This window comes from Motacilla alba, chromosome 1 (assembly GCF_015832195.1).
Source record: "Motacilla alba alba isolate MOTALB_02 chromosome 1, Motacilla_alba_V1.0_pri, whole genome shotgun sequence".
NCBI classification, from domain to species: domain Eukaryota; kingdom Metazoa; phylum Chordata; class Aves; order Passeriformes; family Motacillidae; genus Motacilla; species Motacilla alba.
This window is the reverse complement of record NC_052016.1, coordinates 63392220-63522213: the sequence shown is the minus strand read 5'-3', so window position 1 is coordinate 63522213 and position 129994 is coordinate 63392220. Positions and strand designations below refer to the sequence as shown.

Here is a 129994-nt window from a genome sequence, read left to right as displayed (position 1 = left end):
CTCCTGAAGAAGAGTTAAGTCCTTATAGATGGTTTTCCAAGGCTTTGTGACTAATGTAATCGGAGCCCTGATGGCTGTTGAATTTGTGTTAGAATGTCAGTCTCATTTGCAGGTAACCTGGGACAGATCCACTCCACTTCACTTTGCTGGGCTGTAGCACAGTTATTGGCAGAGGTGCCCTCAGGGCACTGCATCAATTTGGAAGTACTTAGTCACTCCTCCCTTTTAACCCTCTGGACCACCAGGATTTTTGCATGTTGAAAGTTAAATAAACTGTATTCAGTGGCTGACTGAGGTAAATAGCAATTTCTTTAGCTAGTGGATCCTAATTAACCCGGTGTGAGTAAGGCAGACGAACATATCCAGGTAATATTGTCATTGCACATTGATATTTCAGCTGAGGATCTCAGGGATCTTTATGTGACAGTGCAGGGGACAGGGCAGGTGGGTGGGTTGACAGTGAATATGAGGGTGTCCCTCTGTGGATGGACACAGGGGTAGAGTGACCCATTGCTGCCTGCAGCAGAAGCTGTGCAGGGCCTGGAAGTTTCCCTCATTTCTGTGCTCCACTCCCCATTTCCAGCTCCAGCCTTCTCTTGCTTCCAGAAGTAAATGGGGAATCTGTTAGTTCGTCTTCCCCTGACACCAGAGGACCACAAAATTCCACTGGTTTCCGGGACATTTAAATGGTGCTGACAGGCTTCTGCAGGGGCTGAGCCAGGGAGCACTGACCCTTTGACCACACACTGACCCTTCGACCACAGCATCACCTCTGTCACTGGCAGAGAGGGAGAGGGGTGCTTGGGCAGAAGGAGGCAAAACAACTGGAAATTAAATAGGGTAAGAAAGGAGCTAAGGCTTATGTGTGACTCGATCTGCCAGACTGGTGAAGAAAATTGTCCCTGATGTTTTCCAGTAAAAAAAAGCTTTTGCACTCAATACATGTTTTCAAGTACATGATTACTTTAATGATTTTTCATGATCTGAAAAGTTTTGATTGTCAAGAAACTCCCAAATGTTTCTGTCTTGTAACCTATGGGTTTCTCATGCAGAAACTTGAAAATCAGCACAGACAACAGAAGTCCCTAATTCCAGGGGGAAAAGACTCCCATCAGCTCTGGCTGCAGCCTGAAGATAGTACCCAAGAACACTCTCCCATCTTATTTGCTCAATTCAGCATCAAGGAAAATTTTCCCTTGCTTAGGGCTGCAGAGCAGGCTTCCTCCTGCATCCTCACAAGAGGGAGTAACTGTTACACCACATAGCAAAGGGAAGAGGCAATGGCACCATGTCCTATGTCAAAGTCAGCCTTCTTCTGGACTCTTACAGAAAATACTGAGAGAGGAGAGAAGTGGACCCCTCTTACAGCAGCTTTCAGCCCATTTTTGTGCTTGAATCACATTTTGATGAAAGCTGGGTCAGAAAAAGCCCAGAGTAGAGGGGCAGTAAAACTGGGATGCATAGCAAATGCTAACAGGAGAGCATATTAGGAGGGTTTAAATGGGCAGCTTACACACAAAGCGTTTTAAATCCAGTGGTAAATGACAACTCTGTTCCTTTGTGCCTTATTATTAAATTGCGTTGGATTAATTCGACATTAAGTGGTATTTCTGTCTCTCCCCTCTGCCATGTGGAGGCATCATTCCCATGAAATACTGTGTTTCACTTGTGCCTCAACCAGCAGAGTAGGACCAGCTTCTGTTTGCAGAGGTAGGAAGTGGTTTCCTCTTCCCTACTGCTTTCATAGATTGTTTTTGTAGATACTACAGGGGAAAAAGGAAGCCTGCAAAATGATGATATTGAATATTTAGATTCAGCTTGGCTGCTTCTGTTCTTCCTAATCAAAATCTGACTATCTTGGAGAAATTTTCCACTCATGAAGATTGCACTGTGCTGCTACCAGACAGAATTGTGATGTTCCACCTTGGAGAACACATCAATTAAGAGACAGCTCTTCAGGACAGGTTTTCTCGGGTGTTCTGGGATGTCTTGGCATATAAGGAATGATGGGCCTCAGTTGTGCACAGAAACAAACATCCTTTAAGAAATTTCACTTTTCTTATGGCTATACTGAAGAGTGAAAGGAACAGCCCTGAGAGCTGCAAGATTTTCCACTGATCTCAGTCATTTGGGAAACTTTCAACTATTAGGCTCTAGACCTCAAAGCTGGACTAAAAATAATAATAAAAAAAAGAAAGTTTAAATAGCAGCAATTCCTGGAAATTCTCCTGAGCTTTCTGGTACGGTCCTAGTAACATCTATCTGGAAGCAGAGAGCGACTGCATAAAGCATCTGACATTGATTGAATATATAGATTGGTGGTGTCTCAACCCCGTTTTGATCTTTCCATTACCTATGATATTTTTTACAGAGAAAGTCTTATTATTTAGAAAACAATTTCTTGCAGCCTTCAAATAGAGGAGAAGCTGCAGCATCTTAATGGAAGGTAAATTACCGGTGCTTTCACAGCCAAAGCCTCTGCCTGGTCTGATGGAAAGGTTAACCATTTAGCACCTCCTCTGTCTGAGCAGCACTCTCCATGAACATGAATTTGGCAGAATTTGTCAGTGTGCTGGGAAAAGCTTCTCCACATTTGCTATGAGGGGTAGTCACTTCATGCCAAAGGGGATGAAAAAACAAATAAATAAATAAATTTTCAGTGGTGGGGAAATCACATATGGGGGAGTATCTGGTAGGGGAACAAGTTGCAGGGAGCCGAAGGCCCCGGTCCCAGTGGCTGCCATCCCTGGTTGCCAGATGACCACACAAATTCATGTGCTCTGTCCCCACCTCCCTACCCCGAAGCAAATGGGCAATTTCACTTGAGCACCAAAATCGGATTCCAGCCGAGGTGTCTAGGTGGGAAAGGCAATTCCGCTAATCCACTAAGCTACTTTAGTTCCCCATCTTTATCTGAAACTCACAGACAGAAAGTGTCACTGGGAACTTGATGGACTGAACTACTTAATGCAATCAGACTTTGGGGTGCAAATTGGGGTTTCTTGGTTACCTTGTTTAAAAGGGAAACAGCCAAAAAAAAAAAAACCCCAAACATTTCATTACAATCCTTTATTGGATGTTTGAAGCAGCATTTTGGAACCAAATCCTCATCAGACAATCTGTGCAGGTCAAAAAAACATCTCAGCATAGGATGAGGAGGACAGTTGTGTGGGGTGTTTAGTCTCAAAATGGCTGCAAGCCTGAAAGTCTGTCTGCTTTTAAAAGCAAAGAAAATTCACCGCAAGTGCTAAAATATGTGGAGCTGGTTAAGCCCATCGGCCTGCTAGCAGACACCGTGTGACATGTTGATTTTCGTCTCTCCCTGTTATTTGGTAAACCACAGAGGCTTCTCACACCTCCCCCGTGAATCCAGCTGTCACAGATCCAATTTGGGGAGTGCACCAGCATTGCAGTGCTTGGATGACTGCAAGCAGTGTGATGAAAGTCACTTTTGACATCAGGCTTTTAAAGCTCCCCCCAGCTCTTATTGAACTTAGATTTTTGTCATGGGGGAACTCCTCTGACAAGAGGAATGCTCAAACTCACCTCTAGCTCTTCCTGCAGGTGGGCAGCAGGTGTGAGGCTCGGGGGATACTCCCTCTGTCCTGCACCCTTGTGCTGTCTCAGCCCAAAATTTCCACATGAAAGTCACAGAGAGACTAAAGAGAATTTGGGAAAGGATGAGGAGCTGGCATTGAATGGGGCAGGGAGCTCTCAGCTGAAACTTCTCAGCAGCACCCTGACCCCAGGGCTGAGCCTTGGGATGTCACATTCCCACCCCAAGCCCCTGCTCAAAGACATCTCAAAGCCTTGACCTAATTTCCCAAAGCCCCCCTTTCCTCCCCCCACCACACCAGTCAGCTTGACACAAAACTTAAAATGCTTCATTACCCTTCATGAGGTTATTAAAGGCAATAAATGGGGAACTCTGGGAGGGGAAGGTTACTTCCAGTGCCACTAAAGCAGGGAGGGGTGTAACAGCTGAACAACGTGCCCTCATAACGCTTTGAAAGTCAAAGGCAGGGGCACCAGGATGATTTGTTGTTATATTTGCCTTTGTAATCCACTCAGGCATTTTATTCCATAAAGAGTCCATTCTACATTTTGCTCTGACACCCTGACCAAGTGCCAGGGCTCCCTATTTGTCCTTTTCACTCACGGGATCAGGAGATGGCTGCTCTTGGGTAACTTAACCCCTGCCTGTATTTTACCGGGGAACAGCATTCTGCCCCTATGCCCATCAAGTCCATTTCCAAACAGTGATCATTACCCAGAGTTTCCCTCCATCCATCTCTCCTTACTTCCTTTTCCATACACGTGCAGTCCTGGGGCTTTCGTCCTACTATGTTTTCCCTATTATTCCTTTTTCCTCTGGAAATTGAGAGTTCTGAAGTTTCTGGCTCTTCTCTCACCTTCAGGTCAGATCTTTGCTCTTCCCTGGGCAACAGCTCCCATTCTAGGACACAGCTGAGGAGACAGGACAGTGGTGCCCTGGAGAAGAGACCACAACCACTTGGAGAACAATCTCTTATTTGTGCAGCCCTGAGTCTGGCTCCAGGCCTGAGGACATCACAGCTCTCCCTGTGTTTCTCTCATCATCCCCACAGGGGTCTCCAGCTGTTTCCTGAACCCCATGGCTGTTATAATCACACCCCCAGAACTGAGATGTACCACAGTTCAGAGGGAGCTCATTCTACAGCCCTTCCCGGGGTGGTTACAACAGCCACGTGGGTGAGAGCCAGGAGTAAAATTGAAGGCCCCCTTGAAAACAGGGGAAACAGATGTTCAGAAGGCTCACACTCCTCATCATTAACTTCAGAATGTAAATGCCTGATAATTCCTCATTTTATTGCCGAGCCTCACAGTTAGTGTGAGGGGATCATGCAGGGATGCTTCATACATAGTTCTGAAGGTCACAGCAGTGGTGGGAACAACCCAAACAGGAGAGGGAAAAGGGAGTAAAGGTCCACTGCTGCAGTAGTTGGGCTGTGGTTGGAAACAAAAGAGTGTCCTGAGCAACTTTAAAAATTAAATACCAGGGTGTGAAAGCAAAGAGGTAAAGGGGGACACCTGTCCTGGACAAACAGGACTACTGGTGTTAAAGATTATCCTCAGCTGGATTCCTGATCATGGTGTTCAGATTTTTATCAGTAAAAAGACAGAGCATTTTTTTGCTTAAAAAGAATCTTGTAAAAGACAAGCCACTGAATCCAACATGACTTTGTTGGGAGCCAGGTCTGTCCTGGAAAGCAAATTATTTTTCTCTTTGTAGATTTTTACTACCTGATGAATAGAAGCTTCACAATATGTGTTCTATAATTTTCCAACTCCTGCACTATTTTTTCCAGACATTTGTTTGCACTCTTGTCACTTGCTTTTCCTTTTCATCTTTCCTCTCTTCCCTAACACTGTTACTATTCAGACCCAGCTGACAGTGGTCAGGATCACAGGTTAGCATGTGGTGGTGAGCTGGAAGGGGATGAGGTTTTGCACCCTCTGACCTTGTCACTTAGACCCCCACACTGAAGCTCACACTCACTTGGGATCTAACTCCTTCTGTACAGAAAGGATCCTGCAAGAATAACATTGATAAGGAGATTTTACTGAAGACAACACATGGGCAATTTTGTGGTGTTATGTCTAGAAGGTTCCTGCACTTGCTGCAGCAGCTCAGCTGGCCTCTGTTGCAGAAAGAGGAACCTGGTATTGCTCATGGAAGAAGGTGCAATGGAAAGCAAGAAACTAGAAGACACAGGACATGGAATGGGTCCCACAGCCCATGACATGAAGGACTGGCTTACTGGATCTTGATGCACAGCAGGAAACACTGGACCTTGATGCACAGCAGGAAGCAGCACTGCTGATTATATTAAAGCTGGATTTACAATGCAAAGGCTTCACGAGTGAGCTGTGTTGCCACGCAAATGGATTTTTATGAATGCATGTATGGAAAAACAGCAGCATGGATGAGTGGAGCGGAGCTGAGGCAGGCAGGCACATCCAGCATGAGCAATTTACTGTGTTAGTTGGGAAGACCAGTGGAAACTCCTCTTGTATTCTCTTAATGTCTAGAGTTTGTCTTAATAAGCATAGAAAACATGCATATTTATTCTAACCTTTTGCAGTGCTTACCCAGGATAGGTCAAATATATCTTTGAAGACAGCATGACCACAGCAGTATTCCTCAGGGATCTGAGTAGTACAAAGGCACCTCTAAGTTTTCCACTTAACAGACCTCTGTATATCATCATGGACACTTCTCCACACTTGAAATATGGCCATTTAATAACCACGAAGCAACTGGAAATAATAAATGAGAAAATGTCTGACTAGGGCGATATTAATTATTTGTAACAAAAGCAATGTTTGCATTGCAGCCACTATGATATTGTACATGTGACATTAGCTTTGGTTACTGCATTAAAAGGTCAGCATGAAATGAGGGGTAGAAAAACATCTCTGGTTTGTGAACATGTGCTGTAGACAGTTAGGAGTGAGTTATTACAGCCCTCATCCTGATGTTTAAAAAAGCACAGGGGTGTGTTATTCTAATCATCACTTACCATTTATGAATTTCAGCTCAAACTAACCAAACAGAAATCACGTGCACATGCACAGACTACTTCTGATTAGCAGCTAAGGCCCATTCCCAAAAAGACCATAGGCACAGAGAGACTCTGCAGCTGTGCCTACAACCAGGATAACATCTTGGCAGAGAACAAACCTCCATTATCCTTGAGGAATAAAATATGCACAGTAATCAGGCAAGGGAGATGTCCAATGTTCAGTTAATTTTGGTGAGACATATTGATCATTTTGCAGTAGTAATGAAGTGAGGCAATATTTAGAGGTCTCCAAGGGTTTGCTAATCAAGAAGGTTTTGCCTTGGTGCCTCAATGTGATGCATTAGAGACCACATAGACAACACTGAGAAGCCATGGACCACTAAGCGATGATCTCTGCTATGACCGCATTCCCAAAGTGCAAGACTCTTATCAGTATTCAAGTGTGCCTAGCAAAAGACCATGAAAGAAACCTGTGAGATGTCAAAGGCTGGTCACAGAGGAGTCAGGCACGCAAGGATTTGATCGCACCTTGATACACCCAGGTTTTACCAAGGGGGTGTGTGCAGTACATTAAACATGAAGCCAGCAAGAATTCAGGCAAGATAAAATCCAAACGTCAAAAATACAGGTATGCATCAATGCATTTTTGTCATATTGCCACTTTCATGTTATAAATTCTCTGCCTAGTCCTTTCTGAGATCATTTAATACAAAACAAATGTAATCACACATTGAATGTGATATTCAGATCATGGGATGCCAGCACAAACAGTCAACACCTCTGAGTGGGGAAGTGACTCTAGTGACTGACCGATATCCTTTCTGAATTACTAACACTAGACGTTCAAGGACAAATTATTCCTTTCCAACCTTTCTTTTTATGGAATCTTTCTCTTCTCCCAAAAGATGTAACGTGTGTGTTAAAAGGGAGCTCAAGGCAGTAGGTAACTTCTCGTGCAGGGAATTATAATGCCTTCCAAAACAAACGTTTAATATTAAGTATGGGCACCTAGCTCCATGGCTAAAACCTGAGCACTCACTGCTAAAAATGCCGTGAAGCACAAGGGCAATCTGGTCACACTGCCTTTTACTGTGGCATCAAATTGTATCAAGCAGAGGGTTTATTCAGCTCATTAATATGAAGGGATTTTTGATCTTGTTTGTCTTTTTAGGATAAGCAGATGACATTAGAGTTGGTGTCAGATTCTGCCTTCCTGATCAGTGGAACCTACTTCCTTCAGATAAGTGCGACAAGTTTAATTTATGCCACAACAGAACAGTGATGAAAAACACTGAATCTAAATAAGATTTTTGACAAAGCTTTCTTACCAGAAGAGGAAAGAGCACAGTAATTCATACACACACGTACACTCAGTCGTACATCCACAGCCACTGAACCTTACCACATTAGTAATGGAGATGTTTGGCTTTGTTATTTTTAATGCCTAAAATATCTTCTTTGTTGGATGGCTAACTTTAATGTCATATTGGCCTTGGATTTCCCCCCGAGGGAACTTGCAATCTGTACTAACAACCCAGTTCAACAGAGAGGCCCATTTAACACTCTTATTAGCTCAGTACAAAGATTAATTAAGCAATGATCTCTTCCAAACAGCTCCTCATCAGTGGTTAATAACATGTTTGTTAGTTAAATTCCTAAGGCTAGATCCATGATGAAAAATGTTCTAGTATGCTGGTTAACTGTTTTAGCAATTGTTAAAGGTTTTATTGTCAGTATAAATTGTACTTTAGGATTTGTAACAGGAGCAGTGTTCATAAATTTTTATCTGGAAAAAAAAGTACATTTAACCATGTAGATAGAAAGTCAGTCATTTAACCAGTGGGGGTCTAAGACTCAATTAGAAGGAAAGCCATATTAAAGATTACTATATCTTTAAAATGGTCCTTGTAATATTCTTTACAATGTATTTTAAGACATGCCTAAGACTTTTTCTGGCTTTTTGAATGTTTTTGTTTAAAATAGCTTTCTATTGCCATCTAGTAACCCTTCCACGACTCCTTTTCCAGCAAGCTTCTGTGCAGTGGCCAGCCTACAAACAGCAGCACATGTCAGCACTGGAGCAGGCCAGTGGTGACAGCTAAGAAATAATTGGGATCAGGGTATATATTGCTCTGTCCACCACTAATCCAGGTCAAAAGCAGCATGAAATTTAATTTTGTAAGTCCGGAAAGAAACTTTCCCAGCTCTTGATCAATGAATCACAAAGCTACCCTAGTCTTGAAAAAGCAAGAGGAAAAAAAAAATCCAACACTTCAAATTAATTTAGGGTTACATTGATTTCTCCTCCATCCCTTTATGGGACCATGTCAGCATTTATCAGATTAATGTCTGCAGATAAAATATTTCTTTTGTAGCTGCGGACCTTGTGCTTTTGTGTCGTGCTTTAAAACAGTGACATCACGTAAATCCTCCTAAAGATGCTGATTGCAAGCACACTTAAGATACCTCTGCCCACAGGCAGCCTGAGGTTTGACAGCCCCCTGGGCCATGGCAAACACGTTGGTTCTTCTCATTGGAGCTGTGCATGGCCAGGAGCAGCACACTGAGCCCACAGCCCCTCCATGGCACCAAGACCACCACGGGGGCACCCCACGGGCTCAGGCATGATGGCAGTAACTCCACTGCCTGTGTCCCATGGCCAAATCAGAGAAATTACCCTCTGGAAGCTATAGTAAAAATATATATATGTATTCCAGTAACAATCAGTAACAAAAGCCAAGAAAACTCCTGCTCTTTAACTAATAATCCTTTTTGATACAGAAATCAATACTGTGGTGATTAGGTGCTTTCAGAGCAACACAAAATACTTCTAAAGAAAAAAATAACCCCACGTGATAAATCCTCCTCTGCTGTTCTCGGGTGAGGAGCTGAAAACCAATTTCTATGGTTCAGAAGCAAGCAGGGAAGGAAAACATCTTTCCAGATATTGGATTTATCACTTCGGCAGTACATCAATTTTATCATGTCATTCTCTTCACACTTCACATTGGTTTATACAGGTGAAAATTAGAGTTGAATCTCCCATACATAAATGTGATATTTCCTTTCTATCCAGATGTGCATGGTTGAGCTGTGCCTAGAACTGATATATGCCTGTTGCCAGAAAAAAAAGTCTGACTCTAAAACTCTATCCAGTTGACTTATTTATTAACTACCCAATACATTTTGTTATAGGCTCCAGCAATTTAAACAAAAGCAGGCTGATTTATTCTTACTGAATTTGAACAGGCTTAAATTGCTTTTCCTAAAATGATGCTGAGGTGGGACCCTAATTTGAGCATTCCCTTATGAACAAATCTTGTGGTTATGTAGCCCTCCCATGATGACATTTCAGTGTAAATGGTGATGCCATTGGCCCTATGTTCCAGCAAATGGCTCGTGTGTCCATTCAAACCTGTACAACAAACAGAGCTGCAGCACAACTCTGTTTTTCACAGGTTTAGAAATGTTTTAAAAGCACTGTTTATCCCTCTTCTTTTTTTTTGTTTTAAGCTTCAGATCTGCTAAGGTTCCATGCTTCCACTTTGGCCAGAGGATGCCATGATTTACACCAAGCTGTCATCAGGCAGCTCTCCCACTTTTTATGTGTAGTTATGAGTGCAGCATTAACTAGACCAAACAACAAGACAGGATTGTGCATCACACACTGCATGCACTTTAGACTCTACTGATGAATAGGCAAGGCCATATTCATAATTTGTGCACTAAGAAAGAAAAAAAAGTGGGTGAGATTATAGCAATAAAAATGGAAATGAAAGGCATGAATACAGTAAATAGATTATGCTATCATTCCAGAGCAGACAGTGGAGAAGTCACAGTTGCCCATTTATGTTTTGACAGTTCATGCATCAGATGAGATTTTCAAAGAGGGGTACCACTGTCTGGGGGAGTGGAGAACAGAATACTTGCTGCTAAGTGTGGATTTAACAGTGCATTTATTATTTGCACAACTTGCTTTTGGATAAGCTTGCAAAAAAAGCCATTTCCCTAAAGAGAAAAAAATAGAAATTCAGATCATGCAGGGAAAATGTCACAGTCAGGCATGTTATCTGTCAATTTATCTCTCTCTTAGGTGGTCCTAACCAGACACCTCAGAGGGAAATTCAAAAACCATCAGACAGTGTCTCCTAATTTCTATCAGAGTTAGACACAGGCTGACAGGGCCTGCTCAGCAGCTTTTACAGTCTCCAAGAGATGAGCTGTTTAAGCCCCACATATGATACCCTGAAAGTTTCAAACATGCCCTGGATGGTTCCCAAGCGCAGGAAGGTGTCTGAGTCTGAACGACTGTGTGATGGAACCTGGCTCACCCCAACATGAATTTTCCCAACCAAATGTTCTATGTGATTTGGCAGCTGGGTCAGGAACTTTCCCATTTCAGGAGTTAGGACAGCTTGCTCACCCAGAAACAAACTGCTGGATACCAGGAGCTCACAATGCCTGACAGCCTTCCCCACTGTGTAGAAGTTCATGTAATAAAAGCTGGTTTAGACATAGTCTTAGTTTACCTCCCAGAAACAGCTGTTTATGCTCACAGCCTGCTTAAACCTTTTGAAAATTTTGGTAAGTATTAGCTTCTGCCACATCCTCCAGCTTGAACCCTAAACCTAATTAGGCATTGTGAGGAAAACAAGAATTTCTATTTAATTTTTCAGTTCTGCCAGTCTTCAATTTTACTGAATATCGACTGAGCTTGTCATAAGGAGCAGAAAAAGTCTCTTCCATGCTTCTTTTTCTGCACCACTACTTCACATAATTTAATAATATCTACTATTACTCCTTTCCTTTCTAAGGGTGCAGTCCCAAGAATTTTAATATCCTTGATATAGGATCTTACATGCCTTCCCCAAGTTCTCACCTGCTTTGCAATAAGCTTCCTTACATTAGAAACCTACTCATTGTGCAGTTTCTGCCTCTGCATACATAATATTTTTCTGTATATTCTTCTAATTTTGGCTTTACACATATCTCTCTACATCAGATTGAAGTTTTCTGTGAACTGTAGGTTTCCTTCTGGCACCAATACCACAAACTTATGGCACTGCAAGGTATAGACATTGATTAAATTTTCTGCTTCAGTGTTATGTCAATATGGTGGGTTGACCCTGGCTGGACACCAGGTGCCCACCAAAGCCACTGGATTCACTTCCCTCAGCTGGGCAGGGGAGAGGAAATATAATGAAAGGCTCGCGGGACAAGATAAGGATAGAGAGAGATCACTCACCAATTAGTGTCATGGGCAAAATAGACTCAAACTGCGGAAATTTTATTTAACTTACTATCAGAGTAGAGCAATGAGAAATAAATCCCAAGTCTTAGAACACCTTCCCTCATTCTTCCCTTCTTCCTGGGCTTAACTTTACTCTTGAATTCTCTATTTTCCTCACCTCAGTGGCACCAATGAATGGAGAATGGGGGCAGTGGTCAGTTCATCAGTTGTTGTCTCTGCTGCTGCTTCCTCCTCCTCAGGACTCACATTCTTCCCCTGCTCCAGTGTGAGGTCCTCCTCTGGAAGACAGTCCTCTATTAATTTCAACCTGAGAACTTCCCATGGGCTGCAGTCCTTCAAGAAATGCTCCAGGGTGGGTCCCCACAGGGTCACAAGTCCTGCAAGTAAGCAAGCCTGTTCCATTGTGGGCTCCTCTCTGCACAGGACCACAGGTGCTGCCAGGAAGCTGCCCCAGCATGGACTTCCCACAGGATCACAGCCTCCACAATCCCTTACTAACTTCACAATGTGTGCAGCGAGACCAAGCATTTGGTGCTATAACTTTGGGCCTCCAATTGGCATTAAAAAAAAGACTTGCACAGTAAAAACAGCTGCTTTGTAAAAGGACCCTTTGAAAAACAGACTTTGACTGCTACTGCAAAACAAGAGGTTCCTGAACTCTTTTAGCTGGTAGCAAATTTTGGAATTGAACACACAGGCTGTATCCAGCTTCACTCAGCCTGTTCCCTGCTGAAGGGCATCCCTACAGCAGGAAAAGGAGAATAGAACTGTGTCAAGGCAATTCAAATAAAAGCCTTAATCTAGCAAAATGGTTTAAACTCTTCCTTTTGAGTATGCTGTGCAGATGGCTCACCATCAAAATCCCTATCTCCCTCCACTAGCTGAAGCAGCAATAGCCCTAAAGTACTGTTTGGGATAATGAACGTGACACTACCCCAAGATACAGGTCATAGCCCCATTTGTGTCTCGAGGCTCTAAAAATCTGCTCTGCCTTTGAATCTGTTCTAGCTGCAGGAGCTGGGCCCAGCATTTCACTGGGACAAAAGCCTGGTTCATGCACCAGCACAGGCACAGCTCGTTGTTCTGCAGCGCCACGTGCCAGCGGCACCTCAGGGATGCTTAAAACTAATTTATCATCCAACTAGGCACAGCATGGGCTGAGCAGCAGAGAGGGCAGACGTCTCTAATCTGGTTCAGGGACTGCTTTAAAGTCACTGCCACAGCTTAAAAGGAGAAACTGAGTAGGGAGAGATGCTTCTCCCTGTTTTCAGACTCGAAGCCAGAGCACAAAGGGGCACCCAAGGCACACATTTAGCCTCACTGCCGGATACATTACAGGCTCTTGTGTATCCTCCTGAAGCCTTGCAAAATGTGAAATGTAAACTGTAAAATTCTTCTACCCACTGTTTTTCCACACAAAATCAAGCTAGGAGAGAAATGGGGAGGAAGGAAGATATGCAAGAAGACCCACCACAGAAATGATCCACACAGGGAAGGTGTGGAGGGTCCAAAGATGGGAGGTCCTAAAGCAAGGTCTGCAATTCAGACAAGTTTCATGCCTTTTTCTGAAACTGGGATGCAGGCAATTCTCCTTTTCTTAAAGCTATTGTAAAACTACCTGATGACAGTTTTTAACTTATATTCCCTGCAAACTAAACATTACTTTTAGTTAAAATGATGGAGACCAAAATACTCATACACAGGAACTTCACGCTTACTGGGCTCTACCTGTACAGTAATTTCTGCCAGGTGAAGGGAAATGCTTGAAAAAAAAAATCTTACTGCTTCCCACAGGAACACATATGTTTTCTGTACTTTTCTACAGTAAAAATTCTGTAACCTACTTTTTCAGTCATAAGTGTTGCAAATTGAATAAAAATGAAGGTGTGTAAGAGGCAGTTTCAGCACTGTTCTTTGTATAATCCTGACAAATGATGGTACAGGTCAGCATTGGATTTGACAGGACCCTATGACTTCAAGAGATACTCATAGTAGCCCATCAGACCTACTTTATTTTGCATTTTCTAGGGTAATGTGAAATATTCTTCTCCAAACTAAGTGCATATATATACACATCTTGACCGTTTTACAGGAAGATGGTTTAAAGCACAGTGTAATTAAATGCCACACCATTGATCTATTTTGTGTACTGTGGTCTTGGATAAGGCTGTTTCTAGCTATCAAATATTTTTATGTCTTTTAGAGACAGAGGTTAAAATAGGCTTTAACATAATTGGTAGCAATGATCTGATACTTTCAGCTTAAAGGCAGCATTACTGTAGCTATAAAACCGGTGAGAACACATTTAAATGCTGAATAGAATTGGTTTGTTAACTCTTGCTCAGGCACTACAGTGTGTAAGACACATTTTTTATAAGCCTATATAAAATCATCAATGACATCACAAATAATAGTTAGCAAACTAAAAATGTCCAGCAAGTGAAAAACATAAAATGAAGTTTTGCCTGAGTCCATAATTTAGTAAGAATTTAAAAAAAGAATGCAGAGATTTCTCACATCATTTATATTCGATACGAATACTGTACACTGCTGTGTGGGCATTTAAAAAAACAGAACTGGAAACTTCATCATGTCTTCAACAATTCTTTAAATGTAGTGGAAGAACATTTAGGTACTAGGTGTTACAGAAAGCACCATAGTAAGAAATCTCTGCATTTGAATTGCATTGCTGTTCATAGTTAGGCCTTTGCCTGAAGCCAATACAACTGTCAGCAATCACAACAGATGCAAGACAGACCTGCTGTTAGCACACTCAACATCCCACCACAGTGTGCTGGTTCCAAGTGGAGAAAAAGCATAAGAAACTGATATAAACTTGTCAAAAAATTTAGTGGTTCATAACTCATTTTCAACCTGCGTGAGAACAACAAAAGCAAGTTGCTCTGCAGCAATCCAGTATCCAAGTATAGCTATGGATTTTTTTTGATCCTCTATGAGCAGAATTCAAAGTAACAGTTCAAGTTTAATGCCAGGAAAAGTATAGAGGCGTATACAGAGACTTAGTCTGAGGTTTTAGAAGTCTTGGTTTCATGTGGAGGACAACACAGACTACCTAAAAATACCTTACTGGCATGATCCAAAGATCCCTCACCCATTTTGTAATAAAACAATTCTTACAAAATTGAGCCCAGTTTTGACAAGTCCCTAACAGGCCCCTGAAATCTTAAGAACCAGCAAAAACATCACTGGCCACTGTCTCTACAGCTAACATACAAAACCTCCTGAAACTCAGCAACTGTGAAACACCCTCAGCCTGCTGCATGGGATTGATCTGCTCTGGTAATTAACAGAATGTAAAATTCATCACAGAATGTCCCGAGTTGGAAGGGTCTTACAGGAATCATCAAAGTTGGACTCCTGGCCCTGCAGAGAACACTCCAGAAATCACACCATGTGCCTGAAAGCCTTGTCAAAATGCTTCTTGAACTCTGTCAGGCTTGGTGCTCTGACCACTTCCCTGGAGAGCCTGTTCCAATGCCCAACCACCCTCTCGGTGAAGAACATTTTCCCGATATCCAACCTAAACCTCCCATCTTAGCTTCATGCTGTTTCCTCTGGTCCTGTCACTGATCACCAGAGAGAAGAGATCAGTGCCTGTCCCTCCTCTTCCCCTTGTGAGGCTGCTGAAGACCACAATGAGGTCTCCGATCTCCTCCAAACTGAATGGACCAGCTGACCTCAGCTGCTCCTCCTATGGCATCCCCTCAGGGCCCTTCACTATCCTCACTGTCCTCGTTTTGGACACTCTTTAATAGTTTAATGTCTTGTTTATATTGTGGCACCCAAAACTGCCCCAGCACTCGAGGTGAGGCCGCCCCAGCTCAGAGCAGAGCAGGACAATCCCCTCCCTTGCCCAGCTGGCAATGCCATGCCTGATATACCCCAGGACAGGGTTGGCTGCCAGGGCACCCCTGACTTGCCATCAACCAGGGTGCCCAGGACCCTTTCCATGGGGTTCTCATTCCCCAGTCTGTCCATACTTCCAGGGCTGTCCCATCCCAGGTGCAGAATCTGGCACTTGCCCTTGTTGAACTTCATATGGGTGGTGATTGCCCATCTCTAATTTACTGAGGCCTCCCTCTGCCTTGCAGGGAATCAAAAGCTCCTCCCAACTTAGTATCACTGGGAAGCTTACTTAGCCCTTAATGAAGATGACCATGAGCACAGGGCTGAGGATGGAGTCCTGTGGAACCCCACTAGTGACAGGTCAGCACTCTGATGTCACCCCATTCACTATAACCCTGTATACCTGATCCATAAGGTAGTTGCTCACCTATCGCATGATGTGCTTATCCAGCTGTGTCCTGGATATCCTTTCTGTGCAGGATATTTATGAAGGATATTTGAGAGACAGTACCAAAAACTTTACTGAAATCCAAGAAGATTATATCAACTGGCTCTCCTTGATCAAGCAGGTAGGTTACCTTTGTAAAAGGAAGTCAGGTTTGAAACACAGGTTTCCACACAAAGCCCTGCTGGCTGTGACCAATGATTGTGCTCCTCTTCAGATGTTTTTCAATATGCACCAGTCAGTCCTTTTTGAAAGCAGGCAGCATTTCCAAAATACAGTTAGTCTCACAAATACAGACACCTAAAACTGGTCATAAATAATTTCTTCAAGTGGTTTTTTGTTGGTTTTTTTTTGTTTGGTTTATTTTATTTAACTTTCTCTTTAATCAACAAAAAAGGGAGCCTTAACCGACTGGACTAGGTTTTTGTGCCCAGGAGGAATTAAAGGAAATTTCCTTTACATTAAAAACCTACGTTAAAGATATCAGAGGCTACTATAAGAAAGGGATTTGGAAAGAAGAAGACAAACAGACTCACAGCTGTTTAACAAATTTCAGAAGTGCACTGAGGGACCAAGGTGGTAGTGGAAATACCCATTCATAATAAGGAAAAAGATACGACAACAGTTTTCCTCAGTTTAATATCATTTGATGTAATAAACTGCTAAACCCAGACATCTTCACATTATTACACTTGATGCACCATAAAACAGGTTTATGTTACAGTGTAAGGTTCAATATTACAAAAATTGCAGAGACCTCCACAGAGAAGTCTTAATTTTTCACTCCTATTCACATCTAAACCCAATACTCTTAACTGTGTACAAGAGGAATATTTCCTTTCATCTTCTAGAGCCGTTTTACAACCACCAGTTCTAAACAGCAACACCAACACTGGTAGTGAGAAATCAACTCAAAATCAAGGAAGTGCCACTGCAGCCATCTCCTCAAGTCACACACACTTCCTGCTGGAGAGCTGGCTGTGGAATTTTGCTGTCCTCTGTCTTTTCCTGCCCAGGAAGCTGGCACACAGTCTTTCGTTTGAATAACCGTAGACTCAACCGTAACAAGTCGCTGTCCATTGCTGCAGAATTTGTGTAAGTTTGTTTTGTTGCACCCTGTTGAAATTGGAAATGGAACTTTAAAAAAGGAAGAACTGAAAACAATGTCTTTTAACATGCAAGCAGGGAAATTAACCTCAAGTACTCTCAGTAATTACACGTTTAATCATACTAATTGTACCACTAGAAAAGACATGGAGGATTAATGATTTTTCTACTAGCATACAAAATCATAAAACCCACTGCAGAAGTTTTGATTTTAACTTGTATCCTTACAATGCTTATAAAAGCACATGGAATCTTAAGCAAGAAAGTCATTCAACAGTTATCTTTGAAATAATATTTTACCTAATTATTTTTATTATGTATTCTCTAAATATAGAAAATGTATCTCCAAAATTTAAACACCAAAATGGTAAGAAACAGGAACTTGCTCTAGTCTCAAACTTAAATTAATCTCTCATTTTCCATAAAAAAATAAATACCCTCTCTAAATAAAAGTCAGTTTATTATTTAAAGGACCAGATCTGCTTCAGAATAACAAACACAAAAATTATCTCCCAGAGAAAAGCTCTGCTTAGGGGCATCTGTGTTCCCACACTTTGACCCAGCACTGTAAGCAGACCACTTGCCTTTTCATTCTTCATGAGCTGCTTACGAATTGCAGAATCCCTGCGGAAGCACAGCGCTTTGCAACAAGGACCCAGGTTGCTGAGAAGACCTGCTCTCTCTTCTTTTCGCCGAAGTGCAGCCATGTTCAGTGCTCCCAGTTCGTGTTCAAAAAGGTTTTCTGCATCTAGAAGGAATTGAGATTTGCAGAGATCAATATACACGTGGAATTTTTGAACAGCACCATACTGTCATATGAATTTTCTTAATGTTTTACTATTCGTATTTCTGCCTTCTAAACAATATCGAGGTTTGGAAAAAAAAAGAGCATTTAAGTTTATAAGATAACATTAATAAATCTTTCACCATTGAAAGGAAAGGATGGATATCCTTGTATTTAGTTTCAGCACTGGAAAGCAATATTGAGATAGGAATCACTGGGAAGCCTAAAAATCAAGTGACAGCTTCGGACAGAAGACGGGTATGATTTATGGTCCGACATGTGACAGGCAAAAGGTGCTTGTTTACCATTTGCATGAATCATAAAGTGGCCCAAGTTTCACTTCTTTGCAAGACATCAGGTAACTGTGCTAGTGTCAACACTGTTTTTGTATGGCTATGCAGAAGTGAAATACAACTATCTCGAAGAATTTTCTCATTTGTGGTGGATGAACCTGGAGAACAAGTCAGCAGCTGCCAATAGACTACCCCTTCCCACTGGCTCACCTAAAGCATTTAACAGAACTCAAGGTGGCAGGACCAGCCCTTCAACACATTTACTGACCAGTCCTTCAACGCATTTACCAGAAGAAACAGTGTGCAGAAAGAACACTGTTAGAAAAGATAGATTCTGAGGTCAATCTTGCCCTGCAACAAGTTTGTTTCTATGAAATGCAAAGACAAAAAGAGCACACAGGGCTGGACCAGAGCTCATTGGTTTATAGCCCTTTTGCAATAAATAGGAAGATTATCAAGTAACAGACAAAAAGCTGGAAAGGTATGTGGCTGAGTCCAATCCAGCTGATCCAGCTGCCTCTATATAGTAAAGCTGGGTGTTCAGCAGAGAATTTAACACCTCACTCAAGATGTGAAGAACCCTGGGGAAAATACAGCAAAGCAAAAAAAAAAAAAAAAAAAAAAAAAAAACCACAGAAGAGGACAAAGATGCATTTTTTAAACCACTCAGAACGTGGATGAAACCCACGTTCTGGTAGTTTTTAAACAAGGTGAAAAGAAACAAGAAAGTTACATGAAATGAAGGACAGGTTAAAGAGAATGGCACTGAAGTCAAAGACAACATCAATGGACAATCAAAAAATGGAAATAAGTGACAAGACACAAAAAGGCCAGTTCAAAGGTAACATGGACAGCTTGCAGAGTCTTCTCAGATGCCAGATGCTTGCTGAGCATATCTGGCAAGTAAGCAAGTCCATATCCTTAGAGGAACAATTGCATACAATAGAGGGAAAGTCAGCTAAAAATCTCAATACCATCACATCACATACTACAGATTTTTGTTTCCAAAGAAAAAATAATTTAAAAAGCACACCCTGAAACAAGGTATCATTTCCGTACTTCCTGCATTTAATAGTATTACCAGAAATATTTAGATTTATTCCTCAACAAGAACAAAGATGGGAACACCAACCTCAGGAATAAGACAGGGAGACAAATTATACAACCATGAAGTCCAGAATGAAAATGCTACATTTTCACTGTTACACACATTGAGCACACCTAGCTCAGATTCATTCAGTTTTCAGGACACCGTATTTGTGCCTTTCTTTAAACTATATGTGCTGTGCCTGTGTAATCTCTATACAGAGAACATTCACCTGGCAGACTGCAGAGGAAGTGCATACACTTGAAATCCTACTGGCAGTGTAGGAACTCTGATGTGTGAGAGACTGCACACACACACCAAAGGGAAATCAAGAGAGGCACTTCAAATCCCCCATCCTCTCCAGAGCAAGGTTCTGCTGAACCCAAGTATACTTAAGACAGTCCAAAGGCAGTGCTGGAGAGCCTTCTATCATCACTAAGGACTTTATTTCTAGGGAAGCATGCAGATCGCTGAGATTAGTTCAGGTATCATTTTAAACAGCCAGGTGGAGTGATCCTGCAGTGCAATTACTGTTGCAAGAAATTCCTGGTAAGAACTGTTGAAGTATACAGTGAAATTAAAGCTTACAGGGAGAGAGACACAGTTCATACCTTGACTATAGCTCAGGAAGACTCAGTATTTTATTTGACGCAAAAAAAAGCAAAAAAAAAAAAAAAAAAGCAGGAGCAGCAGTAACAGCTCACGAGTCATATAGTTAAATGATTTCAATGGCTCACATTGATGCAAACATTGATGGAGATTAGCACAGCTAAAAGTTTTGGATTTCTTTCCCCCCCCTCCACTAATCTGAGGCTGTGAGGTTCTCAGAACAAGCCAACTGCATAAAGAATAATGTAAAGTGAGAGGCATTGTTTCAAATTAAGAACTAGAATTTACAGAGTAAAAAAAAAAAAACATGAGCTCCACAGATACTATTATTTACAAGCCACAATTTTCTAACATTTAGATCCTGCAATAATTTGCATAAAGGTCCTATAGAAAGCAAATGTTTCACAGTCCCTAAAGAACCATTCTATCATGCAAGTTGTTGCAAGCAGCTCTACTGGTCCCTGAGATGTGAAAGAGAGAAATTAGTATTCCTTCTCATGAAAAAGCCCTGCCCACACTCAGAACTGTAGTAAACAGCACTAGTACAATTGATGCCTATCCCATTTGTCATGCATGTCTTATGACATATACTTTGTTCAAATTCCAAACCTGTAAATTATTGTGTTTCCCACTTTTAGTAGAATATACATATTTAACTTAGTGCCTTCATTCTGATCCAAAACCCCTATCTATGAATTCTAGAAAGGATCCTTAGAATGAAAATAAAAAATCTTGTTTCCTTTTTGAAATACTACTACTATGTAATAATACAGTTCACTGGAAAATATATTTAGCTCTCTAAGAAACTGCTAATACACTTTAGGCTAGGAAAGCATGAATGGTCCCACAAAAAGAATATTCCACTAAGATAAAATCAATTTTGTGTTGTTTATTAGTCTAGACCTCCTCACCATTGCTAGAATCAAAACACTAATCTGACAAACATGCTGCTGTATCACATTTCTGTAATTTTCACACAATACTCATAATACACTTTTCTGTGGTCTTTGAAACCTAAAATAATGAAGTAATGCACATTTCATAAGGACTTTTTCACTATACAAAAAAGACAGTTTAATCCCTGCAGAAGTTACCTTTAGGTTTTTCTAACACTCTCTGGCACGTCTCTTTTATTTTGGTGAAGAGTTCTGGTCCTGCCAATCGCTTGGAAATGCCAACTCTCAACATAACAGCACCTGGTGTGAATTTTAAGAGTGCAGCCCCAGGCTCACGTGGTTCTTTTGGCTGCTTTGGCATAAGACTGGACCAGTCTACATCTATAACATCCACTGGATCTGCAAAAACATCGACAGAGAATGAGTTATCACATCACCACCCCTTACTACAGCTGATTAATTTCACATGCTGTGCACACAGCTGTCTCCTGAAAGCAATATATATTAGATGAACATTGTTCTGCAGACCTCTTGGACCTTTCATGTGAGAATGTCAAAACTCACTTGGATGGGTGGAAAATGGCAAAAATACAAAAAAAATAGAAATAAAAAGCTATGTGGATTAAAAAAACTCAACCCATGCCTAATATTCTGCTTTATTTTTACTGCAATCCCTTTGTGAAAGGTTGCTCAGATCCTGCTTAGCCAGTAGGTTTGGGGATATTACCTACGCGTTCAGAAAAGTCACAGTACAACTGAACATGCTAAGATGGATTCAAATTAAAGCTAGTTCAGAAAGCTAGGTCATACAGCCCAGATTACCCAGCTTAGGTACAATTAGGCAATTCCATTCTTCCCAATGCACTTGGAAAGCATTCAAGCACAGACAGAATCTGCTCACAGACTGCACTCCTAATTCAGAAATACTGTCAACATCACAACAGCATTATACGCGCACTGATCTAATCTTTATATTCAAGTAATCACAAAAGGGGGTTGATATACTTTTACCAGGCATCTTCTCATCCTCCTGTTGATCCTCACGCTTTTCAGCATCACCTGCCAGAATTTCGTCCAGTTCATCATCACTGATAGGCTCGTATTCTCCAGCACCAGACCCCAGTGACTGCACATCGTTAGTCTTTGTTTCATCCTCTCCTCCTACAGAGACAGATACATACTGTAGCTTTAAAGCAATCCTATTTGTTTTCTACACATGCTGTACACTGCCTGAAGACAAAAAGGCTTAGCAAACTAAACTGTTGGCTTTTAGGAACAAGTATATTCAACATAAAAACTGGTATTAACCCAGAGAAACAGTGAAGTTTTACCTCCCATACACAATGTGGCAGTTTGAATTTTACATACACTGGTCAATTTTTTTGGTGCAGTATTAGTCTAACTGCTCAGAGAAGGCCATTTTCACAACATACATGTTGATTATCTGATATCTGACATGTAGTTTATAATAATCTAAGTCAGTGCCACTAAGTCTTTCAGATGCTTTAGCACATTAATCTAAGATCAGGATTTGTCCAAAGGTCCTAAAATAAGTAACAAAACTCCAAAACACAAAAGGTAACATGTATCCTGAATGAAACAATTATGTACAGAATTTTAGACTCTTTGTAGCAGTCACAAGAAGTGCTTTTGGAAAGCTATGCCAAACTTCTCTTAGTTGTTACCCTCCTTTCCATCCACATACTATCTGCATACACAAATACGTGAGCTGTATGTGGAAACATTCCTTAGGATCTGTGAACACCAGACACTCAAACACTGAATTCTGCAGTTCAAAAAAGGGACATCCTCTCACCTCCAAGACTGAAAGATCTGACTCAAGTACTTAAAAATTCCATTCCACCAAACTCAGGCTTTATTACAGTTCTCCACCATGGGTACTAACAATGAGTTGTGCCACACAAACTGGACAGAATTTACAGGGATCCTCCTCTGTGGATGACTATTCTGATACCTTCCAGCTCCCTTAGCCAGAGTGAAACTGCTTCCCTTTTTAGTTCCCCACCTGTTCTTTGGGGTTTTTTTTGACTTACCTTAGTGGGGGAAGAAAAAGTAGTCACCTCAACTAATCTAAAAATCAGCAAGGAAAAAGCAAGGAAAAGACAAACCAGTAGAGCATAAACAAACTACTCAGACCATGTGGAAATGCTCTGGAGGAAGCATATAGCATCTTAGGCATTATTTAAGCCCACTCCTAAAGCAAACAAATTAGGTTTAAAACATTAGGATAATTTAGTAATATCCTGACATATTAAGACAATATACCACGGTAATTTGCCCAAGTAAATGCCACATACCTTCCTAACATCAGCCCATCTAACAAGTTTTCTAACAAGTTTTTCCTTTTTAGAAAGGAGAATAAGGTGATCCACACTAGATTTCATTTTGTGTCTTATAACTTCAAATATTCACTGCCTGTAAGATCCATCTGCTCCATCCACACTGATGTACCAGATACACTAGTTCACCAGTACTACATGCCTGGACCCATTAAAAATTTACTGTATTAAGAAATTTAAAAGAATACAATTCATAGTTCTCGATATGTAATTTAAAAAAATTATTTAATATTTTGAATTTCAAGTAAAAGTTTGATAATTTCTAGACTATCTTTCACCACTCTAATGTAGAAGTGCACTTTTATATTAATTCTGCATTAAAAACTCAACACATTCATCATCTGAATGGAGCAATGTAAAGAGGAGTTACAAAGTAATGAAGATAATGAAATACACTAAACCTTAAAAAATCATAACCATGTTATATAGAATATGTTATAATAAAATGGAACGCCATCTAATATTTTACAAAATAGATTTTCCTAAAAAAAATAAGAAATCCTAAATATACCCTAATGCCCTATGATAACCTGCAGAGACTTTAGAACACAACCTTTGAAAAACAGACAAAAGAATACACATCAAAACTGAAAGGCTAGACCTAAGAACACATTTAACATGCACAACCAATATGGTTACAGGTGCCCTTTTGGAAACAGGTCATGTACCCAAGAATGGCCTTTCACTACCTCTTTTCTCAAGTTACATGGTACTCTCAGATTTATCACACCATGCTTTTCCTCTAGTTTAAAAATAGTTAATTCTGTCTATTGTAGCAAAATCAGGCTTTTCCAGGCTCATTTCAAATACTATCTTTGTCAAGTGCTTCCACTCCACAGATAATCTCCTTAAATGAAACTTTCCCAACAGGATCTCTCAACTCTAAAGACCACTTTGTGAGTAATCAGGCACAAGACCTAGGAACTAAATATTCCTCACCATGCTCTTGAGACAGCATTTGATTCAACTGCCCAAATTAACAATGAACACTACAGGTAATGCTTACTAAGAATGGCAAACACAATGAGCATAACCATAATATATGCCAGTTACTCGAAGTTTAGACTCTTTCTTTTATGTTGTTCATGTAAAAGCACTTCCCAACTCTCTATTCTTGCAAAGCTCAAGCTTCTAATCCATGTGACAAACTGTTAGGAATTTGTCAGTGTTTGCCCCTTTCTAAACACACTTACCCTAGTACCATTAGGGCCAACAAAATGAAGCTGCATTTTCAGCTGGTATTACTGAGATCACCTCAGATAAGGTTAGATCTGGAAAGATCTGTAAGATTACCTCAGGAAAGGTATTTTTGAACTACTGTGCCAAGCCATACATATGTTTCACCTACTAATCAGACAAACAGTTTTATGATAACTGGGCTCTGGCAGGAAAAAAAAAACCAAGAAACAGTTCCAAGTCCACATTCTTTTTTTTTTTTTCCACTCATTACCTGTCACTCCCAAAATAAGAAATAGATCTTAGAATGATATAACAAGGCAATTAAATTTTGGTGCTTTCTTTTAGTAAACTGCTTAATCAGAAACACTGCATTTTGGTGAAATTATCTCAGATGGTTTATGCTTCTTTGCCTCAAGACTTCTCTAGAAATTAAAGAACAGCCCTAACATAATTAACAATAAGGAAGATGCTCATCAGATTTCTCTCATTGTCTGCTTACACAGCAGAGAAGCTGAAGCCAATAAGCCTTTCAGTAGAAAATTATTCTATTTAGCACTATGCTAAAAGAGAAAGAATAAAACACTTGTCAGTCCATGTTCTTTCCCAGAATAGCTCACCTTCTAGACTCTCTACCTTTTCAGCCTCATTTCCATCTTCAAAGCCTTGTAAAGGTCCTAAATCTTTGTCTGTTTTCTCCTTCTCTGAAGCCGCGGAGTCCCGGCAAACACCATCAAACTCCTTTTCGTGATCTCTGTCCAGTTTGGTTTCACTGTGCTTTGTTGACTCCTTTTGAGAGGAGATGTCAAGAGTTCTCTCTCTCTCTCTTTCAGCAGGATCTGGCAGCTGTCGGTCTCTCTCTCTCTCCAGCTCCCGTCTTTTCTCCCTATCCCTCTCTCGCTCCCTGAGTCTCTCCCGCTCCCGGCTCCTTGGCCAGTCTTTGTCCACATCTCGGTCCCAGTCCCTCTGTCTCCCCTCTCTCCTGTCTCTCTCTCGTTCTCTATCATGTTCATGTCGATCTCGATCCTGAAGCCTTTCCCTGCTATCAAAGGACCCGGATCTGGAATGAACCTGACGATCTGACTCAGGGGAACTTCTTCTTGAGCTGTGGCTTCTTGAATCTTGACGATCTGCATAAAAAATTATATATATAAGTATGACTATGACACATAAATGTAATACCATTTTACTAGACCAAAGCATTTTAAAGATTCAGGAATGAAAATACACTTCTCAAAAGAAGCATCTTCAAATTAATAATGCTTTCACATTGCCTTAGAAAATTTAACCTTACTTAGAAACACAAGGTAACTTTTCCCACTTCCAAAAAAGAATTTTAGTGGCTACTTTCTACTATGAGAGAAATCAACTGAAGGTATACAATCTTAACTCAGGAATATAGGCATGGGAAAAAAAAAACCAACAAAAAAGAATTAACTCAAAATTTTTATAACATGTCTTCTAAAAGCTAGGAATGCCTTAGTTAACAAATGATGAATTTCAATAATAATAATTTCAGGCATGTAACCATGAGGAGAACAGAAAGCCAAAGTGCTTTTGGAAGAAGATATTTTTGTATTGATACTGTTTCAGTGTTAAAATATTTTACCTATTGTTTTTTTTCCACAGCAACTACACACATTAAAAAAAAAAGTGACTATTTCAATTTACAGTGAAGATGATTTCCATGTGCACTAAAAATATGCCTAACAGGAGCCATAAAAAATTTACCTCATTTTGTATAATTTCAGTGCAAAATTAACACTAATAACGAATTTAAGAACATTATTTAGATGACAAAACTACCTCAATGTTCTGTTAGCACAAGCATTTTCTGTATGAGGTTTTTCTGTCCTACAATTTACTTTATTCCCCAGACAGCATGAACCCAATCCAACGGAATGTTTTGGTGTAAACAAAATGGTAATCCTGCCCACTGAGAATCAGCTTCTCAAATATGTTAACACTTGCAGAAATCTTAATTCATTCTAGCTTTACAATGAAATGCAGACAGGACTTCCTTCTCCTGTCATACTAATTAGAGCCACGAAGAACAATTTGAGACTTGTACACAAAATGATAGGTCAGTCTCATTAAAATATATCTTATTACCTGAAGATGTGCTGCGACTGGGTTCCCCTCGTTTCAGCTGATCAATTCGGGACTTCCTTTCAGTGATTTCTAAGCTTTTCTTCTCCCTCTCCCTGTCCCTCTCCCTGTCCCTAGAGCTACTGTGCAGGATCCTCTTCCGTGCAGTCTGATCGTCTCCACTGCGATGCGCTGACTCATTGGAGGGGGATCTAAGCCTGCTGGAGGCATGGCTCCGATTGCTACCGAGGCTGCTGCTGCGCTTCTGGTCCACAGGCTTACGGTGTGGTCCATCCTCTATGGTAACATGAGGGGCTTCCACCTTTTCTACTCTCGTCGTCCTGTGACTTTTTCTATGGGAATCCTCAGTGGTTCTTTCTGGAACAACAATGTCACCACGTTCAGGAACATCTTCATCTGACCAGTCACTAAATGTTGTATCTTCTCTTTTTGGGGGGACTTCTGCCACTGCTTTTTCAGGTGGTGCTTCAACTAATTCTTCTTTAGTAACAGGAGGGGTTCTTGGGCCTTTTTTCTTTTTATGATGTGGAACAATTTCTTCATCAGAAACTTCAGAATCACCCTTGGATCTCTTCCGCTTCTTCTCCACGTTTTTCCTTTTTTGACCTTTCTTAGGGGAAAAGACCTGGCTTTCCTCAGTTGCTGGTTCATTAGCGTACCTTTCCACCCCACTATCATCATCTTTCTTCTTCTTCGTGGCCTTTTTCTGTATCTTAGATTTCTTCTTGCTGTCATCATGCATTCTATCAGAAGCATCTCTTTCTTCAGAAGGACGGTGTCCAAGATTTTCCTGAACCCTGGAGCGGGAGCCTTCTGAAGCATCTGGCTGCTCTCTTTGCTTATCTGCTGAAGAAACCCTCTCTTTAAACTCCGGTTCTTCATAGCGCCGGGAACTTTCCTTTCTGTCCGATTTACGCTCCTCTTCTTTCCAGCGGCTCTGCCGCTCCTCTGTGACGTGAGAGGGGCTCAGTGACCGGGATTCCTGTGGCCGCACAACCTGGCTCAGGAGTCTGTGCTTTTCATCTGTACAATGAGAAAAAGAACATTCTTTTCTAAATGAGAGGGAAATGAGAAAAAGAACATCCTGTTTTAAGAAGAACATTTTTTCATAGCCTTTATTGCGTAGGAAGAACATGTGAGCATTTGCTGTCTTCTGCATGCCAAAAAAAGTGTCCATTAAAACACATAACCCATTACTTGAGTTAGATTTCTAAGGTTTTTCTACTGCTGCAGCAGCAAAAGACAATTTCCAATTTGGTAAACATGCATCTTACACAGAAAACATGGAAGTCACTATCACCTGGCAGACATAACACATAGTGACAAAATGAAGATAAACGACAACTAAAGATTATGAAAAATTGTAATGCTCATAAAATATGGAGAACAGTTACAAAACTTTCCCCATGTTTTTTCTGTTTAAAATTGCAAGTTATTTTCTATAGACAGAGGATAACCTGTGTCCAGCTGCAGAGAGAGCCCACTCTCACTTACTTTTATCATCTCCACTGTTGTAAGCATCACTATCAGGAGAATGATCACGGCGACGTTTGGGTGACTGTCGAGGACTTGGACTGCTTTCATTTCTGTGGCGCTTCCTGCAAAAAGAACATGCACCATGAAATTTCTTCAGGATGCTTTGACTTTGTCATCAGTACAATCCCTGAAGTCTAAGCACCTCATACAGAAGACATTTAAGGGTGTCAGGAAGTTCTGTAGTTTCCTAAGTTGCCATTCCAAGTAACAGCTATGCACTTAAAAGAAGCACAACACAACACTGGGGATATTTTTCACACCTTCACTGGTAGCCTTTTGGTGTTGGAAATTTGGTAGTGCAAAGGGTAATGCATGTTCCAAAGAAATTTAATTAACAAAGTCACAAACCCTGACCTAGATGGCTGCTATTTGAATTTCAGACTATATAATGTATCACAGCTTTCTACTACGTTTCCATTAGTGACTGTATTATTAAAGTCAAGACAATGCAAGCATACATAAAAAGGAAAATTACATTGTCCAACTCAACTCATAGCTCATGAGCAGTTCCATGATGCAGCACTAACAAAACACTGGAATAACTTCACCAGGATAGTACCAATTTGGGGGCTACCAGCATGTGCCACACAGATGCAGGGGAGACAGCTCCAGACCACGCCTATGCATGAACAGGTTGTCCTCTTCCTTAAGATACTCCCTTGTCTACTAACTTACCAAATTCAGCAGTAAAAGACTGCCTTTTTTTTTTCTTTGACTGAAGTAACATTTAGATCCACTCACTTGGATTTTCTTTCCTCATGGACATCTCTTGAGCCTCTTTCTTCTCGAATATCTTCTCTCTTATCCCTGCGGTCTTCCCTTCCTTTTTCTTTGTCATCCCAGTCTCTCTGGCGGTCTCTTTCTTTGTCTCTGTCTCGACCTCTCTCCCTTTCGCGCTCCCGCTCCCGATCTCTCTCTCGTTCTCGCTCCCTTTCTCGCTCCTCCCGCTCTCGCTCGCGCTCCTTCTCCCGCTCCCTCTCCCGTTCCCTTTCCCTGTCATGGTCTCTGTCTCGGTCCCGCTCACGGTCCCTGTCTTTGTCCCGCTCTCTGTCCCTCTCCCGTTCCCGAGCACGATCTCGTTCCAACTCTCTTTCTTTCTCCCTCTCTCTTTCCCGGTCTCTTTCTCTTTCTCTCTCTCGGTCCCTCTCCCTTTCCCGCTCTCTCTCCCGGGCCCTTTCATCTCTCCTGTCATCAGACCGATCCACCCTTCGCTCCTCTCTCCTCTCATCCCTCTCGAGATCATCACTCCGTCCTTGGTGCCGTACTGGTGAGCTTGCTCTCTGATCTGCAAACAGAAGCAGGTTTGATTACCAAGTGCTAAACGGATATACACAGCTTCCACTGCACTAATAAAAAAAGAGCCTTTGTCTTGACAATCTAGATCTTGGTTTGCATCAAATGAAAAGCAACTCCCTGCAGAAACTTGAATATTCCCTTGGGGGAGGAAGGAAGACACAAGCAGAACTAATTTTGAAAGAATTTTTCAACATTTAGGAAGTGGGCTTTGCTTACTTAACCAAAAGTTGCCAAAAAAATCCTTACTTTTCTACCAGATTTTTCCGAATGGCTTCAAAAGACAAATGTATGCCTCACAATGTAGCTATTACTATAGCATTACCCAATGATTCCTAATCTGGTATAAGATCTTAAAAAGCTGGGAATGGCATGCATAAGAAACGTTAAGACTTCTGTACAAAGATTTTACTTCCTAAACCTATTAGAAACCAAGTACTTTACAAGGACTCAAGCTGTTAACAACACAGAGTAAAAGTTTCTGCAAAATTAGAAATACTGGCTTGTCTCTCACGAGATCCCTGCACAGAAACACACAAGCAAATCTACAAGATAGGGAGAGGTAAAGATGAGATAGGGGAAGCAGAGCTACCAGAAGTTTTAATTTGTGTTCACTGCAGAGTCTTACAGTTCAGAATCTGAGTTTGCTGTTGCTCAGACAGTGGATTGGAGTCAGAGGGAAAACTAAACATGCAGAAAATGACTGATCCAGAAGGACAGTGAAATCTGATTTGTCCAATTGTATTTACTCTCCACAGACTTATCTAAGTATTCTTCATTATATTTTGGATATTTTTGAGCATTTCTCTAAGTTTTGACTACTTCATAGCAATTTCTATGCTCACATTAGTAGTATCTGAGTCACAACAAATCAATAAAACTATTTTCCTGCAACATATATATAAAAACACTACACAAAAGAAGGAAAAAATGGCATGAACAGAGATTGGTATTTCTCGGTCCATTACTCTGAGGCTGAGTGCACTTTGCTGTAAATTGAGACAATGTCCACTAGGCGTGAGCAGGCAGAGTTTGGACAGAAATAAATCAATAAAACATTCATTTCCATCAGTTTAATCAATTTTCATCCCTGAGTGAATTAACAATGATTTAGTGCTCCCCTGTTACCACGTGAAATTAAAAGCAAAGCTGAGTGACATTTCTGCCTTTTTAAAAAGGTAAACCATCAATCCACGCAATCGGTTCTGTGAACAGGTTTCACGTTCTTTTAATGGGGCCTACAGGACTGTAATATGATTAACTCTGCATACCAAGTATTAGATTTTATAAAGTTTTGTAACTCCCATTTGTTATGTCAGTTTTGGTGACAAAACATCCACATTAAAGTCCTATGTGAATCAAACACTGCAAGTGTATTACACAATTAAATGCAGATAGTCAGCATTTCTTATGTGACTTCATTTTTTGAAGTACTGTTCCAGTGGTTGTTTGGAACACTCGCATATTTGCCTTAGTTGAATAAAGACAGCTGAAATTTGCAAGCTTGCATTTTAAAATCATACTCCTTGCATATTACAGAATCAAAATATATCTCAATTTTTCTCAGAATGACAAATACTAAAACTGCAGTCTAATTAGGGAAATTGTCTTGAATTGCAACTCTGAGGACTTACTATTACAAAAACTGATCTAAGTTTTTAAGCAAGAAGACAACAAATTTTGAATTTATGCTCTGTATTTTTCCCCCCAAAGGGAAACATAACCCATTCAAAACGACTTCCCTCCTAGAAGTTAATTTTGTTGTGATTGCATGCTTTTATTTCCAACGCTTTTTTCTGTTGGTTTGGGGTGGATGTTTGTTGTTTTTCTTAATAAACTAAGAACCTGCTAGGATATGAAGGGCACAGAGTTATATTATATATATCTACAGGATTTTTTTGGGCTGGGGAGGTAAAAGTGATGAAAGCCAGACTGCAAAAGCCAACCCCCAGGACACATTCAATCTTCAGGATTTTTCAGCTGACATAAAAAAGGAAGCCTAGAGTTTAGGTCTGTCGAAATCCTGCCTTGAAGATGAGAGAGACTCTGAAGCAGAGCCTTTCACAAGAACAAGCAACAACAGATCTGTTTCAATAGGCTAAAAAGTATCTTTTGAAGTGGCATACAAAATAGCTCTTTGAAAAACTGAAATTACATAGCAGCTAGAATGTATCTGTCACCTGTAAATCAAAACTCAAGACAGAAAATAACCCACTGTAATTTTATGTTTAGTCTTCACAGCTCCTCTTTCAATTTTCATGCTATTTTCATTCCCCTGACTCCTCCTGTTCTCTTAATTGGTGAGCAATACAAATATATTCCAGAGTGTAAGCTGGTACTAAGCTCCTTCAAGCCAACACAGCTCACTTTCTGGTACAGAAGTCTGACATCTTGCATACTATGTCAAAATAAGTCTTGCATGCTGTTTTCCTGATCATTAGTATCTGTATCAATGCTTAGTTAATAAGTATTGACAATAGCAAAGCACTCATCACTATTAAACTCCCCAGACAATAATATTTGAATTAAGCATAAATTTAAACTGTCACTTTAGCAGCACATAGTCCATAACTGTCAGTCTAGTTTAGGCCTTCCCCAAAACATATTAAAGCAACTTACAGAACAAAAGCATAAGGTTTCTATACAGACAAACAGAATCAGTAATGAAACACAATCATGACTCTAAGCTTAACACACTTATGAACCATGAAACGGAGGAGGAGGCAAAAACATTTTGCAATGAAGTTGTACAATGAAATCCCTTGAAGTTTACTTTGTTTAAATAATACTTGGATGAAAAGACACAGAAGATGCCAAAACCTAGCCATAGGGCTGGAGAAAAGGTGACAGCATTAGTGCATACAATACCAACGAATGACCTTTCAACAGAAGTTATCTTATAACAAAGATAGGAGTAGTATCAGTGTGTGGTGTCAAATGAGCTATTTAAGAATTGGTGTGGGGGCAGAAAAAGGAGGAAAACACATTCATACATGTACATTTGACTATAGATGTATGAGTAAAAACAGACATTAAAATACCTCTTTCTCTGTTGTCACGCCTATCCCGTTCACTGTGTCTTCTTTCAAAGGAGGAGTCCCTTGCTTGATCCCGACTGTCATAGCGATCCCGATCAGTGTAGCTGCTCCTCGAGTCCCAGCTGTCGTGGTAGTTGCCACTACTGCTGTGCCCATCAGCCTGGGATCCTCTAGTCCCCCGACTTCCTAATGGAGATGTAGCAACACAAAACATGAGTTTCCACAGGAAAGGAAAACCACTGATATTGTGTACCAACTGATATATTAACACCTAATATATTTGAATTAGCTGGTCATGGACTGAAGATTGTAACATCAAACTCTACTCAACCAACAATTCAAATTTCGTATCTATTAACTGTTTAAAGTTATTATACGCACACTGCAAAATCAAGACTTTCTAAATCCTCAAGCCCTGGTGATAGTACGAGGTCTCCTGACTAGAAGTATCAGTCCAAAAGCCAGTTCACAATTGTTCTGAACAGGCCGTAAGCTAACAGTGCAGCAAGAATAGGCAGAGAAAGCAGAGATCATTCTCCCTGTAAAAACTGTATATAATTTCCCTAATGAAAATGTTACAACAAGCCTGAAAAAGCAAAATAAATTACAGATTATTAAAAGTTGTTGGTTTTTATAATTATTATTATTAATGCGTCAGATTTCAGAAGCCCTTTTAAAGAATAAAGTCACACTTTTTGGAAATCAGATGAGGCAGGGTGGTGAGGCAGGGAGAGGTGGGTGTGTGTGAGAAATGGTTTCCAGGCACCACACACCATGCAGTTGTTTTTGAAAGAGCATAAGAAACCTGCTGCCCAGTGCTTTGAGATGCACTACCCCCTATGAATTTTCCACTGCACATCAGCCTCTTGTGTTTGTAGCCAATGGGAAAACCTAGGGCTGCAGAAACATTAGAGTGATGTAAGGGTTAGGCTTTGTTTTAAAATGGGATGGCAGAATACCAGTGTTATGCCACTTTAATGAATGGAGAAGACAGAAGTGCTATAAATTTCAACAACAGTTTTAATTTATCAACAACAGAATTGAACACAGGTTTAAAAGCATGAACTATTTGGCAGTACTTGCATCTCAAATATCAAACAAGGCAGTGTAAATGCAAATACTCAATCTTCAATGATAGGGACACACAAATTTTTTTAATTATGCAATACCTTTGTCAGATAATTCTGGACCTCGGCCTCGACTTCTGCCAATTCTATCACTTCTGCTCTCATTTCTGGAGTCACTTCGGGAGTCATTCCTTGTTTCAGCACGAGAGCTCTCCTCTCTGCCATGGGATCTTCCATAGCTGCGCAAGTCATCCTGATACTGGTCATCCTTTTTATGAGCATCACGACTCTCTCTGTCTCTGTAGTCATGGGAGTCTCGTGTGGAGCGCGAGTCTCGCTGGTCACGACTGTCTTTGGTGTCCCTGCTATAATCCCGCGTGTCTCTGGAGTCGCGAGTATCTCTGGATTCCCGCGGCTCCCGCCGATCTCTGGTGTCTCTTGTGTCCCTCCGATCTCTTCCATCACGAGACTCTCTGTCATCCCTGTGGTCCCTGGAGGTACTCTGCTCTTGGTCATAGTCACGATCATCTCTTGTTTCTCTTTCTTTTTCTCTTTTCCCTCTCGTTTCTGTAAAACGTTTGAAAGAATGTTATATACCTGACTTAATCTAAGCAAGCAAATATTTAGCACACAAATAACACTAAAACAAGACACTCAAAATACACTTACCAAATCAAAATTAATACATAAATAGGACAAGATCATGCTGGGTTATCCATCTATACATTTAGTAAGTTTTAACGCTCTTATTCTGAATATGAATCTCTACAGATATTTACCCATTCAAAACACAGTAAGAATAATAAAAATAAATGTCAAACATACTCAAGAGCAAGCACACTTCAAAAATTTTAAGGTAGGGTTATTACCCCTCTGATCATAGATTCCTCTTATTCTCTACATACACACACAGACACTTCCAAAACATTTGTGCTATATTTAGACCACTTGTAAGGCCCCAGTGCCCTGCTGAAATCTGTTGGGTTGAGTTTGGGGGTCTGTTTTGTTTTGGATTTTTTCTACAACATATTTCTAATATTACTGCAATAGGAAGGTAAGTTTACAGCCAGTCTAAAATAGAGCTGACATATGTACTGTTTGTAATCTGTCTCTCAAGGCAAACAGTATGTTTGCTCATCACATATTACCCAAACAGAGGAAATGACTGCTGCTTTGCACACACCTCACTTAATGTCAATTACAAAGACAATAGAAAGCAATCAGTGGGGACTGGATCTCGGGCGCCTTACAGAAAAGAGTTAGTTACTTCGGTGTAGCCTGCTGTGAAAATCACTTTCCTACTGACACCACCATTGCATTACACAAGGAACACCTACACAGATACCTACAAGCACCTTTACAATCAGTTGAGCCTACATAAGCAGTTCTGCCAGGGGTACGTTATTACACAGTACCTGCAAACACCACCACCAGCACAGCCAGAGTAAACACAGCCATTATTTTCTTCAACCCCTAGCCACTAGGATGGGTGCACACAATGCCACAATTTGAAAATCAAGTTTCAAAATGCGATTTGCAAACAAATAAAAACACTTCTGAAGCGCTATTTTCATTCATACCGTCCCGCCTTTCGTGGCGCCTGTCGTGAGACTGTGAAGTCCGATCACGATCGTGTCTCCCCTTGTCTCTTCCAGGAGATCGGTGTCTCGAAGGACTTCGTTTCCTCTGAGGTGGAGAGGAAGAGTGTGGGGGATAGGGGGAAGATGACCGCCTTGTAGGCGGGGAAGCTGTCCTTTGATAGGATGGAGAAGGAGTCCTTTTGCGGTGTGGGGAAGGAGAATGTCTTTGAACAGAGGAGCCTGACTGTGAGGACGAGGAGTGATGTCTGGAGGATATGGGAGAATGATGCTGACCTGATGGAGAAGCAGATCTGCAAGGAAGAGTTAAAACACGCACATGTGTAATAATTTTACTTGAAAGGTTCTTGGCATACCATACAAAAAAGCAATCAAAATAATTTTTGTACTCTCTACCCTCTGACTGCTGAAAACACGTGCTGTTTCTATAAAACATCAAACTCGGCTTCCCTCCAGGGTGCCAGGTACATGTTTTCAATTATTTATTATTTTTCAATTATTATTTTAAATTATTATTATTTTAAATTATTATTATTTATTTAATGCCTAGGAACATTTTTTCCAATCAAAATTGTATGACAAAGCTCCCAGAACATAGGGAAGGGAAGGGTGAGTAAGAAAAAAAATCATTATCTTCTTTCCCATTCCCAAATGAGAACCATTATTTTCTTCAATATAAAAGTTTTTGGAGCTCATAATAAAATTACACAGATAATTTTTACAAGGTGTAACTAGACTTTTTGTTTACAACAGCACTGAATTTTTTTTACAAAGTAACAGTGTCTCCCTCCTTATACATGTCTAAACACCTTTTATAGTAAGGACTGATCTTTAAACAGCTCTTAGATCCAGAAAAACCGTACACATACCTACTTAAACTGTTAGCAACGTGCATATTTACACAAACATTGAAACTCACATCTGATAGAATAAGAAAATGTATACGAAATATTTCTGATCTTTGACATTTCTGATCTTTGACATTCTGTCAAAACATCTGACAAACCGTCAACTAAAGGTAATCTACACAACATTAAAAAATTTCCTCATAATATGACTAATGTGGACAAAAACACACTTCAAGTCTTTAGGCTCAGTAGTAGGTTATTTTTCCCCTTATCAGCATCAAAGTAACTTGCAAGTATCTTTTCTCATGAAATATATACTGTCCTTAACTCCAACTCCCTTCTACTTTACAAAACTCCAGAGATGACAAGGAGAAGAGTGGGAGTTAAAAAGTCACACTCGGACAACACATCTTCAAAAATCTCACTGTTCCTGAGGAAACAAGTAGCCTGCATCCCTCTAAGATGACAATTCATATGCAAATGAAACAGATAACCTGGAATTAGTAGTAAAATTTCCAAAGCAGTCAATGTAAAATTCTGTCAGGGCTAGATATGACTGACAGAATTCAAAATACTTTCATGACTTATTGTCTTTAAACTAAGACTACATTTATTTTTCCCTGTAAAATCATTATTTTGAGACACAGAGTTACCAAGATTGGCTTGCATGGAAGGCTTTCAATGGTATCGAGACAAAATATTTCAAATACCCTTCCCTGCTTCTAGCAGAAGGCCCATTTATCTTCTCTGCTTAATATTCCCTTGTACAACATTTGATACAAGCAAGCAGTGAATGACAAAATACTGGAAGTCATGCTTTAACCCCAGACAGCAAGTAAGTATCACACAGCTGCTCGCTCATTCCCCCAGCCACCCCCAGCATGGTGAGAAGAATGGTTAAAAAGTAAAGCCTGTGGGTTGAGGTAAGAACAGTTTAAAAACTGAAATAAAGTAAAATACAATCATGATGGTAACAACAATAGCAATCAAAAGGGAGATAACAAAAAGAGAGAGAAAAAGAAGAAAACCAAGAGAAATGGCAATGCACAACATATTTGCTCACTTCAATTGATGCCCAGCCCATCCCTGAGCAGCAACTGCATGCTCCTGGCCAACTCCCCCAGTTTATACACTGAACATGATGTTCTATGGTATGGAATATCTTTTTGGCCAGTTCAGGTCAGCTGTCCTGGCCATGCTCCCTCCCAGCATTTTGCACACCTGCTCACTGGCAGGGTGTGGGAAATTGTGGTAACCATTACTAAAACATCAGTGTGTTATCAGTATTATTCTCATGCTAAATCCAAAACATAGCACTGCAGTAGCTAGGAAAAAAATTAACTCTACCCTAGCCTAAACCAGGACACTGGAGTAAGTTAAAAAACAGGGAAAAAAGATATTTTGCAGACTCCATACTACTGCTCCAGGAAGAACTCCCTTCCCTATGAAGAATCCAATACAGCAAAAATGTCCAGCAGTCACATCTGCCATAAAACAATCCAATGTTGTTCCAGCTGAACGGAGTTACCGCAAAAGCCAAACAGTTTGCTTACAACTCTTTGGATTGCTGAATGGATGGGTTTTATTTTGCTTGCTTTATCAGCATGCAGAAATATGTATGACATCTGGAGCTTCCCCCACCTTTCAACAGAGGTGCGGAAAATAAGAATGCCTTGCTTTCCATTATACAAATGTGAGACTACAGTAGTATTTAGCACTGCCATTCTAAACCTGAGCTTATACTCTTTCAGGCCAAAATAAGGAGCCTACTCCATTTTTAATGAATGGTAAAACATTTTTTTCAAAGCCTCAAGAACTAACAGATATGATACCTTCCCTAAAACTTCCTGCAAGAAGCTTTGTACAGCATTGTTTAGCCAGTTGTGCCTGCTTCTCAAGAAAGATGTGCAGAACCAGGACCTGTGTGTCACTTTACCCATTCTAGAACAGAGAAACTCTGCCTGTTTCCAATTTTAAATGTAAAATATTGTTCTATGTTCCACTTTTTAAAAAGGGGAAGGTAAGGGAGGAAGAAAGTTCCTGAAGGCTCACAGGCTGACTGTATCTCGTATCAGACTTCTGATGTTCTACCTGAAGGCAAAACATTTGAGAGGAACTGATAAACAGAAACTTTCACTGTGCTTTGTGTTCTTGATGTGACAGATACCCTCCATGTAGTCACATTGCAAAAAAAACCCCAAAAAGTCTCAGAGCTCAAGTGTTGGAGGCACAAACATTCACAACAGACTCATAAAGAAGTAGTCAAGCCAAGAGAGGAAGTTTCCAAACCAGAACTATTAAAAGAAATAAAATCCACAGAATTGACCTCCCACCTGCGTGAGGGTGAGAAGTTATGTTTGTGAGTGGTTGACTTGGCTGGAGCTCGGGAGGTTTGCTTTCGCCTTGCAGCAGGTGGTGAGTACTCCCTGGAAGGAGAAGAATTACTGCCAGAGTGATCTGCAGGACTAGGAGAACGCTTCTGTCTACGGGAGCTTTCAGATGGATCCCTGGGAAACATAAAAGCAGCTTGTTTAACAGGGCTAAGATGGCATTAGACCATTTCTAAGAAACTACAGACACCTTCAAGACAGAACTTGTGATTACCATATCAAGAGCTATGTTATACAATCATTTGTTCCACTTATGAATACACATATGAAAATATCCTGAACTAGCAAAACTCAAGAATGCAAGATATGCATTAAATTTCTTGCTACACTGGACTGTAAAAGCTAGAACATGGTAAAACCAAAAAACCCTTATTGTAATTTTACCTAACATTTAATGTGGTGGTAAAACAGAATTCTTACCAATGGAGAAATATTTTGCTACCTTATTAAAAAATGTCTGTAATATCAGAACTTTATTTAAGCAGCTTCAAGCTCAGACATGTTTCTAAAGGCTGATCTAAGCAGCAAGTGAATGAAAGCAATCCATCAAAACTTTCAACTATTTCACAGAGATTTCATATTACAACTTCATTTTTATTATGTAGGGGGAAAAAAAAAGACAAAAATCCAACACTGAAATATAAGGCTGTAGTCACCACAGCAATACCTGGTTATAGTACACTGATAAGACAAGTACTGTCATGATGCTTTCAGCACTACCAAGAATGTTCCTTTCTACTGCTTGCAACTTCCTTCCAGTAATGGAGTGTGCAATCATGAGGGAAATAAAATACTTCCAAGTAATTATGGTGGAATTTTTTTAATCAATTAAAAATACATGATTCACTGCTCTTCCAATCCTTAAGTCTGCTATGCCAGTTACAAAGTGTGATTTAGCAACATGTACCCTACTTTCATCGAGAAAATTCAGGACATAAAAATGCAGATCATGTATCTTTCAGCCTAATTGGACACGTATGCTCCAGGAAATAATAGAATAGTCACAGTAGTCCATCATTTCTTTTTATATATAAATATGTATATATGCAAAAGTGAAGCAATTCTAAAATGTCACTAGTCTTTGACAATCTCAAAAATACTTTAACCTATTGAAGATTAGGGAGAGTTTAAATGCACACTGCCAGCTTGTAAAGATATTAGTCCTCTAAGATTTCAGAAAAGCATGCAGTCAGACCAGTGAATGACTTCAATAAAGATTTTGGCAAATGACCTCCTCCATTGGTGAAGATCTGAATTCTTGAGAAGTGATGAAGCTTTCAAAGAGGCATCTTACAAACTTACTATGTTATGCAATTAAAACCTACCAATCCGTTAGTTATAGTCTATCAACCCATCTACATAACACACTGAAAATGCTTCACTGAGTATTGAAAAGGTTGTTGGCAAAGTAGGTAATACCACCCTTATTATTCAGTGTTCAACAGAATATAGTTTTAAAAGCAAGGTTTGAGTTAAAAGCTAATAATGCACCATAACTTACCTCTGCTTCTCTTTTTTCTCCTTGTGCCTTTCAAAGTCACGCCCTCTCTCTTTCACGTCCCTTGCCTTTTCTTCTGAACGTTCTTTTGCTTTATGTTTTTCTTTGTGTTTTTTCCCCAGGGGAGTTTCCTCTTGTACTGGAGGAGGAGGGCTAGGGGTACGAGGACCTTTCTTTTTACTCTGGGTACTTTTAGAACTCCTAGAGAGAAATTAACAGGGTGGGGGGAGTGTAAAAATGAAGAGTTGACAACTATTTCAAACAATAATTTCTCAGACGTTGATAGGAAAGTTATAACATAAAAGACCTCAAAGCTTTTAGGAAGGGATTTACCAACTCCTTTAGCAAGTAGCAGAACTTGACAGAAAGGTGAATAGAGATGGTGAAAATTTATGTTGATCTCGATTTATAGCCTTTTTCTGAAGGAAGTGAACAAAAATAGGAATTGCTCTTGTTCAGACAGAACCAGTTTTCAAAGATAAAATGCCCTTACATGAACTGAGTACATCAGAAGACAAAAACCACACAATACCTTGTCTGTTTATACTCCCATTTCTGCAATGCAATACCCCAATGACACACACAAAATTACTTGAACTACTCATATTTTCAATTTAATGTTAACTACCTGACAGGATGAAGTATCTAAACATTCCTGAGTATGCATCTCACAATTTGAAACATTATGTATTTTCTGCATAATTTACCTCTAAGATAGATCCTATCAACTAGGTATCACTCCATATGTCAGTAGTATACCAGCATATGCTATACCATTCCTGAAGCAGAAACAATGTCATTCTGTCCTTATTTTAAAGGGAATTTTAACAAACAGGTTAAATAGGAGATTTTACCAAACACAGATGTGTCTGCTTACACTGTTGCAGTAATTTCCTATCTAAAAGCTGCAAACAACAATTCAAAATGTCTTGTGGCCAGCAAGGACTTTAGAAGCAGGTTTGGAGATTGACTTTGGTGGCACTGCAGCCAGTCAAAATCCTCTGATTTTTACAGATTTTATCCTTAATTCTTCCCTTCCCTCCCACATCCCTCACATCTTATCCTCTCCTGAATTCTCAGAACTTCCCTGCTTGAAAGTCACACATTATATCTTGAACAGTAATATGCAATACCAACAGAATGTGCAGTTGGTCAAATTTTAAACACTTCAGTTTAGAGAGGCTGCTTCACAGGCTGCAGCATTTCAAACAAAAGTGCTTTCCTCTTTTCAATGGTTTGTATTTTCTCATTGCCTCACAAAGATTCTGGAGATTCAGAGAAAAGATCCGCTTGTAAACCATGAAAATAATCAACTGAAAACTACATCCACATGACAATTATCTGCATAGGATGATTCACAATGCACAATTTAGAGATCTTCTCCGAAATTTATATAATCAGGGGCACTGAAAAGAAGGAAAATGGAAAACATTATTTATGAAAACTCCAGTAATAAATGTAAGTGTGGTTCTCTGTTCTGTCTTGCAAGATGCATTTACATACTGACCTCTGCTGCTCCAAAAGTGGGGAAGAGACAGTAGATGCTTTCTTGTCTTTCTTACTAGCTGAAGATGATGATTTGGGACTGGATCTTCGTTTTGGAGATTTGCTGGACTTTCGTGGTGATGGTGATGATTTAGATCTAACCACCTCTGGAGAAATCTTGAGAGAAAGAATATAATTAACCAGGTAAGATACTGATGCTCAACAGTGTAACTGTATGCCAGTATGTGTGTCAAACATGTAAATCCAGCGAGAGGGTATGAGAACCATGTACATCTCTATGTCAACCTCATCACATTGTTTGCAGAGAACAGCATAAAAGGAAGATAACAAATAAAGTGCAGAGGAAGAGAAGGTGATGCACTCTGTAATACATTACAAAAACTGTAACTTAAAGTTTCAAATCTGTATGCTCACAACTAACACTCACATTTGTCTGAAAAAGAAAGACATCCTTAGAGGATTTTTTTTTAGTCTTCCCCAAAATTTTAGAGTTTCTCACACCTACAGCTTTGTCTCTGTTACTACAAGGCAAGCTGGAAAATGCGACTGGGCAATGCCTTGTGTTTTCTTTTAGCTATTTTCTCTGTTACAGATCTTACTAGTCTTGTATCACTAAAATGCATTAAATCCTACTCATTTAATAGCTGACTTCACAAAGGAGAAAACTTGGTTACTGTGCTGGATGACTGATCAGATACTCACTTCAAGTGCTCAAGTCACATACTAATTATATATGTGCCAGCTATTTACTACCACGTAACACAATTGTGTATTTGTAGCCCAAAAACTTTAAGGCTTCTGAGAAACAATTAGAAGCCTATGAAGTGGCTGATGACTTGTCTTTTTTTATTTCACATTTACATAATACTAACCTCTTTTTTAATTACTATTTCCTCTCGTTTCTCCATGTTTTCCTGTTCCAATTTCATGAGTTCTCTCTGAATCTTTTGGCGCTTCATTTCCAAAGACAGCTCATGATCATAATCATAATTAACATCTCCATTATCAGAGTCTTTATTTGAAGAAAAAAAAAGTAAATAGATTAGTAGACAATTTCTTATGAAAAACACAACAATAACATTTCGCATACTAGATGCCAACCATAAATATTTCCATGACTTTTAAGCACTGCATGAATGGACCAAGGAATGAATGCCAAATTTCTTCTCCAATTCTGTGGGCAAACCTGAAGTAATTCCAGTTAGTTCCATACAACCTAAAGTTCAACTCTTAAACTTCATTAAAAAGAACACCTTAACTTCTTTCATGGACATTCATCCCAGGTAGGAAGGGAAACAAAGTAAACCACTTTATATTTAAGTAATGAAAAAATTAAAACTCTGTGTCTTCACAAGGAGTGAAAATATGTAGAGCACTACTTAACTGGGGAACTCACATGAAACAGATTCATATAGTGATGCACAATACTAGAGGGGTTTATTTAATACAGTGTCTTACAAATCAATTTATATATTTAATTAATTACACGTAAACATTGATTTTAAAATAATAGAGGAGTTATGTATTAACCCTTTCATTGGATGAACATACACTTCAAGAGTTTACATCTGGTTTTACAACATTACCACTGTTTAGTTTTCACAGTAGAAAAAATGCTATTTCTCTCACTTTTTCATTAAGTCATGGACAGTTAATATATTAAGCTTCCAACCTGGCAACTGAAATCTTACGGAAAATTGAATTTATTCACTCAGTTTATATTAATTTTGTTTATGGCAATTGAAGCCTAATATTCAAAAAGCATTTTGGAAAAATATCTGTCAGAGAAAAGACAACTTCATTAAAAAGTTATTAGCTTTTGCTCCCTTCCTACATACAGGAACTACATAAAAGGTGAACTTCATTGCAAATATATTCATTATTTGTGAATTTCCTCAGATGGTGCCAGAATTGCCATTTTTTTTCTTGCAATGTTGTAACTAATTCTGAAATACAGATTCTCAGAAAACTACAGAAACACCACAGTTCAGTAGAAGCTCCTGTAACATCACTATCAGGTCAACCTGGACTCTAACAGAAGTGAAACTTAGGAGACAAGAAAACTGCCACAGCAACAACCAAACTTTCAGTAAGTACTAAAAGTCCTTCAAACCCAAAAACTCCCACCTACCAACTCATACAGAAGTGACTACAAAGATAATGCAAGACACTTAGCATTCTTCAAGTATTTTTAGAACATAAATATTTCACCGATGTCCACCTTCAACTGTTGTTACTCTAATAGAGACCTTGTGAATGACAATTTACACTATTACAAATTATGCTGATTTTTGGATTCAAAGCAGTTACACTTTCTTCTCAGACTGACAGGTCCCAAAATTACTTTAGATGCAACCTGGATTCATCTAGTGACCTTAATGTGAAAGATTCATCATGGAGTAGACTATACCAAAAGTCCCTGTTGCCTGAGTAGTCAAGAGGAAAAAAAAAAAAAAGGCTGTGTTTTTAAAGCTAGTTGGTTTAACCACTGTAGCAGTCCAACTCAGGTAACTTGTTAGTTCTCCTCAAAAAAACAAAAACAAAAACAAAAACAAAAAACAAAAACAACAACAAAAAAAAAAACCAAAAACCAAAAAAAAAAAAAACCAAAAAAAAAAACCAAAAAAAAGACCAGCTACTGCATGAAAGTATTCTGCTTAGAAATCAAATCTTGAAGCATTCCACTTGACACACAGCCCAGAAACTTCACAGCTCTTTGAGGCATCAGGGGACTGTCAGTTCAATACTGTCAGTTCAATACGTACCTTCTCTATTTGTTTCCCAATCCCCATTTTCCTCTTCACTTTCTGGTGTTCGCTCCTTTGTAATTTTGATATCCTCCTTTTCTCTATGTCTTCCTCGTGAGGACTCTTTCTATAAAGGGAAAAATGCCGCATTAGAGTAAACAACTTTATTTTAAAAGAAGCCTGAAGAAGCAGGTGTATTTTAATGGTATTTTGGCTGGGGTTTTTTCATAGCACAAAAAAGCATTTTCCCCTTTAGCCTGTTGAACAAATACTTTCCTAAACAAGCAGAGACTTTACAGGCTACATGTTCTAATGCAATTTCATACAATCAGAATGCAAATAGCAGACGAGGAAAAGAGAAGAAAGGATTCATAAAATAAGAAGGCTTAAAGGCAGGGCAAGAGTCAAGCACATATCAGAGAATAAAGTTTAAAATAGGCACCGAAAGAAGTGATTAAGTTCTAAAGACCAGAAGTTTAATGAACACTTAAAGAGTATAATTTTAACAGCTTGAGCAAGAATTCTCAGCTGTAAATAAGAATATTTACATGTAAGGCAGATGAGCCTCAGAAGTGGACCATTTAACTCTTCAGAGGATAAAGCATGTGGAAGGGGAGGAGATACTAAATAAACCCAGAGACCCTTGGCTGGCAGACGGGGAAAATTCTAAAGCAACACAATCAAATCAAGTTCCATTGACAGCTCTGTGTTTGACTTTCACTGTCTCCAAGAAAAGTCTAACTAATGCAGTAGCACCCATTTCCCACGTCCTGTGAACATCTAGGAAAGACAGAGACTATCTGTACAAGAAAAAAGATAATTTTAAGTCAACTGATGCTGTGCTGCTCTTGTGCCCCTGCTAAATCCCATTACAGAGCTACATAGTTGCACCTCTGCATCTGCTGAAGCAACATTCTCTGTTTGATGTACCTGGGCTCAAGTGGAATACAGGATAAAGTTTGTTCACTACTAGCAAAAGAAGAAAATTCAAGCTTATAGTATCTCAGGTTAGTTTATTAAATAGGAAACCAGAACAGCAAAATCTGTCCCATAGCCCTATTGTAGTGCCCTCTTTTGTTTTTCTGGGGATTCTTTCATGCTGGTATGTGGGAAAAACACCAAGAAAAGGAGATGCCTGAGAATTTCACTAGCTATTCCTTATTGGGACTTAGATCTTGACTTAATTTAAAACCTTAACATCACCTTAGAAACACATTAAGGAAACAAAATAAAATTGCAGTCAGTCGCTTAAAAATGAGTAAAATTCAACTATTCCTTTTTATTCAGTAACAATGTCAAAAACTTATCTCTAGTTTAATGATGTAAATCTCTAAAATTATGCGGAAGGTCATAACTTACTCAGTCACGTTGGTTGCTGACATCAACTGCAGACAAGTCTACATCCACTAAGCCATTGTCTCAACATGTACTAAAGACATTCAGTCTAAGGGCCAGAATTCTACTATGCCCCAAAGCAAATGAAAAGAAAATTACTCTGATGAGATCTAAAAATCTGTAAGCATAACAAGCCTTCTCTGCAACCATTTTTTTCTTTCATAAGACTGTTCTTATTTTTCTAGCCCACCCTTCATGAAGGCCACAGCTGTTCTACTGGGCTGTATACTTCTATATACTTCAACTAAGCCCCGTAACATAAACAAAACCATAATTTCTTCAATATGAATACTAGCTTCTATTAATTCAACACTATCTCTTACTAACAAACTGAAATATGAACAGTTGTAGGTTGTAGGACAACCTCTCTATGTCGATTTAAAAAAATCTCCTAAAGACAATTCATCAAATACCTGGTCATCAAAGAATGTGCAGCAAGTCAATGCTTCATGTCCAATTTAATAACCCATGTTAAAAATACTACACAACCTGTACATATCATGCCTACCTCCTCAGATTTACAAGCCAATACAAGCATCTTTCAAGAGCCTGTATTTTCTCCTTTCAGTGGAAACATTCGGTAGTGGTACAATCATATTTCTACAGAAGAACTGAGAACAAAAAAAGCTATCAAACTGAAATACTGAATATAGGGGAAGCATGGTATTTTACACTAATGCTGTCTAGTTGTCAAGAAAAAAGATTTTGACAATATTGCATCTTGAAAAACAAATATCAGTTTAGAAATTGAGTATATTTTTCCTCGGGCATGCTAATCAAGAATTTAAGTTCTGACAGTTTAGAACACATACCTAATATTTCTCACTGAAAAATCCTCAACATATTCCTTTTGTTTAATTGTTACACTTATAACACATTTGATTTCCTCATACTGTGGGAACTAAATATTCCCATCATATCCTTACAGACCTTTTTTGTCTCTCCCTTAACAAGCCAAGAAAAAAGTAAATTAAGTTCCTAAAGGCCAATAGCATGACTGTCATTGGTACCTGAAGATGCTGTATTTTCACTTTTGTTAACAACTTCTCTGCAGACTCTGAAAAGATGCCATTTACTAGATGAGAAGCATTACACTTACCTAATTATATATTTATTTACTAAAAAACATCGTAGCTTGTCTTAAGAAGAAATGATTTAGTAGACTTTGTCTATGCTGTTTTTAGGTATATGCTCACAGATAACATAGCAGGTGTTGGATAGATGTTCACAGTCTCATGTTGATGTTTAGGAGAGATGCCACATAAGAAAGGGGAAAACTCATGACATTATGGCTGACTTCTGTGAGATTTTATTTAATGTCTATTCAAGCTGAAGTTCTATGTCCCATGTGATCAGCACTCTACAGCAAAAGACTTGATGTCTACTTGAATAAATTTCCCACTACTGCCAGAAAAGCCTGGCCAAGCACAAAAGGACTCATCCAATCTGTAAAACATGCTTCTAGCCAAGAAGTGTTACTTTGCCAACACCGATGGAGAGAAAAGAAGACTGATACAACCTACAATTCTTGCATTGCAGAAATCTCAGTTTCAACCTTCTCAGGTTGCACACATACATGCAGCAGCAAAATAAACTCAAACTCATTCCAAAGCACAGATTCCTTTAAACCTACAGTAAACTATGCACATTACAGTGCAATCTTTTACATGAGCACAGTACTACTTTGCTCTAGGTATAATATCTTTATAGTATAAACTACTACCATGCTACAGAAACACGTAAGTAAATGAATCTGAAGTTCCCCTGACATTAAGAGGTATTTGTTCCCATTTCAGAGATGGAAGACAATGCTGAGTCCTATTTCCAGTGGAAATGAAAGCTACAGTGACAAAATCCACAGATATGAAACAAGTGATACACATTCCTTACAAAAACCTTCCAAATTTTCATTAAGCTACTCCCACTGTTTCTCCCAAATCACACACACCTTCCATGTTAAGACTTTAGGTAAGACTTCATACACATCAATGTAACTGTCTTCTCATAACACGGTGAAAAATTTAAAATAAAAATTTTCAACTGAATACAGTAACAGCAGGAATCTCATCTAATTATTTGTAGAAGGATTCATAAACTAATGTACAGTGCTGAAGTAATTCCAAACACAAATCGAAGAAACACAAAAACAACTGGGTTTAATGTAGGTGTCCACAGAACACAGCATATTGTCTCTGCAAATAATAGTACAAAGCATGAAGAAATAAAAAGGGATATAGTCTATAAACCGCCAATATAGGAAGTTTCTTCCTAAATACATACAGGTTGTACTAGTTACATCTCCAAGGAATAAAAAATCTCTTCTGAAAAGATTTTATACTAGTTTTACTGTCTTAGCTCCTTTATTATATATTATAAGCTTCTTTATAAAGCTTATTCAGCTTTGTGTGTCTATCTTCTAGCAACCAGGTAGAATTGTTATATATAACATAAATAGAATTTCCCCTTGTCATTTTCAAATTTGCCACTCTTTCTACTGGGATAAAGTACGAATATGACGCATCTAACTCACATTCTCTCAAACATACATTATATGCATTCATCCCATGTCCTTTCTTCTCTCCAGTTTATTTCTCACTTCTTTGCCCACTTCAAGAAGACCTTTGACTGTATTTTCTTGCATACAGGTGATGACAACCAAACAGCATTTCAAATAAAACTGGACCACGAATTTCTACAGCATATTATCAATCGTTTTCTATTCCATTTTAATATACCTGAATGTTTGCTTCTACAACTGTGACTTCACTTGGAACACATAGTTTCATTGAGCTGTCCACAATAACTTATTTTCTACTGCATGGTTTTAGTTACTTTTTAAAAAATAATTCATTTTTTGTTTAAAATACTTTCTTTATTGTGCATTACCTTGCACTTGCCAACACCATGTTTCATCTGCCATTGTACTGCCAAAAACTATCTTTCCCAACCCCCATGGCATTCCTCAGACTTCAGTAATCCCAAGCACTGTTCTCAAATCTTCTGCAAAGTTTGACATTTGGGATGTCCAACTTTTTTTTACATTCTTTAAAGTTATAGTTCTTCAAATGAATTACAATAGCATTCTGTGTAATTCAATTTCAAATTAATCTAAAATTTTCCCCTTAGCTGGCTTCTAAACCTAAAATACTGTGCCTTCATTCTTTGACTATCTATACATATGCCTCAGAAGTCTTGTTTCAAAACAGGTTTGACCTATGTCAGGCAGTTCTCTCTTAACCACTACTCTCCATCGAAGTTTCAGTCTAGTAGTCTGGTGAAGCACAGATTTTGTACGCAGGAATGTTTCTGATTGGTCTCTTTTTTTTTTATTATTTTTAACCAAAATTATGAAACTTCTTATGGAACAAGCTACCTTTCATTATTTCAAAGTTTTCTTATCGAGCTCTGCTGTTACCCCAAAAGCTTTAATTAAATATGGAAACATAACACATTAGATCTCCACCATAACAGCAGCTCTAACGATGGAGGCAAGATTTTTCTTAGCAGTTCAGTCACTTGAATCTTCTGTCCTTTTAGATATCCTGGTTCTTTGCAAAGCAACTCTTGACGACTGTCTCTCTTCATCTATTTGTTCCAGAATATTTTCTTTGATATCCTGTATTTTGAGAGTTGCCTCCATGGAACTAAAACAAAAGTTCAGCTGTTTCCTCAATCTTCCATTTTATGAGATTGAAGCAGAGCATTTTTTACTCTGCTGTGTGCTTTATCTATAAATAATTCTTTGATACGTTAATGCTAATTCTCCAATTCCTTTAGATTCTTGCTTCCAGTTCGCTTTCACTTGGGTTTTAGTTGTTTAAGAGTATTTTATTATTACATTAAGAGAACACTATAAAAAGCAAGGTTAACTAATCAAAAGTAAGAATTACATCAAAATTAGAGTTGCACCAGGACAGAAGTTACAGCAAATTTTTAATGACGGTTGGAAAAAAAAATTTTCCCACCAACCATGTACTCAATAACTGAACAGTTTATTCAAACTACTAGAAAATAAAAGAAACACATTTCAGTTAAAAGACTGAGAGTTACAAAAATTAACAGCAACTGAAAACATGATTGGAAGGTAAGGCATTATGTTAAATTTAATATAGCAGCTGCTGCTGATTTATTTACAGCTGACATAAAAGATTTATTTTACACAACAAGTAGAACAGACCAAGAGGAAATGATAGAACATTGTCAATACCTGCAGAAGCAAAACTGATTTTTTACAAGTAAAACCTTTTAAAAATATTCATATGAAGATGATCTTAAAAATGGTGCAGGAACACAGTGGTGCTACTGCTACATAGGTCCAGGGTCACACTACAAACTCTATCCCTATTTGTTTGTAACATCAGAAACAGAAAACACAATTTAAAAATAATTAAATTTTGCTATTTGAGGGCCACAGGGTGGCAGAAAGATGTTGACAAAATAAGAACAGTAATGAATTTTTTGCAAAATCCATTAATTAAGCAGTTGGGGTGCCTGATGAGTATGTAAGGAGAAAGGCAAAATGAACCAGCACAATCTTAACTGCATGGTTTCATCAAAAGCAAATTTGGGGTGAACAACTTAAGTCAGGATGCATGTATACAAGGGATATGAATAAGTGTTGGGGGAAAAATAGTGGACGACTGAAACAATGGTTAGTATACTTTCTTGGTAATAATCAAAGAGTCTGCACTGTTATTAAACACCTGTTTATCAATATTTATAATGCATTTTAAGTATGTGGGGTTTATAAAATCTTTGACCAGAAGACCAGAAAGCACTACAAAATTGCAAAACAGCACAATTGTTAAGACACTTCATAACAAAAAATGTGATACGCTATGTACAAAATGGTCAGTTCCTCAAAACATTTTTAATAGTACAAGTCACAACAGTAAGGTTTCTAGGACACACTGCCCAATTGTTACTGAGGGATTCTGGAGTTCTGCAAACTCCACTCTTACCCTAACAGGAGAGGATGATTCCTCTGTACTTCGTTTCTGTGGCTCTGCCTCAACATCTTGACGTTTGTTCTTCATTCTTTCCCGAAGATCTCCAGTGGGTCTTTCTGGTGATCTGTATAATACAGAAACATAATATAACCAGTTCTATGGGACTATTTTTAAAGGAATATTATCTGTCTTTTAATTATTATTTTATTAGTATATCCAGAAAAATCTAAACCTCCCACCCAGAGGCAAGGTGGATGAGTAAGAAAATCTTCCATTCTAAAGGGCTTAAGCATGATAAAAATTTTACTTTCAGAAAGTCAAGGAAGACTTGACTCTAAGAAGAAAAATTATTTCTATGTATATATGGCATTATTCAGTTACTACTCTAGATCAGCTTCCCATCCAGAATAAATAACCTTTTTCTGACCACCATGCAGATGTGTTTCACAATCACTCCTACCAAATATTTGAAGATTTAGCCTTCTCCTTAATCTAAGCTGCAACAACTTTTACATATATTACATAAATATGTGTCTCTCTATATATATTACATATATATATATGTAAAATCACAAATAATGCAGAATCAAACTACTATAGACTATCAATGACAGTCACAGAGAAGCAAAACTCTGGATGTGGATGAAGTCTGCAAGCAGAGATAACCTAAGCACCATCCTCCCATGGTCTAGGTGAGGCTGCTACACAGGAAAACACTGCTGCAAGACCATGAACCAGAAATTAACTCCTGGAGGCCTCTTCCATTTTCCATCTTGCAGTAATAACTATTTCATTATTTAATTACAAAACACTGGATGAACTCTGCTAGTCATGTACCTTTATGACATAGCTGCTGTAAAAGATATTACTGTGATGTGGGAGGAGGAACATCCTACACTACTATAATTTTGTCACCTCTTAGTATGGATTCATGAATTCATTCACCCCTTATGTGTTGTTAGAAAACAACAATCATTGCATTGGTGAGGCACTGGCACAGGTTGCCCAGAAAAGCTGTGGATGCCCCATCCCTGGCAGTGTTCCAGGCCAGGCTGGAGGGGGCTCTGAGCAACCTGGTGGAGTGGAAGGTGTCCCTGCCCATGGCAAGGGGGTCAGAACCAGATGATCTTTAAAGTCCCTTCCAACCCAGACCATTCTGTGATTCTATGATTCACAAGCTAAGAGAATATAGGAACTGTTTCAGATGACCTTTTCCTCTTCATATACATTTGTCTTGATACTGAGTTTAGTACTTCTGTGATGGCTGTTAGATGTAATTACAGAGTCTTCTGAGAAATAGTTGTGTACAAGTACTACATCTGTGCCTATCAGTTGACACTAAAGAATCACAAAGAGATACTAATGCTGTCTTCTGATTAGAAAACTTACATTTAATATATGAATAATGAAATTTGCATTTCTTTTTTTTTTTCAGACTGAATCAGTTTCCATTGAGAAAGTAATTTCTCCTACTCTTCCTGTCACATTATACATAAATGGTAAACTGTCTTTCACAGTCAATGCATACAAACATTTAATTTAATTTAATACCATTTCATTTTCAATCTGCACATATTTGAAAAAGTAATTTTTTTCTATTTCCTCCTCTGCACTGTTTCATACATTTAATTCTTTAAACTGCATCACAGGGTTAAATGTATGAGGACCTACAGAGACAAAGATCAGTGACTGCTCGCATTTCTTATAGCATTTAATTCTCCATGAAATTGTAAGTACAGGTCAATCTAAATCAGAGGAAATGTACAGAAGAGTAGAGCTCTGCTTTTTTCATCACTAAGGATCAAATAATAGCCAGCATACAAATATAAATAAGTTACCTTCTTTGCATGCGTGACTGTATGATCTTTAAAGTGTTTGGATTTAGTAAGGGTTATGATTCAAAGTATTCTTCCCCTCCCTCCATATTAAAAAGGTAATTCTTTGCATTACCAAAACTCTCTGAAGCATTCCAACCATCAGCTATCTCAACAAATAAACTGTCTTTCAGCATTAAAGTGCAATTCAACACCTTAATTTTTAATAATATTTAAGCCACAAATACAAAGGATTTGGATTAGTGAAACTGAAAATTAAGCTAAAAGGCAGAAAGATTATCAAAAATGTATTTGTAATATTGTTCCTTGAGAGCAATACCTTCAGGGAAAAATCCCATTAGTTGAAGGAGAAAGCAAGAGAGCATGAACTGAGTGCAGCTCATGTACCTTATAGAGTGACATCTGACGTTCTATAACTCTTTTTTTCAAGTTACAGGATGGAATAAAAAACAAAGTATCCAAACCAACTGGATACAAACTATCCAATTTTACGCTCAATTAATAATTTTTTTGTTCCCTCCCATGCTGAAAAAAAAGGTATTGTGCTAAAGCATTATTCAAATCTACTTAAATATTATAGAAGCTATGAAAGAACCCACAGAAATGTAAAAGGTACACGTTCAGGGCTGGGGTTTGATGGACAATTTTTTGTTTGGTTTTGCTGTCACTGGGTCAGTTTTTTTCAGCTTTAGGAGAATACCAAAGTAAAGTCATGGTAATCACCCTATCTCTCCTTCCCCAAAGACATCTTAACCCTCAAAAAAATCTTATAAAATAAGACTGACAATTACTCAAATTTTAAGAAATAATTGCTCAGGAAGCTGTGACTGTTTTCAGATGCTTTGGCTGAACGCACAGAAAAACAAGCTGGTCTACTAGCTGATTTTTCTTTCATGTGTACCACAGCTTCATTTCTACGTAACTTTCCCCCAGCCCACTCCGAAAGGGATCTTTGGTTAATCCAGGTCATGCTCAAAGACTGCTGAACTTCAACAGATCACGACAAATTACCTCTGCAGCTTAAGATGATGTGCTAGACTACAACTGCCAGAACCTTTCACACAAAAGGCACTATGCAATTTCTTTTTAATATTTTGAACTGGGCCTATCTTTTAAATAAGACCTAAAATGAAGAATTTCCTCATTTCTAATTCTAAGGCAGTTAAGTGATTTTAAACAGCACTACTTCCTGCAACAGTTCAGTCCTCCATGTTCAACACCATTTAGGAAATGCACATTCATAAGAGTGACTTCATTTGCTCCTGTACTTCTTACAGTGTCAGGAACAAGTATCCAGCAACAGGCACACCTTGCAACACACCTACCTGAGGATACCTCTGTGTGCCTGCATGAGAGCACACGTGTGCATAGAGGCAGATGACCAGTATTTGTGTATTATGTACACATTATAACTGCTCAAGAAACACTGCCCTGTTTTCCAGTTTCCCATATTTGAAACTTTCAAAATCCATACATTCTTTCCAGTATGACTGCTGGCTTGGTTTGGTTTTTAAATGCAGTGTGATAATCCCAAATAAAAAGGATCAGTCAGACTAAGAAAAGGGCCCAGCAATGGCATAGATCCTGACAATCCCATGAAGGAGCCAGCCAGGAAGCTGCCAAGCAACTAACCAACAATCTACAAGTGCAGAAAGAGCAAAATTCCTCATGGGATAACATGTTTACACACAGCTCTTTGTTAGCTTCTCCTTAATTCTGATGTTGGGAAGTCTGGCAGGTCTAATACTGAATTCTCAACACTTTCATCAGGTAAGCTTCATGTAAAAACACGTTGGGTTTTATTTTTATAGCAAGATTAAAATCCATGCTGTGAGAGGCAACATTAGTGCTAAAATGGAACAATTTTTATCATACTTCAGAATCAAGTTTTCCTACTGTCTGCTGATGTTTTGAACTATGGGAGACATTATGGTCAGATAAAACCATTAACAACAGGATTGACTGCAGGCAATGGAACTTGAGGCAGAAGGTATGACAACAGAAAGGCAGCAAGACATGCTTTGTCCTACCCGACTCCTTGCAAAGCAGATGAGACTTCCCTGGCAGGCGTGACTGAACACATGCAGATATGCTGCCATTCTGCTATCCCAGATACTTGAACAAGAATATTGCTTTAACTGAACTGATGCAGAAGCAGCATTACTCTGGCTTGCCTGAAGCCAATAAAATTGCATTTGAAATGCCTGGATAACATTTGTGAAAATCTCTCTAATGTTAAATGGCATGAAAATGCCACCATTTTATTATGTACATATTATGTACCAGCTTTTTCTATGCCTGGCCAAGAGCTACTAGTGGAAACTTTGGAAGACAGGCACAGCTCTTTCATTTGCCTGTTTTAGGGGGTGTGTGGGGGTGGTGGGCTTCCTCCCCCTTTTTACTTTTAAGAACACCTTTATTAAATGCTGAATGTGCCAAGCAAATAAGCGGGAAGGTTTGTCCTTTGACTTTTCATATAGTCCTAGTAAAAAAGTTAGCTATAAGAGAAGGAAATCAACGTTTTTCTTAAATGTCAGTGGTGACAGTGAGGCAGAAACACAGCTTTAATCATTAAAAGAAATGTCACTTTTCTTCAAATGACCAAGCAGAACTACGCACTGAGTATTCCAAATACTGAAAGCAAGGAGAAGGTGACATTTTAACTGTTTTAAAATTTAATCCCTACCAGTAAATGACTTACTTTATTCATTTGGAACATTCAGCACAGAACAGAGTAAAATTTTTTACACACCAAAAGAAACATTAAACCCAGTATTACATATTTTGTATCCCAGCTGCTACCACCTTAGAAGCAATGAAGATCAAACAAGCAAAGTCAAGATCATCCTAAGAGCAAGCCATATGAATAGGAAAAGGAACCAAACACAGAACCCTAACATCAGGCCAACCTTCCTTTTGTTGCTTTACTCTTTGATGCTTCAGCGTGCCCATCCATAATCTATAGGTAATATTGGCATTATGAAGGACAGCTGTTTGTAAATTGTGAAATCTTCACAGAAAGAGATACTGTGCTAAAACCATAACATCTTTCTGTCCTTTATAGAAAGAACACTACAAGCTTACTGCCATACTTGGTTTCAGTTAAGTCAGGTGTTATGCCACACAAAGGACAGTTGAAAAAAAATTAAATTTGAGAAACATATAAAGAGACATACAATAAAAAAATATTCTCTTTTGAAAAATTAGGTAACTTTTTAAATCTCCCCCTACAATACAGGACATTTGTCAATATCTGATAGATAAAGTCACAAAGCCATGTTTGGAAGAGAAGTGTTTTCTCACAACATGAGAGAAATGATAGACATTCATCACGCAGCATAGCAAAGGCAGAAGGGCTGTGAGTGCGAGCACTGCTGTAAGTAACTGCAAACCAGCATTTTAGTACAGGACAGAAAAGTACACCAGAAAGCTGCAGAGACACTATGCCAAAACAAAAAAAGTACTAAGGTACTTGAACTTCCCATTTCAAGTAATATATAGTTAATCTGCATCCAGCTGACTATTCATTTTTTAAAGCTGTTTACACACAAAAATCCTGCACATTGCCAAAATAATTGTTTTAAGCAGCTTCATAAGGCAATTGGTTATTGATATAACACACAATTAGGCACACCACAGCAATTCACTTAAAAAAAAAAGACCAACAAAACAAAAGACAGAGTTGCAAAAGCTATTTTCCTACAGCATGTGAAGAATTCAAAGTGAGTTCTTGATTTACCTTCTATAACTGCTGCTATAGCCTTTACCTCGTGGTGAAGGGCCATGTACGAATCTACATGTGTTCCCATAGAGGCAGTTGCCAGTCTTCAGCCAGTTACGGCACTGTGTCTAAGAGACAGACATTACTGGGTGAATTTCACACTCCTTTCTGGAAATACCATTGGTGTGAGTGTGGCAGAACAAACAAAAGACTCCACATTAAGTCCCATTTATCTGTAATTTTTGTCCACCAGTAATATAATTGATTAAAAAAAAATAATCAACAAAGAGCATCAGGTCTGGCAGAGAAAAATTTAGGTTGGTGGAAATATTATTAATATGCATAGTACTACTGCTCCATCCAGAAGCTGGCACAACACACGGTATTTGAAAATTCTAGTATGAGCATGTTGAACATCCATGCGTTAAGGAGTTCTTTTCACCTTTATTTAACCTCAGTAACATCTGATCATTTGCTGTTTGTGAGCTACTCTTTCCACCATATAAATCCTGGAAAAGAAGATGCTGGGGTGGGGAGGAAAAGAAGAACACTTTTACAACTCACCTCTGCAGTACTTCCAGTGCTGGGTCCAAGCCTTTCAAACACACTGGGTCTTCGGGATGTGCTATCGGATATGGTCTTGGTATTTTCCACTGTGACCTTCCTTCTAATTTTTGACATTTTGTACTACTTCAACCAAAAAAAAAAGCAAAACTGTAAAATCCTTCAGTTTGGGGCTATTGACACTGAACTCACATGAGTAAAATAGTATGAAATACGTTGCAAGAATTGCTGCAGAGGTGATGAAGAAAGAAAAAGAAGTCATAAATGAGTGAAATGTATCTAATAACACGGAATGCTTCTGACTTGAACTAGTCAGCCGAACACCAGTAATGATAATTTTTCATTTCATTTCATGACCTGCTTTGGATTCTTCAGCTTCCCCTTGGGAAAGATCATATGACATGTTATTCATTTAGGCAGCAAACACCACACAGGACAGATGCTTTCTTTCATCATGTATTTTTGGTGCACGAACTCAAGTGACTTAAAGTGAATAGAACCATTAATGTTATTTCACCAACCTCTCAGAAACCAGTTTTAACCACTAAAAACACCTCCCAGTTTTGAAACAAATTTTAAAAAAATTAGAGCTTTATATTTTTTCCCCCCTGTTGTGTATGACAACCTACTGAAAGCCATCTTGCTATCATCCACAGCTTGTGTTTGTTATCAGTCTGATTTCTACAACTATTTGGAATTACACGAGTTTAGGGGAAAAAAAACCACAACTCCATAATGATGATGCACTTCTTAATCTGCTCAAAAAGTAGCTCCTTCTCATTAAGAAGAACAGATTTTAAAGGAAATACAGCATAACTTTGATAAACAAGAAGCCACAATTTATCTTACCTGAGAAAGGAAGGAGTTATAGCGAAAAAAAACCAAACCATAATTCAAGAAAAGAAAAAGGAACATATATATTTAGCACTACAGACAGATTGTACAAAAAGGGTAAAATGGGCCTCAAAAACTAATGTCCATTCTTTACATTCTACTTGATGAAAACAAAAATAAATTTGGGAACATCTGCCAGGTGCTCAGGAATTTATATACAGCTCAAAACCACATCTCTTTGCTGTACTGCAATGTGCCATCACCCTCATTAATCAGTAGATCTTGATTAGCCAAACACTAATCTCCTACCCTTCTGCTCCTAGGCACAGCACGCATCACCACATTTAGAACACACACACACACTTAAATTATCTCATACACAAACAGGTTACGAATGACAAAGTTCATCCATAAAGCCAGAATAATACACATATAAACTAGCATCCACCAGAGAGGATTAATAGACATTTTCACCATCTGATCAGCAATATGTTCCCACAGTATCCATACGGTAAGGTTACATTTCAGAGAAACAAAATATTATCACGTAAAAATGTGGACACTTCATTATCTGAACCCTACAGTTATTTCCATGACAAGATTTCCCTAGGAGTCTGACACCTGTGCACTTTCTACAAACAAAATGCTATGTTGAAGCTCTTGTGAAGCACTTAGTTCTTTTATAAACAACGGAAGAAAGAAAAATTACACTGTGTATTTGAGATTTCTCAGTAGACCTCTGCTCTACTGACTTCTTCTCCAAGCCTCTGATTATCTGAAGAATTTTATCTCACAAAAAAGGTTCAGATAATCAAGACATTAACCAAGATGTTCAGGGAGGGTAGAAGTTAACCATGTGGTGTATACCAAACACTAAAAACAATGGTTAACATCAATTAGTGAAAGCAGACAGTCAAACACTAGAATTTCCAGTAGTATGAAATTATTTGGGTTAGTAAGAACTGTGGAGAACAGAGATTTCCAGAAAGATCTAATTGAGTTAGAGAATTGAGTAATACAACAGCAGATGAAATGCAAATAAATATAATGCAATGCACACAAGGAGAAATGATTTTGTCTAAATATTTGATGAGACCAAATTAGTCCAGTCTTCCGAGAAAAATAATTAGGAGTCATTGTGGACAGCTCAATGTGCAGCAATAGTTAAAAAGTCTGACAGGATAAACCATTAAAGTTAGAAAGCAAAACAATACCACATCTCACCTAGCTGAGCACCCTTCCATTTCAGGATTCTCACAGAATTTCAGAAAAAAAATACTAAATTTCTACAGTTTCACGCAGTCACATTCTTTTAATAGAAGATATAAAAATCAACTGACACATGCAAAAGCATTTTTAAAGGCATCATATAACAAATGCTTAATTTGGATTAAATATTTACAATTCAAAGAATAATATCTGAAATAAAAATAGTTAGATAAATGACAGTGGCAATGGCATAGGGAGAGGGTTCAACACATGAAGGACAGATGAGTCTAATACACAAGTACACACTGACATCATAGCGGCATACAGAAAAATCACATTCATTTTGCCTCAATTCCAATGTAATTTTATTTTCAGAGAAACAGAGGCAAAATTTTCATTTTAAATGTTAATTTTTACCCAGCATTTAATACCTTTTTGGAATTAACTTGTATAGGAAGTTATGATGATGACTAGGCTTAAAAGGATAGTTACAAACATGGAGAGGACGAAGAGGCAACATCATCCTAAGTGAACAGATAATTTAATTCCAACTGCCTTTTTCCCTGTATTTTTGCAGACAGAAATTAAGAAGAATACCATTCAACCCTAAATCTTCTAAGGTTTGTAAAACCCCATCTTTAAAAAACTAAAACAACTTAAAATGAGAAACAAAAACCTGCGCTATTTCAGGTAACAATCTGTCAATTCTCACCTCATACTCTGGCCCATATCTACCAGTTTGCAATTAACAACAGATCATTTATTAACAGAAGAGATATTTCATGATAGATTACTCTAAACAAACAAACCCAGCATACTGTGAGTGCACAGCATATTATTTTTGTATGCACATATTATCACATGAGGGCCTCGCTCATGTAACAAGAACTGCAATTCCACTCCTCAGTGAATACAGATGTTATCAAAGGTTGCAGGATTAGAGTCCAGACACATTATTCTGAGGCAAACTGAGGAATTTCACTTTGTCAAACTATGCATTTCAGAGACTGTGTCTGCAAATGCAGTCAGTCCCATTTTCATTCCTTGAGGACCAGGTGGGTTGGAAAAATAAAGCAACTATTAAAACAGTATTGAAAATCTCAGATGGATAATGAGAGGTTTCTTGTTTCTGAGAACGTTCCTTGCTCATAAACAAGAACTGTAAGGGGAAAAAAATTATGTGTTTCTAAATTTCTCAGACTGCACATTAATGGACAACCAAGAACAATTGAAATGGAACATCCCATAAAGATTTCCCATCTGAAACATTTTCACCTTGTGCTGTTTTACCACTGATGATCACAGCCCTGCTATCAATCCCACGCTGATGGCCAGTGCAGTGACTTTCCATCAGATGTCCGTGCCTCTGAATTACCGCCTCCTTATCAAACACTAATGTGGGATTAGACCGCCGTGAGTATCAGTGTGGACTGAGCCTTAAGCACTCTCAACATTTCATATAATTTCTACCAGGACTAAAAAAAAAAAATTAAAAATTTCCAAGTAGAATATTATGCACTTCCTTATTTCAGGTACATGACATTGCACTGCTGACTCTACTTAGGGGCACTGAACTTTCTGCTGCTTCTGAAACAGAACAAACTTTCTGAAACTAAGCAAAGTCAACCTTATCTTCCGAAAATAAAATCTATATCTAAAATTTTAACTGTAAATTGTCATTTTTCTATGCATAAATAAGATTCATGAAAACCTTTAAAATAAATTAGAAATACCATAACACTAGGATAACTCATTCATGGATGCATCTATGTTATTCTTTAAAGGAAGTAACTTTCCCAGGGTGAGGGACAATCTGTTAATGACATTAATTACACTAGCATTTGAAGGAGAACATATCACAGTGTTATTCACATGAATCATCTAAAATGTGACAGACTTGAGAGAAGTGAGTGCACCTATTGAGCACCAACCAATGAACTGAGATCCATGAGGCATGACATGATTGACAGCATTCACTGAAATTCTGTATTTTTTACCAATATTCTTACATTTTGGTGTCAAGCATGCTTAACAGTTTTCTTCAAAATCAGTGTGACACTACAAAAGTCATAATCAAGAGACACCTGAAACTCCTGGTTTTCTGTTAGAAAAACCTAATCCAGCCCCCTGAAAAAATGAATCCTGAAGGATTCTACAGGAAAACTTGAAACTGAGATGTAACAGAATAAAAGCAAAGTTCAAAAACAAGAAAACATTTAAGGAGATAAAAACCTCTTTAGGAAGTCCAAGACATCACTCATAAGCATGTCAATGTCTGCGCATGCACACCACACCACACACAAGCTACGCACAACATCACTTCAGAAAATCCTACCTGTGAAGAGACAAATAATATGCCATTTCAAATAACAAGTGAAATTACTTCAAAGTCCTACAGATGTTCAGATACAAACTCAGTAGTAACACTGCTTGATAAACTAAATATGTGTTGAAAACTGAATAACAGCTTTGAGAATGGTTCCCTGCACTTTTTAAAGTTAAGAGCTTTTACCTGAAAATGTTAACATTTCCACGTCACATTGCTAATAAAATAGGACTATTTGAAGAAGCTCCATGGGTTTACTACCTAAAAATATTACTAAAAATGGTAAAATGTATTCATAATGAACCTTCCAAAAGAGCAGTCAAATACTCACACAGAGAAGCCTGTTTGACAGAAAGCTAGAAATTAATCCAAGCTGAAAAACTCCTTGCTGGTAACCCATCACCATAGCAACTTGAACCTATCCCTCTAATTTCACACTTGACATTCTCCATTAGTAGCAATAAGCAACTGCTAATTATGTTTGCACAAGTATAAAAGCACGGTTGGCTTTCCACAGGTGAATAAAAACATCAGGCCCCAGTACCACATCAGGAAATACAGAGTATTCCATGCCTTGTCTAACAAAGTCTTCACACTCAAAGAACATGTTTCCTCAGACGAAGGGACAGTCTGTGAAGACTGGAGAGGACACGTCCAAGTTCACTCTGCCTTAGTATCCAGCTTGCTGGACACACATTACCTCCCATCTGTGAGCTGGATCAGCACATTAGCGTGCCGTCACTCTCAGCAAACGTGCCGAGAAGCAGGGTGCATTATCTCGGGCACAGCCACATAAAGCCACCCTTCAGTTTTCAGGTGCATTGGCTGAGTCAGTCCACTCCTGTCTGCACAAAGGAACCGTGAGCGCTTCATCACCAGCCCCAGATCCCTCAAAGCGCTGGTTGCTAACTCACTGAGAGCCAAACACCTGACCTTCAAGCACTCTCGCAGAAGGTTGACAAGAAATTAACGGTGGAGTGAGAATCCATCGAGAAGCCAAAGGCGAGGCCCGGAGTAGACCCCCCCACAACACACTAACCCAACGTGCCCGGCTACAGGTTCTGGAAGGGAGGGGACTGAGCCGCAGGCGCTGCCTGAAGGAATGGTGATGCATGAATTTATACAAGCGAAATTAGTAGTCCCCCTTGAGCACACAGAGCAGAAACTACTTTACTGCCAGAAAGTGCGAGAAGAGCACTACAGAAGTGGAAGAAAAAAAAACAAAAAACCAAACAAAACCAATAATCCGACCAAAAAACCCCACGATCAGGGAATCTATACGGGAAGCAGACTGCAGCACGACCACGGACTGACGGAACGACACCCCGGGCACACGGCGGGATGGCGCCTCCGGGCGTTCCCCCCACCCCTCCTCGGGGAGCCCCCCGAGCGCCCCCGGCTCCGCACCAAGCTAGGCGAGAGCGCGGCCCTTCCCCGCCGCTGCGCTCCGCAGGCCGAGCGCGCCCGAGGCCCGGCGGCCACGGGCCGGGGCCCAGGCCGGGCCGGGGCCGGGGCCGGGGCCGGGCGGGGGGAAGGGAACGCGGGGGCCCGCCCCACCCTCCGCGCCCGTGGCCGCCCCGCCGCCGCACTCACCTGCTCCTTGCGCTGCCGCGCCGCTCCCCGCCGCCTCCTCCGCCGCCGCCCGGGGCGGAGAGGGTGGGAGGGGGCGAGGGGGGGGTCCGTCCTCCCGGGCCTGAGCGCGGAGCGGCGCGGGCAGGAGGGGGAGGAGCGCGCGGAGCGGCGCGCGCCCCCGCGGACCCGCCGCTCCCGCCCCGCGCGCCGGGACAGCCGTCGGGGGAGCGCCGCCGCCGCCACCGCCTCCGCGCGCCCTTCCCGGCGGCCCTCGCGCCGCCCGCGCCGCCGCCGATGATGACGACGATGACGACAGCGGTGACGTCGCAGCTGGGAGGGCGGTGGCGGGAAGGGCGGAAGTGGCGCCGCCGCCATCTTGGGGGGCGGGGCAGGCGCGCGGCTCCGCCCCCGGGGAGGGACAATGGCGCTGGCGGGGGTGCCGGGGCGGGAATGGGGTGAGGGGCGCCTGAGGGGGTGGGCATGGTCAGCCTGGAGGAGGCTCGGGGGTGACTTTATCTCTCCCTACAACCACCTGCAAGGAGGTTTAGCCATGTCTTCTCCCTGGCAGCTAGTAACAGGATGAGAAGACCTGGTATTAAGCTGCACTAACGGAGGTCCGAGTTGTACATTAGGAATGAAATTCTTCACAGAAGGGATGATTAAACATCGGAATGGATGCCTGGAGAGGTGGTGGAATCACTGCAGCAGGAGGCGTTTAAAGAAACACTCTACATGATACTCAGTGCCCTGGTCTAATTGACAGGGTGGTGTGGGATTGTAGCGTGGACTCAGTGATGTCAGAGGTCTTTTCCAACCTCAATGAACCTGTGTTTCCGTGATCTTCAACTAGAACAGGTCGCTCAGAGCCCCATCCAACCTGTCCATAAATGTTTCCAGGGATGGGGCATCCACCACCTCCCTGGGTAACCTGTGCCAGTGCCATGCCACCCTTATTGTAAAAAAACCTTCTTTCTTAACCTGAATCTGCCCAATTTTGGTTTAAAATCACCTTACAGAGTCTTCAGGCCAGTGTTGTGCTGCAGCAAGCCTTTGGCTGCAGGATGAGTGGACTTGGCTAGTTGTAGTGGAGCAGCCTCTGGGCACTGCCACTTGTGTGTCCTGGCCTTGCTGTGACCACCCTTCCTGTCACACAGGGTACGTGGTAGAGTGGGGTTGCTCTCTTGTAACGAAATCCTGTAATAACACAAATGACCTAAATGGGGGAATCTCTTCTGTGGATGGAGGCAGAAACCCTTTCACTTGGAATTCCCACCATCTAGTGGGACATGGGTGCTTTTTCCCCCTTACACTGCGCTCTCTCTATTATACTTGTGGTGCAGTGAGCCACTATTGTAGAGATAGGTATAGAAGTATGGCTGAAAAAAACTGATATGTTCTAAAATACAAGGGGTGCAGTCATTCTGAGTTTTTGCCTATGTACAAAGAATTTTAATAAAGGAGCAAGTTGTTTTTTTTTTTAATTGCATTTTTGCAAGTGACCAAGTGCACCCATGCTGGAATAAATTATATTCAGCGTCCCAAATTTTGTAGAACGTGTAGAGCTATCTCTTTGACAGCAGAAAGGGCCTCTAAGCAAGTTGGCTTGATTTCTCGAGGAGGAAGCAAAAATCCGTAAGTTCCTGTGTCACGAAGCTCAAAGGTAAAAGAATATTTAATGCCGAGATCATAAGCCCAGTCATCAGATCCTCCAGGAGCTAAATCTATGTGAGGAAGGGAAAATAGAAAAATTGCCTGAAACCAGAACTTTTTCTGTTCAAAAGCTGTCTTCTGATCCTAGCAAGGATATATTGTCATGCCTTTCATTGCTGTAAAGTCATACTTACAGATTGTTTGTGCACCAGCACCAGGTGTGTAAGTTTTCCAAGTTGTCCTCTTTATAGCTTTAGCTGCTTTCTGTGCCAGACTTTCCTGAAATTAAACAAAACATTATTACCTTTAAGGCTTTGTGACAGTCGATTAAATGTATGCAGTTAGAGTTTACTTACAGTGTGTTCAGGATTTCACATCAATTAAATAATCATATAAAAGGTTCTAGAAAACCCACTGAATGTGGTGAAAGTTTTCAGCATATGCCCATGCTACAGATTGCATTTCTGATGTAGACAGATAAAAAGTATAGATGGGACCTTATCCCCGCTTCTGGTGGTAAACCGTTGTCAAACCATTTGTTCTCATTCATCTCATATTTTTTCTTTTCTGCCACAGTACTGAAGTCACTCTTTATTTAAGTAATATTGACAAATATAGCAGGAAAATATTTTAATTGTGAGAACCCTACTGTTAAGCCATGAAGAAGACTGAAATGCCCAGAGCCAGTGCACCTCTCTCTGCTTTACAGGGAAAGAGTAATTGTTCTGTTTTGAACTCCACTGTTTTCAGTGAGAATTTGTGCTGTGTCATTTGGTGGCTCAAGAAAGTAAAATTCTACATATGCAGGATATGTTTTCCATCCTACCACTAAGACAATTTTAAATAAGTATCCCTATCAAAAGCCTCAATAAAGGTAGCAAGTATCCACCAGAATATCTCATTGCTTAGGTATGTAAAGGATGTTTATAGTGTCACACACCTAATTAATTTCAGAGTTTATATAAACCAAAAAACATAATGAAGAATTTGCACATATATATCTTTTCAAGATGTCCAGAACAACAGGACTCTGCTCTTGTAGCAGCAGCTTCAACATGTTAGGTGTTGTTGATGTATAATCAATATGGAATAAATTTTCATTTTTCTGTAGTATTCAGAAGCAGCTTGCTGACTTGCACACTACTAGACCAGCCCAGACTTTTTAAAGTTACTAAGAACATCGAGAAAAATGTCATTTCCTAATTCTTGATCCTCACAACACAGTGACTCTCTCATTACAAGACTGACCAAGCTGGGTGAATAGTTCTGGAGTGTGAAACTTCAGGAGGTGGGAAGACTTACCAGCTCCTCATGGTCCTTGCTTTTGTTCTTAGTGTAAGAATATGGAAACAGTACCATCTGGGAGTAGGAGTGCATGGTGATGTAGGCTTTAATGGTGTCCTTGTGGTCTCTGACAAAGCGAGCCACTGCTTTCACTTCAGGCTCAGACTCTGGGTAGGGTCCACAGTATATCTCCTGGCATTCAGAGTGAGATGCTCCTGGACCTTTAACAACAAAAAAAAGTGCACAGTTTTACTCCTTTGCTTCTTCCCTTGTGCATTTCTGTTCATGAAAAATGCAAGAGTATGAAATGAAAGAGCAGAGTATGGTGCTAATACTCAAGAAATCATGGATTCCACCATGCTATGGAAAGAACTTGCATGCTTGTAGGAATCTCTGCAAGCCTTCCAGGATTTCTCACCTATTGTGCTCTTACAAATAATCAAGAAGAAGATGTAAAAAAAGTATTCAAGACTGGATAAGAAGTCTTAGAGGAGAGGATGAATAGGCTTCATTTAAAATCATCACATGATTATGAGATCACATCTTAAAATCTAGAAGTACTACAGGAAAAAGGCAATTCTACATGATTCTTTAATCTTGTGGGAAAGCAAATTCCCAATGGGAAGCTGAGGAAACAAATAAAAATGAAAATTTTTATGAAAAATTGACACTGGAACAAATTATCAAGAAGACAAATAGGATTCACCACTTCTGTCTTCAGAATAAGACCAAATAACTTTCTGGAAGCACTCAGGATCTTTAGGGAAAAAAAAAACAAACCATGTTTTTCTTGATACAACTGCCATGGATGGTTTAGCAATGGGCTAGAATGACTGAAATCCATTATAGGACTTTAGTGTCAGCACTGAGTGAAGTCAGATGTGATCTATAGGAGAACATTTTAAGGCAGCTATTCCGCAGACTAAAAAAAAAAAACTTGTCAAGTACTAAAGTGCCTGCAGTAATTAAATATGATATAGTCTTCATAAGAATCACAGAGGGCCAAAAAATCTTGGTCAGCTAGGAATTATGGAAGGATGACTGAGCTGATCAGTTTGTACACCGAAGTGGAGCAGCTACTCAGCTGGATAGTGCAACAGGCCTTGGGTGACATGGCAAGGGCCACCTCTTCCCTCTTTCTTTCTTCCCACCAACAGCCACCCCCAGGTGTGTCATGGTGTGATGCAAGGAGCTCTGTTGTGCTAGGAAGAGGTTATTCCATGGTGTGTCATCTGGGGATTAAAAATCCTGAGTCCCAGAAAGAATTATCTAAAGATGGGAAAGTTGTCACCGGTTCATAACAGACACTCAGCTGCATTTGTCTTTGTACTAACTTCATGGAACAGTAGATGAAAATGTTTTCAAAATCAAAAATTTTAATGGCCAAATGCGAGGCAGGGGTACAATAGGAAGAAAATTATGTCCTACCACACCAGTGTGCATCAAAATTCCTGTTCATGTCAGTACCAATGCACTTGCTGTTACCATGCGAGGAGCGGCTTTTTCTCCACATCCGATTCTATGGAAAGGGACACACAAGCCGTGTTCAGGGAAAAATGCTGGAAAAGTCAATGCACCACCTCACTGATTATTGAAATGTCACTTCCCACATGTGCCTCTACAGTCCCGTGCTAGTGAAGACCAAGGAAGATTCTAAAACCGCAGTCGGCTTGCCAGCAAGGCTGGGTGATAAAAGGAAGTGTTGGGTAGGATCGGAAGTGATCACATTCTGATTTTGATGGCATTTGGGCTGTGGAAAGAGGGCATAAGACATACTGTTTGGCTAGGTATGTGAGTTTAGGAGCAGAAATCAAACTTTCTCTGGGGAAAGATGCAGAAATTCAAAGTGCAGAATAGGAGTTTGGGGTGTGCAGTTTCAGGATGATAACTATGCCCTAACCATGCACAATGATAATTCCCATAAATAGCAAATCAGTACCTTGAAAAACCTTTCAAAAAAGGTCTACGTACAGAGGGGTGGCTCCACGTGTACTCATAGCCGTCCACATTTATCACAGGCATGACATAGAAATCAAAGTGCTCCAGAAGTGTTGTCATGGTCCGATCTCTCTCACGCACATGGATTGCCTATAAAGCACAGGGGAAGCATATTAAAAGCACTTGTAATTGCTATTTTTCTTACATTCCTGCAAAGGTACCCGGTCGCATGTATAAAATAATTGTGCAATTATCAGAGAAGTCTACCTGTGTCTGATAAGGCTCATCATGTCATGGAAATGGTTAAATAGAAAAGTAGTTCTCTGCTCAGAAGTGCCACAGGGAAAAATTGTACAGTCACTCAAAGACACTGCAGTTCTGTAGTGTTAGTGGGTGATCATGAGACAGAAATGAAGCCTGTTAATAGGAAGGTTTGAGATTTTGCTGCCTGTGTAAGTAATAGAAACCGTCCCTCCTGCCCAAAATACAGCAAGCTCCAAAATAACAAGCAATATTTCAAATGGCTGCCGTACATATCGTTATTTATTCTGGTTGCATTGTGAGTTTAATGCAACTATAAGACAAGAGTCAGTATGATCTACATTGCTAATTTTGCCTCACAGCTTATTTTGAAGGCTTTAATGATACTGAACCTGGTTGTTGGTCCATGACAAAGAAATAAATTTTAATCTAGATGAGTGGGTTTGTTACTATTAGAATAGACTAAGTCCTTCATCATCCTTGTTTTTTCTTTATGCCTTACTTAGATCACCTTTTTTTCATTTTAAATCCTTCCTAGTTATCCTCAGGCAATGGGCTTCCTTTGACTAAATGAGAAATGTCAATCTTTCTACAATCTCAATGACAAAATTAAATTATAAAAAGTGGACCCATTATAAAGAATGCCTAGGATTTGCTACGGAGAGCTGATGATTTTAGTGCTTGTGTGCAGATGTGTATTAATGTCAGATTTTAAAACATTGCTTCATGAAGAGATACAGAAACAAAATTTGAGTTTAAACCACATAAATTAGATCAAAGGAATGGAGAACCTAAATGTTCAGCTTGTTACCTCTGAAAAATGCTGCAGGGACATGTCACTGGCAAAATGACAGCACAGCTGGTAATTATTTGGAGCAGCATGAAAAGGGCAAATGCATTTCTATCCAGTGGAACCTTGCAAGCTGGGATTATCAGTAAGTCACAAGGTACATTCAGCTGTATCTGTCCCTAACTCCTGCAATATCCTTTCAAATGTTTTAGGCATTGAGATTTTATAGTTGTGACTGATAACAAAAATAAATAATTTTTTTATTGTTATTATTGTTCTCATCATCATCCACATTATTTAGTTCCATCATGGCCAAATCATAATTCACATTTCAAGGACTCATCTATGTTGTTCCTCTGACTACAGTACTGGTGACTGTGAAGTCTCAGTGTCATCTAGCTGATTTTTACTGTGAGCTTTGCTTTTGTGAAAAAGTAATAATAAATTATATCTCAGAATATTAACTGAGCAAAATGGGCAACCTTGTCTGGGTCAGAAAGGCCTCAGGAGCCTTTTCCTGGTCCATACCAGGGGCTGGGTCAGCAGCTCAGCATAAGGAGTTGAGTAGAGATGCCTTAAGTTCAAAAAGACCAAGGCAACGTATTTTAAAATCCAGTTATAAACTGTGGATGTTGTTTCTTTTGCTGCACCTTTGTTCCCTCTCCTGAGCTGTGTAGATAATAAGGATACTAAAGATAGATGTGCCTATTTGTCTGTGGCCACATATCAAGGCTGGTTGATCTAAGCCTGTCCCATCAGTGTTTAATCTACAGGCTCAACCCATCAGCGATTTTCTACTTTCCATGAACTGGTACTACAGATGGATGTTGTTGGTCATGTTCTGGAGGTGTGACATGAGGGTGTCACTAGCAAGGATAATACCTTCAGAAGAAGGTGGTTTATGTGGCTTTATTCTCAGCAGATCCAGAAAAAAAGCAGGAGCACAAATGAAAACATGGAGTCAGGAGGAGCAGTAGCAGCAGACACAGGAGTAGGTGATGCATCACAGCCTGTGGATTGCTGGTGTGGAGCTGTGCCATGTCTGGAGCTGGCAAGTGTGGGGTACCTATTGCTCTAGGAAGGCATGTCGAGCAGAGCCAAGGGTTGTAGGACAGCTTGAGCTCACCCTGTGTGTCTTCTGACCTCTCCAGGCAGTGCCAGTTGCAGTAATATGGGCACAAGTCCCCATGTGCTGCGTGACTCAGAGCCAAGACCATTCCTGCAATCCAAGCAGCAGTACAGACATGGCCCTAGCAGATTACCAAACACGTGCTTTTCCTGGCATGCCCTCTCCAGCCCTGACCACTCATTACAATAAATGTCTCTGTTGAATTTTCTGCGCAACTTTCTTCCATGCTTGATGATACATTTGAGCTCCTTTGCATTTGCTCCCAATGACTTTCTGTTTCTCTCACACACACACTGCTATGCTTGCAGCTTAGACATAAATACCATGTGTTAGTGTTGTGGGAGTAAATGGATTAAGGCTTTATGGATCCTAGAATGCAACTGGACAAAGGTAAATAGCATCAAGATTGTTTGCTTTGCTTTGAAAACAGTAATCAGATGTGATTATGTACTCACATGACCTATGAACCACAGGCAAAAAGCAGGAGAAATCCATTCTCTAGCATGGATACCACAGTCAATCCATATGGCATTTTTTGATTTTTCCTTGCTTTTAGAAATCTGACAAAAGAGAGATTGCATTCAAATGTCACCACAGTAAAGGGTACCACATAAAAGTGGAAGTGAAAAGGTAGCCAAGATGGAAGAAGAAGCATCTGTCTTGTAAGGAGAGCTCAGACTGATTCTGGGCCAGGATGCAGCCGTTGGTTAGGTTTGTGTACAGTCAGAGCCATTCAGGCTGCTTGCAAAGTCCTAACACAGGCACTGAGCAAGAGCTGAGGTCGGTGAGTCTGCCATCAGCTGTGCAGGGCAACAAACTAGATTGGCTTCATCATCAGCAGAGGAGGGTATCCAGTATTTCATGCCTTTGCGTGATGGCCTAGATGGGGTAACTTCCTTGGGACCCAGAAAGGAACCTAATCTGGTCAAATGCGTTTGCAACAGTAACTCATCTTACTAGGGCAACTTAGGACTTCTAAAAATCACAAAAAATAAGAATGTAGGCATAGATTTAAGGAAATGTCCTGGCCAAGCCCCATCATTTGCTTACAGTAGTACTTGGAAAGTTTTTGCAGAATGTCACAAGTGTACCTTCAGAACATAAAGCGGTCGCTTTTCGTAGGATGATCCAATATATATTTTCTGCAGGAGATCAGAGTGGACTTTCACTACTGCCTCCATCCAACGATATATCTGCAAGGGTGAAGTTAGTAAGTGGATCTTCTCTTTACTGTTTTCCTTCATCCCTGAAAGTAGTCTAGACTTGAATTCATTCTTCCTCCCAAGACTTTTGTCTTATGGGAAAGAAAAACTAATAATCCAACCCACCTACCACATGCCTGACTCTAATTTTTGTTAAAACCAACAGTAAGATGCAGTCCCAACACAGTCCAAATGTAGCCCTGAAATTCCTTTAGGGAATTAGTTTAGTTCCATTTGTTTAAATTGTTATTGATTTCGTGTTTTAAATATTTACATGTTTGTTTTGTGACTTCATTTTGCTCCAGTATTTACTGCCTTTGAATGGCAGTTTGAGGCAATACATGTATGAGAGATTTTGTCTGGTGCTTCTTCCTATCTCTATGAAGGCATTACAATAAAGAAAACTCTTAATTGTTGTGCAATACAGTGGTAATTATTAACTGCTGATGATTTCTTTCCCTTTATATCCATTCTCAACCATGAGTTCAATTTTACCCTTTGCATCTACAGATGTTCACAACAAAGCCAGCTTACCTCTTTCATTGAATGATAGTTTTCATAGTATGAGGAAGATCCGCGGGCATTGACTGTGTCATTGACAGTCTGTTTTTCAATAATTCCTTGAACATCTCCCATCAAGACTCTGAATAACAAAGGAAGAGCACAACCTCCTGTTAAATAAATGACAAACAACTTTACAGAATCATTCATGACAACAAATAAAAAATACATACTTGTGTTGGATGGTCAGTTGCCTTAACTGAGCTTTTATGCTATTTATGCTGGATGCCCTGATATAGAAATGGACTTCTCTGTCCTTCTGGATGTTTTCAACCACAACAGGTTGCCAGAGAATGACCTACAAAGTTTCCAAAAACATTTTATTTTTTTTTTTTTACTGAGGAAAGAAAAATTATTCTTACCAATATTTAATAAGCATTTTGAAAATAATCAAAGCGTATGTTTTCAATTTAAGAGACCGCTTGTAACAAGCAGTTTAATGTTCCTTGTGATGTGTAGCATTCTGCTACTTCTTGAAGTGAAATGTGTGTATTTAAGAAAGGTTTATAATGACTTCTGCACAGAAATTCATAAATCAAGAACAAAGACAAGAACATAACCTTTTCTGAGATAGTATTTCTAGTATAATAGATATATTTAGCTGGTTATTATGTTACATGTTTTCAAGTCTGCTGAGAGTTATTTTCCCTGAGGGTATTTGGAGAATTAATGAAGATCAGACCAGTCTTTGTAGTTATTGTATTCTCTGATGACTTTGATCAGGGAGGAAATAAGTGCCAGAAGGGGTTTGAATATAAGTCAAGTTGAAGAAGCAATACAGAAATTAGAAATTGGAGAAAAGTAAGAAAATGAGATTGTTCTTGGTAAAATTAAATATTTTACAATAATAAAATCAGAAGACAGCATATTCAATAAAAGACTGAAACTTCAGAACCAATAATGCAAAAAGATCTGGGAGTGACAGCAGTAAATTAGGAATAAATTTAGAGTGTGAAAAAAGTCAGCATAATTCTTGGATGCATTTTTAGGGCATACAGCATGAAGTCACCAGACAATAGGGTTTATTTTTCTCCTTTATTGTTCAGTTGCACAAGGAATATTGTTTGAACAATAAATGGTAATCATTAAAACTGGGAAGTACTGTTTTGTGTCTACCCTTTCCCTTTCCCATTGCTGTTCCCATTCTGGTTTTTTTTTTTCTTATAGCTTCTCCAATTTATAGTAATGGAAACAAATTGTCTGGTTTCTAACTCATGAAAAATATTTGATTTGCATATTCCCATAAATTACTTGGAAGAAAACACCACAAGCCCTCTCTGCATTGAATGTGCTGCAGTTCTTCTTTCTGTGTGCAAGAAAGTGAAGAATCACGGTAGTAAATAAAAGATGGAAGAACAGAGGTTTATATTGGTATGGAAAAAGAGATGTATATGTGATTTGTCTTGTGAAGGTGGAAAAGAGCAAGGGAGGTTATCAAAACGTTTCTGAGAACTTAAGGGAAGGATTAGAAGATGCTAGTAGGGACAGCATAAGGACTTTGGGGTGGAAGTAAAACGAATAGGAGCCAAGAAAGACAGAGGAAAACTGGGTGTAGACACCTTTAAAAACTCTTAGTCATATGAAACCCATCCTCAATCATCCTGTAAATTATGTTGATTGAGGGAATGGTTACACCTTTGTTGCAGTGTTGACTTCAAACTGGGAGGGTGTGATTGGGCAAGAAAAGAGATGTCTCAGTTTAATTAAATACTCCTTTATCTAATGAAAGATAGAAGTAAAAATAGTACAAAAATATTATTTAAGTTGTTTTTATCTTCTAGATGCTACCTTTAAAAAATACCACAAAAATCCAGTCCTGATCTTCGAAGGTGTGCAAGCCATATATAGGTCATGATCACACTGGTCAAAAGTGCTGAGGTTCCCGAGCAAATGTATTTCTACTTACTGTGTGTTGGTGTTTTCCCAGTTTTGCAGTGCCTTAACACACAAAATCAATTGTAGAAATAAAAACTCCTATATAATTTATTACTGAAACATTGTGTAAACACATGTAAACACATGTAAATCAGAAGGTAGTCAGAAATTAAAATCAAGAATTTCCTGAACTGATGTATTAGAACAAATGAATGGAAGTGTGCTAGATATTTCTTGTGAGGGAGAAGCAGTATTAGGGCACTTGTGGGGAAAATTTGGCCAAGAGTTCAGAGAGACAGAATAATCTGTTTACCTCAGTGGTGTTCAGTAAATCCTGAAGAGCTTCAACTTGTTCATTGGTTTGTGGGAGAGCCCACAAAACTTCATCCCTGAAAGACAAAGGTATTTAGGTAAAGCAGGAAGTACTTGGAACAGCTCCAGTTCATGCAAAAGGGAAGAAGCAGGCTTGGCCTCTCTCATCTTCCCTGGCTTGGGTGCCATGAACCCAAAGACACTCCAATAGTGAAGATGTTGAATCTGGTTCCAGCTTCTGCTTCTACCAATCAGTAAAATCCATGAAAGAGATGCTGCAGGCTTTGGTAGCCAATATTTACTGCTGAACACTGAGATTTCTCCTGGTAGATGGCACCAGTACCACAGCCACCGGCCCCAGCTCATCCACAGAGCAGCAGCAGCAGTTGAAAACTAGCTGAGAACAGGAAGATGGCTCTCCTATTGTCCCCTGAGTTTCTCAGCCGCTGTTCAGCACAGACATCAGCCCTCCCAGTCTGCCAAAAGCCCTCACAGGTTTGGCAAAAGCCAAATATGATATTTTTTAGATGTGCATTCCTAATTCAGTGAAGCTTTTGTGGTCTCCTCATTTGTGTCCCTCTGCTGGTATTGTTTCAAATGGTCTGCACCCCTGTCCTCCCCATCTTTGCCCAGTAACTTATATTCCCCTTCTCTTTGAAAACCGTGATCTGGACATGCTGTATATGACATGGTGCTTCCCAGCTACTCCGTGCCTGATGCCACGGTTGGTGACAAAAGTGAAATTCACTTTCTGGAAAGAAAAAAACAACACTCTGCATGGAGTCCTGATCGTCAGTGTCCTGCAAGTCATGCAGTAAAAAATTGCATTGGATAGGCAATTAAAATAATTTGTGTGTGCATAAGAAGGTGACTCAGGGGAGTGTCAGACCCCTCTTTCCATTTCCTGGGCTCCATTAGATGGCTCTCAGCCATCTAATCACGTGGAGCTGGTGGCACTGTATAAACCAGGCACGATCAAAGTCCCTGCCAGCCCTGTCTGCAAAGACTGTCCTGAAAAGAAGACAGGCAGGGCTCTCAAAACTAAGGTTTTCAAGCAGCATAACATGATTGTCACAGCTTGTTGCTGTGACTGATTTCAAGCAGAAACCTGACAGCACCTGGCAACCAGGTGATTCATCTTTACTTTTAGCGGGCTCCAAGCAATCACTGTTGTTTCTCATGCAGAACCAACAACATGCCAACCTTATTTTTGCCTCCACCATCATTTGACAGAACATCAAAAAACAATCAGGGATAGGCAAGGTGGGTGGCTTACCTATTTCTTTAGTGCACTCTGAAGTGTGTGTTTGAGGCGACTTTAAAAAATAATGTCTTCTCATAGCTGAGGGAGTCTTTTCACACAGGAGCCAAGATGCCTGCTGCATCTGGTTTCATTGCATGATTCCCACAGCCTGAGAGCACCATAATGGGGAAGCTGATGTGCACTTGTACCCCACTGTTTGTTGCACAAATATTTCATCTGAGTGTGGTAAGTACTGAACAGGTACAATTCCTCCCTAGCTCTTGTGATAAGACCTGGATACACTGAATAAGCTGATCAAAATTCTGGCCCTGCGCTTCAGTGTGGCGAGTTTTAACAGCCAAAACTGTAGTTGTTGATCTTCTCAGTTCCCCTGCTTTAATTTGGCATTGTGCCCTCTTTCATCTGTCTTCTTTCCCATTCTTTGTAGAAAACACCAAGACAAAAGCTTTAATTATTACCCTTATACCAAGCTCAGAATCAGCCCTCTACCCCCAGCTTCCTTGCCCTGCCTGCTGCCCCTGTACAGCTGAACCTGGTCATCTCAAACACACCTCTTTTCTTTCTGTTCTCATGCCTCTTCCCTGATTGCTTTCAGTTTGCCCTTGAAAAGAGCCTTCTCATTCCTTTCCCAGTGTTCTGCCAGAGACCCACTGGGCTCTGTCCCTGTTTCCCATATCTTTTTCCTTTCCCCTTTACCTCTTGGTAGAAGTCCATCTGCCATCCCCACACTACCTTACTCTTACACAGATCTTACCCTGTGAGTCAGGTACATTTTAGTTAATCTTAGATGGGTTTGATATCTTCATCTGAGCTGGGCACTATCTTAATAAAGAAACAGGTGCTTTAAGTGTGGGGTTAACCTGAGCTAATTTAGATGTGTGTGCTAACCTGAAATCAATTGCCTTCTAAATACACATATTTTTCCCCACTAGCTGTACAGAGAGGTGAAGGGGACTTGTTCCTACACAATGCTGTGTAAAAATTCCATCTGGTCAGATGAATCTCATTCTTTTAGCCATTTTCCTAACTGGGGCTGGGGGGATTAGTCTCCTGCTTTCCAGTGAGAAACACCACGTTCTTCTTTAAGAGTCAGATATTCAGTGTTCTATTTGAACATGAAATAAATTAATCTTCAAGTAGCACAGAGCAATCTTGTCGCACTGAATTCACCTAAAACCATGTTTGTTTCCCCCTACTTTAACCCTCCCACCTCCATAGCAATCCACAACAAAATATGATTGCAACACAAGGGGAGAGGAAAGATCCTCTTTTTAAGGTGTGAACTCAATGGTGTTCACCTCCCACAGGTCTGCAAAGTGGTGCAAAATCACAGAAGGGATATGAGAAATAATTCACATTTTATTTTAGATATTTTAGTTCTGGGAGCATGTTGTATTTAATCCTAGGTTGTTCAGCATTGCTTAAAATCACCACATGAGGAACTTATCCTTTTAGTTCTACTTATTAAAACATTTCAGGTTTTTAAACCAGTGGTACATGCAGAAAATAAAAGCACTTTGCCTGTCGTCATCTCTGACATATGTTCTCATGTTTTAAGAAAGCATTTGGTTTCAGGGCATTTCTGAAGTTTATCAATAGGTAACAATAAAGCTGCTTCTGAAACATTGTACAAACACCAAATGGTTATTCAAAAATGATTTATGCCTGTAAAAACCATCATAAAAGCTGCTTTGGAAAGAAAACAGATTGTTAGCACTTTCTGAAATGGTTTCTCTTTCTACCTCAAGAAGTAATTCATTTAAGATCTTGTTTTAAGGCAAAGGAAGCAAATTATTTTTCCCATTAAGTTTCCAAGTGCCCTTTATTGGCATTCAAAAGTACTGAATGAACAGAATTGATTTGCACTTAGACCAAAAAGAGTAGTTTTAATATGATTAAAAACAGAGGATTTATGGATGCAAAGAAGACTTAAAATAATTTCATTTCCCCCACCATCTTTATGTTAAATTGAACCACATATCCAATTACAAGGGCAATAAATATATGCCAGCCTTTGACAAATGTTTTCTCATGCAACTCAGAATTATTTTTCATCAATACTTTCCCTGTCCCACCCACCACACACTAGAACACCCAGAAGCATCAGGAGATCTTTACCTTGGAATAGTGAAGACATGCTTCTCTGGAACCAAGATAAAAAAGGTAAAAAAGAACAGGTAAAACTTCATCTTCATGGCATTCACAACAAACCCAAATGCAATAGGAAAGCCGAAGGTTCAGGACCCACATTATTGATTTTAAAAATGTTATTTAAAGAGTAGTTAAAATTTAATATTGCTTCTCACTTCAACCCCAAGCTCCTGGTGGCTGAGTCAATATGACAGAGCTCCCTGGGGAGGTGCTGCTCATATTGATGTCATCCATGTACAAGAGAGTAAAATACATTTTGAACATTTTCATATTGACAAATCACTTTGTCATCTCAGCCTTTTATTTTATTGCAGCTACGAACCACAGACATAAGAAAGAACAGCAAGCACAAAGCTTTTGTAATCCTCTAATATTTGTGGAGGTCCAGCAGCGGTGCTGTGCATCCATCTCTCTTATAAGGCATCACAGCCAAGCATGAATCTGGTTCAAAGCAGTGGGAATGAGGTTAAGTCCAAACAGAAAAATTCTGAACAGGAAACCTTCTTTTCCTGGCATTTGCTAGCAGAGAAAACAAGGAGCAAGTGAGACATATGTTTTTGTGGTGCTTTGACATGCATGTATTTTCCTTTTGGATGTCATAAGGGTTACTTTTCAAGAAAAATACAAGTGACTCTTCATCTCATTATTATTAATTTTTGCATGCCCCCAAGATTTGCTTCTCGTGTCTCTGTCCAGAGTTATCCTTACAGGGCATGCTGAAAAGGTGTGTGAATTTGGCATGTCCAGAATAGATGATCTCCACCTTGTTCCATGCTTGAACAGCAAATCCAAACTTGGCTAAGACACAGCTAATTATCCTGGTTCAAGTCCTCTTCCAAAAGGAATTCATTTCAGAAGAGGACTGAGGAGTGGATCGATATGTAAATAATGGGGACACCAGGGAGCCAAGACCTGCATGTGAATGAAGGAACGAAATCATTTGATGCTCTACATGTAGTTATGGGTTGATGCTTAAGATTGTAGCTATACCACAGGTGAAAAATGCCTGGGAACAAGCCCTGGAGCTAAGGTTAGGTAATGCAGACTAGATTGCATCCATGAACATCCTCTAGAGCAGCTCTGGAGTGGTCTGGATCAGAGCCAATTCTCCACTTAAACACGCAGCCAGGCCTTTGGAAGTCAAACACAGCCCTGGGTTTGATTTTGTTTTTGGTTGTTTTGATTGTTTCAGAAGGGCAGCCCTGTCCTAAGAAGCCAGACAGCTGAGTTTTAGGTGACTGAAGTCAACAGAGGTGAATCATGCTCCCCAGTGAGTACACTGGGGTTAATGTCTCTGTGAAAATACACCAACACTGAAGATCCCCAAACTGGAGTTGAGCACAAACCAGACACCAAAAGGAAAGGCTCATGGGAAGTCAAATCACTGATGCCTTACCTAGACTTTTTTAGTTCTTATTTTATCTTTTTAGATGTTGTTCAAACAAACAGGAAGTTCTGATAAGGTACAGAGGCCATTCCCAGCAAGGGCAGTGGGCAGCACTCTGCCAGAAGGGTTGATTTTTAAACCAGTGGTTCAGATGCTCTTTCCTCACACAGGCAAAAGGAAGCTGTCAAATAAAAATAAAATACAGCAGAGAAAACTTGCTCATCTAGACACTCTTTCATGTGGAATTGTTTCATGCACAGATATGAAGAAAAATTTAATCTGCTGAGCTAGGTTTAGCAGAGGAGATTGCAAAGCTGATGGAGTTGGGTTGCTCTTATTGAAGGAAAGGACCATATCTCTACATGTCTTAGGGTGTTAATTAAGTGAGGAAAGGGAGCACCTGCTACTGTCTACCCAAGGAGAGAGTTTTAGACAAACAGCAGTTGTAAGACTTTTTTCAGTGTTGGTGGCTTTTCCAGGAGATTCTCCAGTTTACTGGAAAGAGACTGTTCACATGGTGTTTGAAAGCTACTGATTTCCTACTTGCTTTTGGTTTCTGGAATGCAAAGGAAATACTTCCTAAAAAAAAATCTTTTAATAACCTTTGAGGACTTCTGAGAACCTGGAAAGTATTTCTCAGATTATCTGGGAAGAAAAAATGCAGTCTTAAAAAACACTGTGAAGAGCAATTGTCAAAACAATTGAGTTAATAAAAACATTTAATTTTGAGAATTTTAACTGCTGTTAGGTTTTTTTCAAGGCATTTTAATTATTTTAATGAAAATTAACTTGCATTTCTACAGACTGTTTTTAAAACCTGGAGGAAATAATACTGAGTTTAAAAACTGCTGCAAGGTGAGGTTTTAGTCAAATTTGAGGAGATTTGAAATCCTCCTTTCTTGAGCAAATCTATTTTTCTCTAATTGGGAAATTCATCAAAACTGATCATTTCCAGCAACCCTTTTCGCTTCTGCTGACTCGGCATTCCCCGGTGAAGACCTGCTTGGTCAAAAATTCTGTCAGAGTTCAAAGATTTTGCTGCACTTGGATTATTCCTTCTCCACTGGGTAGTCCATGGGCTGTGCTGACCTGATACTTGCAAGTGTTGCCATAGCAAATATGACCAGAGGCCTTGTACTATTGTTGGTTTGTGTAACTTTTAGGGTTGCTTCGGGAGATGCACGGGCTTTCATTTAAAGAGGGATGAGCAGGTCTTGGTTTTCAGAGCAGATAATTAACAAACTATTCTCTTGATTTCTTTGTTGAAAAATATGCATCTGGGAATTAGGACTGGTAATATATTTAGCCTCCTGATGCCATTATTATATTGCTTTAAAATATATGATCACACTTTAAAGGCATTTCTAAAGAGATGTCTTCATTCTTTTGGCTGAATGCTGTCTCTCCTCTCCCTCTGCCACATTCACATGTGGTAACACCAGTGTCCCCTGGACAGAGACTGGCTGCTCTACCTCAGCCAGACCGGGCTCTGGCGCATCTTTGTGTGGTGGTTTAAGATGTCAGTTCCCAAAATGGTGGCAGCAGAAGAGACCAACACCCGTGTTCCTGCTAAGTCAGGGTGTCTATCATTGCTCAAGATCCTTCAGCACACACTGGGATGCTGGGCTGTGCCTGGTCATCATGCTGGTCTCCTGCAGATTGCTCTTTTTGGTGAAAGAGAGCCAGCCCTTGGAAAGCTGTCAGATAAAACAAGTCAAAGGAGAAACTTCTTGAACCGCTGAAGCCAGATGGTCTCAAGCAGTTGCAGCAGTGCCACTGAGTAATCTCCAGTGAGTCTCATAAGTGTCACCCCTGGTTTTCTGTGGCTGCATTTCTCTTCACAGAGAAAAACAAGGCTCAACTTCCCAAGGATATTTTCTAGGAATCGCAGCGAAGAACCTCAGAGAAAGAAAAAACAATTCTTATCTCAATTGCTGCTCCTCTGGTTGTGCACAAGTGGAGTGCATTGTGGAAGATTGTTCACCTGAAGGGAATTGGTAATTGGATTCTGGCGTGAGTGTTTTGATTCATTGACCAATTGAATCCATATGAATGTGTGTGTCGGGACTGTTGGCTGACAGTCACGAGATTCTGTGCAGTTGAGTGGAGTGCTTGTACAGATTCAGTGTAATACAGTATAGAATAATATAGTATAATAAATTAATTAGCCTTCTGATATCAATGGGGTAGATGCATCATTTCTTCCCTTCATCGGGGGTCACTTTGCTTTTCCTATAGTTTTCAGCAACCCAAGTGTCACGAGATTTCCCTAATACTCAACTATGACCTAAGTGTGACTCTCCTCTTTGATCCTGGGGCTTGCACAGTATCCAGCAGCAAGATTTTCAATAACAAGTCTCATCAAGATTCTCAGATCTGAGTCTGTATTTCAGTGTGTGCTAAAGCCCATGCTAGGCTGGTGCTGTCTGTTTGTAACAGTAAACCCGTTAACAAGCACGCACAAGGGGCAGGAGGATCAGAGGTCAGCTGTTATCAGCAACCACATCCCTCAGATCTTTTTCCTTGTTTTGGATTAGCATAGTCTGTTATGGTTTTGATCCTCCAGAATCCTCTTGTTTCCAGTTAATCAGGGAGTCCCTCCAGGGATGGGTAATCGTGCTGATGCATGTGTGTGACTGAAACAGAACATAAAAGCCAAGTGAGTCTGTGCCGTCCTTACTGGTTCTTTAAATTCATATTCAAATGCAAAATAATCTCATGAAAATTGCTGATAGGCTCTTGCTATTTTTTTGGTGCATTATCACTACTGATGAGGCCAAAGGTAACCAGTGAGCATCCTTCCCACATGAGACAGAAGATGACTAAAATCTAACTAAACTCTGATCTCTGTTGCTCACTGTGCAATGCAGCTGAGAGCTGTTGCTCATGAGCCACACAAGGATGCAATTAGTGTAACAGCTCTTTATTATGAATGTGGCAGAACAGAATTAGAACTCAATTTACAAGTCCCCCTTTCAAACCCATTCAGCTGTTAAGGCTGCATCATCTTTCAGTTTTCAAAAGCATATAATTGATAAATGATTTCTCCCTGCACACCTCAGCTCCTCATCTTTATTCATGAACCAATTAATCTTTGTAGGACACTGTGATCATTTGCATACTTGGCCAATGTCACCAACCTCTGTTATTTCATTCAGGAAACAATTTTGCAACCCATCAAACCACCAGGAGGGGAAAATCTGGACTATGTCTAAATTTCTGTTGTTCTGGCATTTCTCCCTCACATCCTTTTCAAATATAAAAATCAGATGCTGCTTGTGCTAGAAAATGATGGATTAACCTGGGAGGAAACACACCTCAGCAGTATGTTTCAATCATAGGTATGATAGGTATGATAGGTATGAGCAGAGGCTGGAAATACATGCTTCCTTGGCATTTTTGAGGACTTTGTCGTGCCAGCCTATTTTATTTATTAAATCTTTTCTTTTACTTTCTTTGCTAGTCAGTTCTCATGGGTTAGCAGAGAGAAAGCTGCTATAGTGTATGCATGGTTTGGGGTGATTGGGGAGGTGTCTGTACTGTTTAAACACTTTCTTCATGAGCTCTGCTTCCTGAAGGTCTGTTATAAACTATCACCCAAACAACGTTGTCCAAGTGACTCTTGTTGTCTTTTTGCCAGTACATGTTGACTTATTTGCCAGTGTCTTAGCAAGGAGCACTTGCAAGGCAAGTTTTATTTTGGTAAACAAAGGATATCAAAGAGAGTCCCAGAAGCACTCCAAGCAGAACTTCTGAGCACTTGAGGAAGGGGTCCAAGTGCCACCTACAGAGAGCACACTTTGGCCAAGCTGAATGGATGCACACCTGTCTCCCTCTCTTTGTACAAAGGTTGTGTGTGCACATACCCAGAATAGAATAAGCCCTGGAGCAGGTATGTGTTCTTCCTGTCTCTGGCTGCATCAACAGAATTTGCTTTCTTCTTTGCACTCCTTGCACTTGTTCACATTTCTTGCATGGCATCTGGCACAGATCAGAAGAGTGAACCCTTCCTTTGGGCTTTTGGAGAATGCTGGGACCTGTTTGAAAGGTACCAGGGCCTGTTTGAGGATGTTGGTGAAGAGAAACCCCACAGAGCAAAGGTCTTGCCCTCTTTCATTCAGCCCTCTCAGCTGGTGTGTCCCCACCGCCATCAGTCTGTGCAAGCAGATCCACGCTGCAGAGACAACCACCACTGCTCTAGAATTTGGCTCCAACCACAAATTTGAGAAGTTTCTACAAATTTGGAAATTTTCTAGAGGCATTTGACTGGTATGCAAGATCTGATCACTGCATGGACAGCATCACCCCAGGTAGGTGTGAGAAGAATTATGGGACAGTGAGGCCACGTTTCCTAATGTCAATTGTGATTTGACAGTGCAGCAAGCAGTGGATGCAGGACTGGTGGGCAGGGCCTGCATCCCTCCTCAGGAATTTCTGTTTTCCCTACTGTGGCTGACTGAGCCTTTCACTGGCACATTACCTAGCCACAGGATGGTTTCACTGACACCTGAGCAAACACGGGCCTTGAGGAGAAGGCATGGCAAGGCGCCTGCCCCTAAGTCTTGTTCACCACCTCTCAGACATGCAGGGTGTTTTGCTTTTCATTTTCACATTGCTTCTCTGCCTGCACGAATCAAAGCAGCACCATGCATGGGAAGCACCTGCTAGGAGATTCCCAGAGTGGATGTGTGGGGCTCCTCTCTGTGCTTTATGCATTTACAGATATTCATTGCTCTATTTTCTTAGATCCTTAAAAATGCACTAAATGAGTGCCTGTCCTGAGGGAGTTCAGTGTGCCTCGGTGGGATTGGTTACGTAGCTTTCTGCTCTTTTCACAAATTTCAGACACAGTGTACTAACACCAGTGAGCAGATGGCCTGTGTGAATTCTGGCCTTTCTCAGCTTTGGACAATTTATCATGGCTCTGGAATAGTAATAGTAGTTTGCACTCTAGGAACAAATGAGGTTTCCCATAAAGCATTTTGAAAAGTTATCAGGGCACAAAAAGTAAACAAGATGCAATGAAAAACAGTCCTTTATAAATATAGTCATTTTACTTGGTGAGAACTAAGAGCTGTGTGTTGCTTTCAGAGAACTAAGAGCTGTGTGTTGCTTTCAGAGCAGCAAAGGAATTGCCAGGGGAATAAGACATTTTTCCTGGTGGCAGAAGAGAACCATCACTGAGCACTGATTGACAATTATAAAAAAATTGAGAGCATTATAATGTGAGCTTGGCCCTAATTCAAAGTTTTCTCACATTAAGCTGTACAAAGTCCACAGATGCCATCTTACCAGTAAACAGTGCTCTTCTGATTCATGTCCTGCTTAATGAACAGCTTCTAAGGTTTGTGGGTAAATTTTAGTTCCAAAGTGGCTCACCATACAGCAGGCAATGAGACTTAGGCATTCAGTGGTGCTGCTCTCTGCTGCTTGCCTTGTCTGCTTGGCTGAAAAGCACTGGGCTTAAGTGGCTGAGCAGCCTGAAGGAACATGCTCCCAAATTCTTGGCAAGTCTGTTCTTCATATGGTGGAGGAGGCTGCCGAAGCGGGAGAAGACAGAGAGCTGACTCTGAATAACTCAGCGTATGGGTTTGTGGGATTGTAGGCAGCAGGATCCATTTCTCCATCAAGCTGAAAGCAACCGTCCCTGGTACTTGCTGCAGGACCAGTGCTGCTCCTGTGCTTTTTGCAGCCAGCTGACAGAGACCTGTTTTCCAAGGGTCCTATTTTCCAAACAGAAGCCAGATCAAAGCCGCTACTCATTTAGGCAGCAGTGGACCCCAAGACCTGAAGTTTGTGATTAGGCTCATAACAGAATTAAGCTGCACTTAGAAAGATGAGTGATGTCAGGCTGGGGTTTTGGTTCAGTCCCAGTTCTGGAGGAAATAGAGACAACCTTATCTCTACAAGAGCACAGCAGCCAGCTATACTGCTTGCTCTCCCCTTTCTAAGGCTAGAACAGATGATTTCTAGCTAGGGTAGATGATTTACAAGAAGGTGTAAAATCCTCATCATACACCTAATTATGCTTTACTACTCTGTGGGGGGACATTTCCTTCTAAGTCCATCTGGTGATCAGATTGTACCCTGAGGCATGTGGATTGATTGCCCTCATGGTTTTTTCTCCTATTTAGTCTAAATGCTGATGCTTTATTTTTATTCGTGTGAGTGTCTAAGCCTTTTTGAAGCATTGAAAATTATGATTAATTGTGCGATGAAAATCAATAATGGAAGTGCTTACAAAGCCATCTTGATTTGAGAATGAATCCCAAAGACAGCTGCTTTCTCTAAGAAGGATAGAAAAAGTTTGAGGAAAGCAACAGCAACAAATTCCAGATCCTGGTTGGTATTTTTAGTGATGTTTGTCATAGGCTTAACCCCTTCAGCATCTGCTGAGAGAGACCTTTATTACAGGCTGCTATTACCAGTTCATGAAAGCAAAACCTCAAGACCATCAAATAAGTAAGAATACTCTATTAAACAGAAATGCCCTGAAGAGTGAAAATATTTACACTCCTGTACCAGAATGCAGCTATTCCCACACCTTCGGGGCCACAACAGATTCGTTTTTCAAGTGAGATTCCGGAGCCAGGGCTGAAGGGCTGGGATGTATTCACTGCGCTATCCCTGCCAGCAGCGCTTGCTCCCTTTGGCGCTCTGGCGAGCGCTGGCTTTGTGCCGAGAGTTCAGGATGCAATTTTTTCCTCCGTTCCCCAGCGGCTGGCCCTGCTGGCGCTGTGCTGCCGGTGTGGCAGCTGCGGGTGCAGGGAGTGCCACCTCGTGGTTAGCTGTCCCCGCTGCACGGTGCGGGCTGGCGCCCGGCGATGCTGCTCCCCAAAGCCGCCTGCGGGCAGAGCGCTGCCCACGGCGTTCCACAGTGCTGGGATGCTGAGAAGGAGGAAAAGCAGCCCCGTCCACAAAACATGGTTGCAATAACACCGTACATCACCTGGCCCCTCTCCAGAGCCTGAGGCAGAGGCAGCTTTCAGTCCCCAAGAGCCCCTGAAGTCGTACGCCTTGCCTAGTGGGAATGCATGATGTATGGAAGCCTCCTCTCTGCCCATCTCAGCAGACTCCTCTAAAAATCCTACCCCTGTGCAAAAAGCTGAGTTGCTAAGAGCTGGTGAATGGAAAGTGCCTGAAAATCCCTTCTACTCTCTGGGGATGGCAAACACCTGCATTCCTCTGGGGTCAAGGGAAAAGCCATCCTTCTCATCCTGGTTCTGCCATGTCCAGTATGTCATCTACTTCATCCTTCATGACTGCCCCTGAGTCTGGGGTGAGACCATCTCCATGAAACAAGGAACCTGAAGCAGGGCTGTCTTCAGGCAGGATTACCCAGTCCTGTCAGAGCTACACCATTTATCCAACAAAAAATGGCCTCTTCGTTTTGCAAATGCACAGACGTGCAGGCGACTCACACAATACATGGTCATCCCACCTGAGAGAAGCTCTGCAGTCACAGTTTCCTCTCTCTAGTTTACCTCTGAAGGACTCCCAAGTCAATCACAAGGGGAGAGGAGCTGTCTTTTCAGCGCCACCCCTCTTCTCTGGCAACAGCAGATGCTACACTTGAAAAGAGGAGTAGTGTAGGGGCCATGGTCTCATAACTCCCCCTTCCTGGGCAATAAGCTGGGGTAACATCTCCATTGTATAACACTTTGGATGTTCTCCTCCTCTGGAAGCACTGGGAAATACTGGGACCAGACAGAATGGGTTTTAGGATGCTGTACTTTTCTCATCCTGTGTTAAGTTCTTAAGAGGAACGGGGCAGTCAGATCTGATCAGGAACAGGATCTGGCCATTCCTGCAGAAACAAAGCAGCATATTTGCATTGCAGAATGCCTAAAGAAGCAAAATTTATGGGTACCTGGGCAAAGGAAGAGGATGTTGGGCAGTGCACCAAATGGGGAAATCATACTGGAAGTCCAGCCAGAACAATGTCCCATCTTTGGCAGTGTCTCAGAGTGGCATTTTCACAAATGGCCTAGGAAATAATTCTTTCCGTTCTCTGCAATCTGTGGTTTCAATAACAATGCAAAAGACACATTCTCACTGAGCCCACAGATTATTTTTACCTGTCCCCATTTCAGCTCCATGACACCCACCAACTAGCACATCCACTACTAAAAGCAAGGACTACACATTTGGCTTTATAGAACATTTTATTTGGAGAGATTTCTCATGTCATAGAATTTTGGTTGTCGTTGTTAAGGCAATTCTGAAGGGCTGGAGGAAAGGGAGGGGGAGAGGGAGAGAACTGTGTCAACGGGATTGCATTAAGGCAAAATTCCCTCCTTCTGCACTTCACCACAGTAAAATCCACGTAAAGGCCAGTAAATGTCTCATGCCAAGGAAGAGATTCAGTGCAAATATATCCCACTGACTATCCACAGACAGGGCTAGGACCTCAACTGAGGCAAATTTACAGTGCCTTGTTAGCTGCAAAGCAAAGCTGATTTAGCTCTGTTGAGGATCCCAGCCTGGGTTCAGGGGAGCATTTTAGTATGTGTTTCTTATGCTAGCACAGGTATAAATGCTCTCCTGAATCAGAGCCACAGCCCCTTGAGTGCAAGTCTGTGAAGTTAACAGTTGAATTTTTATTGTCTACATAAATATGTCATTCTGCATCCCTTTGTTCACTTCTCATTGTATTGCTACTGAGTACATTCCCTTAATTTCTTTAACATGGCTTTCATTTCTATCATGCTTTGCAATCTTTTTTAAGTGTATTATGACATAAAAATGAATTATCCCTTGGAGAATGTTTGTTGCAAAGGTTCCAGAGTTCGGATGATCTTGGAGGACCAGGCTGCAGTGTGTTTTTTTTGGTGAGCAGTAATGTAATCTGTGAGTAATGCCATGGATGGCAGAGGCATAACTTGCAGGGAAAAGTACTGCTCAGCTTACATACCAGCAGCACGTCACAGACACCAAACACTTCTTTTATTTCCACAAGAATTTCCTCAGAGGATCTTACTCTCCAGAAATAATCACTACTACTTGCATTGGGAAACCTGTTTTGATATCCCAGGTGGAAACTGAAGGTAAGTATGGCAGAAATGCTATGGAAAGCATGACAACATTTTCAGACAGAAGCAGAGTATAACATTTCATAGTCCTAAAAGCTGTCTGTCACTGGATGACCTCCACAGAAAACCCTGGTATCCATTAATGAAAGGATATGCTTAGGCCTCAGTGTTGAAAACTTGTTTAGGAATATGAAATGGTTATAGCTAGCAAAGTGGAAAAGTAAGGCAAAGAAATCAATCAACAATTATTTCCTGGATATATGTAAATTCATAACTTCTGTATGACCTGGAACCATGTATAATATTCATGCCTTAAAAGCATGAGCACCCTGCATATTTATTTGATACAGATGACAGCATCCAGTTTGAAGGAATCTAAAGGGTGAATAACAGGCATCAGTGCAAGTCTTTTGTGCTTTAAACTTTCTTCATTCCTTTTCCCATAAGGCAAGCAAACACTGTCATGACCATTTTGGGTTTTACTTCAACCAGGTCCTCTGGAAGGGCATAGACTCTTGCTCCGATTTTTCTTGCCATAGAGATGGCATATCTGCATTGCAGAGGTGGGAGAAAAAAAGGAAAAAAATAAAGACAGAAATTAGTGCAGTAGCAATAATTTTCCCCCTGTTAAGTGTTTTACATGATCAGTACCAGAGTGGGTTTCACTGATTTACCAAGTTAAACTTTTCTGTAGGAATGTATGAGACAGGTTCATAAAGAACTACATTTCTAATAAAAGGCAGAGTGCATTCCGTGATGGTTAGAGCACTGACTGGGATCAGGTCAGATCCTGCTACATAATATTTCATCTTCCATCCTCTAAAAGATTATCCTCAAAACCAGCCATTATGACCTTGCTCCCCCTCAATCTTTGAGACTCAGACTTTGCACATAAACAAACTTGCAAGGATAGAAGCAGAATGCTGATGTCAGTGGAAATCAGTGTTGGAAATCAACATCTGGGGACTTATTTCAGTCATACCCAGAAAGTGCAAGTTGACATTCCCATCTCCCTGCTCAGAGCCACTGGCTGTTCTCCAGTGAACTTATCTCTTCTCTATTTTTTTTTAAAAAGCTAGAAAATCCCAGGTTATTCCACTTCAGAGCACATACATTTGTGAAATTTCCCCCAAAATGCAGAGAAGCATTGAGAATGTGAGGGAACAGGGGTGGGAAATGAGGAAAAGAACAGCAGAGGAATGAGGAAATGAAGTACAGAGAAAAGCACACATAGGATTGCAAGAAAAGAAGGAGAACGGATGGTAGGAAATGGAAGGGAAAGGGAAAAGAACAGTGGGAAAAGTCTTTACAAAAATAATGGCAGCTCTGATTACTTTACAGTCATCCTTTTCTCCTTTGTGGTTACTGCGTAGAAAAGGAGAAGTTAAACTGATGATCAGACCAGGAGGTGATGTGTGTAACTCTGAAAGGAGAGGGAGATGCCCCCAGAATTGACTCTCTGCTAGGAAATTGTTTGCATTCAGGGAAAAAAAAATCAATATCCACATCTAGAGAACCAGTTTTTCAGGCATGAATCCTGTCCTCCCCTTTCTCTCTTAAATATGCCTTTGTTCTACCTGTAGGTGACTAAAGAGCTGTCACTAATCCCTGTTCATTATTTGTTGGCATTGTTCCCTGATCTCTGAAAGATTTAATATGAAAAAATAGGAGCTTGTGAAACCAAGTGATTTCGATCCTTTCAAGGGATTTATGAAGCAGGAACTACAACATTACACACCACATTTCCATTGATATTCTTTTTACTACCTAACTCCCAGCCTTCATGCTTCTAACTCGGGTGGTGTTTCTCACATGAGGTTGTGCCAGGTGAAAATGACAGCAGAGTAGTTTTTAAAGACAGAGTTAGGCTACCCTGAGCAGGTAACTCATGCTAAGTGCCACTTGGCAGAAACATACTTAGCATTATTTAGTTTCTCCTCGTCATTCAGGTCCTCTGTTTTCAAGAGGTCATACTTGATTGACCCTGGTTGAATGGCATCAATGAGATCCAGGACTGGCATGCTGGTGCTGATTTTGCTATCCTGCATAGACAAAAAAATAAAATTAAACCCAAGAACAGGATGACAGAACTCCCACAAAGCCAGAGTCTATACTCAAGAGCAATGAACAGTTCAGTCAAATACCATTTAGAACTTCACGAAGGGCTGCTTAGAATATTTTTTTATCTAAGGCAGACTAAGAACTCTTTCTAGGATTTTTTGTTTTACCCAAGGGATGAAACATCACAGAATTGTTTAGGTTTGAAAAGATTCTTATGATCAAGTCTACCCTTAATCTAGCACTTCCCAGCCCACCACTAAATCATGTCCCTAAGCACCACATCTACACATTTTTTAAATCCTCCAGTAATGGTGACTCACTTTGCTAGACAGCCTGTTCCAGGGCTTGCCAACCCTTTGAGGGAAGAAACTTCCCCTAATATCTAATCTAAACTTTCCCTGGCCATTTGCAAACTCAAGACCATTTCCTCTTGCCCTATCACTTGTTACCTGGGAGAAGAGACTGACCCCCACCTGGCTACACCCTCCTTTCAGGCAGTTGTAGAGAGTGATAATGTTTCCCCTGAACCTCCTTTCCTTGAGGCTAAACACCTCCAGCCCTCTCATCTTGTCCTCATAGGATTTATGTTCCAGAGCCTTTCCCAGTTTTGTTGCGTTTTAGACACGCTCCAGCACCTCAGTGACTTCTCCTAGTGAGGGGCCCAGAACTGGACACAGTGTGGCTGAGTACAGGGGCGCAATCACTGCCCTGCTCCTGCTGGCCACACTACTGCTGATACAGCCCAGGGTGCCATTGACCTTCTTGGCTACATGGGCACACGGTGGCTCATGTTCAGCCAGTGTTGACCAGCACTCCCAGGTCTTTTCTTGCTGGGCAGCTTTCAGCCACTCTTTCCCAAGCCTGTAGTACTGCCTGGGGCTGTTGTGATACAAGTGCAGGACCCAGCACTTGGCCTCATTGAACCTCATACAACTGGCCTTGGTCCATCAATCCAGCCTGTCCAGACCCCTCTGCAGAGCCTTCCTGCCTTTTAGCAGATTGACATTCCCACTCAGCTTGGTGTCTTCTGCAAACTGACTGAGGATGCACTTGATCTGCCTGTCCAGACCATCAATAAAGATGTTAAATGGCCCCAAAACTGAGCCCTGGGGCACCACTGATGACAGGCTGCCAGCTGGATGTAACTCTGCTCACCACCACTCTCTGGGCCTGGCTATCTAGTTTTTACCCAGCAAACTGTGCAAATGTGCAGCCAGTTTCTCCAGGAGAATGTTGTGGTAAACAGTGTCAAAGGCTTCACTAAAATCCAGGTAGATGACATCCACAGCCTTTCCCTCATCCATGAAGCAGGTCACCTTGTCATAGAATACAATGTCATTAAAGCAAAAGATGGGGTGCAGGGCTAGTGCATTTGCTTCCTGTGGGGAGATGACACTGATAGACATCTACTGATAGATGAGAGGGGTGAGAGGGACCAGCTGTGTGATTCCTGAACTCATTACATGAAGTTTGATGGATCTGTTTTCGCCTGGTGCAAAGTGCTGATTTATATCCACTGAGTGTTCCCTAGCTTGGGAAGTGTCATAGATCCTATGCTGTTAGTGGAATTGGAAGTGCTCTAGAAATGGTCCATTTCTGTGTTTGTTTGGTACCTTGCAAAATAGGGCAAGGCACCCCTGGATGGTACTAAATGTATTGCTAGTGTTCATTTTAATACTGCCATTTGTAATTGCTGTTGATTCATAACCAACAGCACAGCAGTTCTTTCTTAATTCCAGTCATCATTCCTGTCTCCGTCCTTTGATTTCCCAAGCCAAACTGGAATTCAAGGTGTTTCCTGTAATGTTCATATCATATTTCTATTACTTTTTCACCATAAAGTCCCTTGAATAAAACCTGTGTATTTGAATAAGCTTTTAAAAGGGAATGAAGAATAATCAAGCTATGTAGTGAGTTACATCATAATGTAGAGTGTGTGCGTGTATGCATACACACATCCATGTATCATACACACATCTGTGTACCATACACATATCTATATAGCATACACACAAGCACTCTGAATAAGAGATTCCTGAGGAGAGATTTCTGAAAAAAACTGTACCTTGAAACTGGAGATGGTTGAATCCTTCCCAGCTGCAGTGAGTGTTTCATTGACCCAGCTGACAATGATTTCATCATTGACCTTCTCTCCACCACCAATGTCTTCAAGGATATTCAGGGTGTACCTTAAGAGGGAAGCCAGGATATTTGCTCAAAGTCTGCTGTAAACTCAGAACTGTTCTGTATGTGCACAGCTTGTCTGGGATTATCCCAATGATCTGCTGTTCCTCTGCCTCACACACACTCACAGTGCATATGATTTATATTACAACACAATTATTAATCTAAGGAGTTTAGTTCATCCCCAATTCCTTAATCAGTGTTTTGGGAATGTTAAAAGTTTTGGTTACTTAAAATTCCTGGAATTCCTCTTAATGTATCTCATTGTAAATTACTCATCCTCATAGTGCTTAAAAATAATCAGTGATTTTAAAGATAGAAGGGAATCCTTCTGCTCACCTAAGACTGACTTCTGCATAAAAACAAGCCTGGAGTATTTTGCATATACAGTATACACCTTGGAAGGATATCCCAAACTTAGGGTAAGTAATCACCTCATCCCTGTTTTAACTACCTTGCTGATAAACCTCTACCTTTCTCTATAGTCTGAATTCAGTTTGTATTCAGTTCCTAACTACTGGGGCTCTTTACTTTCAGTTATGGCGCTCTTAAACACAGAAGTATGCACACACACAGCATTGCATTAAAATGGGGAGAGGTACTGAGTTATGCCCATTCAGGAAGCAGCGTACTAAACTTCTGCATCAATTCCTTGTTTCTGGGAAACTGTCCCCGTTCCCTGATACAGAGACCTTTTAACTTCCTTTCCTCTCTTCTATGCAATAAACATTTTTTTGTTGCTATGCAGATAGTGACAGTAATAATCTTCTGCATGAGCTGACTGTAATGACCTTGCCCACAAGATTTGCTCTGATCACATCCTTAAGCAGGAGTGAGCAGGAGGTCACTGTGCCCTGGCACTGAAGTGCAAACAGAGGACTGAGAAGGCTGTAGGCTGTGGATTCTACTCAGTGAGAGCATCAGGAAACTGCTGCAATGCAAACTGAGCGTACCAAAGTGCTCTGAGGCTCGTGGCTGCCTGACCTACCTTCTCATCAGCTGCCAGATTAAGGCCAGCGTGAGCGTACGGTTTCCTTCATTCAGATCTTGCCCAGCAATGCCGACAAGGGAGAATTTGGCTTGATTCTTTCCCAGTTCCACTGCATAGTTGCAGTTTTCAAGCTGTTAAGCAGGGTCAAAAATATAGGGAAAAAAAAAAAAAGAAGACAAGACACTATTACTTTAAATTCTTGGGATCACTCAGCCCAGAGCCTCCTGGGCAAACAGGAACACTGGGGCTCTGTGATAAAACAGCTGATTGCCAGCAGGCAGATCCATCCCAAAAATACCATTTAACATAGAAGAAAATGCTATACTTCCTAACCAGGGCCTGAAAAGCAGATTATTCTGGAAAATAGAAGTGTATGGCTCATGCATACCTCCAGCATAGTGGCATTACACTGGGACAAAGGATTAGTGTCCCAGCCAATATTTTATATTGGTTGATCGCTCTGGTCTAACTGGATGCAATTACTCATCCAGATAGTTGGGAGAAAGCTTTGCATTTAGCAGCAACTGTGTGATCGGTTCTTGATGCATCTGATCAGGAATGCTTATCATCACTGTCTTCATTTGATGTGGAGGGCAGAGATCCAGACAGCTGCAATTAAGCTGGTGCCATGCATCTCACGGTCCAGATGCATTACAGTCAGTGCCTAAAGGAATACCAAAAGGGATCTGCAAATACAGTTTCTAAATACTGATACAAAAGTTGTCAAGTCTTTTTACTTAACAAATATTTTTGACCTGTCAACAGAGCGAGTGAGTCTAACGTTTATTTCTTTTTCAGAATGAAAAATTATCTACTGACTAAGCATAAAAATAATTTAAGGTGCTGTCCTTGGGGCTGGAAAGCAACGTGCATACCACATTGCTGTTTGAAATGATTTAGGCATTCACTGAGGATAAGGCATCACTACTGGAGCTATTCTAGCTTTTTGTACCTTCTTCATGTTGCCACCCAGTTTAGGATATGGTGGTTTGTTCACCCTGTTCCAGTCGACTGGCACTTTGATCTTTTCATAGAGTTGGAAGATAACCAAGGCATCTGACAGGTCACTGAAAACAACAAAAAAGATGTATCATTGTCCAAAGAACAGAGGAAAGGAACTCGATTCAACTATTAGCAGAGGTAAACTTAGTTTCCTGGGAAACACAAAGCAGCATATATTCTTATAGGGCCCAGAAGTTTTTACGTTCTTGCAAACAACTTGCTGGCTGTATTTATCATCTGAAGGAAGTGCAATACCTCATCTTACCTGTACAAGTGATTTACACGTGGATTAACGCCCAGGGAGTTCATCCAGTTCCTAAATGTCCTTTCTTCCCTTGTCTCACCTAAAACAACAGACACATCAATCAAAGGCCTGCAGAACACCTCACTTCAGTAAGGCAAGTGTCTTGGGAAGAAACCGTAACTGAATTTACAGCGCACTGAGCCTTGAACAGGAGACACATGGGAAATATCACAGTGGATCGTGAGATATTTGCATTTTCCTGACCTTCAATGGAGCCCCAGTCGATGTCCTGGTTCTCTGGCTTATGCAGGGCAGGGTATTTGTTGAACAAGTTGGCGATGAAGGCCAGGTTGAGCTTGGGGTTGCCCCGGACGACGTCGGTGGCGGTGACGAACTGGCGGCAGCCGAGGCGCTCGGCCTGCTGCAGCATGCACTCGGCTCGCTGCACGTCGTCCTTCTCCTGCCCGGCACAAACGGGACGTCAGCCTCACCCACCCCAGCTCTGCACCCAGCCCCACTTGGGTCTCCTTGTGGGAACCTAGCTGCTAAAGCAGCTCCTTAACGGGTTTACAGTTATTCCCGTTCCCACTGTTACTAATGGCAAGTGTGTGTTTTCAAATGGGCTTTGCCCATGATTCAAGCACCTCACCATATTGCTTTTACAGCCATATTCCATATAAATGTGATGGTTTGATGAAATTCACAGATCAATGTATTTAAATACACTTGTTACATGCTAGTAGTTTATCAGTGTGATTAAATGGTTGCTGAAGTTTCAGAGTTACTATCTAACAAAAATCCAAACACATAATTTAATTCTTTGGAAGCTTTGATTTCTGAGTTACAAGATCGTGTTGCAATGCAAGAAAGAATTTGCTGGTTCTGACATCCCAGTGCAGCCAGGAATGCAAGTAATGGACAGAAAATATCGGCATTTACTCCAAACTTATCTCATCTTACCCTTAATCCTGACATGTCAATAGTAATAGCTGGAATGCCTTCTTCATCTCCCTTGGGGGCAACTTGGTCCAGCAAATGGTAATAAGCTCTTGAGTCCTGTGACAGACAGAGAAATTAAAGGGAAGAAAAATTACATCTAAAGCTCAGCCCTTTGCTTGCCAGAGACTCCCCTGAACAATGTGCCTGCATGCTTCATTTTTATTACATCCATCATTGGGCTACATAATTAAATTAATTAAGCTGGAAGCACTTAGCAATTCCTACTTTATGCTGTGTTTGCCAGATCTGTTTCTTCCCTGAGCCAATATATATGTGCTGGAGAATGCCCAACACACGAGACAAAAATGCTGTGTGCTGAAGGGCAGCAACAACAAAAAGATATCAGAATTTACTTAATGTGAACATAAAATCAGAGGTAAGAAAATACATACCTTTATAATGCTGTAGAAGTCAGGCTGCTGAGCATTTAATAAAAGAAAATGCAGAAGGAGAAAGCAGATGTTTAAAGAGGATTTCAAAGCAAGGCTGGAACAGTTGTGGAAAAGAAAGCATAGTTTTCAAGGACAAAAGTTAACATTAACAACAATATCAGCATTTTTCAGGCAAAAGGGCAGGAACAAGAAAAGGGTTTATCATGTTGTGTCTTTAGTCTTTTGTGAAATACAATGCTGCTTCCATATGTGGAAAATATTGACTCACTTCAAAAAGAGCTCAAAGAACTGAAAATAAAGCTACATTTTAATGTCTAGGCACTTGACTAACTAACCCAACTGATGCTCTTCAAAATATTAAGCAGACTACCTGAATTACTTAAAATATTTTACATGTATTACTATGCACCATATGTAGGAAGTGGTTATTTACAACAGAAGTGAGGTGGGGAGACAGACTTAGTTAGATAATGTCTGTAAACACTGAAATCTTGTAAATGTGTGCCTTCTTTTCCAGCTGTAAACACCAGAATTGTGATTTAGCTTTCAGTTGTAGATAGGATTTAATCAGCTGAACCATAGTCTTTTTGGCCAGCACACAGAAAGATGGGAAAGACTCCATTCCCTTCCCTTTTCATGGATATTCTCCAGTCACCTCCACCCAGCCAACCTGGGTTACAATGAAAAATCTGTTACAATAAAAATTGTCTTATCAAATGTGACTGTCTACCCCTCCTGTTGCCTTCCCTGGTGTTTTTTTTTTTTTCTGGATTTCAATTAAATGCTTGTGCTTATGCTTCAGTCTCTAGGGAAGCCTATGACCAGATACCTCAGGAGCTGGATTTTTCTCATGATATTCTGGGAGCAGGCAAGTCAGCTCATGGCTGGTGAGGTTGGTGTGCTGGCTGGCCCCTGGCCTTCTTGTAAGCCAGCTCAGATACCCTCCCTTATACACCCTCTACAGATCTGGGATGCTGTCTGGGCCTCACACTGGGTTTTAGTGTCTAAAATTCATCAGTGGGCACCACTGAGGTTCAACTACATCTGTCTGGGAACAACGAAGGTCCTACAGAGAAAGTTCTGCTGAAATTTGCACCCACAAGCCCAAGAGGTCCTGAGTATATGAAATAATGCTGCCCAGACTACAGACCCACCCTTGCAAGTGTCTTCCTGTCTAGCTGTAGTATTTCCAATAGTCCCAGTGAATTAAAACTCACACAAAACTGCATTCAGGGCTATAGCAAATGCTGGGACAGATGAGCACATAGCCTAGGTGAAGGAAAGATCAAGTGGGGGAGCTAGAAATGTCCAATCATCTTTCTCTACATGTTTGAGTAAGGTCCAGGCTTTTCCAAACAAAAGTCAGGTCAAGAGTAATTTATGGAGATTTAAGAAAGCAGGTGAGCAATAGAGGCAAGGAACTGAAAATACAGTGTCCAATGCCCTGACCAGAGCTAGCAGCCATTCCTTTCCCAGGCATGTGGTGTGCAGGAGCTGGCAGTGATAACTGGGAGGTCAGGAGGAAAAGGAGAAATACTACTGAGTGCAAAGTGAACCCCAATGAAAGCATTTTATGTACCCAGCTCCATCTGCTTGGCAGAGCAGTCTCAGCTGCTTGGAGTGTTTCATTGCACAATCCCTGTGTGGAGGACAGGAATTTGGGTGTAGAGCTGCTGTTTTGCTTTTATTGGTCAGTATTTCTCATACCTTGATGTCTGAGCTGAAGTTGTTGACTTTGTTGCATCCTGCATTTTCCAGGTGATAGTTTGCCCATCTCAACAGCAGATCCTCTGGAGACAATTTCATCAGATCCTCCAGGCTCTCTCCTTCTCTCAGAAGAGCAATCAAGGCTAAGCAGGAAAAAAAAAAAATTAAAATATTGATGTGAATACTTGTTGAAGAAAATGTAGAACTGTTTTCTCTCTTTACATTTTTGTACCCTAGTTTAAAAATGTCAGTTGCCAAAATGTTGCCAAAATTCAAGCCGGGTTCGCATGACAGAGGATGTAAACAGAAAAAGGGTCTCGTCAATAAAATGAGTACACGGTTGCAATTTATTTATCTAGTAGCGGATCATATACAAGTGGAAGACAATTTCAGTGTGGTCTAAGGACTGTCCACAAGCTATAAAGGTCTCGTCAAACCTCCTTGCAATGAGCAGGGACATCTGCACCTAAATCAGTTTGCTCAGAGCCCCATTTGACATGACTTTGAATGTTTTCAGGAATGGGGCATCCACCACCTCTCTGGGCAACTTCTGCCAGTGTTTCACCACCTTCATTGCAAAAAATTCCTTCCTCATATCCAGTCTAAATCTACCCTCTTTTGTTTAAAACCATTACCCCTTTTGCTATTGCAACCGGCCCTGCTGAAAATTTTGTCATCATCTTTCTCATAAGTCCCTTCAGGTGCTTGAAGGCTGCAATAAGGCCTCCCTGGAACCTTCTCTTCTACAGGCTGAACGATCTCAGCTCCCTCAGCCCACCTTTTCAGAAGTGCCCCAGCACCCTGAGCCTTTCTGTGTCCTTCCCCTGGACCCACTCAAACAGGTCCAAGTCTTTCCTGTGCTGAGAAGTGCAGAGCTGGACACAGTGATGCTGAGCACAGGGGCAAGCTTGGAATGAAAATATGAACATGGGCTTTTTGCAGCTTAGATGAAAGAAATCTCTGTGTGAAACTGGATTTACACAGGCATTCTGGAATACTTGCACATGACCTCATGGGCCTGTGGGCCAGTAGGGCTAATTCATCTGTCAATTGAGGAGATACCCTATTTATATAGAAAAATTGATATTATGTTTGTAGGAGGAGGAACAGGCAGGATGGGAGGATTGACCCTTGAAACCTTGGACCACGAAGGGCTTTAGAATGAGTTTTAAAAAGAAGAACTAACATGGAAACTAATTATTAATGTGGTAGAAAAAGGAGAGTGTGTTACATTGCTTTGATTTTCTTGCTCTGAGTATCTTTTGTCAGACCTTGAAAGAATTATGGATTGGCTACATAAAGGAAACAGTGGAGACATACTATAACTGGAGTTACACAGATAATTTGTAAAGGGTGCAGTGGGGTTAAACTGGGACCAGAGGGGGATAATAGAAGCATTTGAAAATAGAGGATTTTATGAAGAGAACAGTGTTGACACTGACAGGAGGCTGGAAGAAGAATTCTTGTCGAGCTGATTGTGGATTGATTTTTGGATTAATGTTTTCTCCTTTTTTTTTTTGCATCAATTATCTTGGCACAAATACTTGCAACATGCTAAAAATGTGAAGATGATAGTCAATAGGTGGCATAGTCAATACAGAGGATGATCAGGAAATCAGACAGAATGAACTGGATGACAGTAATAAAAATGGAATGCAATTTAATAGTGCCATGTTCAAAGACCTCCTCTGGGGAATTAATGTGAATAACTGCTATTAGCTAAAAGCTTACATGAATGAAGGATGAGAACCTGAGTGGATTAGATGTCTTCCAAGCTACTCTGAGCCACCATTTGATATGATGTGGGGAAAGTCCAACATGATATTAAATGTCCAGGTAATTCCCATAGAGGTTGGGATGTATTACTGCCTTGATATCATATGCTTATGAAAGCTCATTGGAAATACAGGGTCTCATGTTCAAGAAAGAGGAATTTTACCTGAAGCAGCTGCAGAGAAGGGCTATGAGGGAAAGAGAGAACCTGAAAAAAAATCAGAATTTTCTTGGCTTGTCTAGCCTTAGATGAAGTCTTAGATGAGAAGTGAAGGAGAAAATACCAGAAATGAAAAAAAAAATAGCAAATAAGCAGGGAAGGCTACCTACCAAAGAATGGGAACTGGTGGCTCTGGCAATGAAAGGGACAGAAATGTGAAAGGGGTGAGGCAATGAAGGTAACATCTGCACAGAAACTGGAGGAAAGAAGTGTCACTGTTGGATGAGGGACTATCCAGAGGCATGGGGAACAAAGCAGCAAGATGAAGTGCTGTGTGGACTGCAGGTGCACCCACAGCCTCCGTGATGAAGCTACTCCATGGATAATTTTGGCATTGGTGAGAGAAACCTGGAATGCTGTGTCCAGTTTCTGGCTCCCCAGTACAAAAGAGACATTGACAAACTGAAGTGAGTTTAGTGGAAGGGCACAAAAATGTTTGGATGGAAGTTTGTGGTATAAGGGAAGAGGATGAGAAAACTGGGATTATTTAGCCTGGAAGGAGGTTTGAGAGGGGAGCAAGTATTGTCTTCAAATATTATAGAGGGGCCAGATCTGCACTTTTCCAGTGTGCACGGGAAAAGGATGAGGAGCTGTGGACACAAGGTGCCAGAAGGGAAATTCCAACTAGATCCCAACTAGAAAAAAAAAATTCAGAGCAAGAGTGGTTGGGCTCTGGAACAGGCTGCCCAGAAAACACAGGAAAAGGCCCTGAGCTACCTCATCTGACATTAAGATGTTATACTTAAGATGTTGTACTGCTGAAAACAGGTAGCTGGGTGGCTGAGTCAGATCTCCAAGGTGCACCTCCACAGGCTCCTTCCAGCCTAAATTATTCTATGATTCTATAATTATGATTTCACAAAGAAAGATGTTTGCCAATCAAGAGCAAGAAGGAGCCAAGCTTCCTGAATGCAGTTTTGCTTATCCCAGATTTAGCACCAATACACCAATATCCTTGGATGTAGACCACCATTCCTGACCCAGTGAGCATAAAAAGGCTCTGAACACACAACTCTGCAGAAAGCCTTGGACTTCTGAGCGCTGAAGCTTGTGAAAAGCAAGGAAAATCAGACCAGTCAAGAAAACAGACGACAAATACCTGAAGAAAAAAAATTTAAATCCATTTTTTTAAAAGAGCTTTATCCTAAAGACTCTGCAGTGATAACAGTGGAGCACTGAAAGGAAGGGCCATACATACCTTCATTCCTGCTGATCTCTATGTCGGCAAAGAGTCCAATTTTGATGACTTGCCATAAAAGACCCAGAACCAGGTAAGGTTTCCCTTCTTTTAAGTCTTCAGCTCCAATGTTAACAACATGGCACCCAATGGCTGAAGCAGAGTTCAGGGCCAGGTTCAGATTTTCCTAGGGAAAGATGAGAACTTTTGAATGATGCAGCACTTGAGAGCTGAGGCTACAGGAAGGGAGCACAGCCAAAATGAGTGAAATCTGCAGGCAGCTTCACTGTAAATGCATTTAAGCACACAGAACCATGTCTTTCCTGAGGCAGTGCTCCAGGTGGGCGCTCTGGGTGCTCACCAGAGCGGAATACAGGGACAGAACAACCTCCCTTGACCTGCTGGCCACAGTTCTTTTGATGCAGCCCAGAATACATATCTGGCCACAGCAGTCAGGGGAATGCAAACTCTCCTGGGGATTACAGGCAGATTCTGGGTCTCAACACAAAGACAGAAAGGACCTCCTTTTGGCAGAGGTGGCAAATGTCACGTCACAAGGCACTGGAGCTCAGAGCATACATCTACATTGACAATGATGTCCTGGCTCAATCCTGGTTACCAAGGCCAGGCTCTCCCTAGGGCTAATGCTCAAGCTCATGCTCAAGTACAGATGTAGCTTCAGCATGGGGCAAAATCTCATCTGCTCAGTCCTGCACACATGGAGGAGCAAGGGAGCTACAACCCCATCAACTGGCAGATATTCCAGGCTCGCCTCTCCCTAAGCACTCTGCAAAAGCCCTGATACCTAAGATACAAGTAAGTTGCTAGCTGGCAGTGTTTGCAAAGAGCACACTGTCCCAGGAATCAGTATGAATAAACCTGATGAGTTTTCAGCCTTGCAGTTCAGCCAAGGTCTGGTAATATCTGGACATTTTCTTTTTGAACTTTGGAGTATGGACTCCTGGTTTGGGAGTGTGCAGAGGAAGCTGAGGGATTCAGTGATTCACAGTGACAGGCAGAAATAAAAGTGATATTTCAGGAACATTATGTTCCTTTGCCATTTCCTGTCCATTAAAAATAAAGGGAATAAGAAAATCTGATCCTCGGGTCTAAACTATACAAAAAGGTGGCTTTGTAAACAGAGGGCAAATAAGGCAGGCAAAGAAGCCTGGAAAATATAATTTATCACACAAATTTGCAGTTTTTCACATGAATTTCAGCACTGCTGTCATGACAGGGAGACCTGATTAGATACAAAATGCAGAGAGAAACATGGTGTAAATTCTTATAAGCTAGAAAAATTGGACCATTTCAAATTAATTGCCTTTTATCCAGCAGACAGCTGTAAAAGGGTTAAGTTAAAGTGGAAGCTATATTGATCAAATCATGTCTACATGTGACAGGGATTGATCTGAGCTGCATCATTAAGTTATGCTGCTGACCAAAACGATTAGAACTGAAAAATGAGGTATACAGCAAAAAAATCCAATTTAATGGCTTCTGAGCTTACTGGCTAATGTTCCATCAAATCAGAGTAGCTGAGGGCTAAACTGGGTTAGGTTCATATCTATTCCATGTATCTATTTATACTCTGTACCAGGTACATAGATGTTGTTCATATAAAAATATCTCTCTACATACTGCTGTGTGAGAAACACAGTAAACCTTAAGTAGTGAAAATTTACACCCTTTTTGTCCATTTAAAAAAATCACATATATATGTACATGTGATAGAAATAAAGGAGGGATTAATATTCAAGATGAAATACTGGCTTGTAAAAGGCATGCAGCAGCAATGGCCTAATCTCAGGCATGTTGCACTGGTACTTCCAGGGTCACAGTTAATATTTTGGTGAGGACATCAGACTGCAACAACAGCAGTTGTGAATTCAGGTCATTGTCATGCCTTATGAGAGGGACTCAGCCTTCTGAGAGCTACTCCAACTGCAACTGGTCACTGTATTATCTCTGTGCTCTTGCATTCATATGGCATCTACCACAAAAGCGTCTAACTCTCTGATCCAGTGAACATTATTTGTTGTGTTTGGTCAGTCAGGTTGCTCATATGTTTGGAAAGAAATGTAAATATAAGTCTTTGTGGTTTTATGACACAGACCTGAGCATCTCACTGTGCCACAACTTTGCCTGACTGTGTTGGGCAGAACCAGCCTTTCCTCTAAGTGATTACACAAAAGCATCCTAAGGGGAAAAGCAAAGAATTTTGTTGTGTTTAAGTACCTGTATTGTGAAGGGTGTGAGTTTCTTTTTGTTGATTGTTCTCTCATCAATGGTATCTGGCACTGAAAAGTTGATCATCTTACTGGAAATAAAAGAAAAAAAATAACAAGAAATACACTAAGCTATATGTGCACAAAATACAGGTATAGTTTTTTTCTCTACATTGCAGGACAAGTCTAAGAGCTGGAGAGTTACTTAACAAAAACAGATTATCACCCTCTGCTTCTACATATATACCCAGAGGCACACACTCAATACTTAAGCAATTATTTTGGGCTACATACAGATTGTACTAGAGCTGTGAGGCCAAGAATGCCACAAGGTGAAGTTGTGTGAGAAGTTTATTGTGCAGAAAATGTCTGTGGAAGGACTCAATATTTTGTGCTGCTTTGTGTGAAACACCAGAAGTCCTTGGGCAAAAATAAAACCAAGCAGCTCCTCAAATTTCACTTACTTCATCTAATTGTAAGTGTCTAGAGACAAGGAAAAATTCTTATTAAGCATGAAATATGCTTTATATTTCTGAAGATAAAAGAAGCCCAAAACCCCTAGTATTATCAAGGCTCTGAGTCTGCAGACGCTCCTGAGCTGAATGTAAATTCAGCAGGTTCTGTTTAAAGAGAAATGTGAGTTTTTGCAGACTCATGGTTCCTGTTTGTGAGAAGGAAAGGTATCATTTACCAAAGCACTATGCCATCACCGACCGCCTGGAAGAGGTCATCTGTTTCTGGATTCATTGGCACCACGTGCTTGCAGTCAGGGTCCTTCTCAAGGGCTTTGTTAATCCAGTTGACAAAGGCATATTTTTCTTCCTCTGTGGACACAATATCAAATCCATCAGTTTGCTGTGCGGTGGCTCTACCATCATTTACTGACAAAGGCAGAACTCCTGGGGCAGCCTTTCCCACCAGTGAGATTGATCAAAAAAACCCTGCATGGAAGAGGCTCTCAGGAGACAAGCAAAGGAGCTGAGGACAGCAATGGGCTTGGGCTGGTTAATACTCCTCCAATACCCCTTCCCACTCACTGGGGTTGCCTGGGTCATGAGATCAGGCATATTACAGAGACTGGTAATGAAGTCCATGTGGTTCAAATGTTGTGTGGTGCAGATGTTAAGCTCTGCAAGGGGTAATTTGTGCTTTTCACCATGCTTTGAATGCATTGCTGTACCTCTCTGCTAAATCGAAATCCCACATAACTTCAAACAATTCAGTATTGTACATTACACCCTCTTCATGTGGAATATCTAGAAAAGCCTGGCCAGGACTGGGCTCTGACAAAGAGCATTCAGAGGGTGATGGGCAGATGTGTCTGTAGCTCAGCAGGGCTGAAGCACAGCTATCCTGTACCAGCAGCAGCTCACATGGCTCCCAGTAGCCCAGAGGAGGTGCCCTCCAGGATGAAGGTGGAGGGAGTCCTTGGAAGCATCCTCTGTTCTCCCTTCCCCGGAGAGAGTCAGTCCCCCACTCTTGCCCCTGCAGAAGATGGCCAAGGGTAGGACCTCCTCCCCATGGAACTGCTTCAGAGTGGGCTGTACCCAGGAGGTCACAAAAGCAACCAACTTTCAGCTCAGAGAAACAGGCTTGGAGAAACCCTGATGGAGTTGTGCCCTCCATGGGAAAAAGTCAGGAACCATCTGGTTGCAAGGGGAGTTTACAGAATGAGTGCCTGCTAAAATGTGCGGGGAAATGGGTTATCAGCAGTGGGGAACCTGTGCCTTGCCTCCCTGGGGAGCAGGCACAGCAGTGGGCAGGTGTTTGTGCTGCTGCAGGCGGGGCTCACTTGCTGCTGTCAGGGTGGGACAGCTGCACCCACCTGAGTAGGAGTGTTGTGTGCCAGCACTGGACTGCTCCGATGTCCCACCGATGGCACAGATCCCCTCCTTCTTGTTGATTTGCTTTCGGAATGACTTGGCAACATCATCACTCTTCAGGTCTTGGAAAATCTTTCAAGCATGAGAGAGGATTTTAGAATTTTGGAGAATTAAACCAAGCTAAAGCAGGGATCTCTTGGGCCAGGAGACACATTCTCTCTGCTTCATAAATAGGTATTGTGTATTTTCAGTGGGTTTCTGGGTAAAATCTGTGTATCTGCTGAGGTACAAAAGTATTAAACTCAGCTTTTATGCTTTCAAATCAGGGAACAAAGATCAGCTAAGTAATAAAAATGTTACTTTGGAGCACAGCAGTTTGGGTTTGAAGAAAGAGCAAGTAAAAACCTGCTTCTCCATCCTGAGGGAAATTCCCCTATTTTTGCTTTTGACCCAATTCAGACCAGAAAAAGTTTTTTGATTAAAAAATGCCCCATGAAGTTTCCAGTTTCAATCTGCTCACACTTTTTCATCTAGGCAGAACATCATCTTTTTGCAGTGTATGACTGAAAAACTGTATCTTGCTGCATCAACCAAACTGTAAGGTATGACATTTATGCAGTGAGCAGCTGTATTCATGTAACTTGTCCCAGTTAATTGCAGAATTTCTAGTTTGGTTGTTTTCTGCTTGCAACTTTTGTGGTGAGGAGACTCATTGGATTAACGAGGTGCCCATGAGACCCTGTGCTTGTGCCTCTGTTGTGCCCTGGGGATCACCTTGAGTGAGTGAAATAAATAATGCCTTACTTACTGAAATAAATTCATCAAAACTGATCCTGCCATTCCCTGCGGTTGTCAGACTCTGAATGAGCTCTCTAGCTTTATATCCTGGGAGAGGGAGATTGGCAGCCTTCAACACCTCTGTTAAATCATTGGTATCGATGAAGCCATTCCCGCTGATATCTGCAAAGATTAAAGCAAACTTTTACATTCTGCATCAGCCCAGGGACATTTCCTGCACATAAAGGCTGTTTTTATCTTACCCGAGGAAAGGTACATTATATACAAAGATTTGTTGTCTTGAAACCTGGTATTTTCAATTGCATTGGTGTTATTCACACCCAAGAAAGAATTACAATCACCTTTTAACAAACAAAAACTCACAGTGATGAATTTATGTGTTTAGACATATTACTATCTTAACAAAGCTAGGTTTAAATGGATACAATTGCCATTCCAAAGTTTACACACTGACAAATGTGACCTATAGAGGAAGCATCCTGTCCACAGAACAGCTAAAGAAAATAAAGTTGACACAATACACATAGATACAATTTGTGATTTTGGCCTGTTTTCTGGATCTAATAACATCAGAAGTAGGCTGGAACTGCATATGGTCATCCTCAAAATAAAAACATCTGCGTTTCTCTGTGATGGTGCTAACATGAATACTCCTGCTGAGCTTTCTGCAAGTATTTGGTCGAGAAGATCACCAATAGAGGGTAGTATTTGATGAGAAGATTACCAATACATGTTCATAGTCCTTTATTCTCCACTTAGTGAAAAACTCCACAGATAAAAAAGCAAACTGAGTTTATCACGTGGAGAGCTTCTGTTAAAACACTGTGGTTACGACATAGATAAATGTATATATAGTTATATGGTGTATATATATAGTTATTTATATTTGGCTTTTAAGTATCTGTCTTTCTTTTTTCTCTCTTTTTCCTCATCCTGGAGGCGGAGGCGATTTCAAAGCAGTGTGAGCTGACTTCCTGCATAGGAAGTTGCAATTTGAGTCACTTGTTGCATGCTGCAAAAAGACACTCAGCTATCAGTATCAGCATCAGGATTAACACGGATTGCACAGAGCATCATATCCATCTCACCATGGATCTCAACAAAAGAATCTGGACTTGGAGAATGTCTGGAGGAGGAATGAGAGCTTCCTTCCAGCCTTTGGGGGAGCAACCAGATCTAGTGGAAGGTGCCCCTGCCATGGCCATGGGGTAGGAACTAGATAATCTTTAAGGTCCCTTCCATGCCAAACCACGCTAGGATTCTGTGATTTGCCTTGGCAGGGCATTGGGACACTCAGAGGGACCAGATTTTTAAGACTGCCAGCCTATACTACTGTGTGCTCAGAAATCAACCAACCTCCACCTGGATCAGCAAGGACAACTGATGAGTGCATAATCCAGCGAGGCTCATACAAGTGAGCTGTGAGAAGCACAAAGTCCTTTTCTTAGAATTTGGGTAGACAGTGATGGGCCTGTGTGACTTCAAAGGAGACAAATCAGATGAGATGTTTAAAGGTTTGGAAAGAAAACACACAGTAGAAAGGTCATTGTGGAGGGATTACAAATTTTTAATCCATCTGCATATTTGTCCTCTCCACGCTCTTCCTTCCCATAGGGAATACTCAATTTACATTAAAATAAAACCTTTTTTGCCTTCCAAATAATTGGTTGTGAATAAATAATATTCTTGGGAAAACACTAGAGAATATTTCCAACATGGTTTGCTGTACAGCTTTTGAGTTTTTTCATAAACCCTGCTGGAGCCCCGACACCTCCCTGTGTAAGAGACCAGTGCTCTGCTGTGAGCTGGAGGCCTGCAGTGGCAGGAAAAGGGCTTTCTGTGGTTGACATGACAGATTAGTGCTGGAGCAAAGTCCATTTCCTCACAGCTGGCCAGTCAGACCATGAGAAAAGAGCTAGCCACAGGTTCACACTTCAGCAGTGCCTGCACTCACCAACTTTGCTGAAGGCCTCGCGGAGCTCTGCCATCTCCTCCTCGGAGAAGTGTGCTGTCGATGCCATCCTTACTTCTGTGAGTGGCAGGTCTGCAAGAAGAAGACACTTGTTTCATTTGGTGCTTTATGGGTTTGCAACTGTGATCAAATAGAGAGGTTTTCACTTGGGTTTTCAAAGTTTTGGAGCAGCTCGCCATAGCTGAAAACCCAGCTCCTCTCTGTGTACTGAAATCAAGCAAAGGGATAAAATCCTGTGTGGATGAGATACAATTTCATGTCCCTCCTGTTGTTTTGCCAGGCCCTGCTCAAAATTGCAATAGTTTTATTTATACAAATTTAACTGGAATTAAATCCTACCTCTACTGACTTTCATTTCTTATGGAGAAAGTGGACTAAATGGTGCTGGCTGTTGTTAGTCCCCCTTGGAAACACAATTATCCAGTCATTTCTTCAGTAGTGCTGGCAGAGGAGCAGCCCTGAGTGCTTCCTAGGGCTCTGGGCTGGAGCCAGAGCCTCAGGGGACATTTGCACCACTTACCTTGGGTACCTGATGAGGAGGCTGCTCACCCTTACAAGGTGGAGGGACTGAGAGAAGCTCCTTCACAAGGCTTCCCAGAAGTCAGCTACGTCTCTCCCTGGATGTGTGGGAGTTTAAGGATTTTCCTCCCAAGGTGCCTGAGTTAGTGCCTGAGGCTGGGTGGCTTTAGGAATGTGTGGCCAGAAGGAGTTTTTCTGCCTTTCCTTTCATCAAATACATAGAACAAGGGCAAGGATTAGACTTTCACTTTACAGGCACTTTCCTTAATAACCAGGAAAGGAAAGTTCACTTTCTTTTATGGCATCATTAAATACACTGCCAGAGGATGCACATTATCCCCATCAGCTTTTTCATGCACCTAATATCCCTTGCATATATTCATGAGGAAACTGTTCAGGAGACAGACTATCTATTATTCTATATTTGTGAGAATGACTATAGTGTCCTATGTCTCTTTAAGTATTAATTAACCAAACAACTATTTAAATAGAATAGAATGGAAACCTGAGTTGATCCTGGGAAGTGGTTGCTGTAGATACAGTAATCAAGTGAGGGGAAAAAAATCAGAAATATGCCATTCCCAAACAAAAATTCACACTGCATAATTAAAAAAAAAAAAAAAAACAAAAACAAACCAAACCTAGATTTGCAATAGCCCTCTGTAAAAACACAGAGTTATGTAAGTTATGTACAGCCTATGTGGGCTTCAGAGTCAATGCTTTGCAGAACTCATGCATTGATTCCTTGTGTCTGTGAAAACCACTATGGACACGGCTTTGAAATAGCCCAAAAGCTACTCATGTGGTTAACTTCTTGTCTGCTGTCTCCCAGTCAGATCATGCACCCTTTTTCTGCCTAATCACTGTGGTTTTAGGATGAAGACAGCAATAAAAAGCTGTCAATTCACTCCAACCTTGATAAATAGAAAAGTGCTGCAGAATCCATAACGCCACTGCTCTTGCAGTTGGTTCTAACCACCATACTTCAAGGATTGTCTTCAAAAACCCATATGATCCACTAGCAATGTGGGTTATGTATGTTAGGGTAAAGTTAGATCCATAGTCTTCCCCCAGTCTGTCCTGGCATCTTTTCTGCCTCTGATTCCTCACTACCAATCTTTTTCTGTTGCCTGCTGTGTCTTTTTGCAAATTGTGGGCTAACTAAAACGCACCTGGACACATGAAAATTTTACACTATCGGCCAGAAAATCCATATTCTACTGCAAGGTCATTCCTTCTAGTCCAGTCACTTGATCAAGCAATAATTTGCAGCACAACTTTTAATAGCATGAAGACTGTTCTAGGCTTAAGAGGTGGGGAACACTACAGGTTTTCACCTATAACATTACTTTTGCAAAGTAACCTTGAGAAAAAAGCATCACCAACATAAAATAGCCTCTTCCAGATTGCTTAAGAAGTCATGACCTCTGATAATGTAATTAAGTAAACTGTTAAACACAGAGAATCCTATTAGTAGTACATATGTTTACATATGTGGACATTTATACTAATAATAGGATGAAGGGCTTTGCTGTAATGACCCCTTTTGATTTCTTTAGTCAGTATTACCCACTGTTGTGAAGGTAACTACACCTAGCTGAGCAATCTGATTCATCTCAGGTGCACACCAAGAATGAGGATTGGTCTCCATCACCTGAGGGGTGGCTGTCCTCAGGTGACAGAAGGATGGTCACTGCCTGCTCCAACACACAACTGAGCTTCTCCTACAGTTTCACCTCACAGCACCTCTTGACTTCAGCCTGTCAGTTCCAGTATCTAAATCCAGTGGGTGTTGCTGATTATTACCCCACTGTGGTTTCACAACAGTGAGATTCAGAAAGGCACCAGAATTTTCAGACTAAAGGCCTCAGAGTTATTCCCAATGAAAAATCACTGTCATGTTTTTAATTGTTCAAGTAGGAAAAATAAAATATAAGGAAATCAAGTGAGTAAAAGTCCAAAGCTTTAGCAACACACGGCAAAAAAAGGAAAAAATCCCCTTTCAAAAAGCCACCTTTCAGTATTTAAAGTGCTTATTTTGCTTAAATCATTAAATGATAGTATTGAGACACAGAGAGGTGTAAAATGCTTCTGGATAGTAATGGGAGACGTCAGGCCCAATATTTTTTACTGATTTAACCAGCCAAGAGCAGAGCCATGTGCTTCTAGGGTTCAATCTCTTTCAGCACTTCACCATCCCCTATGCAAACTGAAAATACTTTGGCATCTCATCAAGAGGGCATCCAACCATCCCGGGTGAATAGTCCAATCACTCATAACTCACAAGGCATTGTAAGCACATGGCGCACTGCTTCACTCCAAACTGTTTGCAAAATCGGTATGACCAGGCAAATGCAGAGAAAAAATGCAGAGGATGATAAGATGAGCAATGTGAACAAGTAGAAAGAGCTCCTCTGGAGGGAACATTTGCTGAGGAGCCATCTGAGGAAGGAGCAAAGGGAAAACCAGCTGGTGAGAACAGGGCAATGGCTTTGAGCAAAGTGATGTATGGCCAGAAGCAAAGAGAAAAGCTGGGCAGGGGAGAGGTTTGGCAAGACAGAGGGGAGTTTGGTATAGACTGAACGCAAACAGCTTAGCTGTCAGCACAGATGAGATATTGAAGATCAGGAGCAGCTGGGAGGAAGGATCTTGAACTTGGTGTGATGGAAGATCAGCAAAAGAGCTGAAGTGTCTCAGGGAGAATGAGGTGAAAGTCAGCACGTGCTTAGACGCTGAGGCAGGATGCTGAGGAGGGGAAGACAGCTCCCTGGGTCAGTGCAAGAAAGGCAGTGGAACTGCCAACAAGAAATAAATGGAAGGTAATAAACATTCAGAAGGAAAATAAAAAACTCCCTGAGACAGTCTGAGATTCACATGGCTTCAGGACATCCGGATTACAACACTGCCTGGAAGCAACACTTCTTTCTAGTTTGGCAAGCAGCATAAACCCGCTATTGCAAAAGCAAAACATAAAGTTGTGCAAATGCACTCTTTCCTCCTCAGAAGTCTGCTGAGTTACCAGTTGGGGTAAAAAAAGGGAAGAGGTTCTCACCTAAGCTGCTGAGAATACGAGCAAACTGGTACCAAAAGAGCCTGTAGCAAAGCACTCCCTTCCGTGCCATCATTTCCAAACCAATATGTCACAGCCGTGCCCTAAAGCTTTCTGTTATTTGACCTTATCCTCAGAGGAACCTACGACCACACTGATGTTTTAAGAGATCTAATAACAAACTATTTTTAGACTGGAATATAAAGGAAGAACTAAAATAATCTTAAACCTGAACATAATTGCTAAATTGAAACACAGGGATATTGATGCTCTTTCATTTTCTTTTCGATTTTGAAGCCATACTCAGAGGAGCTGCCTGGTTATGCATTGCTTGGCAAAGTGTACACTCACCATGCACTATAAATAATAAATGGCAAAGCCATTAAAACCTCCAGTCTTTCCAAGACTTGTATAAAATTGTTTCCTTGTTTGGTACTTTTCTCCACTGCTCTGGTGTTTCAGTTTTGTTGCAAGCAAGGCAATGAAAAGCTTGAAGATGTGAAATGGCACTTTATAGATAGAAATAAATGTGTACCTTTCCCCAAAACAAAAAAGCACATTTCATGGGACAACATTGCCTTTTCACAAACATATTTAGTCAGGAACAACTTAACTGTGAATTTGGTGTCAAGAAAGTCAAAGACACTACTAAAATTTACTCGCTTTCTACCATCAGGGCTTTGCTAATTATATGATAACTTGTCTAGCTGTTGGAGAGTGGCATGACACATGTTCCCTGGCATAAATAAATTTCCTGCTATCTTCTCTTCAAACTTGCTTTTTTTTTTTTTTTCTGAAAGTGATGAAATAAGAGGCACTGGCTGTTGCAAAACACAGCTGTCAGCTGTTTCATGGGGCAGTGTGAGACTGTCCCCCTGCACACACAAAACTCTGCCTTTCACTTTGCCAGAGCTCATCGCTCTAGCTCCTTTTCTCTTTCTTATCTCACTCACAAATTCAATTTCCAACGTCCAGCTTTCTGTAAGGGCTGGGGAATGCTTCACCAGCTCTCTTCTGCATTAGACTTTCCCTCCCAGCTGACATCAAAGAGGCAGCCCCAGCAATCCTCCCACAAGGCACAGCCTGCCCTGGATCATGCCACCAGCAGGGAGGATTGAGAGAAGAGTCCTTAGTATTGTGCACAAGCTCTTGTGACAGATCTGAAGCATCTTGAATGCCAGAAAAGTACAAGGGAAAACAAGAGTTATTTTGGACATATCCAATATTTGTCCCATATTTATTGCAGCTTTGCATACCTGCCTATTCCTGGTCACTTTTCAGAATATCCCTGATAGGATATTCCTCCCCAGAAATATTTCCCTCTACTTTTCTCTCTTAAGTCCACACATAAGTCCATATATCCATATGCATTTCTGTTCAAATTATTTGTCTCAGCTGATTTCCTACACTGTGGAAGGCTGAGGAGGAGACAAGAGAAGATTTTTGAGTTAGGTTCTGACTCTTTCCTTCTGGAGACAAGTTTTTGTCATTTTCATTATCACTAAAGGGTGAGAAAAAGATGAACTATACAGTAGATCTCATGTTGAAAGAATCAAGGCTACAAAACTACAGCAGTGTGGCCTAGAAATTCCTCAATTTGAAAGTTTCATCTTCTGCTCAAATGTAGCAGGCAAAGCCATCTTGTGGACGATCAGCCAAACATGTTCTTAAGCATAATCCAGAATAGTTCATCTCTCATTTAAACTTCAGTCTCAGCATATTTGCTACTATCACGCTTTCCTCCTACATATTTATTATTAGCTGTTATTTCTCTAACAGTTCTGATCAAAATAATGTACTTAGATCCCTGCACCAGCAGGTTGATCATACTGCACCCACAGCAAAATAGGATAGTGGCTTTAATGCTAAATTGAAGTGAGCTGCCAGTGATCATTCGCAGTGATAGCTCAGGGGCGTGCAGCCTTCTTAGACAAACAAACAACTCCACTGATGTCCTTTACTCTTGTTTGGTGTCACAGCTTCCAGGCAGATTGAGTGGAAAATTTTTTTTTGGACAGCTTTTTTTCTGCTCATGATGTAAGGTGAGAACTTGAGTTCATATCTCTCTTCCATGCTGGTGAGTTACTCAGACAGCCACTCACCATGGCTGACAGTATCAGCAAACACAAACATGTCTGGAACTGCATGCCAATTAGGCACATTTCTTACAGTAGGACTTTGAAAATCATTTAAGAAGCACAAACTGCAACACTTTCAAACACATGAGGTGGTTCATTAAAAGAAGTTAGTTTTTCATGTTATGCATGTTGGGCTGTGACACTTTCCCTACTGAAATAACTACAGATAAAAACAAGCATTTTTAAAATTTCCTCAAAGATGCTGAGCTAAATTTTAAATCCTAAAGTAGACAGAAACATCCTTTGCTCTGTTAACAATGAGTAACTTGGATCACCTTCAGTTTGCATGGCATCTTGCTGTTTAAATCAGCATTCAAGACTCCGAGAGGAGTCTTTCTGAAGACATGGCAAATACTTCCTCCCTAGTACATTACAAAGATTCATGCTTTAGCCCACAATAAATGACAATCTTTGCCTCAAAGGTTTTTTAAAAGACTGGTGTCTGCAGCAGGAAATCTTGCCATGTATGCAGGCACTGGGATTATTAAGATGTTGCACTTTATCTTTTTTTTTCTTATACAATTTGGAAAAAAAACCCGAGAAAATACATTTATCACTGTTCAGATGGAACACAGAAATGCTCATGAGTTATTTGTTAATGTTCCATTTCATAAAGGACCTTATTTGTCAGTGTGATGCCTGAGTCCTAAATCAAATACTGGTCAACAGGGCTTAGGAAGGGAAAATCCACAGGGTCTGGAAACGGAGATCTCTTTCCAATATACCACTCGGTGGAAGGGAGGGCTAATGCTTCAAGGAAATTAAGGAAAAAGCAGAGCTCTGAACCTATAAATACTCTCCTTATGTGTCTTGTATCTGTCAGATACATCCTACTAGGGAGACAGCATTTAGGTGCATATTATTTTTCAATCAGTGTCTGTAGTATTTTTCTTAAAAGAAAAGAAAATTGATCCAGTACACTACAATTCTTGTTGGGTCACTTATCTTTCTCATCTTTTTATCAACACGGGCTTGCTAGCTTTAAAGTGAGAACATTTTTCCATAGATAAAGGAACATTTTGATTCTCAAACTGACAAAAAGCTTCAGTCATTCATCAGGTGTCCCATTTGGCATGGAAAGCCCCATCCCACCCAGTTCCATCTTCACTAACAAAGGTGGGAGAAGAGAAGAGCATCTGCAGGGTCTGCTTTGGATGTAGGTATGAGAATATATCCCAGCACAACTGGGGTGGCAGATGGGCATAAAACCCTGGACAGACCGACAGAATCTTCTCTTCATACTCCTGTGTGCTTCAGCCTGAGGGTGAGAGGTCAGGTCATGAAGTACTGACCCAAATGTGCTGTGGAACTCTCGTAACTGATAAAAAGAGAAGACAGCCTCTGCTTCCAGTTCATTTGCAGACAAACAGTTCCTCTGTGCATGTAAAATATTAAAAAAAAGTTCCAGCTGTAAAAAGGAGGTTTTTAGATACAAACACATATTTGCATTTGCCTGGTTCCACAAGGATTTATGAATCTGCTGCTGTCTCTCCCATGCCAGGAGTTGAATTCTGCCCTCAGTTTTGCAGGACACCTCAGTGATTCCAGTGGTGACCACGCCCTTCCCATCCACAAAATCAGACCAGAAAAAGAGCACATGTGAACACAGTCCATCTTACCAGTTGTGCTGTTGCTTGGGTCCCCATCCTGTGATGGTGCTGTGCTGGGAGCTGTAGTGTGCAGTGGGGAACACAAGCAGGACCTGGAGCAGCAGAAGGCACAGTCCTTCTGCTCCCTTTCCCTCTGAAGAATGATTTGGCTTTATGGCACAGTCCCCAAGCCTGGTCACTGGACGTCCCTCTCACTCATGCCTCTCACGTGCCCCTCTCCTGCTTGTTGGCACAGCCTCCATGTCCAGGACACCCTACTTGTTTCATCAAAGGGCAGGAATTTATTTCCCATCCTACAGCTTTCCCCTTGGATAACTGTGGAAATGCACAGAGCATCCCACAGACCCTCCTGTACTCCATCCTGCAGCCCCTAAATATTGTTTCAGATTTTCTTCTAAACATTTTTCATTTTGATATATATTTTACGTTTTGCATCAGCATTTCACTGGAGTCTGCTGTTTTGCATGAAGGAGCTGGGTATGAAAATGAGCTACATTTCTGAATGCACTTTACCCCCCACTGATCCTCCTCGCCTCCTTCCTTCCCCTTTACTCAATCTCTTCCTAGTTCTTTCATGTTTTATAAAAAACATATGGTAATGACTTTTATAGTAGGTTCCCTATCAAGATAACTCTGCTCCAAGCTACACAGCTGTTTTAAGCTGCTCAGACTGAAATCAGAAAGAAATGGGGTCAAAAAAAATTGAGAGCAAAATACAAGACAATGGAGTGTGTGACAGGTTCTGTGAGCAAGAGAAGAAGAGCATCACTGATAGATTTACGTACAAACGTTTCATAACCATAATAGTATTCAGTCCAAGGAGACACTTTGGTCCAGTTGAGGAAGCAAATTCAAACCCAGTAAGATAATACATCCCTTTTTTGACCTTTAGCTTCTGAGCTAAGTAAATCTGGACTTTATGGTGATGATGGAAGCAGAAATTCCCGCTCATGTAACCAGCAAGCAGACAGGTACTTCCCAGTCCCTACTGGCTCTCTCATTGCTTCTCAGTGGAGTTTCCTACCACAGAGGGGGTTTCCACATCTCCTGTCTACTCATGAGAGCTTCCCCAGCTCAGGAGGCCAGACTGCTCCTGCGGGCAGGCAAGAGGGGAGAAAGGTGAAACATGCTGGAGTTTCTCTGCATGAGGGGTGTCAGGGTGTGATCCGCTTTTAGCAAGATGATCAAACCCCATCTGCTGAGCAGCCAGCTGCATTTGCTAGAGATCATCTTCACCTGACACCTGTAGCAGTATGAGATCAGTCAGCCAGCCTGGTCTGTGACTTTGGTTGTGATAACAAAGGCCTAAAGTTCTATTGGATCGGTGTTCAAAGCAAATCCATGCGCTGATGAAATCAGCAAGGCCACTGCTCTTACAGAGAAGACAGTTAAGCCTAGAGACTCCTGTTCACAATACTACACCTAAAATATCTGTAGACATTCACAACTCTCAATTCATCTAGAGCCTGAGCTGAAATCCCAAAGAAAGCAAGGGACAAGCCTGACCAGATTCACCAGTCAAGATCTTAAAAGGCAAACATAACATTAGGACTACCCCATGTCACTATTTTAAAAGCAGAAGTTCCTACTGCAATCAGGCTCTTTCATGAATCAGTTTTATTTATCCAGTGGAAAGTAAAATTACATTTCTAAAAACTTGATATAAATGTCCTAACAGCCAGCAGATTACATTGTAAGCACTACAAGCCAAAATACATTATACTTATGAATCAGTGTTTTTCATCACTGAAATTAAAATTACCTTCTTATGTGGATCCAGCCTTCAATCTAAATATTGGCCTCTTACTTTATCATGCCCTTCCAAGCCAATGCCAACTCCAAGACTACCATTCTACTCAGTCAAAAACCACTCTGCCAAATTAAATCTATCAAACACTTTCCTGAAGGTCAGTAGAGATGCCGTGCACAAGACTACTGGAAAATGCTTCACACTAATACAGAACCTGCTGTTTTTTCACGGCGGCCACAATTTCCTGTGCAGTTAAACTGTTGGTATCCTCAGTGAGAGCAGCTTGCAAAAAAACCACTAGATGCTGTGATCTTACCTCCCGGGCTCAAGCAGTGGGTCAGAGCAACGAAGAGCTCAGCAGCTGCAAATCCAATGGAAAGGGCAGAACTTCTTAAACCAACCAAACGTCTTGTAGGGTGGAGGGACTGCAAAGCAGTTGTCGCTGCAGACAAGGAAACTCTTCCTTTTCTGCAGCGCAACTAGGCAAGCCCAGGAGTGCAAGCCCACGACTGAGCCCAGAGAGGGAAGTGAGTGGTGAAAAAACCCCATAGTGCAATAGATTTTTGTCTTTATAAGGAAACGAAGCATTCTCCGGTTTCTGCCTCTTCACCTCAGCTCTCCTCCAATAAGGGTCACCGCTTTGCGCCGCTTCCTCTCACCACCACTCTCGTTCACGGAACACACTCGCCAAAAACACTTCCTCTCTTCACGGGTAAGGGTAGCCACATTTGAGGCACGGAACATGTCTGCAGTGACACATCCACCAGGCAGGGCTGGCTGCCAGGCCATGCTGGGGCAGAGTCACCAGGCATGGAAACTCCTCGGCATCGCCATACAACCACTGCCAATGTTTGACTGCTCTCCCTGTGAAAACTTTTTCCAAGCAAGTGCTTGGAAATTCCTTTGATGCAACTTGTGACCTTTTGGTTATCAGTGTTCATCACTGACAAAAGGCTGGCTCCATCTTCTCTATGAGCTCTGATTAGGTTGGTGTAGATGCCAAGATTCCTCTCAGCCTTCTCCTCTTCAGGCTGAAAAAGTTGAGCCCTCTCTCTCTGTTCTCTGATCTGTTCTGCTCCATCCCTGTACCATCCTGGTGTCTCCCTACAGTTTATCCAACCCTTTATTGAAGAGGGAAGCCTAAGAAAGAACACAGTGCTCCTCACACCACCTGACAATTGACACAGATTTCAAGGACATATTTCCCAATGCACATGTAAAAGTGTTCAATGGATGCAAATACAAACCCTCTTTCAAGCCCTGACGATGCAGCATTGCAGAAGCCTTAGATCTGAAAACACATCAAGAGAGAAAAGTTAATAATCAGTCCCACAGGGATTTTAAGAAATGTTCTGCCTTAACATCAAGATTCTTGCTACTTTCCACAGGCTGAAGAATCATCCTTCAGATTTTTCAAAAACTTCTGTTCTGACTTTTACCTCTGAAAACAGGCAGGTGAAAACAATTACCAAACTGTGTGCCTTAAATGAAAAAGCTGTCATTCACAGGACCATGAGCTACATGCTTTTGTAAAGAGATTCAAGGAAGAACTTTCATGAACAAATCTCCATAATTAAGATCCATCCTTGAATCAGCATACATTTGCTCTCTCCAGAGGTACGCTGAAACACTTTCCAGGCATTTTTGGTTACTCACTTCTATTGAAAAAATACTTCCTCTATAGTATTTGATTATTTGATAGGCTGTGCCACAGCTCCTCTTCTTTGTTTTCTAGGATATTTTACACCAGCCTGATGGTTTGTCCCAGCTTTTTTCTTACAGACCTTTTCCAAATCCTAAATTACTTTTCCTGGTTTCCATGACGTGCCATTAAATGCTGCAATATCTTTTCTGAGATAAGAAAGAGGGCACCAAAGGGATGTGTGCTCTAAGTTTAATATTCTACTCACACAGGAAAACTGGGGTGCATGTTTCCTTATCAGATATGTTTGCTGAACACTCTTAGCACCTTTTCTTAGCACACTCTCTGTTACAGCTTATGCAGGAGATAGGGGAGCAACTCAGAGGTCCACCATGCTGTGTGGTATTTTATATTTGTGTGACCTAGACTGAGCTCAACACTGTGTCCTCAGCACTGATTCAATACCAGCACATCCCACAGGCACCAGCTGTGTTAAAGAAGTGTTCAAACAAGCTTGGAAATGCAGGGACAGCGAGGATGAGATTTAAAGTATGATGGATTTATGAGGCAGACATAAACAAAACACATATTTGACAGGTGGATCATTAACACCTTTTTCTGCCTCATTTCAAGACCTGCTGGATTGTCACTGTATAGCTAATAATGCTGTCTCACCAAATATTATTAAACTTAGGTAGTCTTTAGATACAACCCCAGCTGAGGCCCTGTCATGACACAGTATTTAAAGCCTGCACTGTGCATGCTTGAAGCATCACACAAACAGCAATTTTACTGGGCAGCACTGAAACATTTTAGTGGGATGGTGTGATGGTTATCTCCTACCTGTACCTGTTTAACTTGTACCTATGTTTGGACCTTTGTGTTATTGCTGACAATGTAGGATCCCATGAGAATGATGTCTCTAAAGTAGTTTCTTAAACAGGGCAGGCTACTGCAGGCTATTACTATAGTCCTGGTTTCCTAGAAGGGTGTTGAATTGTAACTCAATAAACAGCTTGCATTTTGCCATAAAGTATGCTTATGGCTAGGAACAGAGCAGCTGGTATTAGGACAGGCTGTGTTGTGGGACTGAGTTAAATGTCCATTACTGTCCCACCTCAGAAAAACAATTCACTTGACCTACAGCTTCAGTCTTAGGGCCAAAATATCAACGCAGCTGCTTTGAGATTTATGTTCATGAAAAGTAAAAAAAAGTGAAAGGAGAGGTGGTCCTCCAATTACAGGAAAAGACATTAGGAAATATCAAAGATGATTGTCTATAAATCAAGTACGATAAATTAGCATGCACTGTGTTCAATGACTTGCAGAGGGAGGACTATAATTGTTAACAGACCAACAAACCTCTGCCCTGGAGACACAGCTGAAAAGGTCAAAACCAATCTTTTCCCTGCTGTTGTCACCACTACACCACTTCAAAAGTCTTGCCCCTTGTTGTGCCTGTGCCTGAAGGGCCTTTCTTTCCAAGTACTTTTGGCAGTGCTGACACTCCCATCCTGCTGCCTGTTTTACACAGTCACACTTCACTGCAGATCAGCCAGATTGTGTCACCACAGGCTTCAAACCCTTCCACGAGTGATCTCCTCCTTGCCTCCACCCCTGAGCCAGCCCCACAGCTTTGAGGGACAGAGCACTTTCACTTTAACCTCCTTGCCTGCCAAAAGGTTGTCACCTTCCTCCCCTTCACCCCCAGGTGCCTTGGGGAGCCTTGGGAAGGGCAGAAACTGCCTGTGCTCTCCTGCCACGAGGCTTGGATGTTTCCTGACAAAGTAAGTGTCAACCCAAAAAGCAGGCAGAAGCCAGTAATCCCACTTCCATCAATGAATGGGAATTATATTTGAAGGGTCTGGGGCGTCTGCCTAAGAAGAGGTCCAGCAGCTTCATCTGACTTGTCAGCACTGTGTTCTGGCAGCCAGGAGGGGGCTTGCAGGGATCCCCAGCTGAGGAGGGAGTGGGGTCTGCTGTAGGTCAGTCGTTTCCTTATGGGCACTAGGGCACTGCATTCCTGGGATGGCCTTTCCTGGCACACCCACCTCTGGGCACTCACATTTTTAACTGCCCACTGCAATCTCCCAAGAACTTTGCCTTCCTGCAGGCTGCTTCTGCTTCAGGAAATCATTTCCTCCAAAAGCCATTGCTTTGCAAAATCCCACTGATAGAGTGCAACGTCTTCCTCGCCACAGCTGATCTGGGCACAGGTTGTAGGCCACGCTCTGGGGTGGGAAGAGCAAGGTAGGGAGCACAGTGGGGACTGAAGCACAGACCTTCCAAGCTGAATGAAAGCTTCTTGTGGACCTTGCAAAGTGTCTGACTAAATGACAGCACGATTTTAAATGAACCCTTTGGGAGGAACATCCTGGTCCATGAAAAAACAAGGGCAAATCAAAATAATGGAAATTATTTTAAAATTATCTGACAAATAATATCTTGCTCATATATAAGTACAGAGGACCTGATGTAACTCCCACTACAGTTTGATGCTATCTGAGTTGCACCTTTATTTTGTGATTCTGTTCTTGTTCCTATGAAAGTTGGTGACACTTCCTGTAACCCCTAGTGATTTAGGCACTGAACCGCCTCTGAATTTGGACCCTGAGAACCTCAATGCTGTTGAAAGGTAAATGAGTCTTTGTGAAGCAGGAGTCATTACTCTGATAGCATGTGCTCAGGTGCCAGCTGGTAATTTGACCCACTGCTGGGTCTGTGTTAGCAGTGTACCCTGAAATGCCACCTGTGATCTCTGCAGGAGAGAGAATACTACAAACTGGGGCTGTAGTATTTGCAGAATGCATGTGAAACTCAGACCTTTTACACTGTATTCTGTTGGCATTATATATGCCAGAAAAAGCCTTGAGAATGCAAAGCAATGCTGGGCGATCCCACTGAACCTGTCACAACGTGGGTACTGGGGTCTGTTGGGGGTGGAATCATGATGTGATGAAATATTTCTTGGTTCTCATTCTTTGTCTAAATCTGTTCATGCAGCAAGGAGTGGGGTGCATCTATCCCTGCCAGAGCTTTGCCTCCAGCTGGAGTCTGCCACCATGGCCTCCTTTCCTGAGAAACCTAGTCTCCAACCCCATTCAACCACCACAGTCCATGGCAGGACTCACCAACCCCTGTGGGCCTCTGGTGTGGGCATTCCCAGTGGCACCTGGCATGGGAGAGGAGAGGAGAGGAGAGGAGAGGAGAGGAGAGGAGAGGAGAGGAGAGGAGAGGAGAGGAGAGGAGAGGAGAGGAGAGGAGAGGAGAGGAGAGGAGAGGAGAGGAGAGGAGAGGAGAGGAGAGGAGAGGAGAGGAGAGGAGAGGAGAGGAGAGGAGAGGAGCAGGGTGACGGCCCATGCCATGCACACGGGTGTGAATGAAGGGAAGCCTGTGCCACACAGCAAATATGGCAGCCCCGAGTGCCCATCAGCAACAAGACATTTATGCTTGGTCAGGGAGGGACACCCAGGCTTGCATACTGACAAGGCTGGAGAAAGAGGAATGTAGAAAGAAGTTCTGTCATACTGAAAAAGCGTGACTTTGGTAGGGTAATTCTCAGATCAGCAGCTCTCCAAACCTCACCCTTTCCTCTGGATCTGGGCACAGGAATGACCAGGAGGATAATGGCCTGTTAAAGCTAGGCCAGGAGACTGGTTTATGAGTTCACATGCTTGTGCAGCTTTCAATTTCCAAGCTCTATACTCAGTAATCTGTCTTAGAGTCTTCTAAGGAAATCTTTATTTCAGTTTCACTACAATCTGTTTTATTAGTGAATCAAGGTGAGCCACAAAAATCAAATAAGCTATGAGTAGACTGTTTTCATAAAGGAGAAGGCCACTTCTATCTAGGGCATACAACCTACAACCTTCCAGCCCAGGAAGATTAACACTCCCCAAACCCTGTGTTCAGGAGGGCTCCAGGAGAACAGCCCCCACTGGCACAGGAGGGGACAGGGCGACACCTGATTGCTGGTCTTGGAGCAGCTTGTTCCCTCAGCAGAAGTAGCCAAATATCCCTGTGAAACAAAAAGCAGACAGCTCTTGAGGCCACGGATGAGCTTTGAGCAGTTAGATTTGTTACCGAATTCCCCAAGTAATTTGTTTCAAAGAGATCTTCTGTGCTGAAGTGGCTGAGCGGGTCTGAAAGTTTTCCTTGCGGCTCAGTCTCAGGCCCTTGCAGAGAGCTTAGTCTTACTTAAAAGTCATAAGGCACAAGATTAATTTCCTGCAAGCAGTCTGAACTTTGAAGGAGAGGCATTTAAGCAAGTGAAAAATGAAATAGCAGGGGAAAAAACACCCTGTAATATAAAAGCAATGATAAATAAATAACAGGAAAGCGTACACCCCACTTCAAATTTAATAGGCTACGCCCAGCCATGAATTATTGATCAAAACCATCCATTTGCTGCAAAGGGGAGTATTAGTGAAGTATTAATAACAGTGCATGAGCTAATCTTAGCTTTTACTCAGTGAGAGAGTGACAAGAAGAGGTTGGAGAAGCCTGGCCACTGTCAGCTCCCAGGTCTGGATGCACTGGGAGAAGGGCACACCTCCAAGGCTCTCCCAGGAAAGTGTGCAAGTCCCACATTTCCAGCAGAGGTTGACAGTGACCCTTCTAGCTGATAAACCCATTCCCAGATGGATATGGGTCTAGAAGTGTCATTCATGGAGGCTGTTGCAGCAATACTGTCTATCCTGTTTCGGTAGTCCTACAAAAGAAAACCAGTGTCTTGGTTAGATGCTAACTCAGTCCAATGTGTTTCCTAGTTTTCCTGGGTTTCTTTCAGGAAATCATTTGACTTTGTGATGGAAGGAAATACCTGAAAATGTGACTTTGGTGGGACAACTGGCCAGAGGCTTACAGGAGTAAAAAAGCATGAGAAACAGATGGGACAAAAAATATTTTATTTTTAATTACACTTGTTATGCCAGTTATTTTTGCAAAACTGTGAGGAAACAAAGTAATGATTTTTGAGAATCTGATCTGGCAGAAGCTGACTCATGGTTAACCAACCTTCTCATGTACTTTCAGCCTCAATCTCACTCAGTTTTTGGTGAGTGACCCACCATTGGCTTTGACACAGTAGCAGAATGGGCTTTCCCAGGGCCCCTGTCCTGCACCGGGTAACTGTCACATCCAAGACAAAGCTGTTCTGCTGCAAACACAGGCACTGCCAGCCCACTGCTAGAACTTCAAGTACCTGTCTTCTGCTGCAAGCCATGGCAGGAGAAAAAACCTGCACAATTATAAATTACACTGCTCTCCTGGACAGCAGGCAGCTTTTTGCCAAGAAAAGAATTCAATTTCCTTTGGATCCAGATGAAAATTTGCACACAGATACCTGTAGGACTGAACAAAATGTCATGTGCACATGGGTTCACTGGCATATGTGTCTCCTCGAACACTCTATCATTATGTTCTGACTTTATAGGTTTCTAAATGTTAGAAATTTTACATCCTAGGCTGTCTGCTCTGTGTTTACCTTAGTTTTCTTCTTTTTCTTCTCAGCTTTTTAAAAAGCAATATTCTTGTATATCTTCCTCTTTCTTTAGCATGTTTCCCTTTATTATCTCATCTTTCCTTTAGACATTTTCTCTTTTTTTTTTTTTTTCCCTGCTTTTCCATCTACCTCTGGTCATTTCCTCACTCCTACCCTGGCAGTTTCTGCTTGCTTGCTGTCAAGCTTTAAAGCCAGCACTCCTCATAAAATTTGTAACTGTGCTCAGAATCTCCATTTCTTGTTTGCAGCCTCTCAAATGCAAGCCTGGGGCCCAAGTTTTGCCCTGGAACTGCTGCCCAGAAACACTTACAAGCAGTTGTTAGTTCCCTGTCAGGAGGGGAAATTTTGCATAACACAGAAGGAACTTGCTGGGTTTCTACAGCACATCCGAAAAAAAATATTTCCCCCTGCACGGCCAAACCAAAGGGGTTTTGTTTCCAGCCTTGCCCTGGTTGTGTTTGCAGAGCCAGTCCTGCTTCTGGAGTTGCAGCAGGGGGACCTGTCATCCTCCTGCAGGTGAAGGATGAAAGCCAGCACTAGGTTGTCCATGCCCTGTGCTGGGTTTCAGCCTTTCACTCAGGAAGAACATGTCCTGCATCTACTGAAGCTGCAGGAAGAAAAAGAAAAAAGATTACACTTTTTGCAAAAAAAAAAAAAAAAAAAGAGGGTTTTCTCTGGTGGAGGCATCATATGGAAATCAAACACAGGAGGGATCTGTCTACAACTGTCTGAAATGAGGCTGTAGTGTGGCTGGGGTCAGTCTCTTCTCCCAGGTAACAAGTGACAGGACAGGAGTAAGGGGCCTCAGGTTGTGCCAGGGGTGGTTTATATTGGTATTAGGAAAAATTTCTTCCCTAGGCAGGAACAGGCTGCCTAAGGAAGTGGTGGACTCCCCATCCCTGGAGGTATTTAAAAATGTGTAGATGTGGCACTCAGGGACACAGATTTTTAATTGTAGACTTGACAGTGCTTGGTTTTCCCCTGAACTTAATGTTATCTTAATTTTCCAATCTGTGATTCTATTATTCTATTATTCTGTTATTCTGTGATCTGAGGTCAGGCTTTTCACAAAGGCCTTGAACCAAACAAACTCTTACCTGTTGCATCTCTATTTTTGTAAAGGAATGTGAACAAATCTAGTCCTCATAATGTTTTTACTTAGTGATTAACTAGACTTCTGAGTCAGAGCTTCCATGACACATATAAATTAAAAAAAAAAAAAAAAAAGAGGAAAAGGAAGGGGGAAATGCTGCCCCTCTAACAATGAGAAACACTGATTATAGCTGGCATCAAAAAATCCCAGTTTGATTCCTTTATATTCTCAGTATCAGCATTGCTTATCTCAAGTAAGCAAAAAGAAGCTTTTCCTTGATTTTTTGGTTTGTTTTTTTAAAGTTCATCTTCCTGGTCAAACACCTTCCTCTCCTACTGATTGGCGTTGATATTTCTCAGAAGATCCACTGAGATAAGGCTGGAAGAGATGTGAATACAAAATCTCTGCAAGGCAACTGAAGGGTGTCCATCCAAAGGCATGCTCCTATTCTTAAAGTCTCTCTCCAGGGCAGCAGCCAGGCTTTGACAGTAACAGTGGCCTAGACACACCTTAGCAAAAATTTGAGGCAGCCTGAACAAGTTTTAGCAAACAACACATTTAGCACCAGACTAAGAATATACTCAGGAAGACAGTTGTTAAGTTAGAAATCCTACAGAAATCACATGTTACAAAAGAGAGGACCAGACTGTAATTTTGCTCACTGCTAAATGTGAAAGATTTTTGAGGGAGCACAGGGAGATGGGAGATCCACCACTCGAAAGCAAGTACCACAGTGAGGTGTCAGACACGTGTCAGGTGCATGAGTTTGATCCCAGAGATGCTGCTTGTGTTGCTCCCTGTGGGTGTCATCCAGGAGCTGCCTGAGCAGAGCATCCAGAGCAAATCCACAGACAAGCAGAGGAGCTCCTTGTTTCTGCATCCTCACTTAGCTGCTCCATATTCTGTGCTGCTGTGGCCAATGCACACTGAAAGCTAATGAGGCAAAGACATCAGGTGTGTTTTCAAAGGTCAGAAGACTCAAAAGAGCCCCCAAAGGACTGTTCTTGAAAAAGAGAACAAAACTTTAGCTGGAGTGTTATCTAAAAGATAAACTTGAAACAAACATTAATTGCTTTTTTGACAAAGCGTTCAAGAGGCAAGGGGGAAACTGAAATGTTAAACAATTCAGTAGCAAACAAAAACTCCACAACTGTGTTGATCTTTGTGTGTGTGTGTGTGTGTGGTGTCAGAAACTTGGAAACCAGGACCTTCCAGGAGAAAACCCCTGTGCTATCCAAGCGACACACACAGTGGTCACTTTCCCCCTCTTTACTGTCACAAAGCATGGAAAAAGCCCCAAACTGTTCCAGACAGCTGCCCAAAATCCCCGGTATAAACAGCACAAGAAGCAAGGCACAAAGAGCATGTGTTTGGCCCTATTCATCTCTGCATCCCACTAAATAAATGCACAGACCATGGCATCTCTGCAGGCCACCTCCAAGCCATCAGTGAAGTCCACTTTCCAGGCACTCACTGACCTGAGCTCCCAGAAGGGAACAGGTGCACACAACCCATCTCCTAAACCAAAACCCCAAAAGGGAAAGTGTCACTGTCCCCACTTGGCTTTGCTGCTCAGTTTCCATTCCTCATTGTACAGCTGAGCAAGTGAGCAGTATGGCTTTGGAAATAAGCTCAGGCACATCTGTTTAGCCCCTTCCTGGATATTTATCTGTGCCTTATGCAATGAATGGCAAACCCCATCAACTCTAAGCTCAGCTGTTCCCAAACAGCAGAGATTCAGACCCCTGGACACACTGAAGATGAAGGAAATCTCTACAGATGATACCACTGGCCAATGTGACCTGTAGGTCGTGACCTGTAAATGGACAACTGGCCTATATGGACAACTGAGGCATGGCCACCATCCCTGCCCCTGGCCAGGCAGCTGGAGCTGTGCCAAGGACGAGACATGGGCATGGGGCTGGGGCTGGGATTGCCCATTCTGCTGGCCACGTTCCCACTGAAGCACGTGGCAAACACTGCAATAGGAAATATGCACAGACTGGCTGAGGAGTCCACCCCAAAACCTGGGACAGATACAGGAAGCTACACTGCTGCTTGAGGGTGAAAATGGCCTCAGCCACTGTGAAGTGCTGGCCATTCTCCCTGGAACTTCAAGCATAGAGGAATGTGTGATGCAGCTGAAAATTTTTTTCCAGAATGCTCCTGGGTGCTCACTTTTTCCTTCACATCTTTCTTCTTCTCTTTTCCTATAGCTGATTACTACAAAAGATCCTGGACACTCCAGGCACTGTGGTTCCAGGAACTGAAGAAAGACAGAGGAGAAGAAAGATTTCCCAAAGGTCTTGCACTCTGCCAGATGACAGACAGAAGCAGGTAAGAGAAACCAGACATAACAGACAGACAGAAGAATGGTTTGCTCTACCGCTATCATTCAGAGAGTTGCAAAGCATGGGGGAAAAGGAAGGAGCATCCTTACTTTTTATTTCAGTCCACTTTGGGCATCCAGGGCTAAAGGTCAGGCACACAGGAGGGGTGAATTGAGATAAAAGAGTAGCAAAAATCATCAAATAGCTCAAGGGAAAGAGAGTTCATTGTCAAGAGTGGCAGGAGCAGTCTGCCTGCTGGTTAACCTTGCTTCTTCTTGTTTAATGCTTCTTCAGGCATTTCTGTGTCCTTGGCCACCTGGTGAGTTATGAGCTTCACGTGAGCAGCAATGAGTTTCTGACAGGACAGGAACTCTAAATCCTTTTCTAAGCATTACTCTGGAAAGTATCTAAGGTTTAGGTTTAACTAGGTATATTCTTCAGCTCTTCACAGCATTACATACTGCATGACTGAGTAGCTGTGTAATGAAACATCCATTTTAGCTGTCAGAAGCACTGGACAGAAACACCAAACTATAGAAGAGCCAGGCAAAGATCTCACACTGAAGAAGATCCCACCAATTTTGCCTGGTTCCTCTTTCTCCTGTGCATGTGAGCTGTTCCTGCAATTGCATCAGGAAGAGGAAGAAAAACTGGGGTCAGGCTCTGATGGCTTGCAACAATCTCCCACACACCTATCTCTTCCTGACTCCTTCCCCAGAGAAGACCCACCACACTCCTGAGCAGCACACTGACCCTGTAATGCATCCCCAGCTGCACGGGGCACACTCTGACTTGCAAATCCCACTTAAACAAGAGGGTTTGCAGGTGCCTTTGCAAAGACTAGATTTAGGTTTTGTTTACTTTTCCACAGTAGTCTCAGCTGAATGTTGCAAGCCCTGTTTCCTCCATTGCTGAAGAGCTGTTGTTTTTGATTGTAAAAGTTAGTGTACTTCCATAGCCCAGTGGGATTCCAGCACCGTGGGCATTCCCTCCTTAAAGCCCAGGGATGCTTTTGCCAAGTTCATTTCTGGGCACAGCACTGTGGGGACAGCAGGCACGAGAACCATGATGCTACAGCTACCCTATGCCCAAGGGTGTGCTCCTCCAGTGAGTGCAAGAGACGTAGACTCATGAATGAGACACAAATTATTGTGCATTTACTGAGATGCCCTGCACCAGCTGCTCTGCAGCCTTGCATCAAAACTTCATGGCCTCCTTCCCAGCACACAGGTGCATTCTGCAGCACGCCTGCATTCTCAAACCCCAGCTTTTACCAAAGGATATATTTTCAGCAGCTCTTCCTATCTGCCCTTGAAAATAAGTCATTTAAGGCTGTGTGCTTTGTGGTTTGCATCAAAAGAAGCACCAAGAGAGGCGATACTCCCCCTCTACTCCACTGTTATGAGACCCCTACCTGTGCTGCTTCAGCTCTGCAGCTGGGACCCCTACATTAGCACATGAACATGCAGGAACAAACCCAGAGGAGGGCCACACAGAAGATCAGAGGGCTGGAGCACCTCTCCTATGAAGAATTTGGCTTGTTCAGCCTGGAGAAGAGAAGGGTCCAGGGAGACTTTCTAGCAGCCTCCCAGCACTTAAAGGGGCTTACAAGACAGCTGGGGAAGAAATTTTCGCAAGGGCATGCTTTAAGATGAAAGAGGATGGGTTTAGAGTAGATATTAGGAAGAGATTAATTAGTGGGAGGGTGGTGTGGCCCTGGCACAAGGTGCCCAGAGAAGCTGTAAATGCCCCATTCTTGGAAGTTTTTAAGGCCAGGTTGGATGGTGCTTTGAGCAACGTGGTCTAGTGGAAGGTGTCCCTGCCCATGGCAGGGAGGTGGGAACTAGATGATGTTTAAACATTCGTTCCAACCCAAAGTATTCCATGATTCTGTCTAAAATTTCTGCAACAATGCCATTGCATAGATCCTGTGCACCTGGGCCAACACAAGAGAGCCTGCACATCCCACCACAAGCAAGTCTCTGAGAGGAAGAGGATAAATACATGGCAGATACATGGATACACGGCTACTAGGATTTCCGGTCACCATTGGCTGCAAAAACCCATTAAAATATGTGCATGTAGACAATGAAGGCACAGTAGTGCAGAGATTCTGAGATTCTGAGAAATATCTGAGTTTGCTTAAAGAAGCTAGCTCAACTGAGCTGCTGCACTTATCTATTCTACTTCTTCCATTCAAAAAAAAAAAAAAAAAAGAGACATATTTCTAAAACATTTGTCCAAAAGAGACCTTTAGAGAGCTTTCACTGTTTGAAATAGAGGCCTTACTCTAACTATTGGTTGTTGTTCCTCTTCTGACCTTCTGCCTGTCTATCTTGGGCACGTTATTCTGAAAGGGGATGTTGACAAAGTCTGGACACTGGGATTTAAGTAAGAACTTCATACACAGGCAAATACTTGGGCACTCACAACTTTGCAGCAAGCAAGGGTTATCTGACAACCAGTGTAAAAGGACAGCCTTCATCTAAGGGCTGCTTTGGAATTTGCTTGAAAAGTTGATTCCTCATCTGAGTGCATAGCATTCACACAAAATTACTGGGGCTCATTGGTATATCACAATATTAAGACTGCACTGCCTTTTTAACTGAATGAATGCTCAAAATGAAAAGAAGGAAGGAGAAGGATGCTATTTGTTCAAAAAAAATTTGATCAATATTAACAAATATTTTGATTCCTTCTGATAGTAGAAACCAGAAGTAAAAAGTGTCATCTATCCTGTAACTTACAGGAGACTGAAAGTCTAAGGGATCTCTGGTAAAGACATTTTCTCTCTCTAATTGACTATAAACCTCTTCCTCATTTTCTGGGAAGTATCTCTCCTTTGGTATCTCTTTTGTGACCTAGCAATCTCTCTGAGGCAAACAGACAATGTAAGAACTGTGTTTGCAATATAAGAATAAAGAAACTGATAACTGCCTCATCATGTAAAGTGCTTACCATCATCAAGAAATAAACTGTGCAAAATAGTATTTTTCTCCTGCAAGAATTTTTAAATTATTTGTCCCAAATGCCCTGTGCATCCTGACACCTCAATACTACCCAAACCCCAGGCTTCCTACTGACACACACATTCAAAGACAGTTTCTTTTTTAAAATAAAAGCTTTTCAAAGGTTGATGATGGTTCTGAGACACATTCTTTCTCAAGCATGGGAGACCTTCAGTGGGCATCACCCTCTCCTCATCAGGAAGGGAGCAGCATGGTGGTTCTTTTTCTGCCTCATTTCCCCCTGGCATCATCTGTCCATGTGATTCCATGTTATTACTGCAACACTTCCTAGGCAGCAGATGCTCCCAGGATTATCAATTGATGGCACTTATCAATTGATGGAGGGGTATCCCCTCCCCATCCCCACAGGGACAGGGCAGTGTGTTCCCACAGTCAGAGATGGCTTCTTTGGAGGGACAACCCCACCAGACACCTGGACAAAGCATTTTGCTTTGGGTACCTGGTGAGT

The 129994-nt window shown here is 41.1% G+C and overlaps 3 protein-coding genes across 6 annotated transcripts; all 3 read right to left on the bottom strand.

The window, feature by feature from the left end:
* Positions 1-16482: 16482 nt before the first annotated feature.
* On the bottom strand, positions 16483-62750 carry ZC3H13 (zinc finger CCCH-type containing 13). Of its 3 annotated transcripts, none has more exons than XM_038134187.1 (20): positions 62498-62750; positions 56536-56661; positions 55990-56099; positions 50428-50539; positions 44090-44198; positions 42197-42336; positions 41326-41480; positions 39822-40019; positions 38264-38437; positions 35065-35375; positions 33587-34051; positions 32421-32603; positions 28828-29371; positions 28045-28148; positions 26554-27573; positions 25062-25571; positions 21911-22066; positions 21104-21304; positions 17821-17984; positions 16483-17245 (listed from the first exon to the last, which is right to left on the bottom strand). In XM_038134187.1, exons 2-20 carry the CDS (start codon positions 56650-56652, stop codon positions 17075-17077), a joined length of 4944 nt encoding a protein of 1647 aa, XP_037990115.1. In that variant the 5' UTR covers positions 56653-56661; positions 62498-62750; the 3' UTR covers positions 16483-17074. The 3 variants fall into 3 exon arrangements, with proteins under 3 accessions (XP_037990115.1, XP_037990136.1, XP_037990126.1); XM_038134208.1 differs by having other exon boundaries at positions 16808-17245; positions 21917-22066; XM_038134198.1 differs by having other exon boundaries at positions 16950-17245; positions 56536-56658.
* Positions 62751-63902: 1152 nt separating this feature from the next.
* On the bottom strand, positions 63903-76968 carry CPB2 (carboxypeptidase B2). Its single transcript, XM_038155715.1, has 11 exons — positions 76861-76968; positions 73480-73555; positions 71465-71589; positions 71265-71373; positions 70620-70721; positions 69984-70088; positions 67382-67498; positions 66839-66929; positions 65429-65631; positions 64321-64405; positions 63903-64197 (listed from the first exon to the last, which is right to left on the bottom strand). Exons 1-11 carry the CDS (start codon positions 76935-76937, stop codon positions 64007-64009), a joined length of 1281 nt encoding a protein of 426 aa, XP_038011643.1. The 5' UTR covers positions 76938-76968; the 3' UTR covers positions 63903-64006.
* Positions 76969-86426: 9458 nt separating this feature from the next.
* On the bottom strand, positions 86427-116478 carry LCP1 (lymphocyte cytosolic protein 1). 2 transcript variants are annotated; one of them, XM_038145143.1, is made up of 16 exons: positions 116266-116478; positions 106866-106955; positions 104922-105073; positions 104116-104245; positions 102982-103114; positions 102301-102382; positions 100084-100249; positions 96893-97035; positions 94755-94850; positions 94059-94254; positions 93816-93894; positions 93501-93615; positions 92546-92679; positions 91439-91562; positions 89230-89354; positions 86427-87862 (listed from the first exon to the last, which is right to left on the bottom strand). In XM_038145143.1, exons 2-16 carry the CDS (start codon positions 106930-106932, stop codon positions 87730-87732), a joined length of 1875 nt encoding a protein of 624 aa, XP_038001071.1. In that variant the 5' UTR covers positions 106933-106955; positions 116266-116478; the 3' UTR covers positions 86427-87729. The 2 variants fall into 2 exon arrangements, with proteins under 2 accessions (XP_038001071.1, XP_038001079.1); XM_038145151.1 differs by lacking the exon at positions 116266-116478 and adding an exon at positions 114209-114696.
* Positions 116479-129994: the final 13516 nt, after the last annotated feature.

Excerpts from the sequence above, each read along its gene's own strand:
- ZC3H13 (XM_038134187.1), bottom strand. The coding sequence starts at position 56,652 with ATGTCAAAAATTAGAAGGAAGGTCACAGTGGAAAATACCAAGACCATA. Across the intron at positions 50,540-55,989 it reads TATAGCAGCAGTTATAGAAG|ATCACCAGAAAGACCCACTG; the intron begins GTAAATCAAGAA and ends TGTATTATACAG. Across the intron at positions 42,337-44,089 it reads TTGGGAAACAAATAGAGAAG|ACTCTGATAATGGAGATGTT; the intron begins GTACGTATTGAA and ends CTTCAAATAAAG.
- CPB2 (XM_038155715.1), bottom strand. The coding sequence starts at position 76,937 with ATGAAGATGAAGTTTTACCTGTTCTTTTTTACCTTTTTTATCTTGGTT. Across the intron at positions 70,089-70,619 it reads GACCGCTTTATGTTCTGAAG|ATTTCTAAAAGCAAGGAAAA; the intron begins GTACACTTGTGA and ends CTCTTTTGTCAG. Across the intron at positions 65,632-66,838 it reads TTTTGATGCACACTGGTGTG|GTCCAGGAGCATCTCACTCT; the intron begins GTAGGACATAAT and ends TTGTTGTTAAAG.
- LCP1 (XM_038145143.1), bottom strand. The coding sequence starts at position 106,932 with ATGGCATCGACAGCACACTTCTCCGAGGAGGAGATGGCAGAGCTCCGC. Across the intron at positions 97,036-100,083 it reads AGAGATCAGCAGGAATGAAG|CCTTGATTGCTCTTCTGAGA; the intron begins GTATGTATGGCC and ends TTTCCTGCTTAG. Across the intron at positions 94,851-96,892 it reads ACTTCAGCTCAGACATCAAG|GACTCAAGAGCTTATTACCA; the intron begins GTATGAGAAATA and ends TGTCTGTCACAG.